Source organism: Leucoraja erinacea, unplaced genomic scaffold (assembly GCF_028641065.1).
Source record: "Leucoraja erinacea ecotype New England unplaced genomic scaffold, Leri_hhj_1 Leri_120S, whole genome shotgun sequence".
Lineage (NCBI taxonomy): Eukaryota > Metazoa > Chordata > Chondrichthyes > Rajiformes > Rajidae > Leucoraja > Leucoraja erinaceus.
The window spans coordinates 185,001-309,062 of NW_026575462.1; the positions used below are offsets into that span (position 1 = coordinate 185,001).

The window sequence follows — 124,062 nt, forward strand, 5'->3', positions numbered from 1 at the left end:
GAGTGGACTCGATGGGCCGAATGGCCTAATTCTGTTCCTGGAACGCCTAGACATCTCGACCCCAGTCTCCTGCCTTCTCCCCGTAACCTTTGACGCCCTTACTCACCAAGAGCCGACTAGTCTCCGCAATCAAAATATATTAATAGCTTGTGATGTTAGATCTCCGGAACAACTCACCCATCAATGCAAACCATTGTTTTCTTGCTGTCTATTGCAGAGAATCTTTCAGGTTCCATCCACAGAGGAGCAGCTGAGAATCCCCCACAGCAGAGTGAATCACAACAAGTACATGGTGACGGACCGCGTGGCCTACATTGGTGAGTAGAGTGGGGCTGGAGGGCGGGGATTCTTTCCCCTGCTCTCCCCTGTCCTGCCTCTCCTCTCCCCTCCCCCTTCCCCCTCACTCCGCACGATATAAGGCACGGTGGCGCAGCGGTAGAGTTGCTGCCTCACAGCGCCGGAGACCCGGGTTCGATCCCGACTACGGACGCTGTCTGTACGGAGTTTGCACGTTCTCCCCGTGGGACCTGCGTGGGTTTTCTCCGGGTGCTCCGGTTTCATAGAAACATAGAAATTAGGTGCAGGAGTAGAGGCCATTCGGCCCTTCGAGCCTGCACCGCCATTCAATATGATCATGACTGATCATCCAACTCAGTATCCCGTACCTGCCTTCTCTCATCCCCCCGTTGATCTTCTAAATTCTAGCGAGTACAAGCCGAGTCTATCCAGTCTTTCTTCATATGAAAGTCCTGCCATCCCAGGAATCAGTCTGGTGAACCTTCTCTGTACTCCCTCTATGGCAAGAATGTCTTTAACACATCTCCCCCTCGTCTCATAGAAACATAGAAACATAGAAATTAGGTGCAGGAGTAGGGCCATTCGGCCCTTCGAGCCTGCACCGCCATTCAATATGATCATGGCTGATCATCCAACTCAGTATCCCGTACCTGCCTTCTCTCCATACCCCCTGATCCCCTTAGCCACAAGGGCCACATCTAACTCCCTCTTAAATATAGCCAATGAACTGTGTGGCCTCAACTACCCTCTGTGGCAGAGAGTTCCAGAAATTCACCACTCTCTGTGTGAAAAAAGTTCTTCTCATCTCGGTTTTAAAGGATTTCCCCCTTATCCTTAAGCTGTGACCCCTTGTCCTGGACTTCCCCAACATCGGGAACAATCTTCCTGCATCCAGCCTGTCCAACCCCTTAAGAATGTTGTAAGTTTCTATAAGATCCCCTCTCAATCTCGTAAATTCTAGAGAGTATAAACCAAGTCTATCCAGTCTTTCTTCATAAGACAGTCCTGACATCCCAGGAATCAGTCTGGTGAACCGTCTCTGCACTCCCTCTATGGCAAGAATGTCCTTCCTCAGATTTGGAGACCAAAACTGTACGCAATACTCCAGGTGTGGTCTCACCAAGACCCTGTACAACTGCAGTAGAACCTCCCTGCTCCTATACTCAAATCCTTTTGCAATGGAAAGCTAACATTTCCTCCCACACTCCAAAGACGTGCGGGTTTGTAGGTTAATGGGCTTCTGTAAAATGTAAAAATTGTCCCGAGTGTGTGTGTGTGTGTAGGATAGTGTTAGTGTGCGGGGATCGCTGGTCGGCGCGGACCAGGTGGGCTGAAGGGCCTGTTTCCGCGCTGTATCTCTAACGACCTGTTACGACTGCAGTAGATTTTTAACCTCCCTGCTCCTATACTCAAAGGAACTTATGCATGATGAAAGCTGATCATTGACCGGGATGGGACAATAAAAAAAGTGGGGGTTTGCGGACATGGGCTTTTAGATTTACTCCGATTCTTCATTATGGCGAGTGTGTGTGTGTGTGGGTGGTTTATTTTCACAAATGGGATCGGGATGGATTAGGGGATGTGCTGGTCGGCGGGACCAGGTGACAAGCCGAAGGGCCCGCGCTGTATCTCTAAACCATAAACTAAACCAAAGGACTGGGCGATGATTTTAGATGATCAGTGACGGGGATGGGAAGAATCCTAAAAAAGAGGAGAGGGCAGGACAAAGACTGGCAAGCGATAGGTGGATACAGGCGAGGGGGGGAGGGGGGGTGGCTGATGGATGAGGAGCAGTGCTGGCTCGAAGGGCCGAATGGCCTACTCCTGCACCTACTTTCTATGTGTCTGTGTTATTCAATGAGAGTGTCTCAGGATGCTGCCTGTTACTCCAGCATTTTGTGTCGCCCTTACATAGAAACATAGGAAATAGGTGCAGGAGTAGAGGCCATTCGGCCCTTCGAGCCTGCACCGCCATTCAATATGATCATGGCTGATCATCCAACTCAGTATCCTGTACCTGCCTTCTCTCCATACCCCCTGATCCCCTTAGCCACAAGGGCCACATCTAACTCCCTCTTAAATATAGCCAATGAACTGTGGCCTCAACTACCCTCTGTGGCAGAGAGTTCCACAGATTCACCACTCTCTGTGTGTGTAAAAAAATGTTTTTCTCATCTCGGTCCTAAAAGATTTCCCCCTTATCCTTAAACTGTGTGTGTGGCCCCTTGTCCTGGACTTCCGCAACATCGGGAACAATCTTCCTGCATCTAGCCTGTCCAACCCCTTAAGAATTTTGTAAGTTTCTATAAGATCCCCCGTCGATCTTCTAAATTCTAGCGAGTACAAGCCGAGTCTATCCAGTCTTTCTTCATATGAAAGTCCTGGCATCCCAGGAATCAGTCTGGTGAACCTTCTCTGCACTCCCTCTATGGCAAGAATGTCCTTCCTCAGATTCGGAGACCAAAACTGCACGCAATACTCCAGGTGTGGTCTCACCAAGACCCTGTACAACTGCAGTAGAACCTCCCTGCTCCTATACTCAAATCCTCTTGCTATGAAAGCCAACATACCATTCGCTTTCTTTACTGCCTGCTGCACCTGCATGCCTACCTACCTTCAATGACTGGTGTACCATGACACCCAGGTCTCGCTGCATCTCCCCCTTTCCCAATCGGCCACCGTTTAGATAATAATCTGCTTTCCCGTTTTTGCCACCAAAATGGATAACCCCACATTTATCCACATTATACTGCATCTGCCAAACATTTGCCCACTCACCCAGCCTATCCAAGTCACCTTGCAGTCTCCTAGCAACCTCCTCACAGCTAACACTGCCCCCCAGCTTAGTGTCATCCGCAAACTTGGAGATATTGCCTTCAATTCCCTCATCCAGATCATTAATATATATTGTAAATAGCTGGGGTCCCAGTACTGAGCCTTGCGGTACCCCACTAGTCACTGCCTGCCATTGTGAAAAGGACCCGTTTACTCCTACTCTTTGTTTCCTGTTTGCCAGCCAGTTCTCTATCCACATCAATACTGAACCCCCAATGCCATGTGCTTTAAGTTTGTATACTAATCTCTTATGTGGGACCTTGTCGAAAGCCTTCTGGAAGTCCAGATACACCACATCCACTGGTTCTCCCCTATCCACGCTACTAGTTACATCCTCGAAAAATTCTATAAGATTCGTCAGACATGATTTACCTTTTGTAAATCCATGCTGACTTTGTCCAATGATTTCACCACTTTCCAAATGTGCTGCTATCCCATCTTTAATAACTGACTCTAGCAGTTTCCCCACTACCGATGTTAGGCTAACTGGTCTGTAATTCCCCGTTTTCTCTCTCCCTCCCTTCTTAAAAAGTAGGGTTACGTTTGCTACCCGCCAATCCTCTGGAACTACTCCAGAATCTAAAGAGTTTTGAAAGATTATTCTTACTATTATTACTAATGCATCCACTATTTCTGGAGCTACTTCCTTAAGTACTCTGGGATGCAGCCTATCTGGCCCTCGTCTCTCTCCCGCTCGTCTCTCCCCCCCCATCCCCCCACAGCGCTCGTGAGACTCACTCCATCTTCTCTGTCCGGTGCAGGCACCTCCAACTGGTCTGAAGACTACTTTATCCGGACTGCCGGAGCGGGGCTGGTGATAAACCAGACCGGGATCGGAGCCGGCAGCAGCGGCAGCACCGGCACAGTGCAGAGCCAACTCACGGCCGTCTTCCTGCGAGACTGGAACTCCAACCACACTCTGGAGCTGGGCAGCAGAGGGGTGGAGAAGTGCCTGCACCCCCAGGAGTAGGAGGAGCAGTGAGCGGTCCCGCGGGGCGGAAGCCGGGGGGGGGAGTGGGGTGGGGTGGGGTTTGGAGGGAGAGATAGATCGAATGGCCACGGTTGAACGGCGGAGAAGCCTCATTAAGCCACTTTCGCTGATGAACTTATTCCCCCTTCAATCCCGCACTTTTTTTATTCCCCGGAAAACTGGGCGGGAATTTTCTTTTTTTTTTTTGTTTTGCCGGATTCTTGATTAGTGCGGGAGTCCGGGGTTACGGGGGGAAGGCAGGGGAACGGGGTCTGGACGGACAGATAGATCAGCCGTGATTGAATGGCAGAGTAGGCTTGATGGGCTGAGTGGCCTAATTCTGTTCCTATTACTTATGAACTCCCCCTCCTCTCCCCCTCCCCTCTCCCCTCTCCCTCCCCCTCTCCCCAATCCTCTCCCTCTCCCTCTCCCCATCCCCCCCTCCCCCTCTCTCCCTCTCTCCTCCCCCCTCTCCCAATCCCCCCCCTCCCCCCCCTCCCTCTCTTCCCCTCTCCCTCTCTCCCCAATCCTCCCCCCATCTCCCTCTCTCCCCCCCCCCCTCTCTCTCTCTCTCTCTCTCCCTCTCTCTCCTCTCTCACCCCCCTCTCCCCTCTCTCCCCCTCTCTCTCTCTCCGTCTCTCTCTCCCTCTCTCTCCCTCCCTCTCTCTCTCCCTCTCTCCCCCTCTCTCTCCTTCCTCCTTCTCCCTCTCTCCCCCTCCCCCTCTCTCTCCCCTCAACCCTCCTCCTTAAGGGACGTTCTTTTAAGAAGGAGATGAGGAGGAATTTCTTTAGCCAGAGGGTGGTGAATCTGTGGAATTCTTTGCCACACAGACGGCTGTGGAGGCCACAAGTCAGTGGATATATTTAAGGCAGAGATGGATAGATTCTTGATCAGTGCGGGTGTCAGAGGTTATGGGGAGAAGGCAGGAGAATGGGGTTGGGAGGGAGAGAGATAGACCAGCCATGATGAAAGGGTGGAATCGTATTGATGGGCCGAATGGCCTAATTCTGCTCCTATCACTCATGAACATGTGAATCTGTGGGATTCTCTGCCAAGGCCAAGTCCATGGATATTTTGAAGGCAGAGACAGACAGATTCTTGATTAGTGCGGGTATCAGAGGTTGTGAGGAGAATGGGGTAGGAGGGAGAGATAGAACAGCCGTGATTGAATGGCGGAGCAGACTCGATGGGCCGAATGGCCCGTTTCTGCTCCTTGAACTCACGAACTTAAAAAAAAAAAAAAAAAAAAAAAAAATAGTTGCTGCTGGTCTCTCCGCTGACTTCGAAAACAAATGGTTTAGTGGATCGGGTTGGCAACAATGGGAGGTTTCGAGTCAGCGGGAAGTGTCAAGACACAATAGCCTGCCTGAGTCAACTCCTCACATTGAGTTTAAGAGGGAACTGCAGATGCTGGAGAATCGAAGGTTACACAAAAAAGCTGGAGAAACTCAGCGGGTGCAGCAGCATCTATGGAGCGAAGGAAATAGGCAACGTTTCGGGCCGAAACCCTTCTTGGGTTTCGGCCCGAAACGTTGCCTATTTCCTTCGCTCCATAGATGCTGCTGCACCCGCTGAGTTTCTCCTCCTCACATTGAGTGTCGGGTCTGACTTGCAGATGCCGGTAACTGCAGATGCCGGTTGACCAAAGAAAGGCACAAAGTGCTGGAGTACCTCAGCGGGCTCTGGCGAGACATCATCTCTGGAGAGCGTGGACTGGTGGCGATTTGGGTTGGGACCCCTCATCCATCAACCCCCCCCCCCCCCTCGCCCGTATCCACCTATCAATCGCCAGGCTTTGTCCTGCCCTCCTCCTCTCTTTAGGATTCTTTATTACCCCTCCCCCCCCCATCCCCGCCACATTCGGCCCTTCGAGCCAGCACCATTCGCCATTCATTGTGATCATGGCTGATCGTCCCCAATCAATAACCCGTGCCTGCCTTCTCCCCATATCCCTCGACTCCACTAGCCCCTAGAGCTCTATCTAACTCTCTCTTAAATCCATCCAGTGACTTGGCCTCCACTGTGCCCTCTGTGGCAGGGAATTCCACAAATTCACACAACTCTCTGGGTGAAAAAGTTTTTTCTCACCCCGGTCTTAAATGGCCTCCCCTTTATTCTACGACTGTGTGTGTGGCCCCTGGTTCTGGACTCGCCCCAACATTGGGACCATTTTTCCTGCATCTAGCTTGTCCAGTCCTTTTATAATGTTATATGTTTCTACAAGATACCCCCCCGCTCATCCTTCTAAACTCCAGTGAATACACAATTCACAACTCTCTGGGTGGAAAAGAAAAAGTTTTTTCTCACCTCAGTCTTAAATGACCTCCCCTTCATTCTAAGAATAAAGAATTCTCCAGGCTTGTAGGTTAAATTGGCTTCGGTAAAGATTGTAAATTGTCCCCAGTGTGTGTTGGGATAGCAGTCTCGGTGGGCCGAAGGGCCTGTTTCCGCGCTGTGTCTCTAAACTAAACTAAGGGTCCCCGATCCGAAAAGTCACCTCTCCACGTTCTCCGCAGATGCTGCCTGTCCCGCTGAGTTACTCCAGCACTTTGTGTCGTTATTCACCATTCGAGCAGTGTTCTCGGCCGCCATCTTAACAGGCAGCAACCAACATGGTTCGCCCAATGCATTTCCGCTTGTAGATAAAATGTTTAAGAAAGAACTGCAGATGCTGGAAAAATCGAAGGTTGACTAAAAAGCTGGAGAAACTCAGCGGGTGAAGGAATTTGCTCCATAGATGCTGCCTCACCCGCTGAGTTTCTCCAGCGTTTTTGTCTACCTCCGATTGTAGTTGCAAAATGCAGACTGACTAGTGTCCGCTTAGTTCCTTACTGCGGGAAGTCCATGCTTGGTTTTCCAGTCAATGCCACCAGCCCCACAATCAGTCAGACTATCTTCAGCCAAACGGAATACTTCCGGCACCGTCTGTATTCAAAGGAAGATAGTCCATCGGTATGAACATTGACTTCTCCAACTTCAAATAGCCCTTGCTTTCCCTCTATAACCATATAACATATAACCATATAACAATTACAGCACGGAAACAGGCCATCTCGCCCCTTCTAGTCCGTGCCGAACACATAATCTCCCCTAGTCCCATATACCTGCGCTCAGACCATAACCCTCCATTCCCTTCCCGTCCATATACCTATCCAATTTATTTTTAAATGATAAAAACGAACCTGCCTCCACCACCTTCACTGGAAGCTCATTCCACACACAGCCACCACTCTCTGAGTAAAGAAGTTCCCCCTCATGTTACCCCTAAACTTCAGTCCCTTAATTCTCATGTCATGTCCTCTTGTTTGAATCTTCCCTACTCTCAGTGGGAAAAGCTTATCCACGTCAACTCTGTGTCTATCCCTCTCATCATTTTAAAAACCTCTATCAAGTCCCCCCTTAACCTTCTGCGCTCCAAAGAATAAAGCCCTAACTTGTTCAACCTTTCTCTGTAACTTAGTTGCTGAAACCCAGGCAACATTCTAGTAAATCTCCTCTGTACTCTCTCTATTTTGTAGACTCTCCCTCCATCCTCTCCCCCCTTCCCAGTTCCCTGACCGACCGCATTTTGTCTCTGTTTGTTTTGTGGTCGCCTTCTCCCACCTAACATAACGACTCTACATTCTCCTTGATCGCCATCCCCTTTGCCCCGTTTTCACACCTCGCGCTTCCTTATCTATCTATCTCCTCCCCCCACCACCACCACCTTTTCCACCCACCCACCCTTCCCCCCATGGACAGTCAGGCACATAGATACACTGAAGAAGTGTCTCGACCCAGAACGTCACCCATTCCTTCTCTCCAGAGATGCTGCCTGTCCCGCTGAGTTGTCCCAGCGTTGATTCTGTGTCTATACCACCAGTAACAACACCTCGGATATCTCTGCTCCTTTGACTACTAATTCTTTGGCTTTGAGGTCAGGACATTATGAAGTCCAATGATAAAAGTTATCGCCAGCGGGAATAAGTTTCAAATGTATAAATATATTTTCTTACTGTATTTTTTTTAACCGAGATGTAGGATTTATTTAGCTTGCTTAAGTCATTTCTATGTGCTTTTTAAATTTTTTATGAGTATTGAGCAGTGGTGGGAGAGTAGAAACGAGGAACTGCAGATGCTGGTTTACCCAAAAGGAAAAAGGGGGCAGAGTGTGCTGGAGTAACTCAGCGTGTCGGGCAGCGACTCTGGAGAACATGGACAGGGTTGGGGGGACCCTTCTCCTGACTGGGGGTGGGGGAGGAGGGGGAGAAAGGAGAGGCAGGGAAAAAGACTTTGGTAGTCGGGTCGACAAAGGTTGGAGTGTTTAAGAAGGAACTGTGCAGATGTTGCAAAACCGAAGTTAGACAGAAGTGCTGGAGAAACTCAGCGGGTGCAGCAGCATCTATGGAGCGAAGGAAATAGGCGACGTTTCGGGCCGAAACCCTGAAGGAAATAGACAACGTTTCGGGCCGAAACGTTGCCTATTTCCTTCGCTCCATAGAGGAGAAACTCAGCGGGTGCAGCAGCATCTATGGAGCGGAGGAAATAGGCAACGTTTCGGGACGAAACCCTTCTTCAGGAGATGAAAAGGCAGAAAATGTGAGATCAAAGCGATTGGAGAGCTGCGAATTGTGAAGCTGGAGGAAGGAATGCAGGTGTGGGGGGGGAGAAATTGGTGCGAGATTAGATGGGGCAGAGAGAAGTGAATGAAGGGGAGAGCTGTGGAAAAATTGGATGGGGGGAGTTTTCTAGTTACCCAAATTATCCACCTATCGCTCATCAGGCTTTGTCCTGCCCCCCCCTCCTCTCTTCCAGCTTTCTTTCTCCCCCTCCCCACCATGAAGAAGGGTCCCGACCTGAAACGTCACCTGTCCACGTTCTCTAGAGATGCTGCCTGACCCGCTGACCTGTCCATGTTCTCCACAGATGCTGCCTGACCCGCTGAGTTACTCCAGCACTCTGTACCTGTCCATGTTCTCCAGAGATGCTGCCTGACCCGCTGAGTTACTCCACCACTCCAGTACCTTTTGTAGAGCAAGAATGAATCGGACCCTTATCTATCGGGCGCAAAGATCTACACTGAGTCGTGTGGTTTGTAGTGGGGAATATTAAATGCGCTTGCATAATTGAAGCCATATTTCATGAAGCTTTATTCCAATATAGATTTTAAAGCCGTAAAACTGGATTCATCCAGTGAAACATACTAGGGCTTGGACACGCTAGAGGCAGGAAACATGTTCCCGATGTTGGGGGGAGCCCAGAACCAGGGGCCACACACACACGCACACACACACAGTTTAAGAATAAGGGGTCGGCCATTTAGAACGGAGACGAGGAAACACTTTTTCCTCACACAGAGAGTTGTGAGTCTGTGGAATTCTGTGAGTCTGTGGAGGCCGGTTCTCTGGATGCTTTCAAGAGAGAGCTAGATAGGGCTCTTAAAGATAGCGGAGTCGGGGGAGAAGGCAGGAATTTCGTTGTCTCTGTACAATGTACACTGACAATGACAATTAAAATTGAATCTGAATCTGAACGGGGTACTGATTAGGGATGATCGGCCATGATCACATTGAATGGCGGTGCCGGCTCAAAGGGGCCGAATGGCCTCTACTCCTGCGTCTTGTTGTCTAAAACTGGTTATTGTGGGTGTTGGCATGTGGCCACGGGGCAGTGACTCCCATACTCCGTTTCACACAACAGGAGTCTAAGTTACTGAGCTCCTTGATACATCCCCGCCCGGGCTTCGGTTCCTCTTGCTCCATTGATATTCCCGCATTACAGGGGTTTTACTGTCGAGAAGGTGACGCAGCGGGTAGAGCTGCTGCCTCCCAGCGCCGGAGACCCCGGTTCTATCCTGACCGCAGTTGCTTGTCTGTCCAGAGCCCGTACATTCTCCCCGTGACCCGCGTGGGTTTTCTCCGGGTGCTCCGGTTTGCTCCCACACTCCGAACACGAACAGGCCTGTAGGTTTATCGACTGCTGTGTAAATTGTCCCTAGTGTGTGTGTGTGTGTAGGATAGTGCTAGTGTTCGGGGTGATCGCTGGTCGGCATGGACTCGGTGGGCCGAAGGGCCTGTTCTCGCCCCTACCCCGAAACTAAAGATCAGCCCCTTTATACAAGCTTGTTTAAAATGTTTATGAGATTTGTAGAATCATTTGATTTTCCAGTTCTTGCCTTACAGCCTCCACCGCCATTCCCCTCTGTGTAAAAAAAAAATCTCACCCCCTTTACACTTTCCCCCCTCTCACTTTAGACTGTACCTGTATGTCTCTGTAGATGTCCACTTCAGTTTAGAGATACAGCGCGGAAACAGGCCCTTGGGCTGAGTCCACCTAACCTATGTATTCCCCTCGTGATCCTCTACACCTCTATAAGATCACACCTCGCCCTCCTGCGCTCCAAGGAATAGAGTCCCAGCCCTGCCCCACCTCTCCCTGTAGCTTGGGGCCTCGAGTTGTGGCAACATCCTCGTAAATCTACTCCGCGCGCGGATTGATTCCAGTTTAACCGGATAGCAATCGAGTGTAAAACGTGTGGCACTCTGAATCTTTTAACGAGAAATATCTCGTTAAAAGCAGAGATATTTCTCGTTAAAGATAGATTCCTCGTCTGATAGATTTGGACAGTGATGTGAAGGTTGTTTTGCTCATTTGCCGAAGTGGAGTGGTTCTCGTGGGTTTGGAGCGTGTACTGGGGAACCAGTTGCTTCCCACATAACAAGGGGCGGCTGCAGAAGTTCAGTGCACTGTCGAACTTCCCAGCGTTCAGGTTTGAGCACGTCAGGACCTGGTACTCCCTGTACTCTGGCTCAGCTGATGGGCCTCAAGAGACGCAGCAGGGAAACACCCAACGGGTCCTCACCGATCAGCGATCACCCTGCACCCTAGCGACAATTTACTATTTTACTGAAGCCAATTGACCTACAAACATATATGTCTTTGGAGGGTGGGAGAAACCCACGCAGTCTCTGTACAGACAGCACTCTGGATCGAACCTGGGTCTCTGGCGCTGAGAGGCAGCAACTCTGCCACTGTGGGGATTTTAGGAAATACATAAGCTATTGTTGCCTTCATCTCAGGAACAGGACAGCATAGGACGTCCAAACCTTTGGAGACAAAACAATAATCCTGTTGTTAAGGCTGACGGAGTAGCTACAACACAACGCCCGAGACCCGAATTCGATCCTGATCACGGGCGCTGTGTGTACGTTCTCCCTGTGACTGCGTGGGTTTGCTCCGGGTGCCCCGGTTTCCTCCCACATCCCAAAGACGTGCAGGTTTGTAGGTTAAAATTGGCTTCTGTAAATTGCCCCTAGTAGATGAGAAAGTGGGATAACATGGAACTAGATCGAAGGTCGGCGTGGACTTGGGATTCCACACTTGTATCTCTAAACTAACCAAACCTAAACGGCGGAGTTAGCTGTTACAAAGCTCCTTTTTACAATAATTATGTGAATTTGTTGTCCAAATGCTATTTGGAATGCTTCCGAGTGAAAGATTAGAAATGCTATTGTTGAAATAAAGTGATTTTTGCTTCTTTCTTGAGATTACTGGCATGGTTTTTTTTGGATGATGAAATATTTAATTACTATATATCCTCAGGGCTGTAAGTTTTCATCCCAACATGCTGCGATATGGGATGGGTATATCCAGCACCACTGAACTCTGAGCACTGCAAACGCCACCCCAGTTAGAAACATAGAAATTAGGTGCAGGAGTAGGCCATTCGGCCCTTCGAGCCTGCACCGCCATTCAATATGATCATGGCTGCTCATCCAACTCAGTATCCCGTACCTGCCTTCTCTCCATACCCCCTGATCCCCTTAGCCACACATCTAACTCCCTCTTAAATATAGCCAATGAACTGGCCTCAACTACCCTCTGTGGCAGAGAGTTCCAGAGATTCACCACTCTCTGTGTGAAAAAAGTTCTTCTCATCTCGGTTTTAAAGGATTTCCCCCTTATCCTTAAGCTGTGACCCCTTGTCCTGGACTTCCCCAACATCGGGAACAATCTTCCTGCATCTAGCCTGTCCAACCCCTTAAGAATTTTGTAAGTTTCTATAAGATCCCCTCTCAATCTTCTAAATTCTAGAGAGTATAAACCAAGTCTATCCAGTCTTTCTTCATAAGACAGTCCTGACATCCCAGGAATCAGTCTGGTGAACCTTCTATGCACTCCCTCTATGGCAATAATGTCCTTCCTCAGATTTGGGAAACTCAGATTCCTCAGTTGCTTCATGGCAATCTGAAAGACAATGTTAGCAATGGCCCTATATCCACAATAGTGTTAGAACGGCAGCAGAATGATTTTTTTAAGTTTAGGGTGACACAGTGGTGCAGTGCTCTGCCTCACAGCGCCAGAGACCCTGGTTTGATCCTGACTACGGGAGCTGTCTGTACAGAGTTTGCACGTTCTCCCCGAGACCTGCGTGGGTTTTCTCCGGGAGCTCTGGTTTCCTGCTGAGAGAATGGGGCGGCTGGGCTTGTACACTCTGTGGAGTTTAGAAGGATGAGAGGGGCTCTCATTGAGACATATAAAGATGGTTAAGGGTTTGGACACGCTAGAGGCAGGAAACATGTTCCCGATGTTGGGGGAGTCCAGAACCAGGGGCCACACACACACACACACACACACACAGTTTAGGAATAAGGGGTCGGCCATTTAGAACAGAGACGAGGAAACACTTTTTCTCACAGAGAGTTGTGAGTCTGTGGAATTCTCTGCCTCAGAGGGCGGTGGAGGCCGGTTCTCTGGATACTTTCAAGAGAGAGCTAGATAGGGCTCTTAAAGATAGCGGAGTCAGGGGATTATGGGGAGAAGGCAGGAACGGGGTACTGATTGGGGATGATCAGCCATGATCACATTGAATGGCTGTGCTGGCTCGAAGGGCCGAATGGCCTCTACTCCTGCACCTATTGTCTGTTGTCCTCCCACACTCCAAAGACATGCAGGTTTGTAGGCTAGTCTGAAGAAGGGTTTCGGCCCGAAACGTCACCTATTTCCTTCGCTCCACAGATGCTGCTGCACCCGCTGAGTTTCTCCAGCATTTTTGTGTACCTTCGATTTTCCAGCATCTGCACAGTTCCTTCTTGAACAGGTTTGTAGGCTAATTGGCAGGTCCCCAGTACAGGTTGGATAGCGTTAGTGATCACTGGTCAGCACGGATTGAACTACATGTACCTAAACCAAACTCTATTGGGAACAGCAATGCCTGGGGTTTAATTTCCTGCAGCGTCACCACATTTGAAAGCTTTGTTCCTGCTATTCACTCTGAACTGTGGGGGACAGACACACACACCCAATGAGCCAGAGAACCCAACACTTCAGAGTTCCTAATCCGATTCAGAATGAAATGACTTCACCGAGCACTGGAACTATCTAGAGTTAAAAAAACTGGCTCCGGACAACACCCTGTATTTTCTCGAGCAAACTTCAACAGGAGGGACACACTGCAATCCGAGCCGAGGCCAAATTCCTCTTCTGAACATTTTAATTGTTTTTAAAAACGTTGACAGCAGACCAATTCATATCATGTGCTGCATTCCTCCTCTGATCCGTTTACTCCAGCCGGTGGGTAAACAATCTTTTTCATAACTGCGCCCAAGGCATTAAGTCCCATCTTTTTACAGTGTTTGTCGGACAAATAAAAACATCCGCACATTTCAAGATCAAAGGTTTCTTTGTTGAACAGGAAATGCAAAGGCTTACAATTCTTTTAAAAATAAAGAAGGAACAAAAAAATCCAGCAAGTCAAAGATCATTTGAAACTGTGGATTTAGAACAATTGGACTCGTCATTATTTAAGACCCAGCCAACACCCCAAACCTCAATTAGTTCTGGATTTAATCACACGACCACCAGGAGGAGCCAAAGAGCTCAGAATTGAATTATCATCGCGGTGGATGTTAGAAAGATCAGTCTTTCCTTCGAATGTTCCACGTCTTGGACAAGACTGACAAATGATTACGTGCTTCCACACATGCACAGAGAGAGAAGGGCTGGGCTGCTTTGGGTTTGAGGCAGGCCCACGCCTACTAGGGCAGGCAGTGAGGTGCAGGACATTTAGAAAGGAGGCGAGGAATTTCTTTACGAAAGAACTGCAGGTGCTGGGAGAAGAAAAAAAAAAATCGAAGGTGGACAAAAATGCTGGAGGAACTCAGCGGGTGAGGCAGTATCTATGGAGCGAGGGAATAGGGTGAACATTCGGGTCGACCCGCTGGGTTTCTCAGGCATTTTTGTCTACCCTTGAGGAATTTCTTTGGTCAGGAGGGTGGGATTGAGAGTCTGTGGGATTCATGGCCACTGACAGCTTTGGTGGCCAAGTCAATGGGTATTTTGAAGGCGACATTGACAGATTCTTAATTGGTACGGGGTGGGTGTCAGAGGTTATGGGGAGAAGGCAGGAGGATAGAGTTGAGAGGGGTAGGCAGACCAGCCATGATGGAACGGCGGAGTAGACTCGATGGGCCGAACGGCCTAATTCCGCTGCAAGAACTTCTGATATTTGCATTGATATAAAATCTATACAAACAGGATCAAGCTGCTGCTCTGGGAGGAGGAGCAGAGTCACTCCAGTGAAGCCCCTCTCTCTCTCTGTGTGTGTGAACCACTAACGCCTGCCTTTGGGCCGAGAAGGATCACCGTGGCTAATCCAGGGAAGAGGGCATCGTGGCTCCAACCAACACGGCCGTTTTAAAGCAGGCTTGGTCCTCGGAACAGATCGGCACCCACAGAGCAGGCGTGTTGACATTGAGCAGGTCCGGGAGAGGTGGCGTGAAGATATTGCACTGGGGAAGGCGAGCGGTCGTCTTCAGAGTCTGTATCCACACACCCACCCCTCCAGCAGCTCCGGGTGGCCTGCGGTAGCTTTAGCTCACAAGTCCTGCAGAGAGAGAGAGAGAGAGAGACAATGATGGGGTGTTTAACCATTAAGCAGGTGAGATCTGGTCCATATATTCTATAACGTTTAGTGGATGCACAGTAAATGCTAGCGTTTATTTCGAGCGAGCGAGCTCGAACACAGGGATGTAACGCTGAGGCTCTACAAGGCGCTGGTCTAGGCCGCGTTTGGAATATTGCGAGCAGTTTTATGCACCGTACCTGAGGAAGGATGTGCCGGCTCTAGAGAGGGTCCAGAGGAGATTCACAAGAACGATCCCAGGAACGTTTTCCTTCTCCTGTTTTCACACCTTACACTTCCTTGTTTATAGAAACATAGAAATTAGGTGCAGGAGTAGAGGCCATTCGGCCCTTCGAGCCTGCACCGCCATTCAATATGATCATGGCTGATCATCCAACTCAGTATCCCGTACCTGCCTTCTCTCCATACCCTCTGATCCCCTTAGCCACAAGGGCCACATCTAACTCCCTCTTAAATATAGCCAATGAACTGGCCTCAACTACCCTCTGTGGCAGAGAGTTCCAGAGATTCACCACTCTCTGTGTGAAAAAAGTTCTTCTCATCTCGGTTTTAAAGGATTTCCCCTTTATCCTTAAGCTGTGACCCCCTTGTCCTGGACTTCCCTAACATCGGGAACAATTTTCCTGCATCTAGCCTGTCCAACCCCTTAAGAATTTTGTAAGTTTCTATAAGATCCCCTCTCAATCTTCTAAATTCTAGAGAGTATAAACCAAGTCTATCCAGTCTTTCTTCATAAGACAGTCCTGACATCCCAGGAATCAGTCTGGTGAACCGTCTCTGCACTCCCTCTATGGCAATAATGTCCTTCCTCAGATTTGGAGACCAAAACTGTACGCATATACTCCAGGTGTGGTCTCACCAAGACCCTGTACAACTGCAGTAGAACCTCCCTGCTCCTATACTCAAATCCTTTTGCAATGAAAGCTAACATACCATTCGCTTTCTTTACTGCCTGCTGCACCTGCATGCCTACCTTCAATGACTTATGTATCTCCCTCTCCCCTGAAGAAGGGTCTCGAACCAAAACGTCACCCATTCCTTCTCTCCAGAGATGCTGCCTGTCCCGCTGGCTTACTCCAGCATTTTGTGTTTATCTTCGGTTTAAATAAGCATCTGCAGTTCCTTCCTACACAATATTTACCCCCCTACGTGCTCCGTTCTAGTGAGGGTTGACTGTATTCCACACGTGGTGTCACCACCACCTGCCAAAGCCTCAGCGTTACACCCTTACTTAGCCTGCCCACCATAACTATCCCAGCCAGCCCTTTCACCCACGGTACCAGGAGTTACTCTTGGCACAGTGAGAGCCATTGCACGCCTGTGGGTGTAGTCTCGGCATCTTATTGTACATCCAGAGCAAGTGGAGGCTTCTATCAAATAAATCAGATGTACTCGCAGCAGGGCAGCAGTTGTACTTACCGAGGAAGTCATCCATCAGAGAGCCAATGGCAAACTGCAAGAAAGAAAGCATCATTTAGTTTAGAGATACAGAGCGTAAACAGGCCCTTCTGCCCACCGGGTCCGCACTGGCTAGCGATCCCCACACATGAGATATTTGGTTTCAATAGACAATAGGTGCAGGAGTAGGCCATTCGGCCCTTCGAGCCAGCACCGCCATTCACTGTGAACATGGGCTGATCATCCACATTCAGTGCCCCGTTCCTGCCTTCTCGCCTGCACAAACTAGGGACAATTTGACCATTTTTTTTGACAATGCAGACAATTTTCCATTTATACCGAGTCAATTAACCTACAAAAGAAGGCGGTGGAGGCCGGTTCTCTGGATGCTTTCAGGAGAGAATTAGATAAAGCTCTTAAAGATAGCGGATGGAGTCAGGGGATATGGGGAGAAGTCTACAAAACATAGGTCTGTATACTCACAATGTCGTTTTTATCCACCCTGGTTCCGACAACTTTCAGTCGAATTTCATCATCTTGCTGGATGACGATATCCTGGAATAAAAGTCCCAGACAGTTAGAAAGGTCTTGATGCTAAACCCAGTTTTACAACCTTTACAGAGACATACAAAAAGCACCATCGGAAAATGACAGGCTACTCTGTGTATATCTAATCCGGTGGAGGCAGGAAACTAGTGAGGAGGTCCTGGGCCAGAGGAGAGGAAATTGGACCCTGAAGTGGGATAATCCCTGCCCGAGAGATCACTGGGTCCAAGGATTTGATGCAAGATCTTGATATACAATCAAGTCGTCAAGTCAAGTTTATTTGTCACATACACATACGAGATGTGCAGTGAAATGAAAGTGGCAATGCTCGCGGACTTTTGTGCAAAAGACAAACAACAAAACAACCAAACAAATTATAAACAGAATCATAACACACATATTCTTTTACATAATAAATAATAGAAGGAAAAAACGTTCTGTAGAGTTAGTCCCTGGTGAGATAGGCGTTTACAGTCCGAATTGCCTCTGGGAAGAAACTCCTTCTCAACCTCTCCGTTCTCACCGCATGGCAACGGAGGCGTTTGCCTGACCGTAGCAGCTGGAACAGTCCGTTGCAGGGTGGAAGGGGTCTCCCATGATTTTATTTGCTCTGGAGTTGCACCTCCTGTTGTATAGTTCCTGCAGGGGGGCGAGTGAAGTACCCATAGTGCGTTCGGCCGAACGCACTACTCTCTGCAGAGCCTTCTTGTCCTTGGCTCTAATCAGGGGAAGGTCCAAGGGCAGAAAGTCCAACGTTTGAGAAACAAACATTATTCTATGTTCAAGAAGGAACTGCACATGCTGGAAAATCGAAGGCACACAAAAATGCTGGAGAAACTCAGCGGGTGCAGCAGCATCTATGGAATGAAGGAAATAGGCAACGTTTCGTCCCGAAACGTTGCCTATTTCCTTCGCTCCATAGATGCTGCTGCACCCGCTGAGTTTCTCCAGCATTTTTGTCTCCCTATTATTCTAAGTTCACTCTTCTGGGTGAGACGCTAACTGCATTTCGTTGTCTCTGTGCTGTACACTGACAATGACAATTAAAATTGATCTGAATCTGAATCTGAATCTGTACATGGTAGGATGGGGTTTCGAGAGATATGGGCCAAACGCAGACGGGTGGGGACCAGTGTCGATGGGGCTAGTGTGGATTAGGCATGTTAGAAACATAGACATAGAAATTAGGTGCAGGAGTAGGCCATTCAGCCCTTCGAGCCTGCACCGCCATTCAATATGATCATGGCTGATCATCCAACTCAGTATCCCGTACCTGCCTTCTCTCCATACCCCCTGATCCCCTTAGCCACAAGGGCCACATCTAACTCCCTCTTAAATATAGCCAATGAAACTGGCTTCAACTACCCTCTGTGGCAGAGAGTTCCAGAGATTCACCACTCTCTGTGTGAAAAAAGTTCTTCTCATCTCGGTTTTAAAGGATTTCCCCCTTATCCTTAAGCTGTGACCCCTTTTCCTGGACTTCCCCAACATCGGGAACAATCTTCCTGCATCTAGCCTGTCCAACCCCTTAAGAATTTTGTAAGTTTCTACAAGATCCCCTCTCAATCTTCTAAATTCTAGAGAGTATAAACCAAGTCTATCCAGTCTTTCTTCATAAGGCAGTCCTGACATCCCAGGAATCAGTCTGGTGAACCGTCTCTGCACTCCCTCTATGGCAATTGAATAAATTAAAATGTTGGCCCGTATGGGCAAGCTGTTTCCATGCTATATGACTTCTAAGGATGAAATTGGATGGAAAATTCCTTAATATTGCTTCCCATAAAATTCAACAAAACCTGGATGGCACTAGAGGAGCATGTTTGTTGGTTCATGGTAAATTGTGCCTAGTGTGTAGGATAGAGCTAGCAACAAAATAGAGAGAGTACAGAGGAGATTTACTAGAATGTTGCCTGGGTTTCAACAACTAAGTTACAGAAATAGGTTGAATAAGTTAGGTCTTTATTCTCTGGAGCGCAGAAGGTTAAGGGGGGACTTGATAGAGGTCTTTAAAATGATGAGAGGGATAGACAGAGTTGACGTGGACAAGCTTTTCCCTTTGAGAATAGGGAAGATTCAAACAAGAGGACAGGACTTCAGAATTAAGGGACAGAAGTTTAGGGGTAACATGAGGGGGAACTTCTTTACTCAGAGAGTGGTAGCGGTGTGGAATGAGCTTCCAGTGGAAGTGGTGGAGGCAGGTTCGTTGGTATCATTTAAAAATAAATTGGATAGGCATATGGATGAGAAGGGAATGGAGGGTTATGGTATGAGTGCAGGCAGGTGGGACTAAGGGGAAAAAAGTTGTGTCGGCACGGACTTGTAGGGCCGAGATGGCCTGTTTCCGTGCTGTAATTGTTATATGGTTATATGGTAGTGGATGGGGATTGTTGTTCTCAGACGAGGTGGTCCGTAGGGCCTGTTTCCGCGCTGTATCTCTAAACTAAACTCAAGGTGCACCTTGGAGGCACGTAGAGAAACTTCAGCAATGTACCGCCCGACAAAGCAATCCAGAACCTCACCAGGCTCGAAAGCAGGTACTTGCGGTGGTCGTGGGCTTAATCAGAGTCAAATTTAACGATTTAAATAGGACATAAGGGGGCCGTTCTGGTCACCACTCTAGCAACCATCGGCAGAAGTGAATGAGAAATAATCAAATGGAACCGCAGGAATCAGAAATTTAAAAAACAGAACACTCAAAATCAGACGGCAGACAAAAATGCTGGAGAAACTCAGCGGGTGCAGCAGCATCTATGGATCGAGGGAAATAGGCAACGTTTCAGGCCGAAGGGAGGGAAATGGGCAGATGACACTTTGGGTCGGGACCCTTCTTCAGGCACGTAGGGGCTCTATAGAAGGGTCCCGACCAGAAACATTGCCTGTTCATTCCCTCCACAGATACTGTCCGGCCCGTTGAGTTGCTCCAGCACTTTATATTTTGCTGGAGCAACTGAGGTTGTGAGCATAAGGGTTTATTCAGTAAATCCATTCACCGTACCTCATCGCTGGTCTTGTAGCAGGGAGGGTTAGAATTGGGATCAAATTCCATTTCTGATGGGATAGACTGGGAAAGAAAACACAAAGATTAAACACTCACAGACTCAAATCAATTTTATGGCCCGCCAAAGATGCAGACTTTCAGGACCTTAAATCTCGATTCAGTTAAAAAAAAAAATGTAGTTTGGTTCAGAGATGCAGCGCGGAAACAGGCCCTTCGGCCCACTGATTCCGCACCGACGAGCTATCCCCGCACATTAACACTAACCTATACACACACACACACACACACTTGGGACAATTTTACATTTACACCAAGCCATTTAACCTATAAACCAGTAAGTTTTTGTAGGGTGGGAGGAAACACTCCCAAAAGTGCGGGTTTGTTTGTAGGTTATTTGGCTTTGGGAGAATTGTAAATCTCCCTGTTGGATTGCAACCTTTGCGGTTGCAATTGGTCCCTCAACACCTCCAAGCTGATCAAAAAGGCACAGCAGCGCCTTTACTTCCTGAGGAGGCTCAAGAAAGCCCACCTGTCCCCCCAGACCCTGACCAACATATCCCGCTGCATCATCGGGAGCATCCCGACCACCTGCTTCACGGTGTGGTACAGCAGCTGCACTGCTGCGGACAGGAAGGCACTACAACGGGTGGTGAAAACCGCGCAGCAGTCATCCACTGGTCCTCCAGGTTGGAGGTGCCCTCCAGGGGTCTGGACAGGCTAAGATCATCAGGACCCCTTGTTCCCGGATGTTTGGGAAGTCCAGGACAAGGGGTCACAGCTTAAGGATAAGGGGGAAATCCTTTAAAACCGAGATGAGAAGAACTTTTTTCACACAGAGAGTGGTGAATCTCTGGAACTCTCTGCCACAGAGGGTAGTTGAGGCCAGTTCATTGGCTTTATTTAAGAGGGAGTTAGATGTGGCCCTTGGGGCTAAGGGGATCAGAGGGGTATGGAGAGAAGGCAGGTACGGGATACTGAGTTGGATGATCAGCCATGATCATATTGAATGGCGGTGCAGGCTCGAAGGGCCGAATGGCCTACTCCTGCACCTAATTTCCTCCATGTTTCTAGTTTTGAGCACAGGGCCAACAACCCTGTCTTGTAAAACAAATATGTTACGGAAACAGCAACTGAAGGAATCAACACTACTGAGTGGAGGACCTTTGTTGCTGCCCTACATGTTACAAGTAAGTAAGTATGAATTGTAAATGGTCCCTAGTGTGTAGGATGTGCTAGTATGGTCATACAGGCCCGGTGGGCTGAGTATGGTCAGTAACCATACAGGCCACGGAAACAGGCTCTCGAAGGGCAAATGTTTTTTCACTCTTAGTATCTCCTAAGGTTTAAAGTAAGGTTCTCATCCATATGCCATCCTTTATAGAAAATAATGATTTCCACTCTGCTAGATAACAGCAGATATGCCATGCCAATAGATTTGCAGCAACTTGCCAAGACAACTACACTACAAAAAATATGTCCCACACCACCCGTTACTTCTCTCTTGTGTATTTCCTTACAATTCTTTTTTTAAATGTATCCCTTTGTTTTGGTTTTTAGTTTAGAGATACAGTGCTGGAAACATGCCTTTCGTCCCACCAGCGATCCCCGAACAGTAACACTATCCTACACACACACACTAGGGACGATGTACAATTATACCAAGCCGATGAACCTACAAGCGTGTATGTCTTTGGCGCGTGGGAGTAAACCGGAGCACCCGGAGAAAACCCACACAGGTGACGGGGTGAACGTACAAACTTTGTAGAGACGAGCACCCGCGGTCAGGATCGAACCCAGGTCTGGCGCTGTGAGGCTGCGACTCTATCGCTGCGCCACCATTTCCTTTTGTGTCAACTAAACTTAGTTTGGTGGTTGGGGGGGGGAGGGGAGTGTTACTAATGCCTGGGCGAAGACTCTGTGCAGAATTTTTAGCCTGCTCTTTAAGTCAACCAACCCTGGGAGAGAGAGTTCCACATGCCACAACAGCCTCTGAGTATAGCCTTTCCTCGAATGCCTCAGGGGATTTGTTAGGCGTTCTCTTTCAGTTATGTACTCTGGCATTGGCTCCACCGCCCACACATCCTCGCAAGAGAGCTCTCTTCTGTGTCTGTTGTAGCCAACAGTTCCACAAGTCGAAAAATAAAAAAATTCCCTTCATTCTTCTCTTGGTTACGGAGGTTTAGCCAATTTAGTTTAGTTTAGAAATACAGCGCAGAATCGGTATCACCAATTCCACGCCGACCATCGATCACCCCGTACACGAGCACTGTGCTACACACACCCGGGCAAGGGTTCCCAATCTGGGGTCAATTTACCCCATGGGGTTAAATTTCGCCTACCCAGGGAATCTGAATCTGAATCTGAATTTGTTGATTCTGGATTTGTACATATTTTTTCTCATTGACTGACTGCGTTTGGTTCTGGCGTTCATCATTAGTTGTTCATAAATAAGTGAAATAACCTACAAATCTGTATGTCTTTGGAGCGTGGGAAGAAGAGTCCGGTGGGCGGCGCGACTCTCATCAGCAGCGGCCTCTGCAGTCTGTCCGCGTTTTATTATTTTTCTGTCTATGTTTTTATATAGGTTATTTTTTCCGTGGTGCCGGGGTGGGACTGGGGGGGGGGGGGAAAGGTTTTAAATCGAGGAACAGACCCGACTTTTCTCGTCGGGTTTCCGTTATCGTTGGGGCTGCAACGAGGAGCGCCCTCCAACAGGACCGGAACTCTGGTGCCTCACCGTCGCCGTCGCGGAGCTGCCAATGGAGCGGTGGAGGAGCGCTGCCCCCCCCCCCCCCCCCCGGAGGCCCAACGGCAGGTCTTATGGACGGCGGCATTTATTCCCTGGAGGGAGACCGCTTTTCAGGGCTCTCGCTTCCACGGCGACTTCCCCCGCCCGAGTGCGGGGTTTTGAGCTCCTGGAGCGGGGCCTGACATCACCCGCCCCGCGCGGCTTGGAATGGCCGCGGGACTCTGCGACACGCCGGGGGCTGACCCGGTGTGCGACCCCCCCGACAATTAAAATTGAATCTGACAATCGCCATGCCATCTGAATGACTTTGTTGACATCGGGATTGTGGACAATATATTTTTTCCATCGAGCTGTGATGGATGTTTGTAAATTATGTTGTGTCGTTGGGTCATTAGTTGTAATCATGAATAATTTTGTGAAATAACCTACAAATCTGTACGTCTTTGGAGCGTGGGAAGAACCTGGAGCACCCGGAGGAAACCTACGCGGTCACAGGGAGAAGGTACGAACTCAGTACAGGCAGCACCTGTCGTCAGGATCGACCTCGGGTCTCTGGCGCTGTAATGCCCCTGTCCCACTTAGGAAACCTGAATGGAAACCTCTGGAGACTTTACGCCCCACCCAAGGTTTCCGTGCAGTTCCCGGAGGTTGCAGGTCGTGGAAGCAGGTAGGGAGACTGACAAAAACCTCCGGGAACCGCACGGAAACCTTGGGTGGGGCACAAAGTCTCCAGAGGTTTCCTAAGTGGGACAGGGGCAGTAGGCAGCAACTCTACCGCTGCGCCACCGTGCTGCTTAAAGATACAGCGCGGAAACAGGCCCTTTGGTCCACCGAGTCCCCGCCAACCCATACACTGGCGCTAGCCGACACGCTAGAGACAGCTTACAATTTTTACCGAAGCCAAATGAACCTAAAAAGCGCTGTGCATCTTTGGAATTTGGGAGGAAATCTTGCAGACAGGGGAAAGTTGCTGGGGTTAAGAGGAGGGAGTGGGATTAGCAGATTCTTTCATTGTGACTGTCGTAGTAATTGGTCAGAAGGCAAACAGTACAAGCAACCGCACAAAAGGACTGAAGTGGGGGAGTTATATTATTTGGCAATTCAAAGGCCCTGTGGTGACTATTAGTCACAGCAGCATATAATTTCCATACATTTGTAATGAAACAATGTCAACTCGCAGCTGCCATAATGGGACAAGAACTCACAAACACTGGATTTACTTGTCTAGAAACTTCACCAGTTAACAGTATTTAAGTGCCCGCCGGTTACAACTTACATGTTGATTCATCCGTAAGTGAGGACTCTGATTTACAGGCTGTTTGTTCTCTGCCCCCTGGCACCACATAGCTGACACTAAAGAACAGGGCCACATTTGGAGACACAAAATGCTGGAGTAACTCAACATCTCTGGAGAGAAGGAATGGGCGACGTTTCGGGTCGAGATCCTTCTTCAGACTTAGGAAGGAACTGCAGATGCTGGTTTGAACCGAAGATGCTGTAGTTAACAGCGGGTCGGGTAGCATCTCTGGAGAGTTGGTTTATACTCTCTAGAATTTAGGAGATTGAGAGGGGATCTTATAGAAACTTACAAAATTCTTAAGGGGTTGGACAGGCTAGATGCAGGAAGATTGTTCCCGATGTTGGGGAAGTCCAGGACAAGGAGTCACAGCTTAAGGATAAGGGGGAAATCCTTTAAAACCGAGATGAGAAGAACTTTTTTCACACAGAGAGGGGTGAATCTCTGGAACTCTCTGCCAGAGTCGATGCCAGTTCATTGGCTATATTTAAGAGGGAGTTAGATGTGGCCCTTGTGGCTAAAGGGGATCAGAGGGTGCTACGGGATACTGAGTTGGAATCAGCCATGGGCGGTGCAGGCTCGAAGGGCCGAATGGCCTAGCCTGCATAATTTCTATGTTTCTGCTTCTATGAGAGAAGAAGGGTCTGAAGATGATGGGCATCAAGTGCTGCTGGACGGTCATCAACTAGGTGAAAGACTATCTTTGGTCTGGCTGAATCATGTTGGCCTCCCAGAAGAGAGAGATGTCCAGTCGGGGAATGTTGCTGACTGCCCCGCTCCAGACTGCAGGACTATGTGCTGAGGGACTCGCTGAAGTTCAGTGCAGCCAACGCCAACGCTCTGTGGGGGGGGAGGCCCACAGTCTTGGGTCCTTCCGCTGCTGGACATTGGGGACAGAGTCTGGTGGGGACACACGCCTCTAACAAGGAAAGGGATATCCTTGCCATAGAGGGAGTGAAGAGAAGGTTCACCAGACTGATTTCTGGGATGTCAGGACTGTCTTATGAAGAAAGACTGTATAGACTTGGTTTATACTCTCTAGAATTTAGAAGATTGAGAGGGGATCTTATAGAAACTTACAAAATTCTTAAGGGGTTGGACAGGCTAGATGCAGGAAGATTGCTCCCGATGTTGGGGAAGTCCAGGACAAGGGGTCACAGCTTAAGGATAAGAGGGAAATCCTTTAAAACTGAGATGAGAAGAACTTTTTTCACACAGAGAGTGGTGAATCTCTGGAACTCTCTGCCACAGAGGGTAGTTGAGGTCAGTTCATTGGCTATATTTAAGAGGGAGTTAGATGTGGCCCTTGTGGCCAAGGGGATCAGAGGGTATGGAGAGAAGGCAGGTACGGGATACTGAGTTGGATGATCAGCCATGATCATATTAAATGGCGGTGCAGGCTCGAAGGGCCGAATGGCCTACTCCTGCACCTAATTTCTATGTTTCTATATCACCCCCCGGGGGAGTGGGGTTGGGAAAGGGGCATGAGTTGCAAGGGTTTTGTTTAATGATATTTAATACAAACGTTACAGAGTATGGCACTAATGAATGCACAGACGCTAATAACATCTGAAGTGTTGTTGCAATTTTTTAACAATAAATTCCGATTAAGGTTTACTTTTGGGAAAAAAAACTTACATGTCTGGAGATGAAGCAGGACATGGGGCCAATTTCAGTGAAGAGTCCAACCTAAGGGACAAAGAACATAAGACCATAAGACATGGGCGCAGAATTAGGCTGCTCAGCCCATTAATTCTGCTCTGAAGATCGGCACAAGCTGGAGTAACTCAGCGGGTCAGACAGCATCATCACGATCCTTTTTCAGACCCGAAACATCATCTGTCCTTTTCTCTAGAGATGCTGACTGACCCGCTGAGTTCCTCCAGCTTCTTGTCTAGCATCTGCAGTTCCTTCCTGCACATCAAGCCTGCTCCGCCATTTGATCATGGCTGATCTATTTTTCCATCTCAACTCCATTCGTCTGTCTTATCCCCGTAACCCTTGACGCCACCTCCTAATCAAGAACCTATAAATCTCCGCTTTAAAATTATCCAATGGCCTGGCCTCCACCGCCGTCTGTGGCAATGAATTCCACAGATTTGCAACCCTTTAGCTAAAGGAATTCCTCCTCATCTCCATTCTGAAGGTGCAATCTTTATACCCTTGTACATCCTCTCTACTCGCACCCTTAGGGCAAGTAATAAATAAATGGAAACTCAGCGATCGCTGTACTGTAGCCAGCTTGTCATTGTACCTACATGTCTGATCTTTACTCTGAGTTATAACAGGATTATCTCTCTCCAAACTAAACTAAAATATTAACAATTGATCCTTATTCTGGATATTGCAGATACAGTAAGGAATCATTAATTCTTAGAAGGGCGGCATGGTAGAGTTGCTGCCTTACAGCGTCAGATCCAGGTTCTATCCTGACTACAGGTGCTGTCTGTACTGAGTTTGTATGTTCTCCCTGTGACTGCGTGGGTTTTCTCCAGGTGCTCCGGTTTCCGCCCACACTCCAAAGACAAACAGGTTTGTAGGTAAATTGGCTTCGGTAAAATAGTAAATTGTCGCTAGTGTGTAGGATGGTGCTGGAGGTTATTGCTGGTCGGTGCGGACACGGTGAGCTGTTTCTGCGCTGTATCTCTAAAGTCTAAAGTACAGATCTTTAACAATTACACATTGAGAAACTGGATTTGAGGGATTCAGGTTGAATGGACTTGGATTGGTTTATCGATAATGTTGGAGGTTGAGGGGAGACTAGGTGGCAGTATAAAAAAAATTCTGAGGCATAGATAGGGGTAGACAGTCAGAACCTTGTTCCCAGGGTGGAATGTCGAACGCTGGAGATAAGGTGAGAGTTTAATGGAGATGTGCAGGGGAAGTTTTATTTTAATACACAGAGCTTAGTGGGGGCCTGGCACACGTTGCCAGGGATAGTGGTGGAGGCAGATACGATAGTGGGATTTAAGAGACTTTTAGATAGCACGTGGAAGGAAGTACGAGGAACATAAGGATATGAATCATGTACAAGTAGATGAGATCAGTTTAACTTGGCATCACATTTGGCACAAACATTGTGGACCAAAGTGTTCCTGTGCTGTATGTTCTAAACACAAAGCCCCATGAAACAAAGGGGAACTGTATGCGTCTGAGCTATTAACCTGAAATGTTAACAATTTCTCTGTCCACAGACAGTAATCTAGGCTGCGCAGTATTCCCAGTTAATTATAGTCTAGATGAGAGACACAACATGGAAACAGGCCCTTCAGCCCACTGAGGCAATCACCTGTTATCCCACTTTCTCATCCACTCCCTACACACTAGGGACAATTAACGTACAAAACCTGCACGTCGTTTGGATGTGGGAGGACAAAGCAAAGCAAGCAAGCGTTGTCTGCGGAGGGCCCTCAGCATCGCTAAGGACTGCTCTCACCCCAACCATGGACTGTTTACCCTCCTACCATCCGGGAGGCGCTACAGGTCTCTCCGTTGCCGAACCAGCAGGTCGAGGAACAGCTTCTTCCCGGCGGCTGTCACTCTACTCAACAACGTACCTCGGTGACTGCTAATCACCACCCCCCCCCCCCCGGACACTTATTATTATTTATTCAAATCGTTTGCTATGTCGCTCTTCCAGGGAGATGCTAAATGCATTTCATTGTCTCTGTACTGTACACTGACAATGACAATTAAAATTGAATCTGAATCTGAATCTGAACCAGAGCACCTGGAGAAAACCCACGTGGTCACAGGGCGAACGTGCAGACTCCACACAGGAAAAACCAGAGGACAGGATCGAACCTGGGTTTCTGGTGCAGTGAGGCAGCTGCTCTACCAGCTGCGCCACTGTACCGCCCCGTGATTTTGCACCATTTTCATTTTGAATGACTTAACTCATAGGTAAAGAAGCTCTTATATAGCCCACATTATCTCCACTGTACACATTAGCGGTGCCTTGAAGGATATTGGGAGGAATGTGAGTAGACATAGTTATTTCTGTGCAAACAATGAATAAAGTTGGATTCACGGAGCGGCAGGTCACACTGAACGCCACCCTGTACTTTTGGTTTAAACAAAGCCTGATGTAAAAGGAGGAACAGGTGACAGGCATCTGGCCTTCAGGTACAAAGTGCTGGAGTAACTCAGCGGGTCTGGCAGCATCTCTGGAGGACATGAATAAGGACTCTCTCGAACTTCTACAGGTGCACAGTAGAGAGCATGCTGACCGGTTGCATCGTGGCTTGGTTCGGCAACCTGAGCGTCCAGGAGCGGAAAAGAATGCAGAAAGTTGCGACCACTGCCCCGTCCATCATCGGCTCTGACCTCCCCACCATCGAGGGGATCTATCGCAGTCGCTGCCTCAAAAAGGCAGCCAACATCCTCAAGGACTCACACCATCCTGGCCACACAATCATCTCTCCGCTGCCATCAGGTAGAAGGTACAGGAGCCTGAAATCTGGCACATCCAGGTTCAGGAACAGCTTCTTCCCCACAGCCATCAGGCTATTAAACTCGCCATCAAACAAACTCTGAACTATAACAACCTATTGCACTTTAGCTGTTTATTTATGTGTATATATATATGGTCTATGCCAAATAGACACACTGATCTGTTCTGTATTTATGCTTACAATACAGAATTGTGCTGCAGCAAGCAAGAATTTAATTGTTCTATCTGGGACACATGACAATAAACTCACTTGACTTGACTTGAAGCAATGTTTTGGCTCGGGGGCCTTCTTCAAACTGATTGTGGTAGAGGGTGGAAGAAAGATAGGGCAGGACAAAGCCATGCACGTAATAGGCAGGCATAAAGCGCTGGAGTAACTCAGCGGGTGAGATGGCATCTCTGGGGGATATGAATATTATATTGGAAAGTCAGCAATTAAGTATTAAGTTTAAAGCTGGGTGATTGGACTGCTGCCAACAGACACAAGCTAATTCTTGCTAAATGTTTAAGAGCAAAGCCAGAAAAGGCTTCATACTAGACAAAGCTGACAGCTGCTCAATGAAATATGCCCTGAATTGTGAAGTAATGTTTATTCTCTGTCCCCCTTGTAAATAAACAGAGAAAAAAAATAATAGAACAATCCTTTGTTTAAAAGGATTTGTTGGCGGCACAGCGATACTGCTGCTGCCTCACTGCGCCAGAGACCTGGGTTCCATCTTGACTACGGGTGCTGTCTGTATGGTATTTGAACGTTCTTCCTGTGACCATGTGGGTTTTCTCTGGGTGCTTTGGTTTCCTCCCGCACAGGTTTGTAGGTTAATTGCCTTCTGTAAATTGCCCCTAGTGTGTTGGATAGTGCTAGCATATGGGGTGGACATGGTGGGCTGAAGGGCCTGTTTCAAGCACTGTATCTCTAGGTTCTAAATGTTTCGCGTAACTGCACGCAGGAGCTACGGTGAAATAAATACTCCATGACATTACCTTGTTGACCTGCGTGACCACAGCATCGACAACCTCTCCCTTAAAGGGGCGGAAAACAATGGCCTTGTACTTGACAGGGTACAGCACAAATCCCCGTCCGGGCTGAATGACGCCTGCACCAATGTTGTCTATGGTAGTGACTGCGATGACAAATCCATACCTGCAAAATCAAGGAACAAAAACTTAATGTTGTAGTTTACAACACGGTTTGGAAGGATATGGACCAAACGCGGGCAGGTGGGACTAGTATAGCTGGAACGTGTTGGTCAGTGTGTTGGCAAGTTGGGCTGAAGGGCCTGTTTCCACATTCTATCATGTTATGATGGCTCGGCTCAGCATAAAGTCCTATATTTGAACACAAAGAACTGGAGTAACTCAGCAGGTCAGGCAGCATCTCTGGAGGTCATGTGTAAGAAGGAACTGCAGATGCTGGTTTAAAGTGTAGATAGACACAATAAGCTGGAGTAACTCAGCAGGACAGGCATCTCTGGAGAGAAGGAATCGGTGACTTTTCGGGTCTCGATCTCTGAAGAAGGGTCTTGACCCGAAACGTCACCCATTCCTTCTCTCCAGAGATGCTGCCTGTCCTGCTGAGTTACTCCAGCTTTATGTCTCTCTCTGGAGGTCATGATCCTACTGTTCGCATCCTTGTACCCTCATCGTTAGCACATCTTCCCCAGTCAACAATGGGCCATTGTGGGCTCCACCCTTCCTGAGGTCATCTGTTGCCATCCCTGTTTTGTTCTGGCCTTCCCTATCTTTCAGTCTGAAGAAGGGTTCCGAACCGAACCGAAACGTCACCTATTCCCTTTCTCCAGAGATGCTGCCTGACCCACTGAGGTACTTCAGCATTTTGTGTCTATGGACTAAGTAAGTAAGTAGATTTTATTTATATAGCACATGTTGAAACCAAAGTGCTTTACATAGAAAAAATAATTAGGTTTCCGTACACTCATAGAAATTTTTTTTTTAAAGAAAAAACACAACACATTATAGAATTCCACACGAATTCAAAATTCAACATCAACATTTTCCGCTGTGGGGAAAGGCACCAGAAAGTTCAGTCCTCAGGGTTGGGACCCTTCTCCGGACCTTTTAAGTCTGAAGAATTGTCCCGGTCTGAAATGTCGCCTATTGCGTCTGAAAAAGGGTCCCGACCCGAGATGTCATGTATTGCATCTGAAGGGAGGTTTGACCCGAAAAGTTGCTTTCCTGTGTCCTCCACCTGCTGAGTGACTCCAACACTTTGTGTTCTGTGCAAGATCCCAGTGGCTGCGGTTCCTTGTGTTTCCAAAGTCCTACATTAGTTTGGTTCGATCGGCAGGCTTGGAATAAAGCCCACACAATATAAACAGAATATAATATAAGCAGTCACAGATTCCCTCAAAGCAGATGAAGCCCATGGCGTTTGTGTTGGCTATTCCTGCTCTTTCCCTGCCATCTTATAATTAAAAAAGAGCCTCAGGGATTCCAAAAGTTTGAACAAGTTTTATCTTGTCGATATTTAAATATGGTAACCTCATAAAAGACTGGGTGGAACATGGAGGACACATACATTTTAACCTCCATTCCCAATCCCGTACGGACCTTTCTGTCCTGGGCCTCCACCATTGCCAGAGTGAGGCCACACACAAACTGGAGGAACAGGACCTCATAGACGCTACCGAAGGCAGCTTACAACCCAACAGAATAAACATTGATGTCTCCAACTTTACATCAACTCTACAAAACAGCTCCCCAACTTCCCAAACCTCCCCCTCCTCCTCCTCCACTTATATTCCTTCCCCATGCTCCACAATTAGCTCGTCAATCCTCTAGCGTCACGATTTGCAACTCTCTAATCTTTTTGTCTCACACTTTGTGTGTTCATCTCTGGCCTTTGTCCAACGTTCTGCCTATCCAAACCCTCTGCGGCCAAGCTCATTTACGACCTGCAAGAATTTGACCTGGCCCTCCATAGAAACATAGAAATTAGGTGCAGGAGTAGGGCATTCGGCCCTTCGAGCCTGCACTTTATATGATCATGGCTGATCATCCAACTCAGTATCCCGTACCTGCCTTCTCTCCATACCCTCTGATCCCCTTGGCCACAAGGGCCACATCTAACTCCCTCTTAAATATAGCCAATGAACTGATACCCTCTGTGGCAGAGAGTTCCAGAGATCACCACATCTGTGTCCAAAAAGTGTTCATCTCGGTTTTAAAGGATTTCCCCCTTATCCTTAAGCTGTGACCCCACTCTTCTAACTTTCTTTCCCCCACCCCTGCAATCAGTCTGAAGGGTCCCGACCTGAAACATCACATGTCCATGTTCTCCAGAAACGATGCCTGACCCGCTGAGTTTCCCCAGTATTTTGTGTCCCGCCTCCCCATAGAAACAGGCCTTCTGTGGTCATAAATGATATCACCTTTAGTCTTGACGACTTTAGGCTTTACAGCGCAGACACAGGCCCTTGGCCCACCGTGCCTGCACCAACCAACAATCACTCCATACACTAACACTCTCCTACACGGTAGGAACAATTTTACCAAAGCCCATTAACCTACATATCTACCAAGCCAATTAACCTGCAAACCAGCATGTCTTCAGAATGTGGAAGGAAACCGGAGCACCCGGAGAACATACAAACTCCATACAGGCAGCACCCGTAGCCAGGATCGAACCAGAGTCTCTGGCGCTGTAAAGCAGCAACTCGTCCGGCTGCACCACTGGGCCTCCCTGGTAGATGGCCCACGCAAAAGGCTTGCTCAGGCAATGGTCGACCCTGATAAAACAGCATCAGACACTTTTGCAGATGAGACAATATATGTTTTGTGCACAAAAAGACACAAAGTGCTGGAGTAACTTCAGGGTCAGGCAGCATCCTTGAAGAACATGGAGAGGTGACATTTCAGATTGGGACTCTTCTTCACATTGAAACATTCCCAAAATGTCACCTATCCATGTTCTCCAGAGAGGTTGCCTGACCCACAGAGTTACTCCAGCACTTTGTGCCTTTCCTTGTTAAACGAGCACCAGCAGTTCCTTGTTTCTATATTTTTTGGGCAGACACGGTTTTGTATAAGGATTTAAAACCGGAACATTGTGCTGGAGTAACTCAGCAGGTCAGGCAGCATCAGCAGAGGACATGAATAGCTGATGTTTCAGGTCAAGGCCTTTCTTCAGTTACTCCAGCACTTTGTGTTCAATGCAAGCTCTATGAGGAATCTGCAGTTTCTTGTGCCTCCATTATAAACAGGACTGGTTGTTCACTCACTTTCCAGTGCAGGTTCCTTCCACCTCAGTGAAGAGCTTCTGTTTGACGGTATTGAGGAGATTAGGGCCAAAGTATCGAGGGTGAAGGAGGATCTCATGTTCCAAAGAAATCTGTATTTACAAGGAAAGAAAAACATGAATAATCAATATTTTCAAGGGGCTTCAGAAAGTTTTTAAGACAGCAAACAGGCTGGATTGTCTGGAAGGACTGCATCTCCCTTGCTGGGACCGGAATGAGATGACAACCTGTCAGAAGTGGTCCACAGATTCAAACAGGAATTCCAGATTGCACAGCGGGTAGAGCTGCTGCCTAAAAACGTCAGAGACCCGGGTTCGATCCTAACTACGGGAGCTTGGCTGTACGGAGTTTGTACATTCTCCCCATGACCTGCATGGGTTTTCTCCGGGATCTCTGGTTTCCTCCCACACTCCAAAGATGTGCAGGTTTGCAGGTTAATCGGCTTGGTATAATTGTAAATTGTCCCTAGTGTGCGTGGGATCGCTGGTCGGCACGGACTCACTGGGCCGAAGTCAAGTCAAGTCAAGTCAAGTCAAGTCAAGTCAAGTCAAGTTTATTTGTCACATACACATACGAGATGTGCAGTGAAATGAAAGTGGCAATGCTTGCGGACTTTAGTGCAAAAGACAAACAACAAAACAACCAAACAAATTATAAACACAATCATAACACACATATTCTTTTACATAATAAATAATAGAGTGCCGTTCTGTAGAGTTAGTCCCTGGTGAGATAGGCGTTTACAGTCCGAATTGCCTCTGGGAAAAAACTCCTTCTCAAATCTGGGTTCTGGCATATTCTGCGAGGCGTTTGCCTGATGTGGAAGAGTCCGTTGCAGGGGTGGAAGAGGTAAATCAATTTGTTTGCTCTGGAGTTGCACCAGTGTCTGTTTCTGCGCTGTATCTCCAAAACAAAATAAACCAGTGGGGGATGGTGGCATTGCTGGAGGTGCCTACAATTCCCGGAGACATTAACCCCTCATGATTCCTCTAAAATTCTTCAAATTGGGCTGGCATATTCTGGATTTAATGTGAAGATACCGAGACCTAAATAAATAAGCTGCTCTCAGTGATATTGAAGAGCAGTATTGCGGATGGAGTTAATGGTTCTCAACAACGACTCCTGTACTTGTACTTGTATCTGTGCTTCACGCTGTCTCACAAAAGCAGCTAGCATGATCAAAGACTGGTCCCACCCTGGTCATTCTTTCTTCTCCCCGTTCACTTCCGGCACACGATACAGAAGCTCCACCAGGCTCGGGAACCGTTTCTTGCCCTCCATTATCAGGCTTCCGAACGTTACTTCCATAAACTAGGGGACTGTTCGATTCACAGTGCCCTCCATAATGTTCGGGACAACAACATCATTTATTTATTTATTTGCATCTGTACTCCACAATTTGAGATTTGTAATAGAGAGAAAAAAAAAAATCACATGTGGTTAAAGTGCACATTGTCAGATTTTATTAAAGGGTATTTTTTTTTTACATTTTGGTTTCGCCATGTAGAAATTACAGCTGTGTTTATTCATAGTCCCCCCACTTCAGGGCACCATAATGTTTGGGACACATGGCTTTACACGTGTAATTGCTCAGATGTGTTTAATTGCCTCCTTAATGCAGGTATAAGAGAGCTCTCAGCACCTAGTCTTTCCTCCAGTCTTTCCATCACCTTTGGAAACTTTTATTGCTGTTTATCAACAGCAGACTGGAGTCAAGCTGTGAGTAGGTGTGAAGTGTTGGTTGGGGAGGTGGTACCAGGGTTAAGTTTCTGTTTATCGAACCAGCAGTAGAACTCGTTCAGGTCGTTGGTCAGCTGACGATTGTTCAAAGAGCGGGGGGGCTTTCCTCTTGTAGCTGGTGATTTCTTTCAAACCCTTCCAAACTGAAGAAGAGTCACTCGCTGAGAACTTCTCAGAGTGCCTTTCCTTGGCAGCTCTGATTCCTCTGCACCAGTCCTGGATGGTACAGAAGCATATCCCATCGCCTCTTGATTTCCCCGCTGCCTCCACTTTGCGGCCTGCTCTGTGGTGTTGGAAGCCAGCCACTTGCAGCGCATTGTCCGGGGTCGACTCACACAGCCAGACCGGAGTCGAGTGAGTGCTCCAGAGCACTTCCCACGGGTCCTCCTCTGTCTCAAGACCTTATAAGCAGTTACAGCCCTGCCAACGAGTATGTCCAACTAATCCAACAAGGGGGGAAATCTGGAACAATGTTTTGAAGGTGCCGGATGTCCGATGTTTATGAGTACCTCTCTCATGAACGTGATCTTTGTAGGGTTTTCACAGACGGCACAAATGAACAAACACATACAAAACAGCAAGGAGCAGTACACCGTGGCTGCCATCGTCAGCGCCACACTGTACCTTCCCCTTTGCTCTATCTATTGAACTGATTGTATCTATGTATGGTATATCTGATCTGTTTTGAATGCATGCAAAACAAAGCTTTTCACTGTACCTCAGTACATGTGACAATAATAAACCTAAACCTAAACTTACAATCTCCAAACTGACAAACTGAAGTAAAAAACAATTGTTTCACGAGTGTCATTGAGGGGGAGGAAAGCTTGGCCCATTTGCAACTTTAAAGCTAGAGTAATGTTTCTTGGGAGCTCCACACAACACCAGTTGAAATTTATAAGGCAGCTGATTTCCATCTACAGCATAAAAGAATTACCAGAAGTATTGAAAACACAGAATGCACCGGGGACTTCAATGCCATGAACAAAGTGCAGCTGAAGCAGGGTTTTGCCAGACTAGGTGTTCTGCAAGGGGAGAGCATAAATACTCGTGATGACGCTACTTAGTATTTGTTCTCATCAATCTACCTGTAGCAAATGCATCTGTCCGTGAAAGCAGTGATAAGAACACAGCACTAAGCAGACAAAGTGGCTCCTTTATATCAAAGGCACCTTCTATTGTGCTGCATGGCACCACTACCCGGGGCTGATCTCAGAGTCAGTGTTACAGCATGGAACCAGGCTCTTCGGCCCAACTCGGCCGTGCTGACCAAGTTGCCTGCCTGAGCATTGCCTGCATTTCACCCAACCCCCTCCAAATCTTTGCTATTCGCGTACCTCTCCAGATGTTCTTTAAACACTGTCTATTCCACTAACCCCATCAGCTAGTTCCATGTGCCCACTTGTGAAAAACGTTCCACTTTGGAGACCCTTGAAATCTTTTCCCTTTTGCCGTAATCCTCCATTAGCTTCAGGTGAATAGGTAATTTCATTGCACCTTACTGTATATGACAATAAATTAATTTGATGAAAAAAAAATACAGCATGGAAACTGGCCCACGCTGACAATAGACTCAAAATGCTGGAGTAACGGTGCGGGACAGGAAGGAATGGGTGACGTTTGGGGTCGAGATCCTTCTTCAGACGAATCACGTGTGTGTGTGTGTGTGTGTGTGTGTGTGTGTGTGTGTGTGTGTGTGTGTGTGTGTGTGTGTGTGTGTGTGTGTGTATATATGACCCTTGGACTATCCTTGATCGGACGTTGCTGGCTTTACCTTGCACTAAACGTTATTCCCTTATGTATTTAGCACGCGCAACAAAATGCTTTTCACTGTACCTCAGTACACGTGACAGTAAATTAAACTGAATACACACACGTAGATATATATACACACACACATATATATATATATATACACACATATATATATATACACACACATATATATACACACACACATATATATATACACACACACATATATATATATATATATGTATGTATATATATGTGAGATTGATCTGTATGTGAGTGTGATGTGTGTGAGCGAGATTGATTGTGTGTGTGATATATGTGCGCGTTTGTGTATATATGTGTGCATGTGTGTGTATATGTGTGTGTGTGTGTGTGTATATATACACACACATATATATATATATATATATATATATATATATGTGTATATATGTACACACACACACACATATATATATACACACACACACACATATATACACACATATATACACACACACACATATATATATATATACACACACACACACGCAGATATATATATACACACACACACTCACAATCACACATATATACACAACACGCGCTCACACACATATACATCACACACACAATCTCACTCACACATACATACATCACACTCACACCAATCTCACTCACACATACATCACACACCAATCTCACACACATACATACATCACACTCATCAATCTCACACACACACACATACATCACTCACACATACATACATCACACTCACACCAATCCACACACTCACACACACATCTCACACACACACATTACACACACACATACATCATCTCACACACATCCATCATACATACACACACATTCATCAATCTCACACACACATCTAATCACACACACAAACAAAATACCCACTCACACACATCGCACATCAAACTCACACACACACACACATAATAATCTCAAAACACACCCTGATGGACAGTATAAATAGTTAAAAGCACACATAGTCACACTCAGACACCAATGGGGTGTGTGTGTGTGTGTGTGTTAAATAGTTAAATTAATCTCATACATCACACACACATGTCACACTCACACACACCAATCTCACACAGACATCACTCACAATAATAGTGCAGAATAACAAAACCACGGCCTCCAAGTCTATGTAGTTGGGAGCTTATTTGTAGGCAGTAGTGATCAACGATGGTATATCTTTGGTAGTGATGACAGTGACTGTGTTTGTGGGGAAGCCGCTGCTCCACAACCTGCACCTTCACCTTAGCTTTCAGCAAAGATACTCTATTATCAACGTAATGCATTTCGTTGTCTCTGTACTGTACACTGACAATGACAATTAAAATTGAATCTGAATCTGATTATATTCTTTGGTGTTCAGGCCGCTTTCCCTGAAGCTGAAAGCAGAAAACTGGCCGAGCAACCGACCGACCGTCCCCGTCTTCGTTGCAGATCGATTAAATTGCATCAAACAATCAATCAATAGATAGATAGATAGATAGATAGATAACCGGAGTTACTCACGTGGTAAAACATTGTCGACTGTGAGAGGGAGACGGCGGTTTAACGAACTCGCCGCGCGCCTCGTCCCGGCCCGCGCTCTCGGGCCCAATGCGCGATGACGTGGCCGCGTCGGGGAGTCAGCGTGGTGACGTAGAGCCCAACCGCCAACCGCCCGCGCGAGCCGAGTCCGTTGACGTTGACGTTCCCGCCCATTTTCTCCCTCCTCCTCCTCCTCCTCCGCCGCCATCTTCTCTCTCCTCCCCTCACGACGGCGACAACTCGACGCCCGGAGACTCCCGCCCCGGCAGCCAAGAGTTGAGAGATCAAACAAGTAGCATCATAGCGCTGAGTGAGTGATGCTCTTACCTTGAGCTTTTCAGCGTGTACTAGTCAAGTCTAGTGAGTTTATTGTCATGTGTCCCTGATATCTATCTATCTATCTCTGCAAACATCTATCAAAAATTTTGAGATTTAAAAAGAAAGTCTGCATTCGGCCCATCAGATAAAGCATAACAATAAGTTTAATTTGACACATAATTCACTTTCATATCTCAAGTAATAAAAAAGTTATGGCCATTTTCATACTCGGAAATTAGCATCTTGTTCCCTATTGATTTTCTATGGACATAACAAAAAAGCTGTGATCGTGGACAGTCAAAAACCCATAACCTTCTTAAAAATTAAGAGAACTGAATGAAATCAGTTATCATAGATTGAACCATTCTGAAACAAATATAAAATAATCTAACTTGGATGACCTGAAATTAAAGCATATAATTAGTTAGTTACCCAATTGTAGCTAATTTCAAACTTCAATTTACTAGATCTAAACATCTATCCATTTCTTAATAAATGATTAACATTTTTAAATAGCCCAAGTGTCCAAATAATATTCACAAATAATTCACAATAAAACATGATTTTTAAATCTCATTTACATCAATTTATAGGCCAAATGGAAGGAATTTAGTGTTCAATTGCTGTAAATTAAAGTCTATTTAAATCGGCTTTCTACTGGGTTCATGTGGAACGCGCTGGTTTAGAACGTTCACATTGCGCTAGATTTATGCCCTCAAATGCCCAGAAAAATACTGCGGGATATAAAGAGCCCAAAATGAACTACTCGCTATAGAAAACTTTAATTACAGGGTTATATACATGCCCCATTTAATGTAAAAATAAGGTACATACCTTTAATTGTTTGCTTTATAAAACCCTGGGGCTGCGAGAGGTTGCGGAGTGAGATGGTGGTTTTTAAATTACTCTACTATTTTACAAGGCCATAAAAACTAATAATACCTTTTGCGACGGGGTCTTTCAGCGATTTTCCGTTAATGATTTACTAGGCTGAACATTTTCGATTGCAACAGCCTAGTAAAAATCGCGTTTTAAACCCGCCCCCTCTAAACAGCGCCAAAATCACACACCAGGGGTGGGGCAGATGCTCAGCCACGATTCAGGTAGGTTTTGTAACATACCTACTAGTTATATATTAAAACTGTGTGGGTGCCGTCCGGCGTCCGGCTGCCTTTCTGCCTTTTGATTCGTTGACGGCTGCTCCTTCCTATCAGCTTCCAACACACTTCAAAACAAAGTTGCAAGACAGGAACACTCTGAACTTTTCACCTCAATGGGATATCACAGCAAGTGCTTCAACAGGAGGGGGAGGGCCAATTGGTATTGCAATTGGAACTGCTGCAGCAGGCAGGGGAGGTGCAATTGGAATTTTGGGCAGGGGAAGGTGCAATTGGAATTTTTTTTTTAATCCACTGCTGAGGGAGGTAGGGGAGTGCTGGAATCTTACATTTGGGAACGGCTTCAGTTCCGTCGGAGGAGACGGGTGCATGGTGGAATATTGGGTTGGGGGATCACACCATTGGGGGAGCAGACCCAACGGGTCTGCACTTGGTCTAGTAACCATATACAATACAATACAATACCCTTTATTGTCAGAAATTTTGTTTTCACAGCCATACAAACAAAGACAATTCCTAGACATACACGCAATTTAATTCACACAAACATCCTTCACACTGGACCCACTGTGATGGAAGGCAAAGTCTTTTCTCTCCCCTGTTCTCCATGTCTCTCCCGATGTCGAAGCCCCAGGCGGGCAATGATAAGTCCCACGGCCATTTTAGACAGCGCGGGGCGATTTACGGCCCTCCTCCCGGTCTAAAAGTCGAAGTTGGAGCCCCCGGCGGGCGCTGGAATGTCCCACGTCCATGAAGCCGCGCCGGGCGATGTACAACCCCGCTCCGGGTCATTCCAACCCCGCGACACGGGCTGGAGAAGTCGCGTTGCAAGTAACAAGTAGCCTTTATTGTTATTCAGACCTTGTGGTCTGAACGAAATTTAGTTGCCTTGCAGTCCTACATATAGTAAAAATGACAAAACACACAATAAACACAAATTAACATCCACCACAGTGACTTCACCAGGCACCTCCTCACTGGTGGAAGGCAAAAGTCTTAAGTCTTTATCTCATCCCTTCTTATTCTCCCTCATAGAAACATAGAAAATAGGGGCAGGAGTAGAGGCCATTCGGCCCTTCAAGCCTGCACCACCATTCAATATGATCATGGCTGATCATCCAAATCAGTATCCCATCCCTGCCTTCTCTCCATACCCCCCTGATCCCTTTAGCCACATCTAACTCTAGGGCATTTTATTACAGAACAAATGACAGATGATGAGGATATTTATAGGCAACGATGCATGCTGTATGTACAGGTGAATATTCTCTTGCGTAAATTTGGTGCGCGTGCAGATGTGGTGAAGATGTCGCTATTTAGAGCATACTGCACACCACTCTACACTGCGCACCTGTGGTCGAACTATGGAAAGACAAGTATGCAGAGACCAAAGGTGGCATATAACACTGCTAAGGCAACCTAGATGGCGTAGTGCCAGTAATATGTTTGTGGCTGCAGGAGTCAGTACTTTAGAAGCTATCCTAAGACACCACATGTATAAATTCATTTGCAGGATAAATGACTCTTAAAAATGTGCTTATTGTGGCCTTGTCAAACATAAGGGTCAGCACTACACACTACGAATCCCAGTTGTGGAGACACTGGTATCGTTGTCTCGTTGTAGGACATTGATCATCTTTTAATCTGGATTTTTAACTTATGTATTGTGGGGTTTTTTTTTGTTTTTAAAAATATATAAATTATGATGTTTTTATAAGTGATATACCAAGATTTTATATGTATTTATAATATTTGATATGCAATGCAATTTTAATGTAATGTTGCCCCTTGTCTGGACCTTGAGTCCGTAATAAAATTTATTATTATTATTGTCATGTGTCTCCTAATCTGAGGAAGGACATTCTTGCCATAGAGGGAGTACAGAGAAGGTTCACCAGACTGATTCCTGGGATGTCAGGACTTTCATATGAAGAAAGACTGGATGGACTCGGCTTGTACTCCGTAGATTTTAGAAGATTGAGGGGGGATCTTATAGAAACTTACAAAATTCATAAGGGGTTGGACAGGCTAGATGCAGGAAGATTGTTCCCGATGTTGGGGAAGTCCAGAACAAGGGGTCACACAGTTTAAGGATAAGGGGGAAATCTTTTAGGACCGAGATGAGGAAAACATTTTTCACAGAGAGAGAGAGTGGTGAATCTGTGGAATTCTCTGCCACAGAAGATAGTTGAGGCCAGTTCATTGGCTATATTTAAGAGGGGGTTAGATGTGGCTAAAGGGATCAGGGGGTATGGAGAGAAGGCAGGTACAGGATACTGAGTTGGATGATCAGCCATGATCATATTGAATGACGGTGCAGGCTCGAAGGGCTGAATGGCCTACTCCTGCACCTATTGTCTATGTTTCTATGTGTCCCTGATATAACCATATAACATATAACCATATAACAATTACAGCACGGAAACAGACCATCTCGGCCCTACAAGTCCGTGCCGGACACTTATTCTCCCCTAGTCCCATCTACCTGCACTCAGACCATAATCCTCCATTCCTTTCCCATCCATATACCTATCCAATTTATTTTAAAATGAAAAAATCAAACCTGCCTCCACCACTTCCACTGGAAGCTCATTCCACACAGCTACCACTCTCTGAGTAAAGAATGATAGGACAATGAAATTCTTGCTTTGCTTCAGCACAACAGAACATAGTAGGCATTGATTACAGAACAGATCAGTGTGTCCTTATACCATTATATAAATATATACATACATGAATAAATAAACTGATAAAGTGCAAATAACAGATAATGGGTTATTAATGTTCAGAGTTTTGTCCGAGCCAGGTTTAATAGCCTGATGGCTGTGGGGAAGTAGGTATTCCTGAACCTGGACGTTGCAGTCTCTGGCTCCTGTACCTTCTACCTGAAGTTAGCGGGGAGATGAGTGTGTGGCCAGGATGGTGTGGGTCCTTGATGATGCTGCCAGCCTTTTTGAGGCAGCGACTGCGATAAATCCCCTCGATGGAAGGGAGGTCAGAGCCGATGATGGACTGGGCAGTGTTTACTACTCTTTTGCAAAAGAGGTAGGTGAAAAAAAGTTTCTGCAGCAAGTAGGCATTGCTTAGTTTAAGAAGGAACTGCAGATGCTGGAAAATCGAAGGTAGACAAAAATGCTGGAGAAACTCAGCTGGTGAGGCAGCATCTATGGACCGAAGGAAATAGGCGACGTTTCGGGTTGAGACCCTTTTTCGGACTGAAGTGAGGGGTTGGGGGGGGCGGGGAGAGGAAAGGAAGAGGCGGAGATAGTGGACTGGGGAAAGCTGGGAAGGGGAGGAGAAAACAGGGACTACCTGAAATTGAAGAAGTCAATGTTCATACCACTGGTGTAAAATGCCCAAGTGAAATATGAGGTGCTGCTCCTCCAATTTACGGTGGCCCTCACTCAGGCCATGGCGGAGGCCCAGGACAGAAAGGTTGGATTCGGAATGATAGGGGGAGTTGAAGTGCTGAGCCACCCTTGGTTTCGGCCCGAAACGTTGCCTATTTCCTTCGCTCCATAGATGCTACTGCACCCGCTGAGTTTCTCCAGCTTTTTTGTGTATCATGATTCCTTGTGTTTATTGAGATACCAAACTCGCTTATTGGACTGACTCCATTGCTGTTGCCAGAAGCCAGGTTAGTTTGATTAGCAGAATGCTGTAACCCTTCTCTGATTCTTAGGAGAAGATGAAGGTCCAAGATCATGTGTTAGAACTGGGAACCAGAAAAATACAAGTTAGCTTACATTTATAAAAAAAATTGGGAAGAAATGGGTAAAACAAAGTAAATATCTGCTGGAGTAAGACTGAAAAAGATAATGTGGCATCCAGAAGTTGACAATGTTTCTTTGTTTATGTTATGTGTTGCTAATAGCAAGGCTCGGGGATAGTGCTGGAAAGGCCCCAGAAGGCAATGCTACATCAAAGGAAATTGAGTAACTGGGCCAAAAATGACAGATGTTGGCTGAATTGACCATTACTGATACAGACAGAAAGAAAGACCAAGATTGGAGAATTTGATATTGATACCAGAAAGATAAATTGTGCCCAGATGAAGATGAGGTGTTGTTCCTAAAGCTTGCTCTGGGCGTTGTAACAGTAGAGGCGATTGCAGACAGAGGTCAGAATTTTGTGGACGTTATCCAATTTCTCTGCAGATCTGCATTTAGTTTCTCATTTAGTGTGAATTCTGAGTAGAGCACATAAGATTGGAAGAAGTGCAAGCGAATCACTGGTTTGCCTGGAATAATTTGTTGGGTCTCTAGATAATGGGGAAGAAAGAGATGTTAACAATAGACAATAGGTGCAGGAGTAGGCCATTCGGCCCTTTGAGCCATTCAATGTGGTCATGGTTGATCATCCCCAATTAGCATCCCGTTCCTGCCTTCTCCCCATATCCCCCGACTCCGCTATCTTTAAGAGCCCTAATTGTGATGGCCAGTGCTGATCAATTCTTCGCTGTTGTGTGCTGGGGTAGCAAGGCGAAAGTCGCGGACATCAACAGAATTAACAAGCTCATCAGGAAGGCTGGCTCCGACCTGGGGGTGGAGTTAGATTCACGGGAGGTGGTCTTGGAGAGGAGGATGCTCCTCAAACTGCGGAGTGTCATGGACAATACAGCTCACCATGACATACTGGTCAACCTGATGAGCACCTTCAGCAACTGACTGGTTCAACCAAGACGCAGCACAGAACGCCACAGGAGATTCTTTTTCCCCTGTTAAAAAGAACCTTGCATTTGAAAACAACTTGTTGTTTCATGGAATGGCTGTTAGGTGGTTGGAACAAATCTCTTACTCGGTTGTAGTGGACCATTCCCCCCCACCCCTTATGGTCCGTTATAACCAGGGGTATTTGTACTTATTATGTTTAGTGTGTAATGCTGATTCTAAATCACGAATTATTAAAATAAAACCATACATTGGTACATCTTACTGGAATACGCAACCTTATAATAGGTAGTCCTCCTTGATTTCAAGCCATTTGGAACAACGTGACCCAGAACTTTTAAATGTTTATTGGAACTAAGTAACACTGCAGCTAATTTTAAATACTGTATGATCTAATAGCATTTTATAAGAAACAAAATAAGAACTGTATGACAGATGATTATATGTTTAAGAAATGCTACAAGCCATAATTAAGTACCATGCTTTGATCTTATACAGATTTTAACTCTTAACTGCTGGTGGTAATTACAAGTAAGTGCAATTATAACCAAAAAAATGATAACAGGTTACAAGTAAAGGTATCACATTAGTTAATCAATGGTTTGATCAAAGATGGATATTTTAAAAATCATAAAGTGATGAGATGAGCATCATCACAAAGAGGTAGAGATGAGCGAAGGTATTTCAGAATTTAGGTGAATTAGTCTGACGATAGGTCTCGACCCGAAATGTTACCCATTCCTTCTCTCTAGAGATGCTGCCCGTCCTGCTGAGTTCCTCCAGCATTTGTGTCTACCCTCAGAATTTAGGACCCAGATGAGTCCCGACCCAAAACGTCACCTATCCATTTTTTTCAAAGATCCCCCCCTCCCCCGTGGTCAGTTCTCCCCTTCATTCCTGATGGCTGCATTTTGGATTTGAAATCCAGAGAGTAGTCTGTATTGTGTTGGGTGACCTAATGTATCTTATGTATATGGATAGAATTAATATATTATGTGTAAATTCCAGTAATGATATAATGTGGATTATGACGAACAAATCATTCTGTGGGGTGGAATTGTAAAGTCTCATCTACACTGAAAATAAAACAAAATATTCAGTTTCACTTCAAATAAATGAAATTCTGTCAAATAATTATTCCTATTTCTTGTGATGTGTCAGAGATCTTTGCCAAGCCTATGGGTGGCAGGATCCCCTTGGAGAAACAAGGAACTGCTGATGCTGGTTTACAATAAACAGTGCTGTACTAACTCCGCGGATCAGGCAGCATCTCTGGGGAACATGGCTAGATGACTTTTCAGGTCGGAACCCTTCAGTTGTCTTTTGGATTCTAAAGAAGGGTCCCAACCTGAAATGTCACCTATCCATATTTTCTAGAGATGCCGCCTGACCTACCTAGTTACTCTAGCACTTTGTGTCATGTTTTGCTCGCAGTGGTGTCAACGTTAATTGTTAGCCCTTGGTTTTGGTTTCTCCTCCCTGGCTTAGCTGCTGTTACTCATCTGATTTCTGCATTCCTGTTTGAGAATGGGCTACTCCTATCTGAAGAAGGGTGCTGACCCAAAACATCACCTATCCATTTCCTCCGATGATGCTGTCTGACACGCTGAGTTCCTCTGGTCCTTTGCAACAGCACCTGCAGTTCCATATTATCTCATCATGAATCTGGCATTCTTCAGATATGAGTGGAATATTGAAATTGCCAGTGCAGAGTTGACCGAATACAGTATATCAAGGAGTATATGGGGGAGGGGTGTGGAAAGATTGATTTTCCAGGTCTTGTGATTATTGGGTAATTTAGTCTGGAATGTGTAGGTTTTTCTTGTACCCGCTTTGTGTTTGGAATGTAAGTAGTAGTGGTCATAATGGATAAGAGCAGAATTAGGTCATTCGGTCCTTTGCCTACTCCACCATTCAATCATGGCTGATCTATCTTTCCCTCTTAACCCCATTCTCGTGCCTTCTCGCCATTACCTGTACTAATCAAGAATATATCTATCTATGACGGTCTCCGTAACCTTCTGTGGCAAGGTGTTTTATTCCAAGCTTCCATAGTTCCAAGCAGCCACAGCACAGCGGTAGAGTTGCTGCCTCACAGCGCTTGCAGTGCCGGAGACCTGGTTTTGATTCCTGTCCGTACGGATGCTGCCTGTACGGAGTTTATATGTTCTCCTTGTGACTGCGTGGGTTTTCTCGAAGATCTTCGGTTTCCTCCCACTCCAAAGACGTACGGGTATGTAGGTTAATTGGCTTGGTGTATGTGTGTAAATTGTCCCTAGTGTGTGTAGGATAGTGTTAATGTGCGGGGATCGCTGGTTAGCGTGGACTCGGTGGTATGTGTAAGCTAAATAGGCTGTGGGCTGAGCATCAAAAAAGTGTCTAGAAATGGGATTTTGTGATTGGACTAAAAATTACCTGAAAATGTTCAGGTTTTTCTCTAATTTAATAAAAATGTGCATGTCTTCTTCATATCGAGTTTCAGGGGTGATTTATATTAAAAAATGTACACAATATGTGAAAATCTCATGTAGTTTGGTGACTTGGGTCACGAAACTGCAGAATAAAGCTCCCCGGCCCACAGCCTAAAACTAAAAAAAGGTTTACATTTACATTTGGGCCCATTTAATCCGAACACCCCTCACCTCCTCTACGTGCCATTGCTGCTGAGATTTTGAATAGGATTGACATAGGACCATTCAGAATCACAAAAGTGATGATTGCAGGAAGATTTCCAGTAATCTCAGGGCCCAAGACTTGGAAGGTTAGTTGGGCATGAAAATTCAGTTATACCAATGTTTTCCTCAACCAATATAAACATTTAACTTGTTCAACACACCTGGGGCATCACAGTGGCATAGTAGAGCTATTGCCTTACAGTGCCAGAGACCCGGCTTCGATCCTGATTATGGGTGCTGCCTGTACATAGTTTGTACGTTCTCCCCATGACCGCGTGGGTTTTCTCCGAGATCTTTGGTTTCTTCCCGCACTTCAAAGATGTACAGCTTTGTAGGTTAATTGGCTTGGCATAAATGTACACTAGTATGTGTAGGGTAGTGTTAATGTGTGGGGATCGCTGATCGGTGCAGACTCTGTGGGCTGAAGGGCCTGTTTCTGCGCTGTATTTCTAAACTAAACTAATTCTCTGAGAATAAAAGAGATCGGGATCCTGCCTAAATTATTTTCTGTACCTCAGCCCCAATGCCAGTTGGAGCTTTCCGAGTGTTTCAATGTATTGGCCGAGGCATTTGGTTAATAATTTTTATAAAATTGAGGAAGAAAGACCAACCTTTAATTCAGGGTAATGAACGATTTATTTGATTTTTACAAGGTACACACTTGTCTTACATTCCCATCGTCTATTTGCCGCAGAAGTGCAGACAGAATTATGAAAAAAGAATTCTATTAACATTATTGAGTGAAACAATGAAATGATAAGAAAAATATCTGGCAAAATCACAATTCTCGCCATTCATAACAAAAGGAATTTGCTAATTATGTTACAAGGATATTAGGTGCTTTCTGTGAACTCAGCAAGGCGTTGCTTTACTGTGAGACTTCATTTTGCATGTAGGGAAGATATACTCTTGTATTGTGCTTCGCAATGCAAGGAAATTGAATGTTCCAGACTCCTGCAACAGCACACCTACACGATCAGCTAATTTGGTTCAGACTGGTCAATCCAACCTAAAATCTTGGACATCCGTTAGGCTGTTCCACATGAGGCAGTGCACTTCTCAACTGAGCCACACCGGATTGTAGGGGTAGAAGGTAGAGTGGCTTTGAGAAGTCGCGGAGGAGATGGGAAGTTTAAAGTGCAACCAAACTGGATATATGATGGTTGAGTAGTGAGTAATTCACTCTTGTGAAAGAAGGATATGGAAATAAAAGATTACAACAGCAGCAGCATCATCACCACAAATTTGTGGCTCGGGTCAGGGAAGCGATGGTGGTGTTAATGTACTAATTCACAGTAGAAATACGCCCTAACTAGTTCCACAGAACACACTTACACATTTACAAAGCTGAAGAATTTAAACTACCCAGAACAGAATGTTATATTTTATTGCAGTCCTAATAATTTACGGAGAAAAGATACAGGCCAAACTGATTGTTGTTGGATCCTGACAATACTGCTATTATGACAGTGTGAATTGAGGCTATTTGTCTTTTTGCCAGATTTCACCTTACGTGGGTAAGCAATAACCTATTTGTCTAAAGACAGCTTAAATTCTTCCTCTACCAATGTCTCTGTGTGTTTTCATCAGAAGTCAAATTTCAGTAAAACCTCTCATACATTAGCTGCAACTCTATCGAATAAAGTAAGCCAGAGAGAGCACCAGTGATTACATGTCTTAACACCTCCATTTTACCAAATATATGAAAATAATAAACTGCTACATAGAAAATGTATCAAAATAGGTTTTATTTTTTTCCTGCTAGTTAGCTATTGCTCTCAGCTTGTAGTAATAGAACTTTAATTTGATTTTTAGCTGATACAGAAGTGTACTGAAATATCTGCAGGTCAGGTCTGACACGATTCTATTCCTTGCATTAAAGAAAAAGGAATTCAACACTTTAAATATTCCATCCTACTTTTGACCTGCAAATGAAATAGGGATGAAGTCTAATGGATCTCCATGCCTTGGCTTTTCCATGTAAAGTAATGCAGTTAATTTCTATTTACAGTGACGGGCATATTTACATAATTATTATTTTTTCTTATTGATATTTAGTTCTACTTTAGGAAAGCGCAATCCTGCTCGAGATCCGCTGTCACTGCTGGAAGTGGAAGGGATACGGGATTTTTTGGAAACCAGAGCGATTTCACTGCCCTCGACTTCCGCTTCGCCTTCATTGAGAGTGACCTCATAGGAGCCCTTTGATTTAGCTCCAAAGCCTCCAAATGTTCCAAATTTCAACTTAGACTTTTTGCCTTTTGCACCCGCAGCCCCCTCTTCAAATTCTAATTTGCCCTTGGGAGAAGAAGGGGAGAGTTCATGCTCATCACTCAGAGATGATGATCTGTGACGTTCTGACCGTTTGCCTTTAAATAAAGAGAAATCTAGTGTTCCTGACTTCCCTTTAGGGGAAGTGGCAATGTCCAAGCTAGGATCCTTCCCAGCTATTGATATTTCTGATTTCTCCACCTCAATATCACCAAAACCCAGGCTTCCTTTGGAGCCCTTCATATCAATCTTTGGTCCAGATGCACTGATATCTCCCTCTAATCCTTCTGAACTACTTTTCCCCTTTGACCTGGAGAAATTAAATTTGGGCATTTTAATTTTACCCTTTTTAACTTTGACCCCCGTGCTTTCCATCTCGCCTTCTGGCAGGTTGACACTGGCCTGTGGTCCTTTGATGTTGATACCTGGACCTTGTGCAGAAGAAGTAATTTCAGGAACTCTGGCACCCACTGCAATTTCTCTCTCTTCTAAATTTGGGCTTTTAATTTTAAATTGGGACGGCTTGAATTTTGGTATTTTCATTTTGTCCAATGGAACATCTAGTTCAATTGATCTGATGTCTGCACTCATTCCAGGTGCCTTGACATCTAACTCGGGATCATAAAAAACACTTTTGGAACTGGACACTCCAATGCCACCTTTTACTGGTACATCAGCACTTAAACTACCTCCTTCAAACTTAGCCCCGGAAAATTCAATATTAGCTTTAGGTGCAGCACTGGAGAATTTTTCTTTTAGACCATCAATATTGACGTCTGCTCCATTCAGTTTCATACTTGGCCCTTCAATTTCCACTTTCGGGGATTTTATGTCCATCTTTGGTCCAGATAGTTTAGTACCTAGTGTAGGCCCCTTTACGTTAACGCCAAAATCAGATGCGGAAATTCCAGACCCTGAAAAGTTATCACCTTTCACATTCAGTCCTGCAATGTTAGTATCAACTTTTGGAATGTTGATCTGAGGCATCTTTACTTTCCCACCTTCAATGTTGAAATCTCCCCCATCAACATCAATACCAGGACCTTTCACATCCATATGTGGTCCTTTAAAGATTCCTTTGATATTTGGATCAGGGAGGTTGATGCTGCCTTTGAGCTGTGGATCCTTTAAATCCACACTCACATCAGGTGCTGACATATCAATTTGTGGGCCTTTGATTTTACCTTCAGTATTTATACCCATATCAGGCGCCTCCACATTCAGACCTAAACCCGATGTCTTCAAGTCACCTCCTATCTTTGGTGCATTAATGCCAAGATTCAGACCAGACCCTTTGTCTTTACCACCAGAGATGTTCAATTCAGGCATTTTCAGCTTTCCTTCAAGACCCCCAAAACGAACATCTGGAGACTCAAGATTCAGTTTTGGAGCACTAATATTGACATCTGTTGATGGCATATCAATGCCACCTTCGAGTTTTGGACCTGAAAATTCTGCTTTTGGAAGGTTGACAGCAACATTTGTATCTATTTCTCCTGCTTTGCTACCCAAACCAAAACTCGAGAGTTTCATTTTAGGCATTTTTAACTTTCCTTCTGCACCTCCTGATGTATCTAGGTTTACATTTGGTCCTGAAACGGTAACATTTGGCTTCTTCATTTTCATTTTTAATTTACCTTCTGGTTTTTCAATATCCACATTTGGAGCATCAACGTCAAAATTTATTTCTGGTCTCTTTATGCCTATTGTTGGCCCTTCTATGTTTCCTGACGCTTCACCTTTCAGGCCAGTGCCCTTCAAATTGATATCCATATTTGTATCAGCCATTTTGGGCGATTTGATGTTTACGTTAGGAAATTTTGAGCCTTTTACTTTAACGCCAGGCCCTTGTAAGTCAGCATCTGTATTGACATTCATCCCAGGTGCTCTAATGTCAATATGGGGACCTTTCATATCATGTGATGATAAATTGACATTGGGTACTTGTAATTCTCCTTCGGCCTTTGCATTGGGTAACTCGCCTTTCACTTTTGGTGATGCCAAATCAAATTCAACATCCGGAAATGATAACTTTACTTTTCCAAAACGTGATTTCTTTAGTTTTGATGACTTAATATTTAACTGTTCATCAGATGATCCAAGACTTGCACTTAGATGTGGGGATTTAATGTCTATATCTGGTTTGGATAAATCAAGGTCACTCTTCGTTTTCTTTGACTTGATGTTGAGTTTAGGCATTTTAAATTTCCCCTTTTTCCCCTTTGTTTTAACACTAATGTCTGGGGAATCAACATTAACATCTACATCTGGACTTGGTACATCTACATCCAGAGAAGGAGCACTTATGTCTCCTTGTCCTTTAACTCCAAATCCAAATTTTGGTTTCTTCATCTTTGGCATTTTTAGGTGTGCTCCTCCTTCACCACCTACATCTATTTTGGGTGCACTTACATCAATACCAAAACCAGGGGATCTAATGTCAGCAGTGCCTTTCAAATCGTGATCTTTCAAGCCAATGTCCAATGCAGGTGTTGAAAACTTGTGTCCATCTCCTTTTAAATCAGGTCCCTCAATGTTAATTCCACTCCCCACAATATCTACCTTAGGACCTTTCATTTCAAACTCTGGGCCTTTGATGTCACCTCCCATATTAATGTCAGGGACTTCAACACCACCTTTTAGTTCTGGGCCTTTTAAATTAACATCTGCATTAGGACCTTTAAATTTGGGTAACGAGATATTGAACCCTGGCATTTGAAATCCAGGACCTTTGATTTTACTGTCTGCATCCAAATTTATTTCAGGTACATCAGCCCCATCAATTTTAACATTTGCCTTAGGAACACTGGCATCAATGTCTACATCAGGCCCGTCTATTTTTGTGCCACCTATTTTGAACTTGGGCATTTTAATCTTTGGCATATGGAAATGTCCACCTGTACCCTCCAAGTCAATATCAGGTGCTTCAACGTCTATTTTTGGCCCTTTAATTTCTCCACCAATGTTTGGGGAAGAAATGTCAATGTCCGAACTGCCTTTCAATTTTGATCCCTTGAAACCCAAATCAAAGTCTGGTGTTTTTATGTGAGGTAAATGTACAGAAGGGAGTGAAATCTTGGGGCCACTTTCTTTCACATCTGGCATTTTAAGATCAACTTTCGGAGATTTAATATTAAAATTTGGGCCTTTGATGTCACCCTCCATATTAAGATCTGGGGCATCAATGTCACCTCCCAATTTCGGGCTTTTGAGCTCCAAATTAAAATCAGGCATTCCTATTTTGGGTGCTGAGATATCAAATCCTGGCATTTTTAGTTTTGTACCTTTGATTTTAGAACCTCCTTCAACATCTAGATCAACATCAGGAATTTCAACACCAGCTACCTTGGGACCAGAGATCTTGGGTAATGAAAACTTGCCTCCACGTCCTTTTAAATTAGGTGCTTCAATCTCAACATTGGGGCCTTTAATATCGACATGTGGGCTCTTAATGTCACCTTCCAAATTGACATCGGGAAGATCAACACCTCCTCCCATTTTTGGACCCTTGAACTCAAGATCAAAATCAGGTATTCCTATCTTTGGTGCTGAGAAATTGAAACCTGGCACTTTGAATTTTGGGCTCTTGAATTTACCAGAACCCTCAACATCAACATCAGGTATTTTAACATCTCCTTCCACCTTGGGTCCAGCTAATTTAATATCTGCCTCTGGAAGTTTAGCACCAAAGTCCGCATCTGGACCTTCCACTTTAAAGCCAGGCATTCCTATATTTGGTGCGTTGATATTGAATCCTGGCATTTTGAATTTTGGGCTTTTGACTTTCCCCCCAACATCTACATCCATCTCTGGCATTTCAACATTTCCTTCCATCTTAGGTCCAGATAGTTTGATGTCAGCAGTAGGAACCTTAGCATTAATGTCCACATCTGGACCTTCCACTTTAGGCCCTCCTAGTCGGAATTTGGGAAATTTAAATTTTGGGAAGCTGAACTTTCCACCGCTTCCTTCAGCATCAATCCCTGGCACATCAACATCAACTTTAGGTCCTTTTATATCTCCTTCTATCTTTCCAGTAGGCACATCAATTTCATGGTCACCTTTCACTTTTGGGCCTCTGAAATTCAAATCTATATCCGGAGCGTGTAATTTAGGTAAATGCATTGATGGCAATGAAAACTTGCTCCCACTTCCTTTTACATCTGGTGTCTCAATATCAACTCTGGGGCCTTTAATGTCAACACTTGGACCCTTAATGTCACCTTCCAGGTTAACATCAGGAATACCAACATCTCCTTCCACTTTTGGACCTTTGGCGCCCAGATTGAAATCAGGCATTCCTATTTTGGGTGCTGAGAGATTGAATTTTGGCATATGGATTTTAGGTCCCTTAATTTTACTGCCACCCTCAATGTCTAGATCTACATCAGGCATTTCAACACCTCCTTGTATCTTAGGTCCTGATAGTTTAATGTCAGCCTCGGGAATATTTGCATCAATGTCCACATCTGGAACGTCTACATTAGGGCCACCCATGTGGAATTTAGGCATTTTAAATTTCGGCAGGCTGAACTTTCCACCGATTCCTTCAACATCACCCCCTGGCACATCCATGTCAACGTCAACCTTAGGTGCTTTGATCTCTCCCTCAAACTTTCCAGAAGGCATTTCAACATCATAGTCTCCTTTTAGTTTTGGACTTTTGAAATTCAAATCAATATCTGGTGCATGAAACTTAGGCATGTGGATGGATGGCAATGACATCTTGAATCCACTTCCTTTTACATCTGGTGTCTCAATATCAACTCTGGGGCCTTTAATGTCAACACTTGGACCCTTAATGTCACCTTCCAGGTTAACATCAGGAATACCAACATCTCCTTCCACTTTTGGACCTTTGGCGCCCAGATTGAAATCAGGCATTCCTATTTTGGGTGCTGAGAGATTGAATTTTGGCATATGGATTTTAGGTCCCTTAATTTTACTGCCACCCTCAATGTCTAGATCTACATCAGGCATTTCAACACCTCCTTGTATCTTAGGTCCTGATAGTTTAATGTCAGCCTCGGGAATATTTGCATCAATGTCCACATCTGGAACGTCTACATTAGGGCCACCCATGTGGAATTTAGGCATTTTAAATTTCGGCAAGCTGAACTTTCCACCGATTCCTTCAACATCACCCCCTGGCACATCCATGTCAACGTCAACCTTAGGTGCTTTGATCTCTCCCTCAAACTTTCCAGAAGGCATTTCAACATCATAGTCTCCTTTTAGTTTTGGACTTTTGAAATTCAAATCAATATCTGGTGCCTGAAACTTAGGCATGTGGATGGATGGCAATGAAAACTTGCCCTTGCTTCCATTTACATCTGGTGTCTCAATATCAACTCTGGGGCCTTTTATGTCGACATTCGGACCCTTAATGTTACCTTCCAGGTTAACATCAGGAATACCAATATCTCCTTCCACTTTTGGACCTTTGGCGCCCAGATTGAAATCAGGCATTCCTATTTTGGGTGCTGAGAGATTGAATTTTGGCATATGGATTTTAGGTCCCTTAATTTTACTGCCACCCTCAATGTCTAGATCTACATCAGGCATTTCAACACCTCCTTGTATCTTAGGTCCTGATAGTTTAATGTCAGCCTCGGGAATATTTGCATCAATGTCCACATCTGGAACGTCTACATTAGGGCCACCCATGTGGAATTTAGGCATTTTAAATTTCGGCAAGCTGAACTTTCCACCGATTCCTTCAACATCACCCCCTGGCACATCCATGTCAACGTCAACCTTAGGTGCTTTGATCTCTCCCTCAAACTTTCCAGAAGGCATTTCAACATCATAGTCTCCTTTTAGTTTTGGACTTTTGAAATTCAAATCAATATCTGGTGCCTGAAACTTAGGCATGTGGATGGATGGCAATGAAAACTTGCCCTTGCTTCCATTTACATCTGGTGTCTCAATATCAACTCTGGGGCCTTTTATGTCGACATTCGGACCCTTAATGTCACCTTCCAGGTTAACATCAGGAATACCAACATCTCCTTCCACTTTTGGACCTTTGGCGCCCAGATTGAAATCAGGCATTCCTATTTTGGGTGCTGAGAGATTGAATTTTGGCATATGGATTTTAGGTCCCTTAATTTTACTGCCACCCTCAATGTCTAGATCTACATCAGGCATTTCAACACCTCCTTGTATCTTAGGTCCTGATAGTTTAATATCAGCCTCAGGAATATTTGCATCAATGTCCACATCTGGAACGTCTACTTTAGGGCCACTCATGTGGAATTTAGGCATTTTAAATTTCGGCAAGCTGAACTTTCCACCGATTCCTTCCACATCACCCCCTGGCACATCCATGTCAACGTCAACCTTAGGTGCTTTGATCTCTCCCTCAAACTTTCCAGAAGGCATTTCAACATCATAGTCTCCTTTTAGTTTTGGACCTTTAAAATCCAAATCAATATCTGGTGCCTGAAACTTAGGCATGTGGATGGATGGCAATGACATCTTGAATCCACTTCCTTTTACATCTGGTGTCTCAATATCAACTTTGGGACCTTTAATGTCAACATTCGGACCCTTAATGTCACCTTCCAGGTTAACATCAGGAATACCAACATCTCCTTCCACTTTTGGACCTTTGGCGCCCAGATTGAAATCAGGCATTCCTATTTTGGGTGCTGAGATATTGAATCCTGGCATGCTGAATTTAGAGCCCTTGATTTTACCAGCTCCCTCAACATCTACATCAACATCAGGCATCTTGACATCGCCTTCCAGCTTGGGTGTAGATAGGCTAACATCTGTCTGGGGAAGCTTAGCATTAATGTCCAAATCTGGGGCTTCAATTTTAGGTCCTCCCATATGGAATTTAGGCAATTTAAATTTTGGGAAGCCAAACTTTCCACTTGTTCCTTCCACCTCAGTGCCTGGCACATCCATATCAATGTCTACCTTTGGTGCTTTCATCTCTCCCTCTATTTTACCAGACGGCATGTTAATATCATAGTCTCCTTTCAATTTTGGGCTCTTTAAACTCAAATCAACATCTGGTGCATGTATCTTGGGCATTGAGAACTTGCCACCACCACCTTTTATGTCAGGTCCTTCAAGATCAATTTTGGGGCCTTCAATTTCTATATCACGACCTTTCACTTTAGACCCACCAACATGGAATCTGGGCATTTTAAATTTTGGGAAGCTGAACTTTCCAGAGCCTCCTTCAACATCAGCCCCTGGCATATTAACATCTAGCTTAGGTCCTTTGATCTCACCCTGTACTTTTCCAGAAGGTACATTAATATCATAATCCCCTTTCACTTTTGGAGCTTTCAGACTAACATCAACATCTGGACTCTTTGCCTCCATCTTGGGTCCAGATAACTTAACATCAGCTCCAGGAACATTAGCACCTAGGTTCACGTCAAGGCCTCCCTCCTTGGACCCACCAATTCGGAATTTGGGCATTTTGAATTTTGGGAAGTTGAATTTTCCACTGCCTCCATCTGCGTCTACCCCAGATACATCCCCGCCAATTTGCGGTGCTTTAATCCCTCCCTCTATGTTTGCAGAAGGCACCTCAACATCATAGTCACCTTTTACTTTTGGGCCTCTGAGACTGAAATCAAGTTCTGGTGCCTGAATCTTGGGCAAGTGGATGGATGGCAATGAAATCTTGCCTCCACTTCCTTTCACATCTGGTGCCTCAATATTAACTTTGGGTGCTTTAATGTCGACATTTGGGCCCTTAAAGTCACCTTCAGGGATATCAACATCTGCTCCCACCTTTGGACCTTTGAACTCAAGATTAAAATCAGGCTTTCCGATCTTAGGTGCTGAGATATTGAATCCTGGCATTCTGAATTGTGAGCCCTTGATTTTACCAGCTCCTTCAATATCTACATCAGGCATTTCGACATCGCCTTCTAGCTTGGGTCCAGATAATTTAATGTCACCACTTGGAATATTCGCATCAATGTCCATATCTGGGCCCTCCACTTTAGACCCACCCATTCTGAATTTGGGCATTTTAAATTTTGGCATGCTGAATCCTCCACCGACTCCTTCCACATCACCCCCTGGCACATCCACATCAACTTTGGGTCCTTTGATCTTGCCCTCCACCTTTCCAGACGGCAAATCCACGTCATAATTTCCTCCCATTTTTGGACCTCCGAGGTCCACATTAAAATCAGGCATTCGTATATTGGGTGCTGAGACATCGAATCCTGGCATTTTGAATGATGGGCCTTTGAATTTCCCTGCACCCTCAACATCTACATCTACATCGGGCATTTTAACATCTCCTTCAATCTTAGGTCCAGATAGTTTAACATCAGCCTCAGGAAGATTCATGTCAACTCCCACATCTGGACCTCCTTTTGAACCACCCATGTGGAATTTGGGCAATTTAAACTTTGGCAAGCTGAACTTTCCACCATCTCCTTCAACATCAACTTGTGGCACATCCACATCAACATCGACCTTAGGTCCTTTGAATTCACCCTCCACCTTTCCAGAAGGCATGTCAACATCATAGTCTCCTTTTAGATTTGGACCTTTGAAATTCAAATCAAGGTCTGGTGCATGAAACTTGGGCATGTGGATGGAAGGCATTGACATCTTGAATCCACTTCCTTTTACATCTGGTGTCTCAATATCAACTTTGGGACCTTTAATGTCGACATTCGGACCCTTAATGTCACCTTCCAGGTTAACATCAGGAATACCAACATCTCCTTCCACTTTTGGACCTTTGGCGCCCAGATTGAAATCAGGCATTCCTATTTTGGGTGCTGAGAGATTGAATTTTGGCATGTGGAATTTAGATCCCTTGCCTTTAATGCCACCCTCAATGTCTAGATCTACATCAGGCATTTCAACACCTCCTTGTATCTTAGGTCCTGATAGTTTAACATCAGCCTCAGGAATGTTTGCATCAATGTCCACATCTGGAACTTCCACTTTAGATCCACCCATGTGGAATTTAGGCATTTTAAATTTTGGCATGCTGAATCCTCCACCGCCTCCTTCCACATCACCCCCTGGCACATCCATGTCAACATCAACCTTAGGTGCTTTGATCTCTCCCTCGAACTTTCCAGAAGGCATTTCAACATCATAGTCTCCTTTTACTTTTGGACTTTTGAAATTCAAATCAATATCTGGTGCATGAAACTTAGGCATATGGATGGATGGCATTGAAAACTTGCCCTTGCTTCCATTTACATCTGGTGTCTCAATATCAACTCTGGGGCCTTTAATGTCGACATTCGGACCCTTAATGTCACCTTCCAGGTTAACATCAGGAATACCAACATCTCCTTCCACTTTTGGACCTTTGGCGCCCAGATTGAAATCAGGCATTCCTATTTTGGGTGCTGAGAGATTGAATTTTGGCATGTGGAATTTAGATCCCTTGCCTTTAATGCCACCCTCAATGTCTAGATCTACATCAGGCATTTCGACATCGCCTTCCAGCTTGGGTCCAGATAGTTTAATGTCACCACTAGGAATATTTGCATCAATGTCCATATCTGGGCCCTCCACTTTAGACCCACCCATTCGGAATTTGGGCATTTTAAATTTTGGCATGCTGAATCCTCCACCGCCTCCTTCCACATCACCCCCTGGCACATCCACATCAACATTGGGTCCTTTGATCTTGCCCTCCACCTTTCCAGATGGCAAATCCACGTCATAATTTCCTCCCATTTTTGGACCTCTGAGGTCCACATCAGGCATTCGTATCTTGGGTGCTGAGACATCGAATCCTGGCATTTTGAATGATGGGCCTTTGAATTTCCCTGCACCCTCAACATCTACATCTACATCGGGCATTTTAACATCTCCTTCGATCTTAGGTCCAGATAGTTTAACATCAGCCTCAGGAAGATTCATGTCAACTCCCACATCTGGACCTCCTTTTGAACCACCCATGTGGAATTTGGGCAATTTAAACTTTGGCAAGCTGAACTTTCCACCATCTCCTTCAACATCAACTTGTGGCACATCCACATCAACATCGACCTTAGGTCCTTTGAATTCACCCTCCACCTTTCCAGAAGGCATGTCAACATCATAGTCTCCTTTTAGATTTGGACCTTTGAAATTCAAATCAAGGTCTGGTGCATGAAACTTGGGCATGTGGATGGAAGGCATTGACATCTTGAATCCACTTCCTTTTACATCTGGTGTCTCAATATCAACTTTGGGACCTTTAATGTCGACATTCGGACCCTTAATGTCACCTTCCAGGTTAACATCAGGAATACCAACATCTCCTTCCACTTTTGGACCTTTGGCGCCCAGATTGAAATCAGGCATTCCTATTTTGGGTGCTGAGAGATTGAATTTTGGCATGTGGAATTTAGATCCCTTGCCTTTACTGCCACCCTCAATGTCTAGATCTACATCAGGCATTTCAACACCTCCTTGTATCTTAGGTCCTGATAGTTTAACGTCAGCCTCAGGAATATTTCCATCAATATCGATATCTGGGCCCTCCACTTTAGACCCACCCATTCTGAATTTGGGCATTTTAAATTTTGGCATGCTGAATCCTCCACTGCCTCCTTCCACATCACCCCCTGGCACATCCATGTCAACATCAACCTTAGGTGCTTTGATCTCTCCCTCGAACTTTCCAGAAGGCATTTCAACATCATAGTCACCTTTTACTTTTGGACTTTTGAAATTCAAATCAATATCTGGTGCATGAAATTTAGGCATGTGGATGGATGGCATTGAAAACTTGCCCTTGCTTCCATTTACATCTGGTGTCTCAATATCAACTCTGGGGCCTTTAATGTCGACATTCGGACCCTTAATGTCACCTTCCAGGTTAACATCAGGAATACCAACATCTCCTTCCACCTTTGGACCTTTGGCGCCCAGATTGAAATCAGGCATTCCTATTTTGGGTGCTGAGAGATTGAATTTTGGCATGTGGAATTTAGATCCCTTGATTTTACCAGCTCCCTCAACATCTACATCTACATCAGGCATTTCGACATCGCCTTCCAGCTTGGGTCCAGATAGTTTAATGTCACCACTAGGAATATTTGCATCAATGTCCATATCTGGGCCCTCCACTTTAGACCCACCCATTCGGAATTTGGGCATTTTAAATTTTGGCATGCTGAATCCTCCACCGCCTCCTTCCACATCAACCCCTGGCACATCCACATCAACCTTGGGTCCTTTGATCTTGCCTTCCACCTTTCCAGATGGCAAATCCACGTCATAATTTCCTCCCATTTTTGGACCTCTGAGGTCCACATCAGGCATTCGTATCTTGGGTGCTGAGACATCGAATCCTGGCATTTTGAATGATGGGCCTTTGAATTTCCCTGCACCCTCAACATCTACATCTACATCTGGCATTTTAACACCTCCTTCGATCTTAGGTCCAGATAGTTTAACATCGGCGTCAGGAAGATTCATGTCAACTCCCACATCTGGACCTCCTTTTGAACCACCCATGTGGAATTTGGGCAATTTAAACTTTGGCAAGTTGAACTTTCCACCATCTCCTTCAACATCAACTTGTGGCACATCCACATCCACATCAACCTTAGGTCCTTTGAATTCACCCTCCACCTTTCCAGAAGGCATGTCAACATCATAGTCTCCTTTTAGATTTGGACCTTTGAAATTCAAATCAAGGTCTGGTGCATGAAACTTGGGCAAATGGATGGAAGGCATTGACATCTTGAATCCACTTCCTTTTACATCTGGTGTCTCAATATCAACTCTGGGACCTTTTATGTCGACATTCGGACCCTTAATGTCACCTTCCAGGTTAACATCAGGAATACCAACATCTCCTTCCACTTTTGGACCTTTGGCGCCCAGATTGAAATCAGGCATTCCTATTTTGGGTGCTGAGAGATTGAATTTTGGCATGTGGAATTTAGATCCCTTGCCTTTACTGCCACCCTCAATGTCTAGATCTACATCAGGCATTTCAACACCTCCTTGTATCTTAGGTCCTGATAGTTTAATGTCAGCCTCAGGAATATTTGCATCAATATCCATATCTGGGCCCTCCACTTTAGACCCACCCATTCTGAATTTGGGCATTTTAAATTTTGGCATGCTGAATCCTCCACCACCTCCTTCCACATCACCCCCTGGCACATCCATGTCAACATCAACCTTAGGTCCTTTGATCTCTCCCTCGAACTTTCCAGAAGGCATTTCAACATCATAGTCTCCTTTTACTTTTGGACTTTTGAAATTCAAATCAATATCTGGTGCATGAAACTTAGGCATGTGGATGGATGGCATTGAAAACTTGCCCTTGCTTCCATTTACATCTGGTGTCTCAATATCAACTCTGGGGCCTTTAATGTCGACATTCGGACCCTTAATGTCACCTTCCAGGTTAACATCAGGAATACCAACATCTCCTTCCACTTTTGGACCTTTGGCGCCCAGATTGAAATCAGGCATTCCTATTTTGGGTGCTGAGAGATTGAATTTTGGCATGTGGAATTTAGATCCCTTGATTTTACCAGCTCCCTCAACATCTACATCTACATCAGGCATTTCGACATCGCCTTCCAGCTTGGGTCCAGATAGTTTAATGTCACCACTAGGAATATTTGCATCAATGTCCATATCTGGGCCCTCCACTTTAGACCCACCCATTCGGAATTTGGGCATTTTAAATTTTGGCATGCTGAATCCTCCACCGCCTCCTTCCACATCACCCCCTGGCACATCCACATCAACATTGGGTCCTTTGATCTTGCCTTCCATCTTTCCAGATGGCAAATCCACGTCATAATTTCCTCCCATTTTTGGACCTCTGAGGTCCACATCAGGCATTCGTATCTTGGGTGCTGAGACATCGAATCCTGGCATTTTGAATGATGGGCCTTTGAATTTCCCTGCACCCTCAACATCTACATCTACATCTGGCATTTTAACACCTCCTTCGATCTTAGGTCCAGATAGTTTAACATCGGCCTCAGGAAGATTCATGTCAACTCCCACATCTGGACCTCCTTTTGAACCACCCATGTGGAATTTGGGCAATTTAAACTTTGGCAAGTTGAACTTTCCACCATCTCCTTCAACATCAACTTGTGGCATATCCACATCCACATCAACCTTAGGTCCTTTGAATTCACCCTCCACCTTTCCAGAAGGCATGTCAACATCATAGTCTCCTTTTAGATTTGGACCTTTGAAATTCAAATCAAGGTCTGGTGCATGAAACTTGGGCAAATGGATGGAAGGCATTGACATCTTGAATCCACTTCCTTTTACATCTGGTGTCTCAATATCAACTTTGGGACCTTTAATGTCGACATTCGGACCCTTAATGTCACCTTCCAGGTTAACATCAGGAATACCAACATCTCCTTCCACTTTTGGACCTTTGGCGCCCAGATTGAAATCAGGCATTCCTATTTTGGGTGCTGAGAGATTGAATTTTGGCATGTGGAATTTAGATCCCTTGCCTTTACTGCCACCCTCAATGTCTAGATCTACATCAGGCATTTCAACACCTCCTTGTATCTTAGGTCCTGATAGTTTAACGTCAGCCTCAGGAATGTTTGCATCAATGTCCACATCTGGAACTTCCACTTTAGACCCACCCATTCTGAATTTGGGCATTTTAAATTTTGGCATGCTGAATCCTCCCCCGCCTCCTTCCACATCACCCCCTGGCACATCCATGTCAACATCAACCTTAGGTCCTTTGATCTCTCCCTCGAACTTTCCAGAAGGCATTTCAACATCATAGTCACCTTTTACTTTTGGACTTTTGAAATTCAAATCAATATCTGGTGCATGAAACTTAGGCATGTGGATGGATGGCATTGAAAACTTGCCCTTGCTTCCATTTACATCTGGTGTCTCAATATCAACTCTGGGGCCTTTAATGTCGACATTCGGACCCTTAATGTCACCTTCCAGGTTAACATCAGGAATACCAACATCTCCTTCCACTTTTGGACCTTTGACGCCCAGATTGAAATCAGGCATTCCTATTTTGGGTGCTGAGAGATTGAATTTTGGCATGTGGAATTTAGATCCCTTGATTTTACCAGCTCCCTCAACATCTACATCTACATCAGGCATTTCGACATCGCCTTCCAGCTTGGGTCCAGATAGTTTAATGTCACCACTAGGAATATTTGCATCAATGTCCATATCTGGGCCCTCCACTTTAGACCCACCCATTCGGAATTTGGGCATTTTAAATTTTGGCATGCTGAATCCTCCACCGCCTCCTTCCACATCAACCCCTGGCACATCCACATCAACCTTGGGTCCTTTGATCTTGCCTTCCACCTTTCCAGATGGCAAATCCACGTCATAATTTCCTCCCATTTTTGGACCTCTGAGGTCCACATCAGGCATTCGTATCTTGGGTGCTGAGACATCGAATCCTGGCATTTTGAATGATGGTCCTTTGAATTTCCCTGCACCCTCAACATCTACATCTACATCTGGCATTTTAACACCTCCTTCGATCTTAGGTCCAGATAGTTTAACATCGGCGTCAGGAAGATTCATGTCAACTCCCACATCTGGACCTCCTTTTGAACCACCCATGTGGAATTTGGGCAATTTAAACTTTGGCAAGTTGAACTTTCCACCATCTCCTTCAACATCAACTTGTGGCACATCCACATCCACATCAACCTTAGGTCCTTTGAATTCACCCTCCACCTTTCCAGAAGGCATGTCAACATCATAGTCTCCTTTTAGATTTGGACCTTTGAAATTCAAATCAAGGTCTGGTGCATGAAACTTGGGCAAATGGATGGAAGGCATTGACATCTTGAATCCACTTCCTTTTACATCTGGTGTCTCAATATCAACTTTGGGGCCTTTTATGTCGACATTCGGACCCTTAATGTCACCTTCCAGGTTAACATCAGGAATACCAACATCTCCTTCCACTTTTGGACCTTTGGCGCCCAGATTGAAATCAGGCATTCCTATTTTGGGTGCTGAGAGATTGAATTTTGGCATGTGGAATTTAGATCCCTTGCCTTTACTGCCACCCTCAATGTCTAGATCTACATCAGGCATTTCAACACCTCCTTGTATCTTAGGTCCTGATAGTTTAACGTCAGCCTCAGGAATATTTGCATCAATATCCATATCTGGGCCCTCCACTTTAGACCCACCCATTCTGAATTTGGGCATTTTAAATTTTGGCATGCTGAATCCTCCACCGCCTCCTTCCACATCACCCCCTGGCACATCCATGTCAACATCAACCTTAGGTGCTTTGATCTCTCCCTCGAACTTTCCAGAAGGCATTTCAACATCATAGTCTCCTTTTACTTTTGGACTTTTGAAATTCAAATCAATATCTGGTGCATGAAACTTAGGCATATGGATGGATGGCATTGAAAACTTGCCCTTGCTTCCATTTACATCTGGTGTCTCAATATCAACTCTGGGGCCTTTAATGTCGACATTCGGACCCTTAATGTCACCTTCCAGGTTAACATCAGGAATACCAACATCTCCTTCCACGTTTGGACCTTTGACGCCCAGATTGAAATCAGGCATTCCTATTTTGGGTGCTGAGAGATTGAATTTTGGCATGTGGAATTTAGATCCCTTGATTTTACCAGCTCCCTCAACATCTACATCTACATCAGGCATTTCGACATCGCCTTCCAGCTTGGGTCCAGATAGTTTAATGTCACCACTAGGAATATTTGCATCAATGTCCATATCTGGGCCCTCCACTTTAGACCCACCCATTCGGAATTTGGGCATTTTAAATTTTGGCATGCTGAATCCTCCACCGCCTCCTTCCACATCAACCCCTGGCACATCCACATCAACCTTGGGTCCTTTGATCTTGCCTTCCATCTTTCCAGATGGCAAATCCACGTCATAATTTCCTCCCATTTTTGGACCTCTGAGGTCCACATCAGGCATTCGTATCTTGGGTGCTGAGACATCGAATCCTGGCGTTTTGAATGTTGGGCCTTTGAATTTCCCTGCACCCTCAACATCTACATTTACATCTGGCATTTTAACACCTCCTTCTATCTTAGGTCCAGATAGTTTAACATCGGCCTCAGGAAGATTCATGTCAACTCCCACGTCTGGACCTCCTTTTGAACCACCCATGTGGAATTTGGGCAATTTAAACTTTGGCAAGCTGAACTTTCCACCATCTCCTTCAACATCAACTTGTGGCACATCCACATCAACATCAACCTTAGGTCCTTTGATCTCTCCCTCGAACTTTCCAGAAGGCATGTCAACATCATAGTCTCCTTTTAGTTTTGGACTTTTGAAATTCAAATCAATATCTGGTGCATGAAACTTAGGCATGTGAATGGATGGCATTGAAATCTTGCCCCTGCTTCCATTTACATCTGGTGTCTCAATATCAACTCTGGGGCCTTTTATGTCAATATTCGGACCCTTAATGTCACCTTCCAGGTTAACATCAGGAATACCAACATCTCCTTCCACTTTTGGACCTTTGGCGCCCAGATTGAAATCAGGCATTCCTATTTTGGGTGCTGAGACATTGAATTTTGGCATGTGGAATTTAGATCCCTTGATTTTACCAGCTCCCTCAACATCTACATCTACATCAGGCATTTCGACATCGCCTTCCAGCTTGGGTCCAGATAGTTTAATGTCACCACTAGGAATATTTGCATCAATGTCCATATCTGGGCCCTCCACTTTAGACCCACCCATTCGGAATTTGGGCAATTTAAATTTTGGCATACTGAATCCTCCACCGCCTCCTTCCACATCACCCCCTGGCACATCCACATCAACATTGGGTCCTTTGATCTTGCCCTCCACCTTTCCAGACGGCAAATCCACGTCATAATTTCCTCCCATTTTTGGACCTCTGAGGTCCACATCAGGCATTCGTATCTTGGGTGCTGAGACATCGAATCCTGGCGTTTTGAATGATGGGCCCTTGAATTTCCCTGCACCCTCAACATCTACATCGGGCATTTTAACACCTCCTTCTATCTTAGGTCCAGATAGTTTAACATCGGCCTCAGGAAGATTCATATTAACTCCCACATCTGGACCTCCTTTTGAACCACCCATGTGGAATTTGGGCAATTTAAACTTTGGCAAGCTGAACTTTCCACCATCTCCTTCAACATCAACTTGTGGCACATCCACATCCACATCAACCTTAGGTCCTTTGAATTCACCCTCCACCTTTCCAGAAGGCATTTCAACATCATAGTCTCCTTTTAGATTTGGACCTTTGAAATTCAAATCAAGGTCTGGTGCCTGAAACTTAGGCATGTGGATGGAAGGCATTGACATCTTGAATCCACTTCCTTTTACATCTGGTGTCTCAATATCAACTCTGGGGCCTTTAATGTCAACACTTGGACCCTTAATGTCACCTTCCAGGTTAACATCAGGAATACCAACATCACCCTCCAGTTTTGGACCTTTGGCGCCCAGATTGAAATCAGGCATTCCTATTTTGGGTGCTGAGAGATTGAATTTTGGCATATGGATTTTAGGTCCCTTAATTTTACTGCCACCCTCAATGTCTAGATCTACATCAGGCATTTCAACACCTCCTTGTATCTTAGGTCCTGATAGTTTAACGTCAGCCTCAGGAATGTTTGCATCAATGTCCACATCTGGAACTTCTACTTTAGATCCACCCATGTGGAATTTAGGCTTTTTAAATTTTGGCAAGCTGAACTTTCCACCGACTCCTTCAACATCACCCCCTGGCACATCCATGTCAACGTCAACCTTAGGTGCTTTGATCTCTCCCTCGAACTTTCCAGAAGGCATTTCAACATCATAGTCACCTTTTACTTTTGGACTTTTGAAATTCAAATCAATATCTGGTGCATGAAACTTAGGCATATGGATGGATGGCATTGAAAACTTGCCCTTGCTTCCATTTACATCTGGTGTCTCAATATCAACCCTGGGGCCTTTAATGTCGACATTCGGACCCTTAATGTCACCTTCCAGGTTAACATCAGGAATACCAACATCTCCTTCCACTTTTGGACCTTTGGCGCCCAGATTGAAATCAGGCATTCCTATTTTGGGTGCTGAGAGATTGAATTTTGGCATGTGGAATTTAGATCCCTTGATTTTACCAGCTCCCTCAACATCTACATCTACATCAGGCATTTCGACATCGCCTTCCAGCTTGGGTCCAGATAGTTTAATGTCACCACTAGGAATATTTGCATCAATGTCCATATCTGGGCCCTCCACTTTAGACCCACCCATTCTGAATTTGGGCAATTTAAATTTTGGCACGCTGAATCCTCCACCGCCTCCTTCCACATCACCCCCTGGCACATCCACATCAACCTTGGGTCCTTTGATCTTGCCCTCCACCTTTCCAGACGGCAAATCCACGTCATAATTTCCTCTCATTTTTGGACCTCTGAGGTCCACATCAGGCATTCGTATCTTGGGTGCTGAGACATCGAATCCTGGGGTTTTGAATGTTGGGCCTTTGAATTTCCCTGCACCCTCAACATCTACATCTACATCGGGCATTTTAACATCTCCTTCTATCTTAGGTCCAGATAGTTTAACATCGGCCTCAGGAAGATTCATGTCAACTCCCACATCTGGACCTCCTTTTGAACCACCCATGTGGAATTTGGGCAATTTAAACTTTGGCAAGCTGAAGTTTCCACCATCTCCTTCAACATCAACTTGTGGCATATCCACATCAACATCAACCTTAGGTCCTTTGATCTCTCCCTCGAACTTTCCAGAAGGCATGTCAACACCATAGTCTCCTTTCAGTTTTGAACCTCTGGAATTCAAGTTAATGTCTGGTGCCTCTATCTTGGGCAAATGCATCGATGGCAGTGAAAACTTAACTCCTCTTCCCTTTAAGTCAGGTGTCTCGATATTAACGTTGGGACCTTTAATATCGAGATTTGGGCCCTTGATATCACGTTTTAATTTGACATCGGGGACTTCGATTTGGCCTATTTTTGTTCCTTTGAGGTCCAGATTAACATCAGGCATTCCTATCGTGGGTGCTGACAGATTGAATCCTGGCATGCTGAATTTAGGGTCTGTGATTTTAACAGCTCCCTCAACGTCTACATCTACATCAGGCATTTCAACATCTCTTTCTAGCTTGGGTCCAGATAGTTTAATGTCGCCACTTGGAATATCCACATCAAAGTCCAAATCTGAACATTCCACTTTAGACCCACTCATTTGGAATTTGGGCAATTTAAATTTTGGCACGCGCATGTTTCCACTGACACCTCCAACATCACCGCTTGGCACATCCATGTCAACATGAACCTTAGGTGCTTTGATCCCTCCCTCCACCTTTCCAGAAGCCAAGTCCCCTTTCAATGTTGAGCCCTTTATTTTACCAGTTCCCTCAACATCTACATCTGGTATTTTAACATCCCCTCCTAGCTTTGATCCAGAGAGTTTAACATCAGCGCCACAAATGTTCCCACCCATGTGGACAACTGGAACTTCCACTTTGGACCCATCCATGTGGAATTTGGGCAGTTTATGTTTTGGCAGGCCAAACTTTGTACCTCCTGCTCCTGATACGCCCACATCAAGATCTACCTGAGGTCCTTTGAGCTCTTTCTCCACCTTTCCCGAAGGTACACCAATACCATGATCCCCTTCCAGTTTTGGGCCTCTGAAATTCAAATCAATTTCAGGAGCCTGAACCTTGGGCAAGTTCATATGTGGCATTGAAAACTGGGCTCCACTTCCTTTTATATCAGTTTCCTCAATTTGAACTTTGGGGCCTTTAAAATCTACTTTTGGGCCCTTAATGTCACCTTTCAGATTTACATCAGGAACGGCAATATCTCCTTCCACTTTTGGACCTTTAAAGTCCAGATTATAATCGGCCATTCCTGTTTTAGGTGCTAAGACATTGAATCCTGGCATACCAAATTTTGCTCCCGATATTTTACCGGTTCCCTCAACATTGACATTTGGCATTTGAGCTTCTCCTTTCAACGAGGGTCCTGATAGGTTAACATCTACCTCGGGAGGATTGGCATCAATGTTCACATCTTGACCTTCCAGCTTCAACCCACTAGTTTGGAATTTGTGTGTTTTGAATCTTGGCAAATTGAACATTGCACTGCGCCCTTCAATCTCAGCCTCTGGCATATCCACATCCACCTTAGGACCTTTGATCCTCACCTCTGTATTTGCAGAAGGCATTTGAATGCAATGTTCTCCTTTCACCTTTGGGCCCTTGAGATTCAAATCTGGAGCCTGTTGCTTGGCAAAATGTGTAGATGGCGCTTCAAACTTGAGGCCACTTTGTTTCATTGCAGTTGTCTCAACTTTGGTGCCTTTAATATTCACATTTGGAACTTTAATGTCACGCTCAAAAGTGATCTTTGGGGCGTCAAGTTCTTCTGTCACTTTTGTTTGTTCGATTTCCAGATCTGGATAAGAGATATGATATTTTGATTCTGAAACATTGACTCCTGAAATCTTATATTGTGGTTTTCTGATTTTACCAGAAGCCAGATCTGTATCATGCATTTCAACATTACCTTTGATCTTGGTTCCAGTTGCTTTAATATCGCCTTCTGGGAATTTGCTTTCAATGTGCATTTCAGAAATAGTACACGCTGGCATCTTGATTGAATGCGTGCTGATTTTTCCATCTGAATCTTCAGTATGAACATTTTGTTTCATTATTGTTGTATCAATGGCAGCCACTTGCATACCTGTTGTAACGTTTGGGTCTGAAAAGCCAATACTCGTCTTTGGGAGACTGACATCAACATTTGGTGCAGACCTACCCATGTCTGTGTTTGCAAATTTGACATCAAGGTTGGATGTTTGCACTGTTCCACCTGCCAAGTTGATCTGCGGCATGTGGAAAGTAGTTTGGCCATGTTCTGTATCAGGTCCAGTCACCTCTACAACTTTTGTTTTTACAATGTGCATGGTGTGTGTTGTCCGTTGACCATCTCCCATTTGAAATTTTAAACCTTCCGCGCCCGCGAGATTAACATCCATATCCATCTCTGATGATTCCAGCCTTGGTCCTGATCCTTCAATACTGACTTGCTCATGCCGTGGGACTTTTATTTTAAATTCTGGACTGTGGATGTCTACATCTGTCATAGCTGTGGGATTAGTCACATGAACTGTGCGTGTAATGACCTTTCTGGTGATACGTACACTGGAAGACATGTCATCTTGATCTGGTGCCTCTATACCATCTTCTGACTTCAGACGAGGCTTGATTTTCTTTCTGAAAATCCTCTGATAGTCTTCATCATCTCCACTCTAGAGGAAATAAAAAATCTGTATCATACCCAGCTCTGTGTCTTTGAATAATTAACAAAATCCCTGCAGGCCAGAAAAGTCCTCCATTCAGCCTGCGCTGAGCAAGCCTATTTCACACAGTATGATTGTAAGAAATGAAATTCAGGATGCTGATGTTTTTTAAGGATAGGAGCAAGTTGAATTATCATCTTTGGTAAACAGTCTAGATTCACTCTCTCCAACATCCTGTGTTTGGTGCCCAATTTCAACTGAATCTTCCCCATCTCCCATTCTAAAGGAGCCTTCCATGCTTTGGAGAAGAACCTTTGGGGAAGTGTCTCACACAAACTCTTCTTTAGCACCCCGTTTCTTGCTACCTCTCTGTGTATGTTAAAATATTGAACAACACCAATATTCAGCCTCTTGCCCAGAGTGGGAGAATCGAAAGCCAGAGGGTATGCGTTTAAGGTGAAGTTCGTGGGAATATTTAGGATGATTTTAGCTGTTTAATGCACTTTCTGTTCCATCTATTATTTTTCTCACAGCTTTTCTTCCCTTCTCCTTTTGAGAAGTGGCTGCATTTTCTTGGTGATCATCTGTTATCTGACCAATTAATCATGTCTGTCAGCTAAGCGGACTATTCCGAGCTTGGCTGTACGGAATGTGTATGTTCTCCCCCACGACCTGCGTGGGTTTTCTCTGGGAGCTCTGGTTTGCTCCCCTACTCCAGAGACATACAGGTATGTAGGCCAATTGGCTTGGTATCATTGAAAACTGTCCCTAGGATAATGTTAGTGTGCGGTAATCGCTGGTTGGCGCTGACACAGTGGGCCGAACGGCCTGTTTCCCGCTGTGTCTCTAAACTAAACTAAATTCTAGGACAATGCTGTAAATACCTAGCAGATTAGTCGACATTTGGGAAGAGAGACTAAGTAGCATTTTAGGTCAATCATTCTCCAAAAATGCTGCCTAACCTGATAAGTGGTTACATTTGCAGTTTTTGCTATCCAAGTGTGGATGCCATCGTAGCCAAGCCCAATCAAGTTGACATGCAACGTTGCGCATTTCACATAGCAATATGAACAGTGGCCATTTTTGCCTTCTGCAATGCAAACTGCTGAGGTTTGGGAATATTTCAGATTCATTGTACTTTGAAGCATTTCTGCAACAGGAAGTTAGCATCAGCCAGTAATATAGAAACATAGAAAATAGGTGCAGGCCCTTCGAGCCAGCACCGCCATTCATTGTGATCATGGCTGATCGTCCCCTATCAATAACCCGTGCCTGCCTTCTCCCCATATCCCTTGACTCCACTAGCCCCTAGAGCTCTATCTCACTCTCTCTTAAATCCACTCCACTGCCCTCTGTGGCAGGGAATTCCACAAATTCACAATTGCAAACCATAAAGCAAAAGTTGCCATTTACATGACTTTACTTAATCCTGCACAACACATACCAATACAGCTTCTGGACTCGTGGCCCCAAATCGATCCGGGTCCCAGGAGTAATTTCCCCCGGGAGAAAGCCTTTCTCCTTTCCGATGTAACTTCAGTCCCACTGTGTGTCGATCCACTGTCTGTAGAATTTTCTGTGCTTCATCATACCCCATTTCATCAAAGTAAATAGTTGCACTTACGATTTGGTCACCTAGGCGTAGGGGAGCAAGAAATTATATTTTATATACTTATACTTATCAAGTGAAATTTAAGAGCTATAAGATTCTAAAGTATACGTTACAGAACTAAAGGCCAATGATTGGTAATTTGACAGTGCAATGGGAGCCAAAGTGTATGGATGATGGACAGGAAAGATCTCTACTTGTAAAGATATGCAAGGGCATCAAACTATTCACAATAAACAACTTAGATGATGACATAGATACAAATCCACATTTTAAAGGCAGGAATATTGCAACCTGTACAGATGGATGTGTTAAATTACAAAAAGAGATTTAAAAAAAGGAGCAAAGAGCTTAATAGAATGCAGATGTTTATATAGGGTTGGATACCTGGAGTACTAAACACACTATCTAGTGGTGTTTAAGAAGGAACTGCAGATGCTGGAAAATCGAAGGTGCACAAAAATGCTGTTGAAACTCAGCGGGTGCAGCAGCATCTATGGAGCGAAGGAAATAGGCAACGTTTCGGCCCGAAACGTTGCCTATTTCCTTCGCTCTGTAGATGCTGCTGCACCCGCTGAGTTTCTCCAGCATTTTTGTGTACACTATCTAGTAGTCTCTGGGGATGGCACCTCAAAATTACCTTGAGGTGATTTAAAACAAAATGAAATGTGGAAGCTGATTACAAGGTAATATATTGTGTATATGACCAAGGATTAATTTTTAATACAGTAAAGAAAATTAGGCTTGTAAAATGAAGGTGCCGCAATGTGTTTATTGTCCTTTGTTTGTGAGCATAGCTTATTGTTAACTAATTATTACAAATAATATGAAGACCAATGTACAAAGCATAGTGATATCTATGAGCCAGACCTTATGCCTGACTAACATATTTCATAATTTCTTAAAACATTAGGTCAACTTTGTTTGTTCTCATATTACATGAACTTATTATTTAATAGAATCTCCAGATTGATAAGAGGCAATGATGCTGGATTAAAATAATGCACTATGTGTAGTGGCCATTTGGCCTGTTTTGCATGTCATTGAGGATGGCATGTGCCTTTAAATTTTAGACTGCCCGTTATATTGTGGGTGGGATTTATGACGTGTTTGGAGCTTAGATGCTTGCGCAGAAGCTTAGTTTTTAGATTAGTTTGGAGAGCCGATGGGGAAGGTTAATCCTTCTACCATGTGAGATCATGCGGGCCATGCAGGGTCGATGTGAGATCATGCGGATCTTGCCAGTGTCACGGAGACACAAGGAGTTTTCTAATGTCTAAAGTAATAAGCTGGAGTTCGAAGAAGATTGTATCAACGAGTTGGAAGAAATTTGGATGTATCTTGTTTAAGAAGGAACTGCAGATGCTTGAAAATTGAAGGTACACAAAAATGCTGGAGAAACTCAGCTGGTGCAGCAGCGAAGGAAATAGGCAACGTTTCGGGCCGAAACCCTTCTTCAGACTGATAGATGCTGCTGCACCCGCTGAGTTTCTCCAGCATTTTTGTGTACTTTGGATGTATCTTACTGTTTTCTATCAACAATAAAGCATTTATTAATCAAAAGACTGTGTTTTTAAGCCATATCTGAGAAGAAGCTCTGAAGGTCTCTGTGAGTGAGCTTGCATGCGTTTAGAAGACCATTCTCATCCAAATAGCGGCTAGGGTGGTAATTAACCTGAAAGATATGAAAATCTGCTGCTACACTATGTAAAATGAAATGATAGTTCTGTTCTTATAAACCAATCATCACCGATTTGCAGTCATCATAACTACTGAGAAAAAGAGTCAAGATTGCAGAGGTTTGAGATGCAAGGGGAAATGGGTGACCTGAAGCAAATTAGCCGAAGGCTAATCATTTGCACGTACAGCAAGTAATTAGGAAAACTAGCAGTTGAGGAGCGGAAACCATACCTTCTTTCATTACTCCACTCTTTCCTACTGGGGAGTTTTCAACCACGTCCTTGATGAAGATGCCATCATCACTGCCACTTATAGTAAACCCATGTGCAGCAGCCCCCGCCCAGCTAGGGAGCAACACATCAAGGTCATCCTCTTTCTTGGCCATCTACAGAAACAAGAGGGTACAAGGTAATAGTCAAATACTAATTCACTGTGCAGAGATTTATTGTTTGGCACTAGATCTGTACAAGAGGACTGCTGGTTAGTATTGCCCTTGTTACATGGTTTACTACATGAAGGACATTATTGCCATAGAGGGAGTGCAGAGACGGTTCACCAGACTGATTCCTGGGATGTCAGGACTGTCTTATGAAGAAAGACTGGATAGACTTGGTTTATACTCTCTAGAATTTAGGAGATTGAGAGGGGATCTTATAGAAACTTACAAAATTCTTAAGGGGTTGGACAGGCTAGATGCAGGAAGATTGTTCCCGATGTTAGGGAAGTCCAGGACAAGGGGTCACAGCTTAAGGATAAGGGGGAAATCCTTTAAAACTGAGATGAGAAGAACTTTTTTCACACAGAGAGTGGTGAATCTCTGGAACTCTCTGCCACAGAGGGTAGTTGAGGCCAGTTCATTGGCTATATTTAAGAGGGAGTTAGATGTGGCCCTTGTGGCTAAGGGGACCAGGGGGTATGGAGAGAAGGCAGGTAGGGGATACGGAGTTGGATGATCAGCCATGATCATATTGAATGGCGGTGCAGGCTCGGAGGGCCGAATGGCCTACTCCTGCACCTAATTTCTATGTTTCTATGTTTACTGTTCCAACAAAGAAAAGTAGCAAGTGATACATTTTGATTGGAAAAATGAGAAGGAAGACAAGTTAAACCATACACTTCTAAAGAAAGCACAAGACCAAAAAGACCTGGGATTGTGTACGTAATAGTTGCCAGAGCGTTTAATGAAGTATATAGAGGATCTCAGATTTATAAACAGAAGCACTGAGAGATAGTTAAACAATAATTAAACTTCAGCTTAAAGTCTGGCCAAGGAATTCCAGCGGTGTACCAGATGAGCACTGTAACAGGGAGCCAATGATCACTGGCTCACTTGATGTACATTTTCTAATTATCATGATCATATTGTATGGCGGTGCTGGCTCGAAAAACATCTATTTTCCATGGAAAAATGGTGTCGCCTGAAATCTGTTTTCAGCGCAGGGTCAGTATACCTATTAACGATGTACCTGATTGAACCTCTGCAGTGACAGAAGGACAAGTGTCGTGATGGATGAAAAGCAATATGGATTCTGAAGTTCGGTGGAGGAGAGGAGCCTCAAATGTTGGGTAAGGTGTAAGAGTGTACTATCTGTTCTTGGGGCCCTGTTGTTCATTTGTCATCTTATCAAAGTGTACAAAATCATGAGAGGAATAGATTGGGTAAATGCACAGTCTCTTGCCCAGAGTAGAGGAATCAAGAACTAGTTAAAAGTGAGATAAAACTAGTTAAAAAAGATTTAATAGGAACCCAAGGGGTAACTTATTTTACATAAAGGGTGGTGGGTGTATGGAACGAGCTGCCAGAGGAGATAGTTGAAGCAGGTACTATCGCACTTAAAAACATTTAGATAGGTACATGGATAGGACAGGTTTAGAGGGATATGGGCCAAACGAGGGCAGGTGGGACTAGTGTGGATGGGACATGTTGATTGGTGTAGCAAGTTGAGTCAGAGGGCGTGTCTCCACGCTGTACGACTCTATCTGCCCATTCAGGCTTCTTCTTGATCTGGCTAGGCTGGATGGAATAGTTTTGGAATGGAGTCAGCAAGATTAGTACATGGATGTTTGGGCCATAAATGGAGTTGATGGTGCTGAAGATCCTGCACACATTATGGTTATGATGATGTTGCTGGTCCTCCTGCAATCCTGCAACACATCTCCTGTTACTTCAGATTATGGGCGTTCTGTTGGATATTGGCCTTCAGATATCTCTACAACTGTTGCGTTTCAGGTGTGACATGTTGGAATGTTTGGACTGCAGTAATATAAAATCATGAGGGGAATAGATTGGGTAGATGCATAGAGTCTCTTGCCCAGAATAGGCGAATCGAGGACCAGAGGACATAGGTTTAAGGTGAAGGGGAAAAGATTTAATAGGAATCTGAGGGGTAACGTTTTCACACAAAGCACGGTGGGTGTATGGAACGAGCTGCCAGAGGAGGTAGTTGAGGCTGGGACTATCCCAATGTTTTAGAAACAGTTAGACAGGTACATGGATACGATGGGTTTGGAGGGATGTGGGGCAAACGTCGGGAGGTGGGACTAGTGTAGCTGGGACATGTTGGCCAGTATGAGCTAGTTTGTCGGATGGGCCTGTTTCCACGTTGTCTGGATCTTCTGGTCATACTCAACAAATGTACCTGGTATTTCCCAGTAGAGAACTCAAGAGTCTCTTTGGGGATGTTATATATGGGGGACCTCAGGGCAGTCGGATGGTGTTGGCATTCTGATGCTCCATTTGGTTGAAAGCTATCAGATTGACTTTGAGAAACTATCTGACATAAGTTTCCTTTGGAAGATCCTCGAGCAGATTAATAATCCTTTATAATTAATCTCCTATATTAATGAAAGCTTTTTTCCTTGCTTTGTAAGATTTTGTGTTATAACTTATAAAGCACGTACGTAGCATGTAATGATGTTACTTTTGTTAAGTTGTCTAAAGCTATGCATCACATATCGAAATGACATATACAACTATTTTAAACAAATTCATCTCAACATTACTACATCTGTGAGGTCAAAAGCAGACATGCTGGAAGGACATACGTTTGTGCAATTTCTTTGTCTCTTTAAACAGGAAACAAAATCGCTGCCACTTCTTTGGCTGGTAATGGGTCTTTTACTTCACTTGTGCTTGCTTCAGGCTCACGGCACTGGAAGAGAAGAGGAACAGAAGTCAAACTCAAAGTTCAAAATCTGGGATGTTTATTCCACTGTTGGTGCAATAGAACAAGAAAAAAATACCAGAACACATCGGGACTGTCTTATCAACCCAACTTTTTCGGGGAAGGGAACCTGCCATCAATGCCCCTGTCCCACTTAGGAAACCTGAACGGAAACCTCTGGAGACTTTGCACCCCACACAAGGTTTCCGTGCGGTTCCCGGAGGTTCCCAGAGGTTTTTGTCAGTCTCCCTACCTGCTTCCACTACCTGCAACCTCCGGCAACCACCTGCAACCTCCGGGAACCGCACGGAAACCTTGCGTGGGGTGTAAAGAGTTTTCCTAAGTGGGACAGGGGCATAACTTGGCCTGACGTACACATGTATCAGTCTCATTTTCATGGTGCTTTTTGTGGTGGCCCACTTGCTAGGAAACACTATCATTCATTTGTAGACTATAAATTGTGTATCGAATTCTCTGCTGGAGTAGAAACAGTGCCTCCACCACATCACCCCACTTCACCTTTTTGATTTTGAATCAAATGAGCCAAGAATTCAGGGAAAATCCCAATATTACATAATCAAGGACGAGTCGCACACACTGCCCACTCCCTCTTCTCCCCTCTCCCATCAGGCAAAAGGTATAGAAGTGTGAAAATGTACACCTCCAGAATTATGGGGTTTCTTCTCAGCTGTTATCAGGCAACTGAATCAACCCACCACAATCAGAGAGCAATTCTGAACTATCTACCTCTCTGGTGACCCTCGGATCATCCTTGATCGGACTTTGCTGGCTTTACTAAACGTTATTCCCTTATCATCCCTTATCTACAAACTGTAAATGGATCGATTGTAATCATGTATTGTCTTTCTGCTGGCCGGATAGCATGCAACAAAAGCTTTTCACTGTACCTTGGTACACGTGACAATAAACTAAGCTGATTCAATGAATTCAGTGCTTAGGCTCTCATTAGTCTAGGGAAGGTCGAATAATGATCTGAACAATATTTTTACAGAGCCGTAGAGAGATGCAATTTGGAAACTGGCCTTTTGGCCAACTGAATCCTTACCGACCATCAAACACCACTTTTCATACACTAATCGAACCATAACCCTGTTCTGGCCTCCCTCCACTGGCTCCCAGTGCACTTTCGAGTTCATTTTAAGATACTGTTATTTGTTTTTAAATCTCTGAATGGGCTCGCCCCGCCTTACCTCTCTGAGCTGCTCCACCCATACACTCCTGCCCGGTCCCTCAGGTCAGCTGGTCAGCTGCTCCTGGAGGTACCGAGGTCCAGTTGGAGGCTCAGAGGGGATAGAGCCTTCTCTGTTGCTGCTCCGGCATTCTGGAACACCCTGCCGTTGCACATCAGACAGGCCCCCTCACTGTCCATCTTCAAATCCAGTGTTAAAACACATTTGTACTCCCTGGCTTTTGACCGTGCCTGAGTCTTTGCTTCTGTTTTTGGTGTTTTTGATGTTTCTTTATTTTACATGTCTTTTCCTACTATTTCTTTTGATTGTTATTTTTGGTGTGTATTTACTTTTTTTTTGTCAACGATTAGTGATGTACAGCACTTTGTTGCAACTATGTTTGTTTTTAAAGTGCTCTATAAATAAAATTATTATTATTATTATTATTATTCTACCAATATTCCCATCATTTCACAGCCTCCAACATTCTACCACTCACCTACGCACCATTGCCAAATAACCTGCCAATCTATACATTTTAGGATATGGGGGGAAGCCAGAGCAAACCCATGTGATGAAGGGACACAACGTCATTGATCAGGCTTGAAAGCACCATTGGTAGCTGGAACCGTGAGACAAGATCTACTAATAGCAACAATGTGCTGGCTGTTTCTACCAGTATGATCATCAGCGAAGGACAGGGCAAGGCTCAGCCTCAACTGTCACCGTGTTTACTTGTCCGCTCGCTGCCACTCAAGAGACTCTTAAAAGCCCAGGTTCATAGAACAAGATGTCCAAGAAATAATTTACCAACAGAAAACAGAACCGTTGGGAGATGTTCATATTGGGAAGAGGGAAATAACATTCCAAATTAATTTTACGGAACTACTCGATTTGCAAATCATCATCGTCGTCGAAAAGATCAATGCCTCTGTACGACAGTGATCGCAACTTCTACTGAAGTGTGGTTGGCCATTGGCTTGTTAGAAACTCATCCACCCTTTGACAGGTCTGGTTTTTGTTCCTGCTGGGGGGCCACAGCCCCCTCCTCACCTGGCAAACCAGGTGGGGGAGACGGTTTGGTCGACGACTATCCGACCATGGAGCGGGTAGCACGAGATTATATGGTACCCGTGGCAGGGGGGGGGGGGAACTCCCCCCGACCTGACCATTTCTGTACCAAAACTCTTGCAAATTTACTGCTTCTAATGCTTTAAGTGAAAATGTTCTCCCAGGATTGGAATTCTCACACCTTGTATTAAGCTTCAAAAGGGATTCAAGACCAGAACAATTCACTTTGAAGACAATTAATTTTTGCATCGGTTGTGTTCTAAGCCATAAAAGATTTGTGTTTTGACAGCTGTGAGGGAATTATAGCTTTCAAAGGGTTGAAAGCAGTTGCAACGTGATTATCTAGTGACTTTTCCCTGATACGCAGCAAACTGGGGCCAGTCTCGTATTACTGCCCATATTAAGCTCTGATGTGACAAAATGTTTTGATCTGATTAAAACATCTCCAGTGATAAGAAGAAAAGGAATAATTTATTAACAACCTGTCAGACATGATTTCGCAATTGGAGGGAAGGGTTTCGGCCCGAAACGTTGCCTATTTCCTTCGCTCCATATATGCTGCCGCACCCGCTGAGTTTGTCCAGTACTTTTGTCTACCTGTCAGACAAGACTCTGGTTTCATTTAAAGTTTGCCTCACTTTCCTGTTCAATGCATAACGTTCACCCCGATCTTAATATAGAATAGTGCAGCACAGGAACTGGTCTTTCTACCCACAATGTTTATGCCTAATGCCCCTGTCCCACTTAGGAAACCTGAACGGAAACCTCTGGAGACTTTGCGCCCCACCCAAGGTTTCCGTGCGGTTCCCGGAGCTTTTCGTCAGTCTCCCTACCTGCTTCCACTACCTGCAACCACCTGCAACCTCCGGCAACCACCTGCAACCTCCGGGAACCGCACGGAAACCTTGGGTGGGGCGCAAAGTCTCCACAGGTTTCCGTTCAGGTTGCCTAAGTGGGACAGGGGCATTTACATGATGCCGAGCTGAACTGATCTCGCCTGTCCGCACATGATCCAGTACCTCTCCATTCCTTGCATTTGCATGTGTCTATCCAAACGCCTCTTAAACGCCACTATAGTAACTGGCAACCTTATCCAGTCAGCTTAGTGACCCGTTTGAAAACCATCCCCTGTGAGGATCAGTCTTTTCGGGAGGAGGAATTCTTATGCTTAGTGCCAACATTGTTCATTCAAGATCTGAAACACAACCTCTGTGCATCCATTGTCACGCAAGTTTATTTTCAAGCTTACTGGCAGCAGTGTGGAAAGCTGTTGTTGCCTGAAAAAAGAAACATGAAATCATCCGCACCAGGCTTTGCTCCCTCGTGCACGACTCATATAGACCACATTCGGCCCTTCGAGCCTGCACCGTCACTTAATATGATCATGGCTGATCATCCAACTCAGTATCCCGTACCTGCCTTCTCTCCATACCCTCTGATCCCCTTGGCCACAAGGGCCACATCTAACTCCCTCTTAAATATAGCCAATGAACTGTGTGGCCTCGACTACCCTCTGTGGCAGAGAGTTCCAGAGATTCACCACTCTCTGTGCGAAAAAAGTTCTCCTCATCTCGGTTTTAAAGGATTTCCCCCTTATCCTTAAGCTGTGACCCCTTGTCCTGGACTTCCCCAACATCGGGAACAATCTTCCTGCATCTAGCCTGTCCAACCCCTATTTTCTACTTATAATTTTACAAATAAGGGAGGCCACCTAAAACCTAGCTGACACTGTTTGCTTTTTTTAAAAATCACCCTTGGCTGAGCAAAAGCACAGTCATTGGTGAGTCAGAAAATATGGGATTCAAATCCCATTCCAGAGACTCAAACCCATTTCCTATGTTGACTTTGCAGCAACATACTGAGGAAGTCATTTTTCATTAAACTGTTGAGAACAAACAAAAGATCACATTGCATCCAACATTTTAAATTTATGGGTTGTTAAGAGCCAAGACGACGTGACAAAACCCTACATAACATAAACTATTTATTACGTTTGTTTGTTCAGCCTTGACAAAGACTTCAAGAATCAAGAGTGTTTTATTGCCATATGTCCTGAAACGGAACAATGAAATTCTTAATTTCAACATCATGACAGATACGTAAACATAGTACTCTCTAAGCACTCTGTAATTAACCAGAAAAATGTTTAAAACACACACGCAATAATAGTGCAAAGACAAAAACAATACCCTATGCTTAAGAAAGAACTGCAGATGCTGGAAAAATCGAAGGTGGACAAAAGTGCTAGAGAAACTCAGCGGGTGAGGCAGCATCTATGGAGCGAAGGAATAGAATTGAATTGAATTGAATTGAATTTCCTTTATTGTCATTCAGACCTTACGGTCTGAACGAAATTTCGTGCCTGCAGTCATACATACAATGATACAATAATAACAACAATAAACACAAATTAACTTCCACCACAGTGAGTCCTCCAAACACCTCCTCACTGTGGTGGAGGCAAAAATCTTAGGGCTGCAGTCTCTTCCCTCTTCTCCCTCTGCGCTGAGGCAATTCCCCACCGGGCGATGGTACAAACAGTCCCTCAGCTCACCAAACCCCGCGAACGAGCCGGGTCAAACTCTGCGGCCCGGGGTGGTCGAAGCCGCTGCACCTCCAGTCCAGCCCACGCAGCCGCCGGCCCACGGCTGAACCCAGCAAGCAATATCATCAAAGACACCACCCACCCAGCACACAAACTGTTCACCCTCCTACCTTCCGGTAAGCGCTACCGCAGCATGCGGAGCAAAACCACCAGATTCAAAAACAGCTTTTACCCTCAGGCCATCAGACTACTCAACACACCATGAACAGTACCCAAACAAAGACAACAAACTGTGAAAATAACTTTGGCTCAATGTCTCCAGTACGAAATTTGCACTTTTTCTATATCGCCCCTTTCATTGTTGCACCCTGTTTAAAATACTTCAAAGTTTTTGCTATATTTTGGCATACTGTGAATATTTTAATATTTTAAATAATGTATGTCTATTGTCTATTTTTATTGGTATGTTGTCTGTCTGTGTTTTTAATATTACTTGCACATTTGGAGTATGGGGAAACGTAATTTCAATCCTCTGTGTAACTACTGTTGCTAATTGAATTGACAATAAAGCTACTTTGAACTTGAACTTGGAACTTTGAACTAAGTGATGTTTTGGATCCGAAACGTTACCCATTCCTTCGCTCCATAGATGCTGCCTCACCCGCTGAGATTCTCCGACATTTTTGGCTACCCTCAAGTCTATGTAGTTCGGAGCTGCAGTGTTTAATAGCCGGATGGTTGCAGAGCAGAAGCTGCTCCTGAACCTGGATATTACAGTTTTAAAACTCCTTTAGCCTTCTTCCCAATGGCAGGAGTGAAATGAGAGTGTGGCCAGGTTGGTGTGTCTCTGATGATGCTGGCTGCCTTTTTGAGGTAGCAACTCCTGTAGATCCCTTTGATGGTGGGGAGGTCGGTACCTGTGATGGACTGGGGCAGTGCTCACCACTTTCTGGAATCCTCATTCATGGACATTCGAATTGCAGAACCAGGCCGTAATGCAACCAATCAACATGTTCTCTATTGTACACCTGTAAAGGTGCAAGAGAGGGTACACATAAAAGCTGGAGAAACTCAGCGGGTGCAGCAGCATCTATGGAGCGAAGGAAATAGGCAACGTTTCGGGCCGAAACCCTTCTTCAGACTGATCGGGGGCGGGGGGGGGGGGGGCGGGGGACAAGAAAGGAAAAAGGAGGAGCAGCCCGAAGGCGGGGGGATGGGAGGAGACAGCAGGGGGACTGAGGAAGGGGAGGAGACAGCAAGGACTAACAAAATTGGGAGAATTCGATGTTCATGCCCCCAGGATGCAGACTCGCCAAACGGAATATGAGGTGCTGAAGAAGGGTTTCGGCTGAAGAAGGGTTTCGGCCCGATACGTTGCCTATTTCCTTCGCTCCATAGATGCTGCTGCACCCGCTGAGTTTCTCCAGCTTTTTTGTGTACCTTCGATTCTCCAGCATCTGCAGTTCCTTCTTAAACAAGGTGCAAGAGAGTGTTCGTTGACATACCGAATCTCCTCAAATTTCTAAAGAAGTAGAAGAAGCCTTGATCAGCTTACTTTATGATTGCATCAATGAGCTGGGTCGAGAACAGATCTTCAATCCAGGATCTTGGGAGTTCTTTGACTCTCACCACCACCGTCCCATCGATGAAGATAGATTTATGGATCCTCGACCCTTCCTCTTCCAAATCAGTTCCTTGGTTTCACCGCCGTTGAGAGCAAGGCTATTGTCCAGGCGCCATTTGGTCAGCCGATCGATCTCCCTTTTATACTCTGACTCATCACCATCTGTAATTCGTTCAACAACAGGGGCGGCGTCGGTGAATTTGAAGATGGAGTTGAAATTGTGTCCGGCTACACATTCATGAGTATACATTGAGTATAGTGAGAACGCAGTGTTGAGTTGCTGATGGTTATAGAGGATGAGAGAGTGGTGAATCTCTGGAACTCTCTGCCACAGAGGGTAGTTGAGGCCAGTTCATTGGCTACATTTAAGAGGGAGTTAGATGTGGCCCTTGTGGCTAAGGGGATCAGAGGGTATGGAGAGAAGGCAGGTACGGGATACTGAGTTGGATGATCAGCCATGATCATATTGAATGGCGTTGCAGGCTCGAAGGGCCGAATGGCCTACTCCTGCACCTAATTTCTATGTTTCTATGAAGTGTTGCTGCCAATTTGTGCAGACTGTGTTCTGTTGATGGGCCATCTGCTTTTGTACAATTTCATTTTGTAACCCCACAACCCAAACCCATTCCAAATCATATTCCAACAGTATGAACGAAGCATTAAAAAGCTTTAGTTAGACAGCTGCAATAATATATTATCTCAGTGAAACATGAGAGATGTAACAGCTGCAAATGGGCTATTCCATCCACAACAAGGCAAAGACAAAAAAAAAAACTCCCACCTACTTTTACTGGGACATGTCCACAAGCCAGAGAATGACTCATGGAGAAATGTGTCCTGTCCAATCGTGCAACCACAAAGAATGTGAATGCCCCAGAAATCCTTCACCTGGAGACGTGGAGAGGATGTTTTTCACTAGTGGGAGAGTCTAGAGGACTAGAGGTCATAGCCTCAGAATTAAAGGACGTTCTTTTAGGAAGATGATATAGATAGATATGCCATTTATTGTCACTATACATGTACAATGAAATTAAAAGCTGCTCGTACTCAGTGCATACATATAATTTAGTACAAAAAACAAGAAACAGAAAACAAAAACAGAAGGGAGAAGGGGGGGGGGGGGGATAGGTGCACAATTCTGCGGCGCTATATACATATATACAGATGGAAGTCCGGGTGTTGGGCTGTGAAGTCAGTGCATGTGTGAATTTGAATTTAGAGTAGTTATAATTTTCGGAAAACAACTATTCCTTAGTCTATTTGTCCTGGATTTTATGCACCTATAGCGCCTTCCAGAGGGCAGCAGGCCGAACAGTCCAAACGCAGGATGGGAGCTGTCTTTGATGATATTCTTTGCCCTGCTAAGGCAGCGGGAGGTGTAAATATCCATCAGGGAGGGGAGAGGGCAACCAATGATCTTCTGTGGGGAAGATGGGGAGAAATGTCTTTAGTCAGAGGGTGGTGAATCTGTGGAATTTGCCACAGAAGACTGTGGAGGCCACGTCAGTGGATATATTTAAGGCAGCGATAGATAGATTCTCGATTAGTACAGGTGTCAGAGCTTATGGGGAGAAGGCAGGAGGGAGAGAAAAATCGGCCATGATTGAATGACAACATATACTTGATGGGCCGAATGGCTTGATTCTACTCCTATTCCTCATGACCTTTCCTCATCTGTTCCAAGCTAACGCTCCCGACTCAAATGAGCAATGGTGGGAGACGGTGGCAGGATTCTTCTGATCTGTAAATGAGAGGGCTTCCAAATTAATCACTGAATCTAGTGACTCCAGGACATGATGATCATCGTGTAGATTTGGACAATGGCACAAGCAGACGAGAGTTATTTTATTTTTAAAAATACACTAATGCGCTGGAGTAACTCAGCGGTGGTGGACAAAAATGCTGGAGAAACAATAGGCAAGAGGCAATAGGTGCAGGAGTAGAGGCCATTTGGCCCTTCGAGCCAGCACCGCCATTCAATGTGATCATGGCTGATCATCCCAAATCAGTACCCCGGTCCTGCCTTCTCCCCATATCCCCTGACTCCGCTATCCTTAAGAGCCCTATCTAGCTCTCTCTGGAAAGCATCCAGAGAACCACTGAGGCAGGTGGTAGAACCACTGAGGCAGCAACTCAGCGGGTGAGAGAACATCTATGGAGCAAAGGAAATAGGCAACGTTTCGGGTCGCGACCCTTCTTCAGACTGATGCGAGGGTGGAGGGGGCGGGAAGAAGAAAGGAAGAGGTGGAGCCAGTGGGCTGAGGGAGAGCTGGGAAGGGGAGGAGAAAGCAGGGACTACCTGAAATTGGAGAAGTCAACGTTCATACCACTGGGGAGCAACTCAGCGGTTAACTTTGTGTCTAGAGTTTATTGTATTCATGTATCCAGACAAGAAGAGACGCAGGTGAATAGGGATAAAGAACGGAATAACTTATTTTGGGACTTTTTCTGGATACATAGCCTCTGGGCTGAAATATAATCCATCTCATTGTGTAAAGTGGGTGTTGGCTCAAAGGCAATACCACCACCAACTATGAAAAACGTAGGTTGCTATTGAGCAACTGTGCAGACAAGTATAAACACCTCTTGTTGATCAAAGATAAACGGAGTAGGAATTTGGAGATAGGCCTGTGTCAACAAGGGCAACACTGAAAACTAAATGAAACAAGCAAACTCATGCACAATGGTGAGATCTGTGGTACTGTGATCAATTTACCTCTCCCCGTGTATAGCCATGCTTATTCACTTGAATAGCAGGGCATGCAAAGGCCTCCATGTTCAAATTGGATCTCCTGAGATGGCGTTGTCTTATTGGGGCATGATGAATAGGGATATAGAACAAAAATGCAGTAAAGAATAACTTATTTTGGGACCTAAAACATTATCTGGAGACTCGTAGAAAATGGGTGACATTAAAAAGACCCCATCTCTCAGTTTGAGTGAGGCAAATTGGAGGAACAGCACCTCATATTTCACTTGTGGGTAGTTTACACCCCAGAGGTATGAACACCAATTTCAGGTAGTCCTTGCTTTCTCCCTCCTTCCCAGCTCTCCCACAGCCTGCTGTCTCCGCCTCTTCCTTTCTTTTTCCCGCCCCCCCCCCCACCGGACATCAGTCTGAAGAAGAGTCTTGACCCAAAACGTCGCCTATTCCTTCTCTCCAGAGATGCTGCCTCACCCGCTGAGTTTCTCCAGTATTTTTTGTCTCTACCACCTCTCAGTTAAATTGCCTTCTGCCCAGAAAAGCTTAGAACTAAAATGAGAAATCAAGTTACATGTTCACACCCTAGGGTAGTAAATTACCAAAGGGCTTTGTTTGAATATATTTAGTAGGTTGCCACCATAGACCGCAGAGGAGGCAAGGTTGCACTACTGTGCAGGCAGGTAGGACTAGTGTAAATGGGGCACCTTGATCGGTATGGGCAAGCTGAGCCGAAGGGCTCGTTTCCGTGCAGTATGACTCTATGACACTGCCATCAGGGATGACACAAAGCAGCATAAACTATAAACACAGTGACTTACAGCAAAATTAAAATGAGGACAGAAATTAGTTAGGACAGAAAGGGTGCAGCAGTAGAGTTGCTGCCTTACAGCGAATGCAGCGCTGAGACCCAGGTTCGACTCTGTACAAGTACAGGTGCTGTGTAGTACAGAGTTTGTACTTTCTGCCTGTGACCTGCGTGGGTTTTCTCCGAGATCTTTAGTTTCCTCCCACACTCCAAAGACGTACAGGTATGAAGGTAAATTGGCTTGGTAAATGTAAAAATGGTCCCTAGTGTGTGTGGGATAGTGTTAGTATGTGGGGATCGCTGGTCGGCACGAACCTGGTGGGCCAAAGGGCCTGTTTCCACGCTGTATCTATAAACTAAACCTTTAAAATTAGCTTCAAACTTAATGTATAGGATAACAGGATAGTGAATACAATGATAGTTCAAGATTCAAGAGAGTTTCTGCTGCTTTGTGTCCCAGATAGGACAATGAAATTCTTGCATTGCTGCAGCACAACAGGATACTGTAGTCCACCAGTATGGTATTTTCCACCAATCCACCAGTATGGTATTTTCCACCAATCCACCAGTATGGTATTTACCATCAATCCACCAATACTGTATTTCCATCAATGCCAACAGAAAATCCCCAATATTTATATATGTTTCAGGATCCTGGCATTGCTGGCAAGGCAAACACTTATTGCCATCCATTAATGCCTTCTTGACCGCTGTAATCCTTCTGGTGAAGGTTCTCCAACAGTGTTATTTATAAAAGATTTTTTCACACAGAGAGTGGTGAATCTCTGGAACTCTCTGCCACAGAGGGTAGTCGAGGCCAGTTCATTGGCTATATTTAAGAGGGAGTTAGATGTGGCTAAGGGGATCAGAGGGTATGGAGAGAAGGCAGGTACGGGATACTGAGTTGGATGATCAGCCATGATCATATTGAATGGCGGTGCAGGCTCGAAGGGCCGAATGGCCTACTCCTGCACCTAATTTCTATGTTTCTATGATCATATTGATTGGCGGTGCAGGCTCGAAGGGCCGAATGGCCTACTCCTGCACCTGATTTCTATGTTTCTTAGATTTAGAAAGTGATGAAGGGATGGTGATGTACCTCTAAGTGAGAATGGTGAGCAATTTGGAATGGCATTGGTGGTGTTCTCATGCCTCTGATGAAGGGAATAAATGTTCAGGGCAGTCAGTGAGGTACTAATCAAGCAAGCTGCTTAGTATTGGATGGTGTCAAGCTTTTTGAGTTATGGGCGCTGTACTCTTCCAAACAAATGAAGAGTAGTTCATTACTCTCCTGATTTGTGTTTCGTTGATACTGGAAAGGCTCTGTGGCGCCAGCTGATGAGTCACCCTTTGCAAGATACCCGCCCTGTGACTTGCCATTATGAGTCCAGGCTTGCCTCTGGTCAATGGTGATTGCCCAGATTCAGATTCAGATTCAGATTGGCAGTCACCGAGGTACGTTGTTGAGTAGAGTGACAGCGGCCGGAAAGAAGCTGTTCCTCGACCTGCTGGTTCGGCAACGGAGAGACCTGTAGCGCCTCCCGGATGGTAGGAGGGTAAACAGTCCATGGTTGGGGTGAGAGCAGTCCTTGGCGATGCTGAGCGCCCTCCGCAGACAGCGCTTGCTTTGGACAGACTCAATGGAGGGGAGCGTGGAACCGGTGATGCGTTGGGCAATTTTCACCACCCTCTGCAATGCCTTCCGGTCGGAGACAGAGCAGTTGCCATACCATACTGTGATGCAGTTGGTAAGGATGCTCTCGATGATGCAGCGGTAGACGTTCACCAGACACGCTACTGGAACATAAGTGGCAGCAGGACTTGGTGATGGTAATGCCACTGAGTATCAAGGTTAAGTGGTCACACTCTCTTGTTGGAGATGTCTTTGTTTGGGCATAAATCTTACTTGCCACTGATCAGTCAATCACTCAATCTTGCCCAAGTCTTCTTGCACACAGGCAGAGGGCTCATTCATGCACTTAATTTACAGCGAAGTTTCCTTTTAGTTTAGAGATACAGCGGAGAAACAGACTCTTCGGCCCACCGAGTCCATGCTGACCAGCGATCCCAGCACACTAACACTATCCCGCACACACTAGGGATCATTTACAATTTCACCAAGCCAATTAACCCACAAACCTTTTCATTTCACTGCACATCTCGTATGTGTATGTGACATAGAAACATAGAAACATAGAAATTAGGTGCAGGAGTAGGCCATTTGGCCCTTCGCGCCTTCACCGCCATTCAATATGATCATGGCTGATCATCCAACTCAGTATCCCGTACCTGCCTCCTCTCCATACCCCCTGATCCCCTTAGCCACAAGGGCCACATCTAACTCCCTCTTAAATATAGCCAATGAACTGGCCTCAACTACCCTCTGTGGCAGAGAGTTCCAGTGACGAATAAACTTGACTTGACTTGACTTGAACCTGCACGTCTTTGTGGAGTGTGGGAGGAAACCGGAGCTCCCGGAGAAAACCCACAGGGGGAACGTGCTAACTCCGTACAGACAGCACACATAGTCGGGGTCGAACCTGGGTCTCTGGCGCTGTGAGGCAGCAACTCTACCGCTGCGCCACCGTGTGGTGAACATGGAATTAAGCATAGTGCCATTATTGGGGAACATCTACACTTCTGATCTTGTGAGTGAAGAAATGCCATCGATGATACAGCTGAAGATGGTCAGGTAAGGACTTGACTTGGAAATGATCACAGCCATTTTTATGCGAGGCATGATTCCAACTACTGAAGTGGTTCTCCCTCTGATGCTCATTGACTTAAGTTTTGTCATCAACCACGTACAGTCACTCTCAATTCACCCCTGGAATTCAGTCCTTTGGTGTCCGATTAGAATAAGATACAGGAATCGCTCGGCTCCAGACCCAATTGTAATCTGGAGCCAAGCGATTCTGGCAAAACCCAAACTGGCATCCGTCAGCAGGTTATTACTTAGTGAGGCTTGGTCGCACTGCTGATGACCTATTCAATTAAGTACCTGTTCATTGATCAGATCAGATTAGATTAGTTTATTCTCATATGCAACAGGAAGCAATGAAATTCTTTCTTCACATTAAGCTCAGAGTACAAAGCATACACGATGATACATATGGCAATACAATGACAAATGCAATCATTGCAGAGCAATCTGAAACATTGCAAAATAATACTAAAATGAAGTAATGAAATAACTTAATGAGGTAGATAGAGTTAAGAGTGAGAGCACATGACAGCACGTCTGGAAGTGGGGTGAGATTGAGGTGATAGGTTCAGGAATTTGATAGCATTGGAGAAGTCTTAAGTCTGGACATCCAAGCTTACAAGCTCATAGAACATAGAAATTAGGTGCAGGAGTAGGCCATTCTGCCCTTCGAGCCTGCACCGCCATTCAATATGATCATGGCTGATCATCCAACTCAGTATCCCGTACCTGCCTTCTCTCCATACCCCCTGATCCCTTTAGCCACAAGGGCCACATCTAACTCCCTCTTAAATATAGCCAATGAACTGTGGCCTCAACTACCCTCTGTGGCAGAGAGTTCCAGAGATTCACCACTCTCTGTGTGAAAAAAGTTCTTCTCATCTCGGTTTTAAAGGATTTCCCCCTTATCCTTAAGCTGTGACCCCTTGTCCTGGACTTCCCTAACATCGGGAACAATCTTCCTGCATCTAGCCTGTCCAACCCCTTAAGAATTTTGTAAGTTTCTATAAGATCCCCTCTCAATCTTCTAAATTCTAGAGAGTATAAACCAAGTCTATCCAGTCTTTCTTCATAAGACAGTCCTGACATCCCAGGAATCAGTCTGGTGAACCGTCTCTGCACTCCCTCTATGGCAATAATGTCCTTCCTCAGATTTGGAGACCAAAATAGTTCCACCTTTCCTGATGCAACGCACCGTGACGATGGAATGGATGAAAGGAAGCGATGAGTCACAAGGTCCTAAGTTGATACGAGCAGAATTAAGCCATTCGGCCCATCAAATCTACTCCGCCATGCAATCATGGCTGATCTATCGCTTCCTCCTAACCCTATTCTCCCCATAACCCCTGACACCCGTACGAATCAGGAATCTACCCAACCCTGCCTTAAAAAATATCCATTGACTTGGCCTCCACAGCCTTCTGTGGCAAAGAACTCCACAGATTCACCACTGTTCGATTAAAGAAATTCCTCCTCATCTTAAAAGGAACGTCCTTTAATTCTGAAGCTCTGACCTCTGGTTCTAGAATCTAGATTCTCCCACTAGTGGAGACATCCTCTGTGATGGACCTGCTCGCGACTCTGCAGGGTCAAGTAGCAACAACAGTATTTAAGAAGGAACTGCAGATGCTGGAGAATCGAAGGTACACAAAAAAGCTGGAGAAACTCAGCGGGTGCAGCAGCATCTATGGAGCGAAGGAAATAGGCAACGTTTCGGCCCGAAACCCTTCTTCAGACTGATCAACTGATCAATTGATCAGTCTGAAGAAGGGTTTCGGCCCGAAACGTTGCCTATTTCCTTCGCTCCATAGATGCTGCTGCACCCGCTGAGTTTCTCCAGCTTTTTTGTTTAGCAACAACAGTAGTCAGGCTGAAGATGCCTTGTCAGAATACTTTCTACAGCACATCTGTAGAGGTTGGAGAGAATCATTGTGGATGGGACATACTGAACAGTGTTGCACAGAAACACAGTCTTTGGCCTACATGTCTGAGCCAAACATGATGCCAAGTTAAACTAATCACCTCTGCCACAATCATCTGTTCCCCTGCACATCTATGTTCATTCATTCATTGTCGTTGAAAATACTAACGACACAGTGGCGCTGGTTTCTGACGGGAACAGAGACGGACGCACCACATATCTCTGACCTCCAGTTCCACCGCTTCAAGATTCAGATTCAATTTTAAGATTCAGATTCAATTTTAATTGTCATTGTCAGCGTACAGTACAGAGACAACGAAATGCATTTAGCATCTCCCTTGAAGAGCGACATAGCAAACGATTTGAATAAATAATAATAAGTGTCCGGTGGTGATTGGCAGTCACCGAGGTACGTTGTTGAGTAGAGTGACAGCCGCCGGAAAGAAGCTGTTCCTCGACCTGCTGGTTCGGCAACGGAGAGACCTGTAGCGCCTCCCGGATGGTAGGAGGGTAAACAGTCCATGGTTGGGGTGAGAGCAGTCCTTGGCGATGCTGAGCGCCCTCCGCAGACAGTATAGGATTCAAGTATAGGATTTTGGGGTGTGTGTGTGTGAGTGATTTATCATCATTCCTTACAATGCTATGTACGACAGTGATCACAACTTCTACTGAAGTGTGGATGGCTGTTGGCTCGCTAGGAGCTCATCCGCCCTTTGACAGGTCTTGCTTTTGATCCTGCTGGGGGTCCTCCTTTCGTGACAAACCAGGTGGGGGAAGACGGTTTAGTCACCGATTATCCGACCATGAAGCAGATAGCACGGGATTACATGGTACCCGTGGTGGGGGGGGGGGGGGGGGGAACTCCCCCCGACTTGACATCCATATGTCAAAAACAGGGTCTTGGTGAGACCACACCTGGAGTATTGTGTACAGTTTTGGTCTCCAAATCTGAAGAAGGACATTATTGCCATAGAGGGAGTGCAGAGACAGTTCACCAGACTGATTCCTGGGATGTCAGGACTGTCTTATGAAGAAAGACTGGATAGACTTGGTTTATACTCTCTAGAATTTAGGAGATTGAGAGGGGATCTTATAGAAACTTACAAAATTCTTAAGGGGTTGGACAGGGTAGATGCAGGAAGATTGTTCCCGATGTTAGGGAAGTCCAGGACAAGGGGTCACAGCTTAAGGATAAAGGGGAAATCCTTTAAAACCGAGATGAGAAGAACTTTTTTCACGCAGAGAGTGGTGAATCTCTGGAACTCTCTGCCACAGAGGGTAGTTGAGGCCAGTTCATTGGCTATATTTAAGAGGCAGTTAGATGTGGTCCTTGTGGCTAAGGGGATCAGGGGGTATGGAGAGAAGGCAGGTACGGGATACTGAGTTGGATGATCAGCCATGATCATATTGAATGGCGGTGCAGGCTCGAAGGGCCGAATGGCCTACTCCTGCACCTAATTTCTATGTTTCTATATGCCTACCTTAAAGTTTCTTAAATGTCACTATCATATATGCTTCCACCATCACCAGTAGCGGCACATTCCAGGCACCAACCACTCTGAGAAATACGCTTGCCCTTTACATCAAACTTTCCCCCTCTGACCTTAAAGCTATGCCTTCTAGTCCTTGACATTTCCACAATGGGAGAAAGATTCTGACTAAATACCCTATATAATTATCTATTCCATCAAGTCCCCCCTCAACCTTCGATGCCTCTACAAGGTTACCCAGCTCTATATCAGGCTACAGCATGACTAGTCTTCCAAAATGGTCTCCAAATGTATACACCAGTCCCTGTGCATTTGTTGCAGGACTCTGCAAGATAAGCTTTGCCTCGTCCAAATTCAGTATCCAATTCAACACCAGGCAGCCCTTCTGGTTTAATACTTTCTCAAATGCAACACAGCAGTGACTTACCAGGAATATCAACGAGGATTTATGAGGCAACAAGTAACAAACGGGCCAGACTCTATAGGTATGGACAGTAGATTTGGGGTGGAGGATTGCAACCTTTGATCCTGCTGGGGGTCCTCCTTTCGTGACAAACCAGGTGGGGGAAGACAGTTTAGTCACCGACTATCCGACCATGAAGCAGATAGCACGGGATCACATGGTAGATTTACTAGAATGTTGCCTGGGTTTCAGCAACTAAGTTACAGAGAAAGGTTGAACAAGTTAGGGCTTTATTCTTTGGAGCGCAGAAGGTTAAGGGGGGACTTGATAGAGGTCTTTAAAATGATGAGAGGGATAGACAGAGTTGACGTGGGAAAGCTTTTCCCATTTTCCCACTGAGAGTAGGGAACATTCAAACAAGGGGACATGACATGAGAATTAAGGGACTGAAGTTTAGGGGTAACATGAGGGGGAACTTCTTTACTCAGAGAGTGGTAGCTGTGTAGAATGAGCTTCCAGTGAAGGTGGTGGAGGCAGGTTCGTTTTTATCATTTAAAAATAAATTGGATAGTTATATGGATGGGAAGGGAATGGAGGGTTATGGTCTGAGCGCAGGTAGATGGGACTAGGGGAGATTATGTGTTCGGCACGGACTAGAAGGGTCGAGATGGCCTGTTTCTGTGCTGTAATTGTTATATGGTTATATGGTTCACGTAGTCCGCCCTGTTTCGACTAATGCAATCAACTCGACGTGCACAAACGGGAAGATCGAATAGAACAAGTTGTCCAACAACTTTAGGCTGTGCAGGCCACACGAAAGGAGAAGAAGAAGATAGCAGATTTCACTCCCCAAATGGGCATAAATGAATTTTCATAATAATCATGGTCAGCTTCTTTAAGACTACACCTTTCTGACAATCACCATGTCTATTTTAACTGAATTTAAATTATATAGCTAATATGAACCCCGCCCTTTGGATTGTTAATTCAGGCCTCTGAATTACTAGTCTGGTGATCTAATTGTTACTTCACCACATCCCAAGCAGTAATTTAAAATATATTTTCACTGAAGTGGTCTGACTGATTTTTTTTCCCCCTCCCTTTTAAGTTTTTACTTTAAGTTCCTGCCTCTCTTCCAATCCTGAAAGTGGCAGGGGTGTGACTTTATACCGGAATGTTTCTGCGATTGAGGCCAATGTCACTTTCGTAGCAAAGTCAAGGTATATCATCGGAATACTGCAACGTCCGATCTCAAGCTGTAAGCATTTCAACAGTATGATCGTGTTTTCACATGCCTAGTCCACCTCTGCAGAGGGGGGGTCTAACATTTCCAACTAATTGGGTTGAAAGGATGGATGCCAAATTCTCAACCGTTTAAACTGATATTTGCCAAGGCCTGCACAGCCCGCGGGACAAGGCAAGGAACAGCATGCAGGTCTAATCATTCAATGCTATCTCTATATCTAGTAATTAGCAAGTGTGTTAATTACACAGGATTCCTCCGGGTGCTCCGGTTTTCTACCATATCCCAAAGACCTTGAGGCTTGTAGGTTAATTGGCTATTGCAAAAATTGCCTCCAATGTATCAGAGTGGATATGATCAATATGAACGGGTGATCAACGTTCAGCATGGACTTTAATCACAAGTAGTTCAGTGGAAATTCTGAACATTTATCTGAAATGAACCACAAAACCAAGATTTTTTTAAACACTATTATACAATGGGATTTCATTTGTTGGGATACCATCCTGAGGTTGTATAACTGCCACCCCCAAACTTTATTCAAATAGTTGTTCCTTCCAGACACAAAAATGCTGGAGCAACTCAGCGGGACAGGCCACATCTCTGGCGAGAAGGAATGGGTGACATTTTGGGTCAAGACCCTCTTTAGACTGAAACGTCACCCATTCCTTCTCTCCAGAGATGCTGCCTGTCCCGGCTGAGTTACTCCAGCATTTTGTGTCCATTTTCGATTTAAACCAGCATCTGCAGTTCTTTCTGACACTTTCCTTATATTTGTGTGCTGTTTATTCATCATATTATTGGGATGGATGCTGGCTTAATATCTGGGCCATCTCCAACTAAGCTCTCCACTCATTGACACACTAGCATTCCAAGAACCAGCCGAAAATGCAAAGAAATTAGACTTGATTTCACCTTCAACCGAAGATTTGAGCTAAGTCACCTTACATCAGCAACAGTAGATCACACTTATTGTTAGCGTTTAAGAAGGAACTGCAGATGCTAGCAAATCGAAGGTAGACTAAAATGCTGGAGAAACTCAGCGGGTGAGGCAGCATCTATGGAGCGAAGGAAATAAGCGACGTTTCGGGTCGAGACCATTCTTCAGACTGATGTGGGGGTGGGAAGAAGAAAAGAAGAGGCGGAGACAGTGGGCTGAGGGAGAGCTGGGAAGGGGAGGAGAAAGCAGGGACTTCCTGAAATTGGAGAAGTCCGCTGGGTTGTAAACTGCCGAAGCGAAATATGAGGTCTTGCTCCTTCATTTTACGCTGGGCCTCACTCTGGTCATGGAGGAGGCCCAGGGCAGAATGGTCGGATTCGGAATGGGAGGGGGAGTTGAAGCGCTGAGGCACCGGGAGATCAGGTTCGTTATTGCGGACCGCGCGGAGGTGTTGGGCAATTGTTAGGTTCAGTATCAAATTATCTAAATGGTGGCCGATTGGGAAAGGGGGAGATGCAGAGAGACCTGGGTGTCATGGTACACCAGTCATTGAAGGTAGGCATGCAGGTGCAGCAGGCAGTAAAGAAAGCGAATGTTATGTTAGCTTCCATTGCAAAAGGATTTGAGTATAGGAGCAGGGAGGTTCTACTGCAGTTGTACAGGGTCTTGGTGAGACCACACCTGGAGTATTGCGTACAGTTTTGGTCTCCAAATCTGAGGAAGGACATTATTGCCATAGAGGGAGTGCAGAGACGGTTCACCAGACTGATTCCTGGGATGTCAGGACTGTCTTATGAAGAAAGACTGGATAGACTTGGTTTATACTCTCTAGAATTTAGGAGATTGAGAGGGGATCTTATAGAAACTTACAAAATTCTTAAGGGGTTGGACAGGCTAGATGCAGGAAGATTGTTCCCGATGTTAGGGAAGTCCAGGACAAGGGGTCACAGCTTAAGGATAAGGGGGAAATCCTTTAAAACCGAGATGAGAAGAACTTTTTTCATACAGAGAGTGGTGAATCTCTGGAACTCTCTGCCACAGAGGGTAGTTGAGGCCAGTTCATTGGCTATATTTAAGAGGGAGTTAGATGTGGCCCTTGTGGCTAAGGGGATCAGGGGGTATGGAGAGAAGGCAGGTATGGGATACTGAGTTGGATGATCAGCCATGATCATTGAATGGCGGTGCAGGCTCGAAGGGCCGAATGGCCTACTCCTGCACCTAATTTCTATGTTTCTAAATCTTATTGTTAGTTTCAGTATCAAATCACACCAATTCAGAAGGTTCCAGGTATGAAACTGGATCCGTTATGTCAAGGTGCTTAGTGCATTTCTGAGAAGATATCTTTCCCAAATCTTTATTGGCAGTATAATCTTTTAAAGAAGGCCGTGTAAAAGACAGATTGATCGCTGTATCACACGGTCACCTTGACACAAAGGAGGGTTAGCAGTGATTTGTACACCAACTATCCTGACCACAAAGTAGATTACTGGTAAAAGATCAACAATAATACTTGTTAAACATACTGCCAATTATCACCTATGTCAATACCATTCGCATGCTCCCAAACATACTTCCTATATAATATAATATAATATCTACCTGAAGACTTGAACATCATTGGCACATTTGAGAAACTCTTCAATATCTCTTTATCATCTACCATGCATCTACTCTGTACAATTCTGCTCACCCCAATCCCAAAGTACTCTTCCTCTCTGTAGACGACAGCTTTCTTTTCTACAGTCACTGGTCATCCCACTTTCTTTCCCCTTCTCCTTTGCTTCAAACCACTCTTCCTCTCAGAAATCTGGTACATGAACAGGTTAATGAACAGCTTCTTCCCCACAACCATCAGGCTATTAAACTCACCACCAAACAAACTCCGAACTGTAACAGCCTATTGCACTTTATCTGTTTATTTATGTGTGCATCTGAAGAAGGGTTTCGGCCCGAAACGTTGCCTATTTCCTTCGCTCCATAGATTCTGCTGCACCCGCTGAGTTTCTGCAGCATTTTTGTCTACCTATATATATGTGGTCTTTGCTATATAGACACACTGATCTGTTCTGTATTTATGCTTACTCTATTCTATTGTGCTGCAGCAAGCAAGAATTCCATTGTCCTATCTGGGACACATGACAATAAACTATCTTGACTCTTGATACTTCAAGTAATGATACGTATCTGCATTCAATTTCCCCATTTCCCTCTTTTCAACCTCAAAACTAGGATTTTTTCTTTTTGAAGTCCCAGTGTTCTCCCCCATCAATTTTGCTCCCAGACAGTACGGAGTCAAGTCTCGATGGGAGAGGACGCCCATCTAGGTTATTGCATTTTCTTTCTCACCTGCTTCCCTCATAGTTGGGAGAGAAAAATGGGCCCAAATATTATTCCTCAAGGATCCGTTAACTTGTTGGCACAGGCAATAAATGTCACAAAAGCTCCAGCCCAGCATGAGTGAGGGCAAGAAGAAGATCTTTCCACAGCTGGAGAAACTCAGCGGGTGCAGCAGCATCTATGGAGCGAAGGAAATAGGCAACATTTCGGCCCGAAACGTTGCCTATTTCCTTCGCTCCATAGATGCTGCTGCACCCGCTGAGTTTCTCCAGCTTTTTTGTGTAACCTTCGATTCTCCAGCATCTGCAGTTCCCTCTTAAACAAGAAGATCTTTCCTCCTTTTGCAATCTATTATTGTTTAATGACATTGCTTGAAAACTCATCATTATTTATTTGAGTTTCTTTTCCTCGGGACCCAATCTAGGATCTCCCTTTTCCATTCCTTCTCTTGCTATTTTACAGACTCGGATCCCTGCTGCTCATATTCCCACCAACGTTAAGGCACATCCATCAAAGGTCTGAAGAAGTGTACCAGCCAGAAAACATAGAAACATAGAAAATAGGCGCAGGAATAGGCCATTCGGCCCTTCGAGCCTGCACCGTCATTCAATATGATCATGGCTGATCACCCAACTCAGTATCCCATACCTGCCTTCTCTCCATACCCCCTGATCCCTTTAGCCACAAGGGCCACATCTAACTCCCTCTTAAATACAGCCAATGAACTGTGGCCTCAACTACCTTCTGTGGCAGAAAGTTCCAGAGATTCACCACTCTCTGTGTGAAAAATGTTTTTCTCATTTCAGTCCTAAAGGATTTCCTCTTTATCCTTAAACTGTGTGACCCCTTGTCCTGGACTTCCCCAACATCGGGAACAATCTTCCTGCATCTAGCCTGGCCAACCCCTTAAGAATGTTGTAATTTTCTATAAGATCCCCCCTCAATCTTCTAAATTCCAGCGAGTACAAGCCGAGTCTATCCAGTATTTCTTCATATGAAAGCCGTGACATCCCAGGAATCAGTCTGGTGAACCTTCCCTGTACTCCCTCTATGGCAAGAATGTCTTTCCTCAGATTTGGAGACCAAAACTGTACGCAATACTCCAGGTGTGGTCTCACCAAGACCCTGTACAACTGCAGTAGAACCTCCCTGCTCCTATACTCAAATCATCATCTATCTAAGAAACATAATCTATCCATGTCGTCCAGGGATGCTGCCTGAATGGCCGAGTTACTCCAGCATTTTGTGTCTATCCTTGTGTTCCATGCAAGATTCCAGCATGTGCAATTCCTTTTATCTCCCTCAAAGATAATTCTACACAAGATGACTTGACCATTGAGAAGTGACCAATCAATTAATTAATTGGGCGGCATGGTGACGTGGTGGTAGAGTGCAGGAAATGCAGCGCCGAATTTGATCCTGACTATTGTCACAGTCTGCCCTCTCCCTATTCTCATCCACTTCACCTCCCAGTACTTTTCCACCGGTCCCTCCTTCTCCTCGCCTGCCTGCCACTCCCCTCTCATCAGCTCAACTCTCCTCACCTGTTGCACTCAGTTGCCTCTGATCACCAATTAACCCGGTATATAGACTCTCCTCACCATTCACACTGTGCCAGATTGTTCTCAGCATTCATGCAAGACTCTCCAGCGATTTCCCGACTGCCTACACGGATTCGAACCTACCTGCCCCTGATCATTCCGTCCTTTCGTCTGTCCCTCGCTGGTTTGTTTGCATCGTGTGTTGGATCTCCTGGTTACCGGACCTTCCGCTACCCCGACTACGTCTCCTGCCTGCCCCTCTTCTGAACCCTCGCTCAATCCTGAGCCTCTGTGTGAGTACGGTGTACCCATTCCTCTGTTACTACTCTGTGCTGCTTTTGGGTCCAAGCTATACCCGTTACAACTACGGGTGCTGTCTGTACGGAGTTTGTACGTTCTCCCCATGACCTGCGTGGGTTTTCTCAGAGATCTGCGGTTTCCTCCCGCACTCCAAAGACATGCAGGTTTGTAGGTTAATTGGCTTGGTAAATGTAAAAATTGTCCCTAGTGGGTATAGGATGGTGTTAATGTGCGGGGATCGCTGGTGGGCCAAAAGGGCCTGTTTTCCACGCTGTATCTCTAAACTAAACTAAAATGATCTCGGTTAATACCAAACATTTGGCTTCTCTGGTTATGACAATATATTTGCTTTGTCTGCACTTTAAAAAAAAATGTTTCATTAGGTGTCTGGTCAACCTTATCATGGATATGTACAAGTACTTTCATTAGCTCCCCCCCCTCCGTCTGCTTTGCTAATTTGCACTCCATGAATTCCCTTTCCACCAACACACACAAACCAGTTAAACCCTCCATTTTGCCTCCATTTGCTGCCAAACCCTCATCCACCGGTTTGTCAACGCCGGACTATTCCAGTGTTCGTGGCTGGCCTCCACTCTTCCACCCACGACAAAGATAAGCTCATCCAAAAGTCTGCTGCCCAGATGCTGATTCACACGAAGTCTACTCAACCATCACCTCTATGGTCAGGGCCTTAGCCAAGATGCCAGTGAAAACTCATCCTTGTTTTCAAATGCCACTGGGCCTTGAACCCTTTAACTCTTTTAAGAGTGAAGTGTTACAACTAGGCAATTGGTTGACAGTATCTCACACCAATTGCTGTAATGCTCTGATATATACCACACCTCTCATCGTAACAGAACAATGTAATCACATTTCTTGTTGTAACACTATCTTAAATGTGTATATTTATATATATATATATATATATATATACACACACACATATGTATATGTGTGTGTATATACATATACATATACATATATATATACACACACGCATATATATATATATATATATATATATACACACACATATACACACACACATGTATATGTATGTATATGTATATATATATATATGTATACTCCACACCATTCACTTGGATATATCCTGCACTGTTAAACTACCCAGTTAATCTCTCACTATTCATCGGCTAATACAACCCATAGTATGTGACAGGCCCCTGTATGCCCCACTTAGTAAATATTTTATTACGTTCCTTTATATCACTTTAAGCCAGTTTTTGTTCTCTCCGTGTTATCAGAAACTGGATGCACTGACGGATGTAACACAAAAGCACTAGGCATGTTGAAGAAACATTACATCACAAACGAATTGGGAATAAAACCTCCACTAAGAGAAAGGTAACATTACATCAAGTAGATATTGGATAACAAAACTACACTTGACTAGTAAGGGTGGCAGAAGTTGCGCGGAGAAGTCAGGAGAATAGGGTAGAGAGGGTAAAATAGATTAGCCACTATCAAATGGTGGAGCAGGCTTGATGGGCCAAATGACTTAATTCTGCTCCTATGTCTTATGAGCTTACACACAGCGAGAATAAAAAAAACACACCAAGATACTGGGGAAGCAGATGATGAAGTACAAGGGTACATAGAAAATAGGTGCAGGAGTAGAGGCCATTCGGCCCTTCGAGCCTGCACCGCCATTCAATATAATCATGGCTGATCATCCAACTCAGTATCCTGAACCTGCCTTCTCTCCATATCCCCTGATCCCTTTAGCCACATCTAACTCCCTCTTAAATATAGCCAATGAACTGTGGCCTCAACTACCTTCTGTGGCAGAGAATTCCACAGATTCACCACTCTCTGTGTGAAAAATGTTTTTTCTCATCTCAGTCCTAAAAGATTTCCCCTTTATCCTTAAACTGTGACCCCTTGTTCTGGACTTCCCCAACACCGGGAACAACCTTCCTGCATCTAGCCTGTCCAACCCCTTAAGAATTTTGTAAGTTTCTATAAGATCTTCAAAATTCTCGCGAGTACAAGCCGAGTCTATCGGGTCTTTCCTCATATGAAAGTCCTGACATCCCAGGAATCAGTCTGGCGAACCTTCTCTGTACTCCATCTATGGCAAGTACCCTATGTCTTTATTGACAAACCAGAATTATTGACTATAATATGGTCTCCATTTATAGATTATTTGAAGGGGTAGATTGGGCCGGAACGGAAGCCTGACTGAAACTTAAATCCAGGACTAGATGAATAGCTATGTTTGCTGACCTATGGACCTATTGAACCTAAGTTGTGTTATTGACAGTTTATTCTATCTTTCTAAAAAAAAAAGGAATATTAACAGCAATTGCAGGAGAGGAGGTGGTAAAGAAGATATAATAGTTGACAGCGATGTTTTCAGAGCACAAAATCACGAGTTAACAAAATCACGCTTTTGTTTGCTAGATCCCATATGCTCCTCTGATGAATTATAATTGGGTTTAAGATCTCATTATTCTGATTAATCTCATTTTGTTTCACTGTGTCCTATAAAATTGTCCACATTAGCTGCTCTTGGAGGTAACACAGAGGCCAACTGTCAAAACAGGGAGAGTCATTTATTCTGGAAGAGTCATTCGAACAACAGGAGGCTTAACCGGATAATGTCATCTTTTGTTAGCAGTTAATTCGTTGAATTTAATTTGCTTCATTCCGGCCTATACTTTTCTTTCTAAACAGGATATGTATCCCCAAATTCAACATTTGGCACAGTGTTCTGTCCCTTTTCTTCCTCCAAAGTCACTGATCACAGGCCAGCAGTAATCCCCAGTACTTTCATCCAGAGTGGTTATTCTTATGGGGCCCTGTCCCACCAAGGCGACTCTTTAGGCGACTGCCAGGGACTAGTTTTAATGGAATTCACCAACGACACCTGGCGACAACCCATGTCAGCAAAAATTGTCACCACTGTCTCCAAAAATATTTCAACATACAACAATTACAGCACGGAAACAGGCCATCTCGGCCCTTCTAGTCCGTGCCGAACACTTACTCTCACCTAGTCCCATCTACCTGCACTCAGACCATAACCCTCCATTCCTTTCCCGTCCATATACCTATCCAATTTATTTTTAAAATGGTAAAATCGAACCTGCCTCCACCACTTCCACTGGAAGCTCATTCCACACAGCTGCCACTCTCTGAGTAAAGAAGTTCCCCCTCATGTTACCCCTAAACTTTTGTCTCTTAATTCTCAAATCATGTCCTCTTGTTTGAATCTTCCATACTCTCAACGGAAAAAGCATATCCACGTCAACTCTGTCTATCCCTCTCATCATTTTAAAGACCTCTATCAAGTCCCCCTTAACCTTTTGCACTCCAAAGAATAAAGACCTATCTTGTTCAACCTTTCTCTGTAACTTAAGTGCTGAAACCCAGGCAACAATCTAGTAAATCTCCTCTGTACTCTCTCTATTTTGTTGACATCGTTCCTATAATTTGGCGAGCAGAATTGCAGACCATATTCCAGAATTGGCCTCACCATGTTGAAAATTTTCCTGTAGTCGCCCAAAAAAGAAATCGCCCGAGTGGAACAGGCCCATTATCCTGCATTCTTTGAGCAATGAGTCTTGCCAAACTGTAGGGCGACGGATGGCGCAATGGGCTAAGTGTTCGGCTGGCAACCTGAAGGTGGCCGGTTCGAATCCTGCTTGGGAGTGTGTACTGTCGTTGTGTCCTTGGGCAAGAACGACACTTCACCTACCTTTGCCTGGGACTAGAGACGGAAATTAGCTGCTGATTAGCTACAATCTCGCATATGTACATGCAAAATGTTAATTAATATGCACTGTCCCTATAAACAAAACATCATCACATATTGTAACTGTGGAGGGACACAAGAAGGGCTGGAGTAACTCAGTGGGTCAGGTCAAACAGCATCTCTGGAGGACATGGATAGGTGACGTTTCTGGTCACCAAATTATAGTCACTAACTCCCCTGCACTCTCTACTGCTGCCCCCACCCTGCCTTTTTCCAAAAGGGACCTCAGCAAAGACACAAAATGCTGGAGTAACCCAGTGGGACAGGCATCATCTGGAGAGAAGGAATGGGTGACGGTGACGTTTCGGGTGAAGAAGGGTCTCAACCCGAAACAGTATCTATTCCTTCTCTCCAGAGATGCTGCCCGTCCCGCTGAGTTACTCCAGCATTTTCTGTCTATAGAAACATAGAAATTAGGTGCAGGAGTAGGCCATTCGGCCCTTCGAGCCTGCACCGCCATTCAATATGATCATGGCTGATCATCCAACTCAGTATCCCGTACCTGCCTTCTCTCCATACCCCCTGATCCCCTTAGCCACAAGGGCCACATCTAACTCCCTCTTATCTTGGGTATCAACCAGCATCTCCAGTTCCTTCCTCTACACTCAGTAACCCCCACCCCAGGACTACCTCTCACACCCCCTCTCATCCCCTCACAGAACCCCCCCCCCCTCCCTCGATCCCCCAAAACCATTCTAACCCCCCCCCCCACCACTCCCCCAGTCGCATTTTTCAGGAATAGTCTTAATGAGGAACTGGGGAAATAACCCTTAATCTTGCCTGCTACACATTCAGGAAGTATTTTTTAAATAAAAAAATATTTTGGGAAGATAATTTAGAAAAATTATTATTATTGGCCTTGCCAAACATAAGGGTTAGCACTGCACGCTACGGATGCCAGTTGTGGAGACACTGGTATAGTTGTCTCATTGTAGGACATTGCTCATTCTTTTATATTCTGGATTTTAATTCATGTATTGTGGCGTTTTTTAATATATAATTATTTTTTTTTTTTTTTAAATGTGATCCTTTATTTCGAACAGAATAAAAGAATGAAAAGCAAGTGTGAAATACAAAAAAACAAAAACAAGAATATTTATAAATTGTCATAAACAATATCTATACACGCCGCACTATATCAAATCCAGTGTTAAAACACATTTGTACTCCCTGGCTTTTGACCATGCCTGAGACTTTGCTTCTGTTTGTGGTGTTTTTGATGTTTCTTTATTTTAGTTGTCTTTTCCTACTATTTCTTTTGATTGTTATTTTTGGTGTGTATTAACTTTTTTTTGTCAATGATTAGTGATGTACAGCACTTTGTTGCAGCTATGTTTGTTTTTAAAGTGCTCTATAATATTATTATTATTATTATCTATCTTTTGCTTCTCTTCTGGCTCGGCGAACCATCCTGCTCAGGTAGACGGAGCCCACTCGTACTCAACTGATGACAGATATTATGTCATGCCTAAAGCTCGAGAAAATCAGGTACTCACTTCAACATTCAAATGGAAGGGTTCAGAAAGCGTGGGAACCTTTTTTAAATGCATTCCAGACTTTATAAATGCTTGATCATCAAGCACAGTTTAACAGCTTAACAGTCTACCCATTCATTATCGGGGATTATTGTTGTGATATTTGCATATACTCACTGGCAGTGACTGGGAAGGGATTATTTTTGGTATCTTATTTTTCTTTTATTGTTGTTATCTTGTTATATGTTAGCATAAATTGTTTTTTATTTATTCTTTTCGTACACACTGTCTGTAACAAATAGACAACTTTGCACTTTGTTATGTCCTGAAAACTAAATCAAAAAGATTTTGATTAAAAAAAAACACCAATATCTATAAATAAATGAAATCGTATGTGTGTTCGAAAAGGAGCAGGAAGAAGCCAAAGCTTATTAATTCCCACCCCTTATTCAACTGCTTATAATTGTCATACAAATATTGCAGCTACAATGTACACCATATGTCAAGTTCAAGTTCATTTGTCACATACACATACGAGATGTGCAGTGAAATGAAAGTGGCAATGCTCGCGGACGTTTGTGCAAAAGACAAACAACCAAACAAACTATAAACACAATCCTAACACTCGTGTTCTTTTGCATAATAAATAATGGAAGGAAAAACGTTCAGTAGAGTTAGTCCCTGGTGAGATAGGCGTTTACAGTCCGAATGGCCACTGGGAAGAAACTCCTTCTCAACCTCTCCGTTCTCACCGCGTGGCAACGGAGGCGTTTGCCTGACCGTAGCAGCTGGAACAGTCCGTTGCAGGGGTGGAAGGGGTCTCTCATGATATGTACACCAGCAGCTATATGTACACCAAACTATTTACATTTATACACTAATCAAATATTTACAAAGCCATACAAAAAAAGAGAAAAAGAAAAAAGAAAATTTATGTAGCTTTTAAAATTAAAATACTAAGATTTTATATGTATTTTCTGCTGATTTTATATACAATGTATTTTTATGTAATGTTGCCCCTTGAGTCTGAAATAAAGTATATTATTATTATTGTCATACTAGTATGATTAGGTGGACCTGGAATCTTAGTTTATCTTGTTATGCTTAAGGTAGAACGATTTGATTTCCCTGTTAGAATGATCCAAAATCACGCATTAACTTCTGATTTCATGTATTTTTATCTGGAGGACCTCATAATAACTCGAATGAGCTCGTTTCCAAAGGAGGAGGCTGGCTTCTTTTTAATTCCACCAGTTTTTCTAATTCCACCCTCTGGTTGGGAACTTATAGGGTGTAAACAAGGAGTTCGTTGTAGCCAAATGTCTGATTAAGACTTTCCTATCTGCAATCTGTGATTTCCCTCTGTGCAAATAGAGAGGCCATTGGGTTCCTGTGTAAATAGAGAGGCCGTTTAACATTAAAGGAAATCAGCAGATCCAAAACACCAGCACTCCGGGAACATTCTCTGCTGCATTCCATGCATTCCTGGGTCCTGTCTGAAGCTTGCCACAGGCAGAAGGGGCTCTCTCTCTTGTACACTTCACAGCTGCAGATAAATATAATCCCATCAACATAAAAACCCCCTTGACTCTTCAATCCTATCACCATGTTATAGGAAAGATATTGTCAAGCTTGAAAGGGTTACAAGAATGTTGCCAGGCCTAGAGGGCCCGAGCTATAGGGTGATTTCACCAAATGTCAAATGAGCGTAGACCCCCCCCCCCCTCACGTGACCGAAAATTTTAACCGGAGGACATATCTCACTTCGGTACATGTTAGTGAATGGGGAAACACACACTTTCCCACCCGTTTAAAAACATGGAAAACGGCCGATTTTTGAGCTGAAATTTTCTGTGCTAGTCGGGGTGACCGTGAAGCACAGCCACCTCAATTTTCAGGCAAAAGAAAAGGATAGAAAGTAAGGTAATTACAAGAGGGAACTGAAGGTGGAAACACAGCGGAAGTGAACAGCCGACATTTGCCGTGGAGATTTAAAGATCCAAAATATCGGGAATTATCGCGTTTGCTCGCCAGGTGAGCTTACAACCCTTCCTGGACTTGCGGGAAATGTGGCCAGCGCGGAGAAGCTGCGCTGGTGTCCCGTCAGTCCAGACAGGGCAGTAGTTAACCCGGTGAGACAGGCAGAGTTGAGCTGCATTTAGCGCTGGATTGAGCCTCCGAAGCCTCGCGCGCGTGGCCGCCAAAAAATTGTGTCCCCGTCCCCTCCATGTTTTGATAGCGAGTTCCTCTCTTGGGAATAGGCACGTCATTGCAGGTTAACTCATTTAATTGAGACCGCCCCACTATTTTGTGAGTTTATGACGAATCAGTTGCACAACCCCAAACACCCATCTTTACCCTTCATTCTTAACTCATGCAGTTAAGAAAAAAAATCTTTTGATCTTTACAAACATTGGGTGAAGAAATCGTGAGCCTTTTGTGCTGCTGGTAGTATGTTTACATGCACACACAGATCTGATGATGGATTATTGTATTTGAGATGGTTGTCTATTGTGTGTAATAACCACAGCAAAATGTGTTCCAAGGATAATGCCTTGTTTGTGGAAATGTGCAGATGTCTGTCCGTTAGCTGGAGATTTAGACTGCAGCTGTCACCCCCCCCCCCCCCCAAACTGGATGACATTGAAATACAGAACTACACTCATCCTAAAACTTTTCTATTAGAAGAAAAACTTTGTCACTACGCTGACTTATGCACCAGGAATAAATGTGAGGTTATCCATTTTGGTGGCAAAAACAGGAAAGCAGACTATTATCTAAATGGTGGCCGATTGGGAAAGGGGGAGATGCAGCGAGACCTGGGTGTCATGGTACACCAGTCATTGAAAGTAGGGCATGCAGGTGCAGCAGGCAGTAAAGAAAGTGAATGGTATGTTACCTTTCATAGCAAAAGGATTTGAGTATAGGAGCAGGGAGGTTCTACTGCAGTTGTACAGGGTCTTGGTGAGACCACACCTGGAGTATTGCGTACAGTTTTGGTCCCCAAATCTGAGGAAGGACATTATTGCCATAGAGGGAGTGCAGAGACGGTTCACCAGACTGATTCCTGGGATGTCAGGACTGTCTTATGAAGAAAGACTGGATAGACTTGGTTTATACTCTCTAGAATTTAGGAGATTGAGAGGGGATCTTATAGAACTTACAAAATTCTTAAGGGGTTGGACAGGCTAGATGCAGGAAGATTGTTCCCGATGTTGGGGAAGTCCAGGACAAGGGGTCACAGCTTAAGGATAAGGGGGAAAATCCTTTAAAACCGAGATGAGGAGAACTTTTTTCACACAGAGAGTGGTGAATCTCTGGAACTCTCTGCCACAGAGGGTAGTTGAGGCCAGTTCATTGGCTATATTTAAGAGGGAGTTAGATGTGGCCCTTGTGGCCAAGGGGATCAGAGGGTATGGAGAGAAGGCAGGTACGGGAAACTGAGTTGGATGATCAGCCATGATCATATTGAATGGCGGTGCAGGCTCGAAGGGCCGAATGGCCTCTACTCCTGCACCTAATTTCTATGTTTCTAGGAAGCATAAACACTCTGGACCTGTCCCACTTAGGCAATTTGTTTAGTCGACTACGACAATAGAATTCACCAAGGTCAGCACCGACGACCACCCACGACAACTGAAGACAGCACCTACGTCAGCACCAGGAGGAGACAAGCTACGACAGAGGGCTGAGGGAGAGCTGAGAAGGGGAGGCTATCGGACTTCAACTCCCCCTCCCATTCCGAATGCGACCTCTCTGCCCTGGGTCTCCTCCATGGCCAGAGTGAGCACCACCAAAAATTGGAGGAGCAGCGCCTCGTATGGGCAGTCTGCACCCCAGTGGCATAAACATCGACTTATCCAATTTCCGGTAGCCCTTGCTGTCTCCTCTCCTCCCCTTCTCAGCCCTCTGGCTCCTCCTCTTCCTTTCTCCGTTCTTCTCCCCCCTCCCCACCCTACATAACCATATAACAATTACAGCACCTTAACAGGCCATCTCGACCCTTCTAGTCCGTGCCGAACACATAATCTCCCCTAGTCCCATATACCTGCGCTCAGACCATAACCCTCCATTCCCTTCCCATCCATATAACTATCCAATTTATTTTTAAATGATAAAAAAAACGAACCTGCCTCCATCACCTTCACTGGAAGCTCATTCCACACAGCTACCACTCTCTGAGTAAAGAAGTTCCCCCTCATGTTACCCCTAAACTTCAGTCCCTTAATTCTCAAGTCATGTCCCCTTGTTTGAATCTTCCCTACTCTCAGTGGGGAAAAGCTTTTCCACGTCAACTCTGTCTATCCCTCTCATCATTTTAAAAACCTCTATCAAGTCCCCCCTTAACCTTCTGCGCTCCAAAGAATAAAGCCCTAACTTGTTCAACCTTTCTCTGCAACTCAACCTTTCTCTGTACATCAGTCTGAAGAAGGGTTTTGGCCCAAAACGTTGCCTATTTCCTTCGTTCCATAGATGCTGCTGCACCCGCTGAGTTTCTCTAGCACTTTTGTCTACCTTCGATTTCCAGCATCCGCAGTTCCTTCTTAAACACAAGCTACGACAAATCCAGGGTCGCTTAAAAAAAATCGCTTAAGTGGGACAGGCCAACTGGCTCCAGGTCTTCTGCGACTGTAGGGTTAGAACTCTCAGACCATCATCTACCAGCCACATAACTTAAGCAAAACTCAAGATTGTCCTCACAGAGGCCCTTAGAGCTATCCATTCCATGACAGGAGAGACATTGAAAGATCACATTTGCTACTGGGCTAAATATTCGTTCCAAAACCAATTTTCATACCCGTTAATATATTTAATTTGCAGCAGCTCACATTAACAGGATTGGGACCACGGCTAAATTCACTTCTTCAGAAAGTCTGATTAAGTCTGATTATAAATATGCGTGCTTCACGAGGCAAATGGCTGATTATCAACAAGCCTCATCTTTTGGCAAGTCAAATTTGGAATGGAAGTCAAGGGAAAATGATTTTCTTTCATATTTTATAGGAGAAATCTTGAATTTGACCCGGGACAGGTATATTCCGCTTAAGTTCCATATATTAAATTCCGTATATACAGTTTAAGGATAAAGGGGAAATCTTTTAGGACTGAGATGAGAAAAACATTTTTTACACAGAGAGTGAAATCTCTGCCACAGAAGGTAGTTGAGGCCACACAGTTCATTGGCTATATTTAAGAGGTAGTTAGATGTGGCCCTTGTGGCTAAAGGGATCAGGGGGTATGGAGAGAAGGCAGGGATGGGATACTGAGTTGGATGATCAGCCATGATCATATTGAATGGCGGTGCAGGCTCGAAAGGCCGAATGGCCTACTCCTGCACCTAATTTCTATGTTTCTATGTTTCTATCTAAGGAAGAAAGACTGGATAGACTTGGTTTATACTCTCTAGAATTTAGGAGATTGAGAGGGGATCTTATAGAAACTTACAAAATTCTTAAGGGGTTGGACAGGCTAGATGCAGGAAGATTGTTCCCGATGTTAGGGAAGGCCAGGACAAGGGGTCACAGCTTAAGGATAAGGGGGAAATCCTTTAAAACAGAGATGAGAAGAACTTTTTTCACACAGAGAGTGGTGAATCTCTGGAACTCTCTGCCACAGAGGGTAGTTGAGGCCAGTTCATTGGCTATATTTAAGAGGGAGTTAGATGTGGCCCATGTGGCTAAAGGGATCAGGGGGTATGGAGAGAAGGCAGGGATGGGATACTGAGTTGGATGATCAGCCATGATCATATTGAATGGCGGTGCAGGCTCGAAAGGCCTAATGGCCTATTCCTGCACCTATTTTCTATGTTTCTATTCCATGAGGAAAACAAGTGAAAAGAAACCCAAAGACTTGAGTAATAAATCCCAGAGGTTAAAAAACAACTTTATTTTTTTGCTTCCTCGGATTTGCGAACTCCTTCCCTGCCAATTTCCCAAGCTGCCGCTAAAGGGATGGCAAACTGCACTCCTCCAGTTAATATCAACAGGACTTTGTGAGGTGAACCCAAGTAAAATAACACACAAGTCTTTTTTCAGTTCAGCTGAGCCACGGGCTACCCAGACCTTCATCAACTTGCAGTAGAGCAGTAACTTGTTATTGGTATTGGTTACACAAATACACAGTGAGAAACTTTGTTGCATATGCTGTCTAGTTAAGTCATAAGTGCGTGAGGTAATGCAAAAGAGAAAATAAACAGAAGTGCAGAATAGTTTCACAGCTGCAGAGAAAGCGCAATTTTTTTTATTTTTTTTTAAAGAGCGAGGGTAGATTGGAGGATCAGAAATTATTCCCTAACATATGAGAGATCGGAGGCCTGGATCGCCTCTCGCAGAGGGAGAACAAGGAGGGAAGAGACAAGGACTTTAAGACTTTTGCCTTCCATCACAGTGAGGAGGTGCCTGGTGAACTCACTGTGGTGGATGTTCATTTCTGTTTATTGTGTGTTTTTGTTATTTATTATTATATGTATGACTGCAGGCACGAAATTTTGTTCAGACCGAAAGGTCTGAATGACAATAAAGGAATTCAAATTCAAGAGCTTGATGGCAGCAGGAAAATGCTGTTCTTGAATCTGTGGTACATGTTTTCAAGCTTTTAAATCTTCCGCCTGATGGGTGGGGGAAAGAAGAGAATTGGTCCTTGATTTTGTTTAAGAAGGAACTGCAGATGCTGGAAAATCGAAGGTAGACAAAAATGCTGGAGAAACTCAGCGGGTGCAGCAGTATCTATGGAGCGAAGGAAATAGGCAACGTTTCGGGCCAAAACCCTTCTTCAGACTGATGGGGGGTGGGGAGAAGAAAGGAAAAAGGAGGAGGAGGAGCCCGAGGGCCGAGGGAGAGATAGGAAGGGGAGTAGACAAGAGGGGCTTTTGCTAGCCCTTGCTGTCTCCTCCCCTTCCTTAACCCTCGAGCTGTCTCCTCCCATCCCCCCCGCCCTCGGGCTCCTCCTCCTCCCCCCTTTTTCCTTCCTTCTCCCCCCCTCCCCACCCCCCATCAGTCTGAAGAAGGGTTTCGGCCCGAAACGTCGCCTATTTCCTTCGCTCCATAGATGCTGCTGCACCCGCCGAGTTTCTCCAGCAATTTTGTGTACCTAATATCCTCACAATCCTGGCAAGAGACAACATCTGGGCAGGTAAACAGAGTTCAGTTTAGTTTATTGTCACGTGTAGCGAGGATCCGTGAAGAGCTTTTGTTGCGTGCAAACACTCCTTTATTGAACTGCAAAATCTGTCAGCGACTGACATGAAAATATGCAATAAAATAAGCACAGAAAATATGCTCAATGGAAATATTTGTAAGCAACAATTCAGATAGTTTACATCTTAGGAGGCTATCCCTTTTCTGTGCCTCAGCACCAAGGAGACTCTGCCAACACACTAAAAGCAGCAACAGCCAAATGCTGTTTTGTTTTCCCACAAAGGCTCTTAAACAGACCCGCATACTGGTCTCAGATTCTAAAGGGCCTGTCCCACTTACGCGTCCTTCGCTCGCAAATTACGCGAGCTCGTGGTCGCTTGAGGCGTACGGGCACCGTATGGCCGGTCCCAGTTAGAAGCGCAGAGGGTTATGGAGTTGTGCGGGGCTGGTCCCGACATCGCGCGGGGCGCTGAAATTCTTGCAGTGAACGAAATCTTCGCGCGCCCACGGTCTGTCGCGGAGCTGACGGCCAAAGTGGGACAGGCCCAAGACCCTGGCGCGACACGACGCAACGTCTCGCCTCCAACAGCAGCAGAAGCAGGCAAACGATCGCCGAACTCGGCCTGGGGCTCGCAGATTCAGATTCAATTTTAATTGTCATTGTCAGTGTACAGTACAGAGACAACGAAATGCATTTAGCATCTCCCTTGAAGAGCGACATAGCAAACGATTTGAATAAAAAATAATAAGTGTCCGGGGGGGGGGTGATTGGCAGTCACCGAGGTACGTTGTTGAGTAGAGTGACAGCCGCCGGAAAGAAGCTGTTCCTCGACCTGCTGGTTCGGCAACGGAGAGACCTGTAGCGCCTCCCGGACGGTAGGAGGGTAAACAGTCCATGGTTGGGGTGAGAGCAGTCCTTGGCGATGCTGAGCGCCCTCCGCAGACAGCGCTTGCTTTGGACAGACTCAATGGAGGGGAGCGTGGAACCGGTGATGCGTTGGGCAATTTTCACCACCCTCTGCAATGCCTTCCGGTCGGAGACAGAGCAGTTGCCGTACCATACTGTGATGCAGTTGGTAAGGATGCTCTCGATGGTGCAGCGGTAGAAGTTCACCAGGATCTGAGGAGACAGATGCGGCCATTGCGGTCCGGATCCGCCCCCACTTCTACTCCCAGAGGAAATCGAAGATAGACACAAAATGCAGGAGTAACTCAGCGGGACTGGCAGCATCTCTGGAGAGAAGCAATGGGTGACGTTTCGGGTCAAGACCCTTCTTTTCAGACTGAACAAGAGTCTCCAGACGGCTGTGTGTACGCATGTAATCGCGCCCGACCTTCTCGGCTCAACGCGACCACGAAGTCGTGTAATTTGCGTGCCAAGGACACGTAAGTGGGACAGGCCCTTAAAACAAGAAGGGGATGGTGTCCTTACACTCCTGTTTGCTAGCTAATGAATCCCTGGCTGGGATTCTATTTAATTCAACTTGTTCTATTTGATAGTGCACGCCAGGTCGATTGCATTCGTCGAAACAGGGCGGACCACGTGAAGGTTGTAATCTCCCACCCCCGACACGGGTCGGGAGCCAAGATCGCCCCGACAACAGAAGGCTCGAGGCCCCCGACTGCGGGAGAACAAAGAAGGGAGGAGATCGAACTTTTCTGCGCCTTCCATCACAGTGAGGAATGTGGAGGAGTCACTGTGGTGGATGTTTATGCTAAAATGTATTTTGTGTGTTCTGCTGCCTTTTATTAGTATGAGTGTACGGCAAATGAAATTCCTCGTATGTTGCAAAACATACTTGGCTTATAAAGTATGATTATGAGATCATTGAACAGGAACCAATGCTTAATATGGGGAGAAGGCAGGAACGGGGTACTGATTGTGGATGATCAGCCATGATCACATTGAATGGCGGTGCTGGCTCGAAGGGCCATACGGCCTACTCCTGCACTATTGTCTATTGGATAAAAGTACTGCTGGCTTGCGATCAAGATTCAAGAGAGATTATTGTCATGTGTCCCAGATAGGACAATGAAATTCTTGCTTTGCTTCAGCGATTTGAGGGGGGAAAGGGACAGAACACTGTGCCGAATGTTGAATTTGGGGGATACATATCCTGTTTAGAAAGAAAAGTATAGGCCGGAATGAAACAAATTAAATTCAACGAAATGAACTGCCGAACTCTTTCACCAAGCGGAGAGCATCTCGTCATTAAGGAAGCAACTGCACAGAGCACTTTGACAACTAGGGGAGCAGCAGAAGGAGAGGGACCATCAAGGCAACTCATGAAACCTGTAAAAGCAGTCTTTCTACTTCTGAAATTGAAGCAATTATTCTTTTAATAAATGCCAATAGACACAACATAACCACAGAAAGTGAAAGTTCACCATTCAAGCCACTTGGCCACCTGGAGTATTGTGTGCAGTTTTGGTCCTCTAATTTGAGGAAGGACCTTCTTGCTACTGAGGGAGCCCAGCGTAGGTTCACCAGGTTGATTCCCGGGATGGCGGGACTGTCATACGCTGAGAGAATGGAGCGTCTGGGCTTGTACACTCTGTGGAGTTTAGAAGGATGAGAGGGTATCTCATTGAAACATATAAGATTGTTAAGGGTTTGGACACGCTAGAGGCAGGAAACATGTTCCCGAAGGAAAATGTTTTTCCTTCGCTCCATAGATGCTGCTGCACCCGCTGAGTTTCTCCAGCTTTTTTTGTGTACCTTCGATTCTCCAGCATCTGCAGTTCCTTCTTAAAAACACGTTCCCGATGTTGGGGGAGTCCAGAACCAGGGGCCACACACACACACACACACACAGTTTAGGAATAAGGAGTAAGCCATTTAGAACGGAGACGAGGAAACACTTTGTCGTCAGAGAGTTGTGAGTCTGTGGAATTCTCTGCCTCAGAGGGCGGTGGAGGCGGGTTCTCCGGAGGGAGCTAGATAGGGCTCTTAAAGATAGCAGAGTCAAGGGATATGGGGAGAAGGCAGGAACGGGGTACTGATTGGGGATGATCAGCCATGATCACATTGAATGACGGTGCTGGCTCAAAGGGCCGAATGGCCTCTACTCCTGCACCTATTGTCTGTTGTATCCCATTCCAGCAAAACAGGGAATCTGCAGATAACAGTGACTGGGACAATCCCAAACACCTTCCGTTGAATGGTCTCAAGTAAGACATCTTCTCACTCAGTAAATTTACAAATGAATGGGCTAAAGCAGTATTCTCTCCCCCACCATCACCGCACGCACACAGCTGAAGAAGAGTCCCTATGCGAAAAACTTCACCTACCCATGTCCTCTTAACTCAAAGATAGAGACAAAATGCTCGAGTAACTCTGCAGCACAGGTATAGCATCTCTGGAGAGAAGGAATGGGTGACGTTTCGGGTCGAGACCCTTCTTCAGAGTCTGACAAGACCCTTCTTTCTGGTTCTACCCGAAACATCACCTAGATTTTTGTGGCGACCTTCAGCACAGCTTGGCCATGGTGACCAAGAGGCCCACCTACATTAGTCCCACCTGCCTGCGTTTGGCCCACGTCCTTCTAAACAAGCGTTTCTCAACTGGGGTACCCCGGAACGCGAGGGTCCCGCTAGAGGTCGCTAGGGGTCCCGAGAGAAACAGTAATAAACTAGAGTCAAAATGGCGGAGGGCTAACTGCGCAGGCGCAGCTGACCATCTCAAAATGGCGGAGGGCCCCAGAAACGTGAAAATGGTGAAAAATGAATGGTACACCAGTTATTGAAGGTAGGAATGCAGGTGCAGCATGCAGTAAAGAAAGCGAATGGTATGTTAGCTTTCATTGCAAAAGGATTTGAGTATAGGAGCAGAGAGGTTCTACTGCAGTTGTACAGGGTCTTGGTGAGACCACACCTGGAGTATTGCGTACAGTTTTGGTCTCCAAATCTGAGGAAGGACATTATTGCCATAGAGGGAGTGCAGAGACGGTTCACCAGACTGATTCCTGGGATGTCAGGACTGTCTTATGAAGAAAGACTGGATAGACTTGGTTTATACTCTCTAGAATTTAGAAGATTGAGAGGGGATCTTATAGAAACTTACAAAATTCTTAAGGGTTGGACAGGCTAGATGCAGGAAGATTGTTCCCGATGTTAGGGAAGTCCAGGACAAGGGGTCACAGCTTAAGGATAAGGGGGAAATCCTTTAAAACCGAGATGAGAAGAACTTTTTTCACACAGAGTGGTGAATCTCTGGAGCTCTCTGCCACAGAGGGTAGTTGAGGCCACAGTTCATTGGCTATATTTAAGAGGGAGTTAGATGTGGCCCTTGTGGCTAAGGGGATCAGGGGGTATGGAGAGAAGGCAGGTACGGGATACTGAGTTGGATGATCAGCCATGATCATATTGAATGGCGGTGCAGGCTCGAAGGGCCGTATGGCCTCTACTCCTGCACCTAATTTCTATGTTTCTAAACCCCCAACTGTGCCGGGCGCGGGGGAGGCGGCGGCGGCGGCCATTTTCAGTTGTGACGCGGCGGCCATTTTCAATTGTGACGCCAGAGATCGCCATTTGTGACGCGAGTCAAAATGGCGACCTCAAAATGGCGGCTGGCCCGCCAACCCCCACCTCAGGGGTTCCCCACGAGACATGAAAATGATTTCAAGGGTAAAAAGGTTGAGAAACGCTGCCCTAAAAACCGTTCCTACCCATCTAACTGTCCAAATGTCTTTGAAATGTCGCTGCAGTCCCAGCCTCAACTACCTCCTCTGGCAGCTCGTTCCATACACCCACCACCCTCTGTGCGAAAAAGGGGTAAACAGCAGAGGTGAATAGATTTTCATTCTGCACTCATTCTACACATGTTCAAATGCTGCAGGCAGTAATCAGGAATAAAACTCTGAATGAGTTTTTGTCCCCCCACCCTTTCATTAGCAAGGTGGTCCTTCAATCTATATTTAACTTTTAACTATCCAAACGCATGATCTTTCTATTCTGGGCTTCTGCAGCCAGGGTGAATGCAAGCGTCTCAGTCCCATGTAAATTATTTAATGCAATCTGCAGAAAATGGCTGTGCTATTTATTAAGAATCCTCTGGGGCATGTCATTAGTTGAATGGGACATTGCCGACACTTAATGAATGGCCTGTCCCACTTTCACGAGATATATTCACGAATTTTCCCCTCGATTCAGACTCGCAGAGTGGAAACATAGACAATAGGTGCAGGAGTAGAGGCCATTCGGCCCTTCGAGCCAGCGCCGCCATTCAATATGATCATGGCTGATCATCCAACTCAGTATCCTGTACCTGCCTTCTCTCCATACCCCCTGATCCCTTTAGCCACAAAAAACATAGAAACATAGAAATTAGGTGCAGGAGTAGGCCATTCGGCCCTTCGAGCCTGCACCGCCATTCAATATGATCATGGCTGATCATCCAACTCAGTATCCCGTACCTGCCTTCTCTCCATACCCCCTGATCCCCTTAGCCACAAGGGCCACATCTAACTCCCTCTTGAATATAGCCAATGAACAGTGGCCTCAACTACCTTCTGTGGCAGAGAATTCCACAGATTCACCACTCTCTGTGTGAAAAATGAATTTCTCATCTCGGTCCTAAAATATTTCCCCCTTATTAAACTGTGTGACCCCTTGTTCTGGACTTCCCCAACATCAGGAACAATCTTCCTGCATCTAGCCTGTCCAACCCCTTAAGAATGTTGTACGTTTCTATAAGATCCCCCCTCAATCTTCTAAATTCTAGCGAGTACAAGCCGAGTCTATCCAGTCTTTCTTCAGATGAAAGTCCTGCCATCCCAGGAATCAGTCTGGTGAACCTTCTCTGTACTGCCTCTATGGCAAGAATGTCTTTCCTCAGATTAGGAGACCAAAACTGTACGCAATACTCCAGGGTTGTCGACTGTCCCGTATTAGCCGGGACATCCCATCTTCTAAATTCTAACGAGTCCGTAGGAGTTCATAGATAGATCGTAGCGGCACGTTATGTCAGCCGCGGGTACTCGTGGCATCAGGTAAGCCGGGACGTTTTTTCCAGCCCGATAAAAAAAATGTCCAAGTTGGTCGAGATGAAAGAAATTGCAACTTTTTACTCGTAAGGAGGGCATCGAAATAGTGGAATTTGCAGACATACTCGTAGGAGTTCGTGAACATAGTTGTGGAAGGTCGTAGGATTTCGTAGATTACCGCAACCTTCATTTTTTTTTATTTTAGGTCCGTTATCTGTCCAAATCTGAGGAAGGACATTATTGCCATAGAGGGAGTGCAGAGACGGTTCACCAGACTGATTCCTGGGATGTCAGGACTGTCTTATGAAGAAAGACTGGATAGACTTGGTTTATACTCTCTAGAATTTAGGAGATTGAGAGGGGATCTTATAGAAACTTACAAAATTCTTAAGGGGTTTGGACAGGCTAGATGCAGGAAGATTGTTCCTGGTGTTGGGGAAGTCCAGGACAAGGGGCCAAATAGCTTAAGGATAAGGGGGCAATCCTTTAAAACCGAGATGAGAAGAACTTTTTTCACACAGAGAGTGGTGAATCTCAGATTCAGATTCAGATTCAATTTTAATTGTCATTGTCAGTGTACAGTACAGAGACAACGAAATGCATTTAGCATCTCCCTTGAAGAGCGACAGAATCTCTGGAACTCTCTGCCACAGAGGGTAGTCGAGGCCACACAGTTCATTGGCTATATTTAAGAGGGAGTTAGATGTGGCCCTTGTGGCTAAGGGGATCAGGGGGTATGGAGAGAAGGCAGGTACGGGATACTGAGTTGGATGATCAGCCATGATCATATTAAATGGCGGTGCAGGCTCGAAGGGCCGAATGGCCTACTCCTGCACCTAATTTCTATGTTTCTGTTACAGATTTTGCTTTTCACTTTTTTTTGTCTCAGTGTGTCGGTATTTCGAGGGAGGTCCCAGGATGAAGTGCCCGGGTGCACGTTGTTTGGGAGCGTCTGCGTGTGATTTGCAGGCACGCACGGTTTGAAGTGACTCGCTGTCGAGCACGCCCACTTTGATCAGCCCGTCCACATGATCCGAATGTTTGGATGGATTTGCCAGCTGCTGCACCCTTGCGTCGGCTATTCTTGACACCAAGTGGAATTTGGCCAAGAGAGACTACATTCTAGCGTGTGTGTGTGTGTGTGTGTGTGTGTGTGTGTGTGTGGTGTGTGTGTGTGTGTGTGTGTGTGTGTGTGTGTGTGTGTGTGTGTGTGTGTGTGTGTGTGGGGAGGGAACTGCAGATGCTGGTTTAAACTGGAGGCACAAAACGCTGGAGTAACTCAGCGGGACAGGCAGCATCTCTGGAGAGAGGGAATGGGCAGGGGCGGAAATCCTGATGAGGACATAGAAACATAGAAATTAGGTGCAGGAGTAGGCCATTCGGCCCTTCGAGCCTGCACCGCCATTCAATATGATCATGGCTGATCATCCAACTCAGTATCCCGTACCTGCCTTCTCTCCATACCCCTGATCCCCTTAGCCACAAGGGCCACATCTAACTCCCTCTTAAATATAGCCAATGAACTGGCCTCAACTACCCTCTGTGGCAGAGAGTTCCAGAGATTCACCACTCTCTGTGTGAAAAAAGTTCTTCTCATCTAGGTTTTAAAGGATTTCCCCTTTATCCTTAAGCTGTGACCCCTTGTCCTGGACTTCCCTAACATCGGGAACAATCTTCCTACAAGTCCCCCCCTGCTTTGAGAGGTGGGGGATGATTCCCCCCCCCCCCCCCCCCATGTTTTTGTAATCCGGACTTTATCAGCCACATTCTAAGGGCTGAATTGGCCAGTTTGCGGGGCCTTTCATCGCCAGGCGCGGCTTAAAATCAAACTGCTGCATCGAGGCGATCGAGGCTCCCGATGTTGAAGCCCCCGCCAGCCAATGAAGGACCGATTCAAGCCCCACGATTCAGGGGGGGACGAAATCGCTGGAGTTCGGAGTCCGTCACCAACCAGGTCAGCTCCCGATATTACCGTCCACAGCGCCCGCGGCCGAAGCTTTGCGCGTGCGAGCGCGCGCACGTGGCCGCCACGAGATAGTGTTTTGACTGCGACTTCCATGCCTGGGAAGGGGCGAGGTTTCGGGTCGAGACCCTTCTTCAGTCTGAAGAAGCTCTCCAGAGATGCTGCCTGTCCGGCTGAGTTACTCCAGCTTATTGTATCTACGGTTGAGGCCAGTCCATTCCTACTGGGTTGTAATTCTCCACCCGAAACGTCACCGCTGAGTTACTCCAGCTCTTTGCGTCTATCTTCTACTTAACGTGTTGTTATCCATTTTGCAAATCATATCGAGTGACACGCCATCTGGGCCAGCAGCAAACGTTCTTTCTTTTAAGACCGCTAAGTGTTTAAGACCTCATCTTTAAATTGGCGGTTTAAACGGCGATAGAACTACTGCCTGACAGCGCCGGAGAACTGGGTTCGATCCTGACAACGGGTGCTGTCTGTACGGAGTTTGCACGTTCTCCCCGCGACCTGCGTGTGTTTTCTGCGATGTCTTCGGTTTCCTCCCACACTCCAAAGACGTGTAGGTTTGTAGGCCAACTAGAAACAGGAAATAGGTGCAGGAGTAGGCCACTCGGCCCTTCGAGCCTGCACTGCCATTGGCTTGGAATATTTGTAAAAATTGTCCCCAGTGGGTGTCCCCGTACACTAACACTATCCTACACGCTGGGGACAATTTACAATATTTACTGAAGATGCAGGAAGATTGCTCCCGATGTTGGGGAAGTCCAGGACAAGGGGGTCACAGCTTAAGGATAAGGGGGAAATCCTTTAAAACCGAGATGAGGAGAACTTTTTACACACAGAGAGTGGTGATTCTCTGGAACTCTCTGCCACAGAGGGTAGTTGAGGCCACACAGTTCATTGGCTATATTTAAGAGGGAGTTAGATGTGGCCCTTGTGGCTAAAGGGATCAGGGGGTATGGAGAGAAGGCAGGTACGGGATACTGAGTTGGATGATCAGCCATGATCATATTGAATGGCAAATGGTGCAGGCTCGAAGGGCCGAATGGCCTCTACTCCTGCACCTATTGTCTATGTTTCTATGTCAGAGTGAGGCCTAGCGCTAGTTGGAGGAGCAGCACCTCATATTTCGTTCGGGCAGCTAACACCCTAGCGGTATGAACATTGACTTCTCTAACTTCTATGGAGAGAAGGCAGGTACAGGATACTGAGTTGGATGATCAGCCATGATCATATTGAATGGCGGTACAGGCTCGAAGGGCCGAATGGCCTCTACTCCTGCACCTAATTTCTATGTTTCTATGAAGCCAATTGTCCTACAAACCTGTACGTCTTTGGAGCGTGGGAGGAAGTGGAGGCACGGGTTTGTACTCTCTCTCTGTGACCACGGAGGTTTTCTCCGGGTGCTCTGGTTTCCTCCCACGATCCAAATACGTGCAGGTTTGTAGGTTAATTAACCATATAACCATATAACAATTACAGCACGGAAACAGGCCATCTCGGCCCTACAAGTCCATGCCGAACAAATTTTTTTCCCCTTAGTCCCACCTGCCTGCACTCGTACCATAACCCTCCATTCCCTTCTCATCCATATGCCTATCCAATTTATTTTTAAATGATACCAATGAACCTGCCTCCACCACTTCCACTGGAAGCTCATTCCACACCGCTACCACTCTCTGCGTAAAGAAGTTCCCCCTCATGTTACCCCTAAACTTCTGTCCCTTAATTCTGAAGTCATGTCCTCTTGTTTGAATCTTCCCTATTCTCAAAGGGAAAAGCTTGTCCACATCAACTCGGTCTATCCCTCTCATCATTTTAAAGACCTCTATCAGGTCCCCCCTTAACCTTCTGCGCTCCAGAGAATAAAGACCTAACTTATTCAACCGATCTCTGTAACTTAGTTGTTGAAACCCAGGCAACATTCTAGTAAATCTCCTCTGTAATTGGCTTCGGTAAAATTGTCCCTGATCAGTAGGTTAGAACTGGTGTGTGGGCTCGTTGGCACGGACTGGGTGGGCCACAAGGGCTGTTTCTACACTGTATCTCTAAAGGAACAAGGAGCTGTAGACGCACGCAACTCTCCCACTATCCCACCCCCAAGTCCACCGCCACGTATATCGCCTTCCTCCGCCTTCATCTTTCAAATGTCCGAAGAGTCGGCAACTTTCCCCACTCCCAAATAAGGGACAGTCAAAATATGGGACAAATTCCCCACGGCAATTGGTCGACTGACTCAGCCTGATCCCGATGTTGGGGGAAGTCCAGAACAAGGGGGGGGGGGGGGGGGGTCACAGTTTAAGGATAAGGGGGACATCTTTTAGAAAAACATTTTGTCACACAGAGAGTGGTGAATCTCTGGAACTCTCTGCCACAGAAGGTAGTTGAGGCCACACAGTTCATTGGCTATATTTAAGAGGGAGTTAGATGTGGCCCTTGTGGCTAAAGGGATCAGGGGGTATGGAGAGAAGGCAGGGATGGGATACCGAGTTGGATGATCAGTCATGATCACATTGAATGGCGGTGCAGGCTCGAAGGGCCGAATGGCCTCTACTCCTGTACCTAATTTCTATGTTTCTATACCGAGTTGGATGATCAGCCATGATCACATTGAATGGCGGTGTAGGCTAGAAGGGCCGAATGGCCTACTCCTGCACCTATTGTCTATGTTTCTATGTAACCCCACATGTCAGGCTTTGTCCCGTCCTCACCTCTTATCCATCTTTCTCACCCGTAGTACAATGAGTCAGAAAATGACACAAAATGTCATCTATCCACACCCCGCAGAGATGCTGCCTGATCCACTGAGCTACTCCAGCATTTGTTTCATTTTTCCCCTTCTGAATTGAAATGTGTGTTTGTGAACGGAATGCGAATGCTAGCACAGGACTGTCGGGCTGAATGGCCTATTTCTATGCTGTAAACACACAGGAATGTTAAACGTATTGGCGGCGTGCACAACTCTGCCAGTCCCCAAAACTATTCCACAGGATTCAGCACGATACAAATGATTTAATTACTAGCGAGTTTGCATGAATTATCGTGCCAGGTTTCTGCTCACCATGAGATATTGCACAACTAAACACTGCAGTGATCCCGCACCTTATTTAGTCTCAGGAACTTGTTTTACGAGTTCCTTTCGGGAAAAAAAAAGCCATTGGTACGTACGCATGTAAATCATCGCAGCCATTTTATGAAGATCACAAAACAGTCATAAAATGAATGGCCAGTTCTTTTGCGTTTGATGGGGGAGTTTTTGTTGAGCGAGGAATCTTGGCCAGAATATCATTCCAACGCCCCTGCTGTTCTTCCAGAAGTGTTGTGGGAGCTATAACGTTACCAGATCCAGCAGAATATTAATGTTTCATCCAAAATTGATGGTGCAATACTCATTCAGTATGCCTTGATATACAGGCGGCAGTCATTTAGAGAAAAAAAACATATATTTACTAGAATGTCGCCTGGGTTTCAGCAACTAAGTTACAGAGGAAGGTTGAACAAGTTAGGGCTTTATTCTTTGGAGCGCAGAAGGTTAAGGGGGGACTTGATAGAGGTTTTTAAAATGATGAGAGGGATAGACAGAGTTGATGTGGAAAAGCTTTTCCCACTGAGAGTAGGGAAGATTCAAACAAGGGGACATGACTTGAGAATTAAGGGACTGAAGTTTAGGGGTAACTTCTTTACTCAGAGAGTGGTAGCTGTGTGGAATGAGCTTCCAGTGAAGGTGGTGGAGGCAGGTTCGTTTTTTATCATTTAAAAATAAATTGGATAGTTATATGGATGGGAAGGGAATGGAGGGTTATGGTCTGAGCGCAGGTATATGGGACTAGGGGAGATTATGTGTTCGGCACGGACTAGAAGGGGCGAGATGGCCTGTTTCCGTGCTGTAATTGTTATATGGTTATATGTATATATATTCTCGTTTCAGCATAGTAATAATATGTTCGTACCCCATGCACAGTTTTTGAATTATTGAAACTAAAATATTAAGCCCGTCATCCTTTTGAACACTGAAGATAGACACAAAATGCTGGAGCAAAGGGCCAGTCCCACTTTCCCGAATTCTCCTCTAGATTCAAACTCGGAGATGCCAGCTGTAGGTACTTGGGGCTGTTTTTTGTTTTGTTTTTTAACTCGTGGACATTTATCATCACGTTTCAGGTAGAGACCCTTCTTCAGTCCTGGGATGTCAGGACTTTCATGTGAAGAAGGACTGGATAGACTCGGCTTGTACTCGCTAGAATTTAGAAGATTGAGGGGGGGATCTTATAGAAACTTACAAAATTCTTAAGGGGTTGGACAGGCTAGATGCAGGAAGATTGTTCCCGATGTTGGGGAAGTCCAGAACAAGGGGTCACACACACAGTTTAAGGATAAGGGGGAAGGAAGTCTTTTAGGACCGAGATGAGGAGAA

At 45.2% G+C, this 124,062-nt stretch overlaps 3 protein-coding genes and 1 long non-coding RNA gene across 5 annotated transcripts in view; 2 read left to right on the plus strand and 2 right to left on the minus strand.

Moving 5' to 3' along the window:
- Window positions 1-4,135, plus strand: part of LOC129715505 (5'-3' exonuclease PLD3-like) — a 27,753-nt gene extending 23,618 nt beyond the window's left edge. Inside the window, exons 13-14 of the mRNA XM_055665377.1 lie at window positions 218-317; window positions 3,894-4,135. Of these exons, the coding sequence (XP_055521352.1) occupies window positions 218-317; window positions 3,894-4,102 (309 nt within the window). The 3' untranslated portion in view covers window positions 4,103-4,135. The remainder of the gene's footprint in view (window positions 1-217; window positions 318-3,893) is intronic.
- A 9,422-nt stretch (window positions 4,136-13,557) lies between these two features.
- polr2g (RNA polymerase II subunit G) lies at window positions 13,558-37,867 on the minus strand. The gene is made up of 8 exons (XM_055665379.1): window positions 37,732-37,867; window positions 32,686-32,795; window positions 29,429-29,588; window positions 25,633-25,683; window positions 19,946-20,011; window positions 16,888-16,959; window positions 16,426-16,459; window positions 13,558-14,967 (listed from the first exon to the last, which is right to left on the minus strand). Exons 1-8 carry the CDS (start codon window positions 37,741-37,743, stop codon window positions 14,954-14,956), a joined length of 519 nt encoding a protein of 172 aa, XP_055521354.1. The 5' UTR covers window positions 37,744-37,867; the 3' UTR covers window positions 13,558-14,953.
- Window positions 37,868-37,946: 79 nt separating this feature from the next.
- Window positions 37,947-78,812, plus strand: LOC129715511 (uncharacterized). Its single transcript, XR_008726510.1, has 3 exons — window positions 37,947-38,059; window positions 74,812-74,893; window positions 76,404-78,812. It is a non-coding gene; the product is annotated as an uncharacterized LOC129715511 (long non-coding RNA).
- On the minus strand, window positions 47,143-83,032 carry ahnak (AHNAK nucleoprotein). 2 transcript variants are annotated; one of them, XM_055665382.1, is made up of 6 exons: window positions 82,853-83,032; window positions 76,373-76,479; window positions 73,559-73,712; window positions 71,483-71,673; window positions 69,303-70,047; window positions 47,143-69,191 (listed from the first exon to the last, which is right to left on the minus strand). In XM_055665382.1, the coding sequence occupies exons 3-6, from the start codon at window positions 73,710-73,712 to the stop codon at window positions 48,565-48,567; spliced, it is 21,717 nt and encodes a 7,238-aa protein (XP_055521357.1). In that variant the 5' UTR covers window positions 76,373-76,479; window positions 82,853-83,032; the 3' UTR covers window positions 47,143-48,564. The 2 variants fall into 2 exon arrangements, with proteins under 2 accessions (XP_055521357.1, XP_055521356.1); XM_055665381.1 differs by having other exon boundaries at window positions 47,143-70,047.
- Window positions 83,033-124,062: the final 41,030 nt, after the last annotated feature.

Excerpts from the sequence above, each read along its gene's own strand:
- ahnak (XM_055665381.1), bottom strand. The coding sequence starts at position 73,712 with ATGGCCAAGAAAGAGGATGACCTTGATGTGTTGCTCCCTAGCTGGGCG. Across the intron at positions 71,674-73,558 it reads GAGTGGAGTAATGAAAGAAG|GTGACCAAATCGTAAGTGCA; the intron begins GTATGGTTTCCG and ends CCCTACGCCTAG. Across the intron at positions 70,048-71,482 it reads CGAGTCCAGAAGCTGTATTG|AGTGGAGATGATGAAGACTA; the intron begins GTATGTGTTGTG and ends TATTTCCTCTAG.
- polr2g (XM_055665379.1), bottom strand. Across the intron at positions 25,684-29,428 it reads TGGTCACGCAGGTCAACAAG|GTTGGACTCTTCACTGAAAT; the intron begins GTAATGTCATGG and ends TTTGTCCCTTAG. Across the intron at positions 16,960-19,945 it reads GCTACAAGACCAGCGATGAG|GATATCGTCATCCAGCAAGA; the intron begins GTACGGTGAATG and ends CTTTTATTCCAG.